The sequence below is a fragment of the Somniosus microcephalus genome, unplaced genomic scaffold (assembly GCF_052327205.1).
Source record: "Somniosus microcephalus isolate GS21.2 unplaced genomic scaffold, FLI_Smic_1.0 unresolved_chr6, whole genome shotgun sequence".
NCBI lineage: Eukaryota > Metazoa > Chordata > Chondrichthyes > Squaliformes > Somniosidae > Somniosus > Somniosus microcephalus.
This window is the reverse complement of record NW_028225184.1, coordinates 45,429,810-45,573,988: the sequence shown is the minus strand read 5'-3', so window position 1 is coordinate 45,573,988 and position 144,179 is coordinate 45,429,810.

Below are 144,179 nucleotides of genomic sequence, written 5' to 3'. Positions count from 1 at the left end.
ACCCAGTCTGGGCCCACACCTGACTCGAGTCCCTCACTACCCAGTCTGGGCCCACACCTGACTCCAGTCCCTCACTACCCAGTCTGGGCCCACCCCTGACTCCAGTCCCTCACTACGCAGTCTGGGCCAAAACCTGACTCCAGTCCCTCGCTACCCAGTCTGGGCCCACCCCTGACTCCAGTCCCTCACTACACGGCCTTGGCCCACACCTGACTCCTGTCCCTCACTACCCAGTCTGGGCCCACACCTGACTCCAGCCCCTCACTACCCAGTCTGGGCGCACAACTGACTCCAGTCCCTCATTACCCAGTCTGGTCTCACACCTGACTCCAGGCCCTCACTTCTCGGACTGGGCCAACACCTGATTCCAGTCCCTCACTACCCAGTCTGGGCCAACACCTGACTCCAGTCCCTCACTACCCAGTCTAGGCCAACACCTGACTCCAGTCCCTCACTACCCGGTCTGTGCCTACACCTGACTCCAGTCCCTCACTACCCAGTCTGGGCCCACCCCTGACTCCAGTCCCTCATTACCCAGTCTGGGCCTACACCTGACTCCAGCCCCTCACTACCCAGTCTGGGCCCACACCTGACTCCAGCCCCTCACTACCCGGCCTGTACCCACACCTGAATCTAGCCACTCACTACAAAATCTGGGCCTACACCTGATTCCAGTCCTTCACTACCCAGTCTGGGCCAACACCTGACTCCAGTCCCTCACTACCCAGCCTCGGCAACACCTGACTCCAGTCACTCACTACCCAGTCTGGGCCTACACCTGACTCCAGTCCCTCACTACCCGGTCTGGGCCTACACCTGACTCCAGTCCCTCACTACATAGCCTCGGCAACACCTGACTCCAGTCCCTCACTACGCGGTCTGGACCTACACCTGATTCAAGTCCCTCACTACCGGGTCTGGACCTACACCTGACTCCATTCCCTCACAACCCAGTCTGTGCCCACACCTGACTCCAGTACCTCACTACCCAGTCTGGGCCTACACCTGACTCCAGTACCTCACAACCCAGACTGTGCCTACACCTGACTCCAGTACCTCACTACCCAGTCTGGGCCCACACCTGACTCCAGTCCCTCACTACCCAGTCTGGGCCCACACCTGACTCCATTCCCTCACTACCCAGTCTGTGCCTACACCTGACTCCAATACCTCACTACCCGGTCTGTGCCCACACCTGACTCCAGTCCCTCACTACCCAGTCTGGGCCTACACCTGACTCCAGTCCCTCACTACCCGATCTGGGACAAAAACCTGACTCCAGTCCCTCACTACCCAGACTGGGCCTACACCTGACTCCATTCCCTCACTACCCAGTCTGGGCCCACCCCTGACTCCAGTCCCTCACTACCCAGTCTGGGCCCACCCCTGACTCCAGTCCCTCACTACCCTGTCTGGGCCCACACCTGACTCCAATCCCTCACTACCCGATCTGGGCCAAAACCTGACTCCAGTCCCTCACTACCCAGTCTGGGCCTACACCTGACTCCAATCCCTCACTACACAGCCTCGGCAACACCTGACTCCAGTCCCTCACTACCGGGTCTGGGCCCACACCTGACTCCAGTCCCTCACTACCCGGTCTGGGCCAACACCTGACTCCAGTCACCCACTACCCGGTCTGGGCCAACACCTGACTCCAGTCCCTCACTACACGGTCTGGACCTACACCTGATACAAGTCCCTCACTACCGGGTCTGGACCTACACCTGACTCCAGTCCCACACTACCCGGCCTGAAGCTACACCTGACTCCAGTCCCTCACTACCCGATCCGGGCCTACACCTGAATCTAGCCCCTCACTACACGGTCTGGACCTACACCTGATTCAAGTCCCTCACTACCGGGTCTGGACCTACACCTGACTCCAGTCCCTCACTACCCAGTCTGGGCCTACACCTGACTCCATTCCCTCTCTACCCAGTCTGTGCCTACACCTGACTCCAGTACCTCACTACCCGGTCTGTGCCCACACCTGACTCCAGTCCCTCACTACCCGGTCTGGGCCCACACCTGACTCCAGTACCTCACTACCCGGTCTGTGCCCACACCTGACTCCAGTCCCTCACTACCCGATCTGTGCCCACACCTGACTCCAGTACCTCACTACCCGGTCTGTGCCCACACCTGACTCCATTCCCTCACTACCCAGTCTGTGCCTACACCTGACTCCAGTACCTCACTACCCGGTCTGTGCCCACACCTGACTCCAGTCCCTCACTACCCGATCTGTGCCCACACCTGACTCCAGTCCCTCACTACCCGATCTGTGCCCACACCTGATTCCAGTCCCTCACTACCCAGTCTGAGCCTACACCTGACTCCAGTCCATCACTACCCGGTCTGTGCCCACACCTGACTCCAGTCCCTCACTACCCTGTCTGGGCCCACACCTGACTCCAGTCCCTCACTACCCGATCTGGGACAAAACCTGACTCCAGTCCCTCACTACCCAGTCTGGGCCAACACCTGACTCCAGTCCCTCACTACCCAGTCTGGGCCCACCCCTGACTCCAGTCCCTCACTACCCAGTCTGGTCCCACTTCTGACTCCAGTCCCTCACTACCTAGTCTGGGCCCACACCTCACTCAAATCCCTCACTACCCGATCTGGACCAAAACCTGACTCCAGTCCCTCACTACCCAGTCTGGGCCTACACCTGACTCCAGTCCCTCACTACCCAGTCTGGGCCCACCCCTGACTCCAGTCCCTCACTACCCAGTCTGGGCCCACCCCTGAATCCAGTCCCTCACAACCCAGTCTGTGCCCACCCCTGACTCCAGTCCCTCACTACCCAGTCTGTGCCCACCCCTGACTCCAGTCCCTCACTACCTAGTCTGGGCCCACACCTGACTCAAATCCCTCACTACCCGATCTGGGCCAAAAACTGACTCCAGTCCCTCACTACCCAGTCTGGGCCCACACCTGACTCCAGTCCCTCACTACCCAGTCTGGGCCCAGAACTGACTCCAGTCCCTCACTACCAAGTCTGGGCCTACACCTGAATCCAGTCCCTCACTACCCGGTCTGGGCCCACCCCTGACTCCAGTCCCTCACTACCCAGTCTGGGCCTACACCTGACTCCAGTCCCTCACTACCCAATCTGGGCCCACAACTGACTCCAGTCCCTCACTACCCAGTCTGGGCCTACACCTGAATCCAGTCCCTCACTACCCGGTCTGGGCCCACCCCTGACTCCAGTCCCTCACTACCCAGTCTAGGCCCACCCCTGACTCCAGTCCCTCACTACCCAGTCTGGGCCCACACCTGACTCCAGTCCCTCACTACCCAGTCTAGGCCGACACCTGACTCCAGTCCCTCACTACCCAGTCTGGGCCCACACCTGACTCCAGTCCCTCACTACCCAGTCTGGGCCTACACCTGACTCCAGCCCCTCACTACACGGCCTTGGCCCACACCTGACTCCTGTCCCTCACTACCCAGCCTGTGCCAACACCTGACTCCAGCCCCTCACTACCCAGTCTGGGCGCACAACTGACTCCAGTCCCTCACTACCCAGTCTGGTCTCACACCTGACTCCAGGCCCTCACTACTCGGACTGGGCCTACACCTGACTCCAGCCACTCACTACCCAGTCTGGGCCAACACCTGATTCCAGTCCCTCACTACACGGCCTTGGCCCACACCTGACTCCTGTCCCTCACTACCCAGCCTGTGCCAGCACCTGACTCCAGCCCCTCACTACCCAGTCTGGGCGCACAACTGACTCCAGTCCCTCACTACCCAGACAGTGTCCACACCTGACTCTGTCCCTCACTACCCAGTCTGGGCCCACACCTGACTCCAGTCCCTCACTACCCAGTCTGGGCGCACAACTGACTCCAGTCCCTCACTATTCAGACAGTGTCCACACCTGACTCCAGTCCCTCACTACCCAGTCTGGGCCCACACCTGACTCCAGTCCCTCACTACCCGGACTGGGCCCACACCGGACTCCAGTCCCTCACTACCCAGTCTGGGCGCACAACTGACTCCAGTCCCTCACTACCCAGCCTGGGCCCACACCTGACACCAGTCCCTCACTACCCAGTCTGTGCCCACACCTGACTCCTGTCCATCACTACCCGGACTGGGCCCACACCTGACTCCAGTCCCTCACTACAAAGTCTAGGCCTACACCTGACTCCAGTCCCCCACTTCCCGGTCTAGGCCCACACCTGACACCAGTCCCTCACTACCTGGTCTAGCCCTACACCTGACTCCAGTCCCTCACTACCCAGTCTGGGCCTACACCTGACTCCAGTCCCTCACTACCCAGTCTGGGCCTACACCTGACTCCAGTCCCTCACAACCCAGTCTAGGCCTACACCTGACTCCAGTCCCTCACTACCCGGTCTGGACCTACACCTGAATCCAGTCCCTCACTACCCAGTCTGGACCTACACCAGACTCCAGTCCCTCACTACCCGGTCTGGGCCCACACCTGAATCCAGTCCCTCACTACCCAGTCTAGGCCAACACCAGACTCCAGTCCCTCACTTCCCAGTCTCGGCCCACAACTGACTCCAGTCCCTCACTACCCAGTCTAGGCCTACACCTGACTCCAGTCCCTTACTACCCGGTCTGGGCCCACACCTGACTCCAGTCCATCACTACCCAGTCTAGACCCACACCTGATTCCACTCCCTCAATACCCAGTCTGGGCCCACACCTGACTCCAGTCCCTCATTACCCAGTCTGGGCCTACAACTGACTCCAGTCCCTCTTTACCCAGTCTGGGCCCACACCATACACCAGTCCCTTGATACCGGGTCAGGGCCTGCACCTGACTCAAGTCCCTCACTACCTGGTCCGGGCCTACAACTGACTCCAGTCCCTCACTACCCAGTCTGGGCCCACACCTGACTCCAGTCCCTCATTACCCAGTCTGGGCCCACAACTGACTCCAGTCCCTCACTTCCCAGTCTGGGCTCACACCTGACTCCAATCCCTCATTACCCAGTCTGGGCCTACACCTGACTCCAGTCCATCACTACCCAGTCTGGGCCTACACCTGACTCCAGTCCCTCATTACCCGGTCTGGGCCCACACTATACACCAGTCCCTTGATACCGGGTCAGGGCCTGCACCTGACTCAAGTCCCTCACTACCTGGTCCGGGCCTACAACTGACTCCAGTCCCTCACTACCCAGTCTGGGCCCACACCTGACTCCAGTCCCTCATTACCCAGTCTGGGCCCACAACTGACTCCAGTCCCTCACTACCCAGTCTGGGCTCACACCTGACTCCAGTCCCTCATTACCCAGTCTGGGCCTACACCTGACTCCAGTCCATCACTACCCAGTCTGGGCCTACACCTGACTCCAGTCCCTCATTACCCAGTCTGGGCCCACACTATACACCAGTCCCTTGATACCGGGTCAGGGCCTGCACCTGACTCAAGTCCCTCACTACCTGGTCCGGGCCTACAACTGACTCCAGTCCCTCACTACCCAGTCTGGGCCCACACCTGACTCCAGTCCCTCATTACCCAGTCTGGGCCCACAACTGACTCCAGTCCCTCACTACCCAGTCTGGGCTCACACCTGACTCCAGTCCCTCATTACCCAGTCTGGGCCTACACCTGACTCCAGTCCATCACTACCCAGTCTGGGCCTACACCTGACTCCAGTCCCTCATTACCCGGTCTGGGCCCAAACTATACACCAGTCCCTTGATACCGGGTCAGGGCCTGCACCTGACTCAAGTCCCTCACTACCCAGTCTGGGCCCACACCTGACTCCAGTCCATCACTACCCAGTCTAGACCCACACCTGATTCCAGTCCCTCACTACCCAGTCTGGGCCTACAACTGACTCCAGTCCCTCTTTACCCAGCCTGGGCCTACACCTGACTCCAGTCCATCACTACCCAGTCTGGGCCTACACCTGACTCCAGTCCCTCATTACCCGGTCTGGGCCCACACTATACACCAGTCCCTTGATACCGGGTCAGGGCCTGCACCTGACTCCAGTCCATCACTACCCAGTCTGGGCCTACACCTGACTCCAGTCCCTCATTACCCGGTCTGGGCCCACACTATACACCAGTCCCTCAATACCATGTCTGGGACTGCACATGACTCCAGTCCCTCAATAACTGGTCTGGACTCCTGCCAGAGGTGTCACTGCAGCAGCTGGGATTATATAGGATTTTCATCACAGAAAGAGGCCATCTGGCCCAACCATTCCATGCCAGAGTTAATGCTCCACTCGAGCCTCCTCCCGTCTTTCCTCATCTATCTCTAATAGAGTGACCCTCTATTGCCTTTTCCCTTATCTGCTAATCTAGCCTCCCATTAAATGCATCAATGCTGTTTACTTCAATCACGCCCTATGGAAGCGAGTTCCATATTCTCACTACTCTCGGTAAAGAAGTTTCTTCTGAATTCCCTATTTGATTTCTTGGTGACTATCTTATATTGATGGCCTGTAGTCTTGCTCTTCCCCACCAGGGGTAACATTCTCTCTGTATCTAATCCATCAACATTTTTCATATTTTTCACCCCTCAGCTTTCCCAGCCTGTTTATCCTTTTCTGATAGGTTCACCATCGCATTTCTGGGATCATCCTTGTAAGTCTTCTCTGCCTCTATATCCTTTTTATAATATTGGAACCACACCTGTATGCAGTAGTCTAAGTCTGGTTTAACCAGTGTTCGAATCAGGTTTGGCATAACTTAACTACTTATCAATTCTACCCCCTAGAAATAAACTCTCGTGCCTTGGTTTGCTTTTTACGGCCTCATTAACCGGTGTCGGTACTTTCAGTGATTTGTGTGTTTGTACTCCGAGATTATTTTGCTCCTCCATTTAGATTCTTATCTTCCAAGTGTTATGTGGCCTCCTTATTTTTCTTACCAAAGTGTAATACTTCACATTTATGTGTGTTATTTTTCATTTGCTAATTGTATACCCATTATAGATCTGTTATAAATGCATAATAAAAGCATCATTCAATGATGCAAATAGATGAATATCTATAATATTTGTATCTCCCCATCTGCTCTCTCACTCACTATCTCTTCCTCCCCCTCTGTGTCCCTGTCCCTCCCTCACTCCCTCCGCTTTCTCTCTTCCTCTCCCTCAAAATTATAAAATATCTCTTCGCTGATACACATAGGGTATAAGGCACTGAAACAAGCCATTCAGCCCAAACAGTCCATGCCTGATTGCAAGTCTCCAAGCCACTGGGATCTGCTACAGAGTTGAGGAGGACAAACATGGTTGTTGTGTCTGGGAGGGGACAGTTCATGGGCACCCATCATTGCTGATGTCTAATTGCTGACTCTCTCTCTCTTACAGTTTGTCTCGGAGTTCCTGACTGGTGCGCTGCTGCCCCGTGGACCACAGAGCTCCAAGATGGACGACCTGCTGGCTGAGATGCAGGAGATTGAGAATTCGAGCCTTCGACATTCTCCACAGCGAGGTAAGATCACCCCTGGAAGCAAAGGGTAGAGCAGGGTGTCAAATCAGCTCAGGCCAGGGATGGAGCCAGTGCCTTTCCAGCTCTGTGTGTCTGTGGCTCAGTCCCACACCAGATGTCCGAACAGGTAAACTGAACACAGGCCGAGGATAGAGCTTGAGCTTTTCCTGCCCAGATTCGGGCCCTAATCTCTGGTGTTTTTCCTCCTCCATCCTCCGTTGTGGCAGACCTGGCAATGTCGGGAACCTGGGCCAAGGAGAATCTGGCCACAGAGCAGATCGTGGGCACATCACAGGCAGATTGGTCAATGGTTTAATCGCCGAGGTAGCTGGAATGGAAACAGGACAGACTGCAAGGGGACGGACCATGAGGCATTGTGGTACAGGTTCACTTACCCTGGCAATTGTAGGTACAGGTTCACTGAAATTGGGCATTGTGAGAAACGTTTCATTGACCGTGCGCATTGTGGGTACAGGGTCACTGAACCTGGGCATTGTTCTAACCGCGCCCCTGACCCTGGGCTTTGTTATTACAGGGTCACTGACACTGGGCATTATCAGTACAGGGTCCCTGACACTGGGCAATGTGACTAAAGTGTCATTGGCACTGGGCATTATGGGTACAGGGTCACTAACACTGGATATTGAGATTACAGCATCACTAACACTGCATTGTGGGTACAGGGTCACTGACACTGGGCATTGTGATTACAGGGCTACTGACACTGCATTGTGGGTACAAGGTCGCTGGCACTGGGAATTATGGGTAAAGGGTCACTGACACTGGGCATTGTGATTACAGGGCTACTGACACTGTGCATTGGGGGTACAGGGACACTGGCAATGGGCATTATGGGTACAGGATCACTGACACTGGGCATTGTGATTATTGGGTCACTGACACTGTGCATTGTGAGTACAGGGTCACTGACACTGGGCACTGTGATTACAGGGCTACTGACACTGTGCATTGAGGGTACAGGGACACTGGCACTGGGCATTATGGGTACAGGGTCACTGACATTGGGCATTGTGATTACAGGGCTACTGACACTGTGCATTGTGGAACTGGGTCACTGATTTTGGGCATTGTGGGTCCAGCATCACTGACCCTGGGCATTGTGGATACAGAGCCACTGACCCTGGGCATTGTGGCTACAGAGTCACTGACCCTGGGCTAAGTGAGTAGAGGTTCACACAGCCCGTGCATTGCGGGTACCGTGGCACTTACCATGGGCATTGTGGGTGCTGGTTCTCTCACCCTCGGCATTGTGGGTAGAGGGTCACACAGCTCATCCATTGTGTGTACAGGGTCAATTACAATGGGCGTTGTGGGTACAGGATCACTGTCTCTGAGCATTGAGGGTAAAACTCACTACCCCTGGGCATTGTGGGTAATGGTTGACTGACCATGTGCATTGTGGTTACAGTTACTCACCCTGGACCTTGTGGGTACTGGGTCGCTGACCCTGGGCATTGTGGGTACAAGGTCACTGCCACTGGGAATTATGGGTACAGCGTCACTGACCCTGGGCATTGTGGCAAATTCCTGAGGGTGATTACTGTGCCCTCTGGGTGTATATCATTAAATGATATTTGACCACTGACCCTTCCTGTCCCCCCGCAGAGCCTGCTGTGTCCTGCCCAGTGAAGTGGGCCATGGAATGCCTGGAACAGATGGAAGAGAAAATGAAGCTGGGGGAACATGAGCTGGAGCACAGTCTGGAACAGAATTGTCACAGAGCTCGGTGGGTGAGTTAGAAATATTGTTAATATCAGGTTAAAATAGATGGAGCTCTTTATTGTAGCTGACCCGGGAGCGCCCGATGCTGACACTGGGTATAAATTGGGGGGACACTGTAAGGGTAATGTAGAGGAAGCTCTTTACTGTACCTGCCCTGGGATTGCTCGATGCAGATTCTGGGCATAAAGTGTGGGTACACTGTCAGAATAATTTAGAATGAGCACTATATTGTACCTGCCCCGGGAATACTTGATGCTGACACTGGGTATAAGGTTGGGGGATACTGTCAGGGTAATGTAGAGGGAGCTCTGTATTGTACCTGTCCAGGGAGCACTCCATGTTTACACTGGGTATAAAGTGGGGGTACACTGGCAGGTTAATGTAGAGGGAGCTCTGTATTGTACCTGCCCTGGGAGCACTCGATGCTGACACTGGGTATCAATTTGGGGGACCCTGTCAGGGTAATGTAGAGGAAGCTCCTTACTGTACCTGCACTGGGAGCGCTCGATGCAGGTTCTGGGTATAAAGTGGGGGTACACTGTCGGAGTAATATAGCGGCAGGTCTGCATTGTACCAGCCTCGGGAGTGCTTGAAGCTGACATTGGGTATAAAGTTGGGGGAGACTGTTAGGGCAATGTAACGCGAGCTCCTTATTATATCTTGCTGGGAGTGCATGATGCTGACACTGGGAATAAAATGGGGAGACACTGTCAGGTCAATGTAACGAGAGCTGCTTATTACACCCTGCTGGGAGTGATCGATGCTGACACAGGGTTAAAGTGGGTGTACACGGTCGGAGTAATGTAGAGGTAACTCTGTATTGTACCTGCACTAGAAGCACTTGATGCTGACACAGGGTATAAAGAGGGAGTACACTGTCAGGATAATATAGCGGGATCTATTTATTGTTCCTGCACTGGGAGTGCTCGATGCTCATACTTTCTATAAAGTGCGGATACACTGCCGGAGTAATGTAGAGCGATCTATTAATTGTACGTGCACTGGGAGTGCTCGATGCTAATACTGGGTATAAAGTGGGGTTACACTGTCAGGGTAATGTAGAGGGAGCTCTGTATTGTACCTGGGCTGGGAGTGCTCGATGCTAATACTGGGTATAAAGTGGGGTTACACTGTCAGGGTAATGTAGAGGGAGCTCTGTATTGTACCTGGGCTGGGAGTGCTTGATTTGACACTGGGTATATAGTGGAGGTACACTGTTGGAGTAATGCAGAGGGAGCTCTGTATTGTACCTGACCCGGGAGTGGGAGCGGCTACGGCTACTTTGTGATATAATTGCTGCCTGCTGTATGATTGGCTCCCGGTTCATTTGTGATTTCACCTGGAGTCAGGGCCCCACCCCTGGTTAAGGCCCATCAGTGGGATGTCAGTGTGGGAGGAGCTGACACTGTGAGTGTGTTGCTCCCGATATGAAGGGCAAAGGAGAGAATAGAACAATTTAATATTACCTACAGTCATTCAAACACTCATTAATTGCGAATATCTTCATAATAGATGCAATCACCGTAACAAAAACTGTCCCACTGTAGAGATTGTGTGATTAGCGTAATCATTTCTCTATTGACAGTCTCTGGGAGGGAGGAATGTCTCAGGAAGTTGGAGAGATCGAAGTCGAATCATCGCCACACTCACTGGGACTGTAGAAATGTCGCTGGGTTCAAAAGCAGATCTGGTGTGACCGAGACCCCCATTGTCAAACACGGGATAAAACGGAAAGCTTCAACAATGATTGGAAAGGTGAGCAACTTTACTGAGATTCCCGTCAGTCCAGCATTTTGCTGAGGTGAGAGTCTAACCAGACAATGGGAGCTGTTCAACATCTGCCAACAGGCTCAGCCTTTGATGAGACAAGTTGAGCGGAGATTAACTCGTAGCTAAACCTTGCCAGTACTTCACCTGGGAACGTTTGACACCTTCCTGTAGAGGGAACTTTATTCAGTATTCACCCCATGCTGTACCCAAGCTGGTTGAGTTGAGCAATCACATTGGAGGGAGCTTTACTCTGCACCTAACACGTGATGTCCCTGTCCTGGGATTGTTTGGTGGGGCAGTGTAGAGGGAGATTTACTTTGTATCTAACCCACTGTGTCTGCCTTATAGTTATTTGATGAGAGCTATACTCTGTAACAGTGGATTACATGGGATATACAGCACAGAACCAGGCCATTCAGCCCAACCAGTCCATGCCAGCATTTATGCTCCACTCGATCTTCCTCCCATCTTACCTCATCTAATTCTATCAACATAACCCTCTATTCCCCTCTCCCTCATATGCTTATCTAACTGCCCCTTAACTGCATCTATACTGTTCGCTTCAACCACTCCCTGTGGTAGCGATTCTCACCACTCTCTGGCTAAAGCAGTTTCTTCTGAATTCGCTATTAGATTTCTTGTACTGATGGTCGCTAATTTTGCTCTACCACACAAGTGGAAACAGTCTCTCTTTATCTTCTCTATCAAAACATTTCCTCATTTTAACGACCACTAGTTGGTCACCCCCCAGCCTTCAAGCGCAAGGAAACCCAGCCTGTTCATCAGTTATAGATATGTATACCCTAGTTTTTCTGGTATCATCCTTGTAAATCTTATCTGCACCCTCTCCAGTGCCTCTGAACCCTTTTTAGAATATAGCGACCAGAACTATACGCAGTACTCCAGTGTGGTCTTGCCAATGTTCGATACAGGTTTAGCATAACTTCATACTTTTCAATTCTACCCATCCAAAAAAAACCCTAGTCCTTGGTTTCCTTTTTCTTATTGCCTTATTAACCTGTGTTGCTGCTTTCAGTGATTTGTGTGTTTGTACTCCGAGATCCCTTTGCTCCTCTACCCCATTTAGATTCTTATTTTCCAAGTAATATGTGACCTCCCTACATTTCTTACCAAAATGTGATACGTCAGATTTTTCTGTTAAATTTCATTTGCCAGTTATATGCCCATTAAACAGCTATTAGAAATAAATAATAAATAATATCAATCAGTAATGCGAATGTGTGACTATAAATATAATATTTATGTCTCCACCTCCTCTCTCTCTCTCTCTCTCTCTCCCTCGTTCTCTACACCTCTCCCTCTCTCTCCCTCCCTCAGAATTATAAAATGTCTCTCTGCCGATAACAGGTCATTCGGCCTAACCAGTCCATGCCATATTCCAGGTCTCCAAGCCACTGGGATCTACCTCAGAGTTGCAGGTTAGGAGAACCCACATGGTTATTGCATCAGCCTGTAATCCAGGCTCCATTCACCGGGTGCGGATCAGGCTAACTCAGCACAGGCCGGGAATGGAGCCTGGGCATTTCCTGCTCTCTGTGTGGGGGTGTCACATTAACCACTCCAGGAGGGTCATTACAGGGGTGGGGCACCAATCATTGTGTGGGTCTAATTGCCACCTCTCCCTCTATCTCTTGCAGTTAGTCTCAGAATTGGTGAGTGAGCAGAATGGCCCTCTGCTACCCCGTGCACCCCACACGTTCAAGATAGACGATGGCGGAGATGCAGGAGATTGAGAACTCAAGTCATTCACATGCTCAGCAGCGAGGTAAGATCATCCTTGTGAGCAGAGGGTAGAGCAGGGTGTCGACTCTGTAAAGATCAGTAACATGTCATTCTAGAATGGTACACTAGGTGGAGCTGTATGTATATAAGTGTGGGGCTACCTATAAGGCAGTAGTCAAGATGGATGCTGTAAAGAAGTCCATATGGCTGAATAAGAGACTAGCACAAGCTAGCTGTTCATAATGAAAACGTCTATTTATTTATGAACATAACATGGTACCAGAAGCGGTAAAATCTGCTGAATATTATGAAACGCGACATGGAGAATTTGAAGCCACTGGAGGGGTTGAAACTCACAGGGAATGTCGACTGCAATTGGCTGAATTTCAAACAATAATTCGAACTCTACATTGCTGCCATCGGGTTCGGTACGAAGCCAGGCGCAAGGAACATAGCGTTGCTGCTCACGGTTGCAGGCCCGCAGGCGATAGAGTTATTCAATACATTTGTATTTGATCAAGAGGAGGACAGAGAATAAATGGACGATGTGCTAAAGAAATTTGATGCACATTGTTCCCCTAAAAGAACGAGACCAATGAGAGGTACGTGTTCCATTCACGGACACAGCAGCAAAATGAGACTTTTGATAGCTTTGTGACCAATCTGAAACTGAAAGCGCAGACATCTAATTTCTCTGTATTGAAATCAGCCATGATTCATGACCAGATTGGGTTTGGTATTACATAAGAACATAAGAAATAGGAGCAGGAGTAGGCCAATTGGCCCCTCGAGCCTGCTCCGCCATTCAATAAGATCATGGCTGATCTGATCCTAACCGCCAATCCACTATGACAGGACTATCTCCTGAATCTAACAGCATTCGACACACGAAAACAGGAGCAGGATCATGCTACACGGCCCCTGGGCAGCTCCGCTACCCACAGGGCCATGACCTATCCGAACCTAGACTCATGTCCAAATTCCTGCCCGCTCCCCGTAACCCTTAATTCCCTTTTCTACTAGGAAACTGTCTATTTCTGTTTTAAATTTATGTAATGATGTAGCTTCGACAGCTTTTTGGGGCAGCATATTCCATGGACCTACCACCATCTGAGTGAAGTAGTTCCTCCTCATCTCAGTTTTGAAAGAGCAGTCCCTTATTCTAAGACTATGCCCCCTAGTTCTAGTTTCACCCATCATCTGGAACATCCTCCCTGCATCCACCCGATCCAACCCCTTCATAATCTTATATGTTTCAATAAGATCGCCTCTCATTCTTCTGAACTCCAATGAGTAGAGTCCCAATCTACTCAACCTCTCCTCATATGTCCATCCCCTCATCCCCGGGATTAATCGAGTGAACCTTCTTTGTACTGACTCGAGAGCAAGTATGTCCTTTCTTAAGTATGGGCACCAAAACTGTATGCAGTATTCCAGGTGCGGTCTCACCTATACCTTGTACAACTGAGCAATACCTCTCTATTTTTATATTCTATCCCCCTAGCAATGAAAGCCAACATTCCATTGGCCTTCTTAATCACTTGCTGCACCTGCATACTAACCTTTTGAGTTTCGTGCACCAGGACCCCCAGACCCCTTTGTACTTCAGTACTTTCAAGTTTCTTGCCATTAAGATAATAACTTGCTCTACGATTTTTCCTGCCAAAGTGCATAACCTCACACTTTCCAGTATTGTATTCCATCTGCCAAATCTCTGCCCACTTACTTAGCCTGTCTATGTCCCCTTGCAGGTTTTTTATGTCCTCCTCACTCACTACTTTCCCTCCCATCTTAGTATCATCTGCAAACTTTGATGTGTTACACTCGGTCCCCTCCTCCAAATCGTTAATATAGATTGTAAAGAGTTGGGGACGCAGCACTGACCCCTGCGGAACACCACTGGTTACTGATTGCCAGTCTGAATATGAACCATTTATCCCAACTCTCTGCCTTCTCTTAGATAGCCAATCCTCTATCCATGCCAGAATATTACCCCCAATCCCGTGATTTTTATCTTAAGCAATAATCTTTTGTGTGGCACCTTGTCAAATGCCTTTTGGAAGTCTAAATACACTACGTCCACTGGTTCACCTTTATCCACCCTATATGTTACTTCCTCAAAGAACTCCAGCAAATTTGTCAAACATGACATCCCCTTCATAAAACCATGCTGGCTTTGTCTTATTAAATTATGATTATCCAAATGTCCTGTTACTGTCTCCTTAATAATGGACTCCAAAATTTTACCTACCACAGATGTTAGGCTAACCGGTCTATAGTTTCCTGCCTTATGTCTACTGCCCTTTTTAAATAAGGGTGTTATATTAGCAGTTTTCCAGTCTGCCGGGACCTTTGCTGAGTCCAGGGAGTTTTGGAAGATTATTACCAATGCATCCACAATCCCTACCGCCACTTCCCTCAAAACCCTAGGATGTAAGCCATCAGGTCCAGGTGATTTATTCGCCTTGAGTCCCAGTATTTTACCAAGTACTACTTCCTTAGTGATTTTAATCGTATTTAGCTCCTCCCCCGCTATAGCCCCCTGCTTGTCAAGTGTTGGGATATTCTTGGTGTCCTCTACTGTAAAGACTGATACAAAATATTCATTCAGTGTTTTTGCCATCTCCATATTTCCCACCATTAATTTCACGGTCTCATCCTCTAAGGGACCAACATTTACTTTGGCCACCCTTTTTCTTTTTATATAACTATAAAAACTCTTACTTTCTGTCTTTATATTTTTTGCTAATTTACTTTCATAATCTATCTTCACTTTCTTAATCAATCTTTTTGTTATTTTTTGCTGTCTTTTAAAGTTTTCCCAATCCTCTATCCTCCCACTAGATTTGGCTACCTTATATGCCCTTGTTTTTAGTCGAATACTATCCTTAATTTCTTTACTTAGCCACGGATGGCTGTCTTTTCTTTTAAACCCTTTTTTTCTCAGTGGAATATACATTTTTTGGAATTTGTAAAATAACTCCTTAAATGTACACCACTGATCATGTATCGTCTTATCCTTCAACCTATTTTCCCAATCCACTTTACTCAATTCCGCTCTCATACCTTCATAGTCTCCTTTATTCAAGCTTAGCACGCTTGTTTGAGATACAGCCTCCTCACCCTCTAACTGAATATGGAATTCAACCATGTTATGGTCACTCATTCCAAGGGGATCCTTTACTAGGACATGATAAAAAAGTCAGGGAAAGTTTGTGGAGAGTAACCGAACTAACATTGGAGGATGCTGTGAAAATATGCTATGCCAGTGAGCTAGCTCAGCAGCACGCAAAGACTTTCAGTGAAATTAATAATAATTCGACTCCAGTGAATGACAGTGCTGCTGTCAGTGCTATGTCCTACAAGTGGAAGATACGTGGGCAGAACAGGAATGCAAAGCAATCAGAGGATGGCATTTTTAATTGCAAACGCTGTGGTTACAAACTCCAGTCACGACAATGCCCAGCGTTTGGGAAAATGTGCACACAATGTAATGGAAAGAATCACTTTGCCAAACAATGCTTTTCAAAAGTAAATATAAAGAAAGGGCAACAAGTCAATGTGATTGAGGACGCTGATTTAATTGAGACATTATTGTAGGAATGTTGTCATGTGACAATATAGAAAATGGTACAGAAAATGTGCAGCCTTCAGGAATGGACAATGCTGAACATAAAGTTAATGCAGTAAAAGAGGACAAATGGATAATGTCACTTCAGGTAAATGGAGCATTAGTTAAATTGAATCTAGAAACTGGGGCAAAAGCAAACTTAATCAGTATGAGTGACATTAATAAAATGAAAGAAAAGCCCAAAATGCAGAAAAAGTCAGTACTACTGAAGAAATATAATGGACAGAAAATAGATAGCTTAGGTGTATGCACACGTAAAGTGACAGTCAAAGACAAAGTGCATCATCTCATTTTTTCTGTTGTGGCTGAAAGACTTGATTCACTACTAGGTGACAAAGCTTGTGAGGAGTTAGAACTGGTCAAGAGAGTCTACCGTTTAAACTGTGCCATAAGCAGACCAGATGACTCAGTGGATTCTGTAGTGAGTAATTTCCAGGATGTGTTCAAAGGATTTGGAGTTCTACCATTCACTTACAAGATCCAGCTAAACGAGAATGCTCAGCCAGTGGTAAATGCTCCACGGAGAGTTCCAGCACCCCTGCATGACTGGCTCAAGAAAGAACTGGACTGTATGACCACAATAGGAGTCATCAGGAAAGTCAAAGTGCCAACAAACTGGGTTAACTCCATTGTATGTGTAAAGAAACAGAACAATGATCTAAGAGTATGCATGGATCCAAAGGACTTAAATGCAAACATAAAACGTGAACACTACCAGATTCCCAAGCGAGAAGAAATCACCAGTGAAATGTCAGGTGCCAGATACTTCACAGAGCTCGATGCCTCACAAGGATTTTGGCAACTGAAACTGGATGAAGAGAGCATCAAATACAGTACCTTCAACACACCAACTGGCAGGTATTGTTTCCTCAGAATGCCTTTCGGGATAATATCTGTTTCTGAAATCTTTCATAGTGCGATGGAACACATAATTGAAGGTCTGGAAGGAGTTCTGGTCTATGTTGATGACATCATCATCTGGGGCTCCTCACTGAAAGAACGCAATGAGAGCACTAACAAAAGTGTTACTGATATCATCTTTATCGTGTTTCTTGAAAGTTGATTGATATCGATTTTGTTTCACCTCAAAGAAAGGGGGATGTAAGGATCAGTAACATGTCATTCTAGAATGATACACTAGATGGAGCTGTATGTTTATAAGAGTGGGGCTACCCACGATGCACTAGGCTACCCACAAGGCAGTAGTCAAGATGGATGCTGTATAGAAGTCCACATGGTGAATAAATGACTAGCTCCAAGCTAGCTGTTCAGAATGAAAACATCTATTTATTTATGAAAATAACAGACTCAGCACAGGCCGGGGTTGGAGCCTGGGCCTTTCCTGCTCTGTGTCTGGGTGTGCATGAGTGCTTGGGGGGGGAGGGGTGCTGAATACCACAACGGGTGAGATCAGGCTAACTGAGCAGAGGCCGGAGATGGAGCCTGGGACTTTCCTTCCCAGATTCGGGCCCTAATTTCTGGTGTTTTCCCTCCCCAAGCCCACGTTGTGGCAGACCAGGCAATGTCGGGGTCCTAGGCTCAGGATTTCCTTGCCAGAGAGCCGACATAGACACATTGCCGGCCGACAGTGAAGCCGATTGGGCAATGCAGTTCATTGCCGAGTTGTGGGAATGGGCCACTCTGCGTTGTTGGTGCAGGTTCACTGACACTGGGCATTGTGGGCACAGGGTTATTGACCCTGTGCATTGTGTCTACAGGGTCACTGGCCCTGAGCATTGTGGGTACAGGGTCACTGACACTGGGCATTGTGGCTACAGAGTTATTGACACTGGGCATTGTGGCTACAGGGTCACTGACCCTGGGCATTGTGGGTACAGGGTCACTGACACTGAGCATTGTGGGTACTGGGTAACTGTCCCTGAGCATTGTGGGTAAAATGTCACTGACACTGGGCTTTGTGGGCACAGGGTTATTGATACTGGGCATTGTGGCTACAGTGTCACTGACTGAGCATTGTGGGTACAGGGTCACTGACACTGGGCGTTTTGGATACAGTGTCACTGACACAGGGCATTTTGGATTCAGGGTCATTGACCCTGGGCATTATGGTCACAGGTTCACTGACACTGGGCATTGTGGGTGCAGGATCACTGACACTGGGCATTGTGGCTACAGGGTTCCTGACCCTGAGAATTGTGGTGCAGGGTCACTGACACTGTGTATTGTGGGTACTGGATCACCGACACTGGGCATTGTGGATACAGAGTCACTGACACAGGGCATTTTGATTCAAGGTCACTGACCCTGGGCATTATGGGCACAGGTTCACTGACACTGGGCATTCTGGGTAATGTGTCACTGACACAGGGCATTTTGGATTCAGGGTCATTGACCCTGGGCATTATGGTCACAGGTTCACTGTCACTGGGCATTGTGGGTACAGGATCACTGACACTGGGCATTGTGGCTACAGGGTTACTGACCCTGAAAATTATGGTGCAGGGTCACTGACACTGTGTATTGTGGGTACTGGATCACCGACACTGGGCATTGTGTATACAGAGTCACTGGCACAGGGCATTTGGATTCAAGGTCACTGACCCTGGGCATTATGGGCACAAATTCACTGACACTGGGCATTGTGGGTACAGTGTAAAACTGACACTGGGCCTTGTGGGTAAAGGGTCGCTGACCCAGGGCATTGTGGGTACAGAGTCACTGACCCTGGCTGTTGAGATACAGAGTTACTGACCCTGGGCATTGTGGGTACATGGTCACTGACACTAGGCATTTTGTGTACAGAGTCACTGACCCTGGGACTTGTGGGAACAGAGTCAATGACAGTGGTGATTGTGGGTACAAGTTCTCCATCCCTGTGCATTCTGCTTACAATGTTACTGCCCCATGGCATTGTGGGTATATTGTCACTGCCCCTGGGCATTGTGGATACAGTTTCACTGCCCTATGCGCATTGTGGGTACAGGGGCACTGCCCAGGCTTTCTCAATAAAAGGTCACTGCCCCTGGGCAAACTGGGTACAACATCATCGACACTGGGCATTGTGGGTTCAGGGTCACTGACACTTGGCATTGTGGGTATAGCGTAACTGACACTGGGCATTGTGGCTACAGGGTAATTCACCCTGGGAGTTTGAATACAGAGTCACTGACCCTTGGCATTGTGGGTACAGGGTCACTGACTCTGGGCATTGCGGGTACAGGGTGACTGACACTGGGCATTGTGGCTACAGGGTCACTGACACTGGGCATTGTGGATAGAGAGTCACTGACACTGGGCATTTTGGATTCAGGTTCACTGACCCTGGGCATTATGGGTACTGGGTGACTGACACTGGGCATTGTGGGTACAGGGTCACTGACACTGGACCTTCTGGGTAAAGGGTCTCTGACCCAGGGCATTGTGGGTACAGGGTCACTGACACTGGGCATTGTGGGTACTGGGTGACTGACACTGGGCATTGTGGGTAATGGGTCACAGACACTGGGCATTGTGGGTACTGGGTCACTGACACTGGGCATTATGGATACACGGTCACTGACACTGGGCATTATGGGTGCTGGGAGACTGACACTGGGCATTGTGGATACAGAGTCACTGACACTGTAATTGTGGGTACATGGTCACTGACACTGGGCATTGTGGGTACTGGGTCACTGACTCTGGGCATTGTGGGTACAGGGTCACTGACACTGGGCATTTTGGGTACTGGGTCACTGACACTGGGCCTTGTGGGTACAGGGTCTCTGACCCAGGGCATTGTGGGTACAGGGTCACTGACCCTGGGTGTTTGCATACAGAGTCATGACCCTGGGCATTGTGGGTACATCGTCACTGACCCTGGGACTTGTGGGCACAGGGTCAATGAGAGAGGTGATTGTGGGTACAAGGTCACCATCCCTGGGCATTCTGCTTAGAATGTCACTGCCGCTGGACATTGTGGGTAAATAGTCACCGACCCTGGGCATTGTGGGTACAGGGTCACTGATCCTGGGAATTGTGATTAAGGTCCTGAGCATGATTACAGCCCCCTATAAGTTTTTGACTTTAAATGGTTTTTGACCTCTGAATTTTACTCTACCCCCAGACCACACTCTGACCTGTCCAGCAAAGTGGACCCTGGAACCCCTGGAACAAACGGCAGTGGAACTGCGGCTGTGGAACCCGAGCTGGAGCTGCATCAGGAACAGGAAAAGGTATGGCACGGGAGGGAGTAACAGTGGTAATGTCAGAACAATGTAGAGGGAGCTCTGTATTATACCAGCCCTGGATGTGCTGCATGCTGACACTGGGTATAAACTGGAGGTACAATGTCAGGGTAATGTAAGGAGAGCTCTGTATTGTAGCTGCCCTGCGAGAGCTGGATGATGACACTGGGTATAAAGTGGAGGTACATTGTCAGGGTAATGCAGGAGGAGCTCTGTATTGTACCAGCCCTGGGAGCGCTCGATGCTGATACCTGGTATAAAGTGGGGGTACACAGTCAGCGTAATGTAGAGGGAGCTCTGTATTATACCTGCCCCGAAAGCACTCGCTGCTGACACTGGGCATACAGTGGAGGTACACCAACGGAGTAATGTAGAGGGAGCTCTGTATTGTACCTGCCCCGGGAGTGCTCGATGCTGACACTGGGTTTAAAGTGGGGGTCCAGTGTCGGAGTAATGTAGAGGGAGCTATGTACTGTACCTGTACTGGGAGTGCTAGTTACTGACACTGGGTATAAAGTGGAGGTACACTGTCAGGGTAATGTAGAGGGAGCTCTGTATTGCACCTGCCCCGGGAGTGGGAGTGGCTACGGCCACTTTGTGACATTGTTCCTGGCTGCAGTGTGATTGGCTCCCAGTTCCTTTGTGATGTCAAATGCAGTCGGGCCATAACCAGGGGTGTAAACCGATCAGTGGGATGTCAGTGTGAGAGTAGATGGAGTGACAGCTGACACTGGGATTTTGTAGCTCCGGAGAAACAGAGCAAAGGAGAGAAAAGAACAATTTGATATAATAGTAAGTAATTCATACAGACACATTATTGCAAATGTATGCAAATTAGATACAATCACAGTTGCAAAAACTGCCCCACTGTATTCCAGGTAGAGATTCTGGGATTAATATGAATAATTTTTCTATTTAGTCTCTGGGAGTGAGCAATATCTCACAAAGGAGGAGAGAGAGATGTCGAATCATCGTCTCACTAACTGGGACTGGGGAAATGTCAGTGGCTTCATAGAGCAGGTCTGGTGGAACCAAAACACACAGTGTCGAAGACGGGATATAATGGGAAGCTTCAACAATGATTGGAAAGGTGAGGAACTTTACTGAGAATCCCACCAGTCCAGGATTTCTCCAGGGTGAGAGTCTAACCAGAAACTGGGAACTGTTCAACACCTGCCATCTAGCTTGGCCTCAGATGCATCAAGTTGACCGGAGCTTAACTCATAGATAAACCTTGCCAGTACCTCTCCTGGGAGTGTTTGACACTTTCATGTAAATGGATCTTTATACACCCCAAGCTTTACCTGAGCTGGTTGTGCTTCATTGGACAGTGTCAAGGGAGTTGTACGCTTCATTGAAGACTTACTGTATCTGAGTTGGTCGTGTTTGTGGGTGCAGGTTACTGACCCCAGACATTGTGGGTGCAGAGGCAATGGCACTGGAGATTGTGGGTAAAGGGCACTGATCCTGGGCATTGTGGGTACAGTGTCATTGACCATGGGATTGTGGATACAGTGTCACTGACCACGGACATTGTGGGAGCAGAGTCAATGACCCTGGGCATTGTGGGTAATGGTTGACTGACCACAGGTATTGTGGGTACAGGTTCACTGACCCTGGGATTGTGGGTACAGTGTCACTGACCTTGGGCATTATGGGTACAGATTCACTGATACTGGGGCAGTGTGTGTACAGTTCACTGACCATGGGCCTTGTGGGTACTTTGGCACTGACCCTGGGCCTTGTGCTACAGGGTCACTGACCCTGCGCATTGTGGGAACGGTTCATGATCCTGGGCATTGTCGGTAAGTTCACTGATCCTCAGGAAGAGTGAGTAGAGGGGACGGCCGATTTTACTATGATAAGACAGGATATGGCCAAGGTGGACCGGGATCAGCTACTTGTAGGAAAATCCACATCGGAGCAATGGGAGTCTTTCAGAAAGGAAACTGAGAGAGTACAATGGCCACATGTTCCCGTAAACGTCAAGGGTGGGACCAACAAGCCCAGGGAACCTTGGATGTCAAGGGATATATGAGAATGGATTAGGAAAAAAAGGGGTCTTTTGGCAGATACAAGGGACAGAGGAAGCCCTAGAGGAGTATAAAAAGTGCAGGGGGATACTTAAAATAGATATTAGGAGAACGAGGAGGGGCCAGGAAATAACACTGGTGAGCAAAATAAAGGAAAATCCTAAGGTGTTTTATAAGTATATTAAGGGCAAGAGGATAACTAGGGAAAGATTGGGCCCATTAGGGAACAAAGTGGCAATCTGTGTGTGGAGCCAGAAGATGTAGGTGGGGTTTTAAATGAATCTTTTGCATCTGTGTTCACTATGGAGAAGGACGATGTAGACATAGAAATCGGGCAAGGGGACTGTGATATACTCGAACACATTAGCATCGAGAGGGAGGATGTACTAGCGGTTTAGCAGGCTTACAAGTGGATATAATCCCCAGGCCCAGATGAAATGTATCCCAGGCTGCTATGTGAGGCAAAGGAGGAGATTGCAGGGGCTCTGACACAGATTTTCAGAACCTCTCTGTCCACAGGGGATGTGCCAGAAGATTAGAGAACAACCAAAAAAAGTACCATTATTCAAGAAGGGGAGTAGGGATAAACCAGGGAATTACAGGCCATTGTCCCTAACATCAGTGGTAGGGAAATTTTTGGAAAAAATTCTGAGGGACAGAATTAGTCTCCACTTGGAGAGGCAGGGATTAATCAGGGATAGTCAGCATGGCTCTATCAAGGGAAGATCATGTCTGACCAATTTGATTGAATTTTTCGAGGGGGTGACTAGGTGTGTGGATGAGGGTAGCGTAGTGGATGTGGTATACATGGATTTCAGTAAAGCTTTCGATACAGGCCCGCATGGGAGGCTGATCAAGTAGGTAAGAGCCCATGGGATCCAGGATGCCTTGGCACATTGGATCCAAAACTGGCTTAGAGGCAGAAGGCAGAGGGTGATGGTCGAAGGTTGTTTTTGTGAATGGAAGACTGTGTACAGTGGGGTACCGCAGGGATCGTTGTTGGGTCCCTTGCTGTTTGTGGTCGACATTAATGATTTGGATGTGAATGTAAAAGGTATGATCAGTAAGTTCGCAGAAGACACGAAAATTTGTGCGTGGTAAATAACGAGGAGGGTAGCCTTAGTCTGCAGGACGATATAGATGGGTTGGTCAGATGGGCGGAACAGTGGCAAATGGATTTTACCCCTGAAAAGTGTGAGTTGATGCATTTGGAGGGACTAACAAGGCAAAGGAATACACAATGAATGGTAGGACGCTACGAAAGACCGAGGATCCGAGGGACCTTGGTGTACATGCACATAGATCTCTGAAGGCAGCAGAACAGGTGGATAAGCTGGTTAAAAAGGCATATGGGATGCTTGCCTTCATTAGACGAGGCATAGAATATAAGAGCAGGGAGGTTATGATGCAGCTGTACAAAACGCTGTTTAGGCCACAGCTGGAATACTGTGTGCAGTTCTGGTCGCCACACTATAGGAAGGATGTGATTGCTTTGAAGAGGGTGCAGAGGAGATTCACCAGGATGTTACCTGGGCTGGAGCGCTTCAGCTATGAAGAAAGACTGGACAGGCTGGGGTTGTTTTCCTTGGAGCAGAGAAGGCTGAGGGGGGACCTGATTGAGGTGTACAAAATTATGAGGGGCATAGTTAGGGTAGATAGAAAGGAACTTTTTCCCTTTGTAGAGGGGTCAATAACAAGGGGGCATAGATTCAAGGTAAGGGGCAGGAAGTTTAGAGGGGATTTGAGGAAGAACTTTTTCACTCAGAGGGTGATTGGAATCTGGAAGGGTGGTAGAGGCAGGAACCCTTACACCATTCAAGAAGCAATTGGATGAGCACTTGAAATGCCACAGCATACAAGGCTACGGACGAAATGCTGGAAAATGGGATTATATTAGACAGGGCTGGATGGCCAGCGCGGATGCGATGGGCCGAAGGGCCTCTTTCTGTGCTGTATAACTCTATGACTCTAGGTTCACTGGCACTGGGCATTGTGCGAACAGGTCACTGTCCCTGGGCTTTGTGGTTACATGTGGACTGAAACTGCGCATTGTGGGTGCAGGATCACTGCCCCTGGGAATTGTGCATACATCATCACTGATTCTGGGCATGGTGGGAAAAGTCCTGAGGTAGATTACTACGCCCTATGGGTGTAAAGCTTTTAATGGTGTTTGTCATCTGAACCTTTCTTTCCCCCCGTGCAAAGCCTGCTGTGTCCTGCCCAGGAATACCTGGAACAGATGGAAGACAAATTGTAGCTGGGGGAACACGAGCTAAGCACAGTCAGGAACAGAATTGGCATGGAGAGGGGAGGGGGTGGTTATTATAATGTTAATGTCAGGGTAATGTAAAGGGAGCTCGGTATTGTACCTGCCCCGGGAGCGCTCAATGCTAACGCTGGACATAAATTGGGGGTACACTGTCAGGGTAATGTAGAGGGACCACTGTATTGTACCTGCCCCGGGAGCGCTCGATGCTGACAGTGGGTATAAAGTGGGGGTACACTCTCAGGGTAATGTGGAGGGAGCTCTGTATTGTACCTGCCCCAGGAGCGCTCGATGCTGACACCGGGTATAAAATGGGGTTACACTGTTAGGTTCATGTAGTGAGAGCTCTGTAATATACCTGCCCCGGGAGCGCTCGATGCTGACACTAGGTATAAAGTGGGGGTGCACTGTCAGGGTAATGTAGAGGGAGCTCTCTATTGTACCTGCCCTGGGAGCACTCGATGCTGACACTGGGTATAAAGTGGTGGCACACTGTCAGGGTAATATAGAGGGAGGTCTGTATTGTACCAGCCCCGGGAGCGCTCGATGCTGACACTGGTTATAAAGTGGGGGTACACTGTCAGGTTAATGTAGAGGGAGCTCTGTATTGTACCAGTCCCGGGAGCGCTCGATGCTGACACTGGGTGTAAAGTGGGGGTACACAGTTAGGTTAATATTGAGGGAGGTCTATATTGTACCATCCCCGGGAGCGCTCAATGCTGACACTGGGTATAATGTGCGGGTACACGGTTATGGTAATGTAGAGGGAGCCCTGTATTGTACCTGCACTGTGTGCGCTCGATGCTGACACTGGATATAAAGTGGTGGTACACTGTCAGAGTAATGCCGAGGGAGTTCTCTATTGTACCTGCACTGTGCGCACTCGATGCTGACACTGGTTATAAAAAGTGGGAGTACACCATTGAATTGCTATAGAGGGAGCTCTCTATTGTACCTGTCCCGGGAGTGGGAGCGGCTACGGCCACTTTGTGATATTTGTCCTGGCTGCTGTGTGATTGGCCCCTGGTTCCTGTGTGATGTCACCTGGAGTCAGGGCCCCACCCCTGGTTACGGCCCATCAGTGGGATGTCAGTGTGGGAGGAGCTGGAGTGACAGCTGACACTGGGAGTGAGTTTAGTCCAAATAAACAGGGCAAAGGACAGAAAGGAACAATTCTGTATAAAGATAGTAATTCAAAAAATGTCATTAGTTGCAAATATACTCAAAATAAATACAATCAGTCACAAAACAGTCCCGCTGTGTTCCAGTTACAGATTCTGGGATTAATATGAATCATTTTTCTATTGACAGTCTCTGGGAGTGAGCAATATCTCAGGAAGATTAGGAGAGAGAGAAGTCGAATCATCACCTCACTCACTTGTCTGGAGAAATGTCGCTGGCTTCACAGAGCAGATCCAGCGGGACAGGCATTCCCTTTTCAGAAAAGGGATAAAACGGAAAACTTGAACAATGATTGGAAAGGTGAGGAACTTTACTGTTAATACCATCGGTCCAGTATTTTGTCGATGTGAGTGTCTAACCAGATACCGGGAGCTGTTCAACATCTACTATCAGGCTCAGCCTTTGATGCGGCAAGTTGAGTGGAGCTTAACTCGTAGATAAAATTGCCCGTACCTCACCTGGGAGTGTTTGACGCTTATACACGGAGGGATCATTATTCTGTATTCACCCCATGCTGTACCAGAGCTGGTTGTGCTTCATTGGGTCATGTAAAGGGAGCTGTACGCTGCATTGAACATGTGCTATATCTGAAATGATTGTGTTTTATGAACCAATTTAGTGGGAGCTTTACTCTGTATGTCACCCGTGCTCTGACTGCCCAGAGAGTGTTTTGGGTTGTCACTGTAGGGAAGCTTTGCTTTGTATCTCTCTATCATACCCGTGCTGTACCTTCCCTTGGAATGTTTGATTGGTCAGTGTAACGGGAGCTTTAAGAACATAACAAATAGGAGCAGGAGTGTAATGATATCAGCAAATAGTGATGTTATTTGCCTGCTTGATTATGATGCGTTAGCAGCATGATTGCAGGTATTGATTACTTATGCCTGACCACCAGAGGTCATGTGACCGAGACAAGCAAGGCAGTTGAGTTTGGTTTCAGTTTCGTTCTAGATGCATCACTAGCATAATGGTGTCTCCTGAATGCTGTATAAAGAGTTGAACAGACTTTAGATTAAAATTCATTCTCTTTCATAAATGTCTCATCATTGAACCCACAAAGAGATCAATACATGGCGTCAGAAGTGATTGAAAGAGATGAAGAGAATAAAAAATCTGAAGTTAAATCAGCTCTCCACAAATTAGCAAGCCAAAAGAGAACATCGTTGCTTACCATTGGAGAATAGCAAATAAAGTGAAAAAATGGAAGGATTACACCCACCGGCGACGCTTCAGTTAACACGTTATGTGGCTGAAAATTGGAGGAGATTCAAAAAACGTGTGGGGTTGTATTTAGCGGCAATCGGAGCTGACGAGAAAAGTAATGGTAGGAAATCGTCACTGTTCTTACATGTCGTGGGTGATGAAGCGCTGGAGGTGTATAATAACTTCACATTCGCTGCTAATGGAGACAAAATGAAGCTAGATAAAATAATGGAACAGTTTGAGGTCTACTGCATACCTAAGCGTAATGTGACGTTTGAGAGGCACAGATTTTTCACATGTGTACAGAAAACGAGTGAGACTATTGATCAGTATGTGCCTGAACTGAGAAACAGAAGCAAATCGTGTGAATTTGGGGGACTGACAGACTCGCTGATAAAAGACAGACAGGTGTGTGGTATTCCAGATAATGGTCTAAGGGAAAGACTGCTAAGAGAGCAAGATCGAGACCTGGGAAAAGCCATAGCTCTGTCTCGGGCTACAGAGACTGTGAAGTTGCAGGCAAAGGAGCTGTTCAGTGATAGTAGCTGCAACGTGAATGCAGTGAGTATGAATGGACACAAACCGTTTAACAAAAAGAGCGCCAATGTGAAAAAAGAGGCGTGGCCAGCGAACGAAAATGAAAGGGAAAATCGAAAGTCATGTAGTCGATGCGGTACACAGCATACACCAAAAAAGTGTCCAGCATATGGTAAAAAATGCAATAGTTGCAACAAGAACAACCATTATGCCCGCTGCTGCAAGAACCAAGTGCAACAAAGCAAGGTCCATGCAGTAGATGAAAGCGACATAGAGGAGTTCTATGTAGATGTTGTGTCTGAAAACAAACAAGAAGAAAGAGACTGGATGTTGACACTAAAAGTGAATGACATACACATTCCATTTAAATTGGATACTGGAGCACAAGTTAATGTGATATCAGAGACTGATTTTAAGAAAATTAGACCTAGACCAAAGATACATGGAATCAAAGTGAAAGTGACAGGATACTCAGGTACTGATATACCAGTGAAAGGAAGATGCATTGTCAAAGTAGCACTCAAGGACAGAGAGCACAGGCTAGCATTAATTGTGGTGCCAAAGGATGTGCAAGCCATACTAGGTTTAAAAGCCTGTGAGACACTGAACCTGGTAAAGAGAGTCCTCGTTGTGGAAAGCGAAGGAGAGACAGTCTATGATGAACTGAATGTTGCGTACACACCGGGTAAGCTGATTTATACAGCAGACACATTGTCCAGAGCTGTTGACCCAGGAGAGCCCGCAAACACATTGAAAAGACTGAAGTACAAGGCAAAAGACAGTGGAACTGACTTCTACCAAAGCATGCTTGAATGCCGCACAACGCCGCTCGAGTGTGGTAAGTCACCAGCCCAACTCCTGATGGGTTGTCGGCTAAGGTCAAACCTACCCATCCCGGAGAACCTCCTGAAAACAAAAGAGGGGGAGAAAGTGAGGAAGTTCAAAGAGCAACAGAAAGAAAAGCAAAAGTATTACTATGTCAGAGGAACACCAAACCTACCTGAACTCCACACTGGTGACCAAGTAAGGTTCAAAGACACAACAAACATATGGACTCAGAAGGGAACTGTCCTGAGTGAAGTTCAACCAAGATCATACACCATTCAGACAAATGAGTGTGCTGTTCTGAGAAGCAATCGTGGAGATCTTCTCATGGGACCAGCCACAGCAGGTCAAGAGACTGATACTGTTGAACAACCTGATCACACAGCTGAGAACACATCATCTGAGGCAACAACTCAGATTCAAGGACAATCAATCAGAAAATCCTCAAGACACGTGAAGCCTCCTGAGAGACTCATTGAGCAAATTTAAGGACTATTGTTATAGAAGGAAGTAATGTTATCTTATTCTTTCTTCAAGTTCTAGTGTATTGACATATTTCATGTGAACACACAAAGCAAGGTTAAAAAGCGTTGAGCATGATAATGATAATGTAAGTTCATTAAGTGTTACAGGTAAAATGCAGATTAATACAAAGAAAACATGTTGTTAGTTAGAAGTAAAATACTTTTGTTTTAAGAAAAGGAGATGTAATGATATCAGGAAATAGTGATGTTATTTGTCTGTTTGATTATGATGCCTTAGTAGCATGATTGCAGGTATTGATTACTTATGCCTGACCAGCAGAGGTCATGTGACCGAGACAAGCATAATGGTGCCTCCTGAATGCTGTATAAAGAGTTGAACAGACTTTAGATTAAAATTCATTCTCTTTCATAAATGTCTCATCATTGAACCCACAAAGAAATCAATACAGTTTGATTGGTCAGTGTAACGGGAGCTTTAAGAACATAAGAAATAGGAGCAGGAGCAGGCCATTTTTATTCGCTTATGGGATCTGGGCATCGCTGGCAATGCCAGCATTTGTTGCCCAGCCCTATTTGCCCTTGAGAAGGTGGTGTTGAGCCGCCTTCTTGAACCGCTGCAGTCCGTGTGGAGAAGGTACTCCCACAGTGCTATTAGGTGGGGAGTTTCAGGATTTTGAGCCAGCGACAATGAAGGATCGGTGATATACTCCTAAGTCAGGATTGTATGTGACTTGGAGGGGAACTTGGAGGTGGTGCTGTTCCCATGCGCCTGCTGCCCTTGTCCTTCTAGGTGGAAGAGGAACTTTAGGAACTGCTGCCGAAGAAGCCTTGGCGAGTTGCTGCAGTGCATCTTGTAGATGGTACACACTGCAGCCACGGTACGCTGGTGGTGGAGGGAGTGAATGTTTAAGGTGGTGGATGGGGTGCCAATCATGTGGGCTACTTTGCCCTGGATGGTGTCGAGCTTTAGTGTTGGTGGAGCTGCACTAATCCAGGGAAGGGGAGTGTATTCCATCAGACGCCTTACTTTTGCCTTATAGATGGTGGAAAGGCTTTGGGGAGTCAGGAGGTGAGACCTGCTCTTGTTGCCACAGTATTTATACGGCTGGTCCAGTTAAGTTTCTGGTGAATGGTGACCTCCCAAGATGTTGACAGAGGGGGATTCAGAGATGGTAATGCAATTGAATGTCAAGTGGAGGTGGTTAGAATTTCACTTCTTGTAGAAAGTCATTGAATGTCACTTTGGCGGCGCGAATGTTACCTGCCCCTTATCAGCCCAAGCCTGAACGTCGTCCACGTCTTGTTGCATGTAACCATGGACTGCTTCATTTTCTGAGGAGTTGTGAATGGCTGAACACTGTGCAGTCCCCAGTGAACATCCACATTTCTGACCTTATGTTGGAGGGAAGTTCATTGATGAAGCAGCTGAAGATGGTTAGGCCAAGGAGACAGCCCTGAGGAACAACTGCAGCGATGTCCTGGGGCTGTGATAATTGACCTTCAACCACCACAACCACCTTCCTTTGTGCTATGTATGATTCCAATCAGTGGAGCATTTTCCCCCTGATTCCCATTGACTTCAGTTTCCGTAGGACTCCTTGATGCCACACTCTGTCAAATGCTGCCTTGATGTCGAGGGCAGTCACTCTCTCCTCACATCTGGAATTCAGCTCCTCTGTCCTTGTGTGGACCAAGGCTGTAATGAGGTCGGGTGTCTTGGCAGAACCCAAACTGGGCATCAGTGAGCAAGTTATTGGTGACTAAATGTCGCTTGATAGCACTGTCAATGACACCTTCCATCACTTTGCTGATGATTGAGATTAGACTGATGGGGTAGTAATTGGCCGGTTCGTCCCTTTGAGCCTGCTCCCAATTCAATAAAATCATGGCTGACCTTATACCTCATCTCCACTTTCCTGAACTACCCCCATATCCCTTGATTCCCTTAATATTCAAACGTTTTTTGCGTCTTCTTTCATGAGGACAAACACAAAGTATTTGTTTACTTTCTCTGCCAGTTCCTTATTCCACATTAGAATTTCTCCTGTCTCAGCCTGTAAGGGACCCACAATTACTTTTGCTAATCTTCCCCTTTTTACATACCTATAGAAGCTTTTACAGTCTGTTTTTATTTCTCTCACTTGTTTACTCTCATTTTATTTTCTCTTACCTTATCAATCTCTCGGCCCTCTTTTGCTCAATTCTAAAATCCTCCCAATCCTTAGGCTTACTATTCTGTTCGGCAGCTTTATAAGACTATTCCTTTGATCTAATACTATCTTTAACTTCTCTTGTTAGCCACGGTTGGACCACTTTTGCTTTGGGGTTTTGGTGCCTTAAAGGAATGTATATTTGTTGTAAATTATATATTCATTCTTTAAATGGTAGCCATTGCTCACACACTCTCATATTTTTAATGTAGTTTCCCAAACTACCATAGACTACTCGCTCCTCATACTTACGTAGTGTGCTTTGTTTAGATTTAGGACCCTAGCTTCGAATTTATCCAAGCCAATTTCAAACTCAATATTAAATTCTAGCATATTATGGTCACTCTTCCCTAAATGCCACTTTACTAGAATGTTATTAATTAACACTTTCTCGTTACACAATACTAGATCTAAAATAACCTGATCTCTAGTTGGTTCCTCAACATACTGATCTAGAAAACTATCGTGTATACATTCCATGAATTCGTCCTCCACACTATTATTGCATATTTGGTTTGCCCAGTCGATATGTAGATTAAAGTCTCCCAATGATTACTGTATTACCCTTGTTACATGCACCTCTAATGTCCTGACGTATACTCTGCCCTACATGTTTGGGGGCCTATAAACAACGCTCACCAATGCTTTCTGTTCATTGTTGTTTTTTAAGCTCCACCCAAACTGATTCTACTGCTTGATTTTTCAGAGCCAAGATCCTTTCTCTCTACTGTTGTTATCCCATTCTCTACTATCAGGGCTACCCGGCCTCCTTTTCCATTTTGCCTATCCCTTCTAAAAGTTATGTAGTCTGAAATATTTGGTTCCCAACCTTGGCCACTTTGCAACCACATCTCCGTTATGACTATTAGATCAAACCTGTTAATTTCTATCTGTGCTATTAATTCATCTTCGTTTTTACAAATGCTTCGCACATTCAGATGTAGTGCCTTTAGTATTGACTTATTACTCTTTATCACTGATGTCACCTTAGTCACTGATGCCTTATTATCTTTGCTACACTCTCTGTCCCTTCCTGACACATTCTGTTTATTTTTACACAAGAATCTACTCTGCTCCAGAGCCTTGACATTTTTCTTGCTGCTTTTAAATTTACTCATTCTTGAATCGCCCCCTCCATTTGTTTACTGCCCAGCAATTTGATTCGCCACGACACTGGTCCCAGCCCGGATTAAATGGAGCCCATCCCAACGGAAATGTGCCCTCTTTCCCCAGTACTCGTGCCAGTGCCCCATGAACTGACACCCATTCTTCCCACACCACTCTTTGAGCCACGCATTTAAACCTCTAATTGCCAACGTGCGCTTGGCTCAGGTAACAATCCAAAGATTACTACCTTTAAGTTTCTGCTTTTGGATTCTAATTTGGATCCTAGCTCCTCAAATTCCCTCAGCAGAACATCGCTCCTAGTTCTACCTATGCCGTTCGTTCCTTATGAACCATGACAACTGGATCCCCCCCTCCCACACCAAATTCTGTGTATAATGCATACTATACGCAGGAAGATATCACTGGATGGGTCAGGTGGGAAAAAAAGAGGCAAATGAAATTCAATCGGAGAAGTGTGTGGTAATGCATTGGTGGAGGGCTAAAAAGGCAAGGGATCCCACATACACACAGTACCAGAGACTGAATAATACAGAATGACTCCCACACTCACACACCACCAGAGAATGGCAGATATAGAATGAATTCCACACTCACACACAGTACCAGAGAATGGCAGATATAGAATGAATCCCACACTCACACACACCACCAGAGAATGGCAGATATAGAATGAATCCCACACTCACACACACCACCAGAGAATGGCAGATACAGAATGACTCCCACACTCACACACAGTTCCAGAGGCACACAGAAAGGGAATGAATTTCACTCACACATAAAAGATAACAGGCTGACTGATTTAGCCCAACATTACAACCAGTGTTTGTTCTAACAAAATGCAATAACAGCTCGTCTCCCCTCCTAGTATTTCTGAATCCCTCCAGTCCAACATAATGTGAGCAATTATTGTCTGTTGTGTCCCCCTCAGATCAGTAAAATTCGCTGTACCAGAGAATGGGGACAGCTACTGGCTCGAAACAGAACTGCAACAGAGCGGCAGAAATTCACTTAATCTGACAGGGTTAAAGAGACATTGCAATGTGAGGAAATAGTGAAGCGGTTTGATAGGATAGACGTCGGGGTTTTTCCACTTGTGTAGGCGTCAGAAGCAAGGTTAAGAAATATAAAATAGCCACTAAAAAAACCAGTAACTAATTCATGATAACCGTCTCCACACAGAGTGGTTCCAATCAGGAACATGGAGCAGTTGAAGCGAATAGTATCGATGTATTTAAGGGAGAGCTGGATCAGTCTCTGAGGGAGAAACAAATTGAGGGAAACACATACAGCGTTATATGAAGTGGGGTGGCTGGAGGCTCGTTTGGAGCAGTTTGGGCAGTCTCACTGCAGGGGCTGCATTGTGTGTGGATGTAACCACCCAGAACACTTGGTGTTCAGAAGCTGAGAGCTGCAGTGGAGTCAGACACTGGCACTTTGTGTATCACTGGTATTCATTGCGGCTGTTCAACGGATGTGTAGATAATGTAGTTAAGAAGGCATATGGGATACTTGTCTTCATTAGCCGAGGCATAAAATATAAGAGCAGGGATATTATGATGGAGCTGTACAAAGCGCTAGTAAGACCACAGCTGGAATACTGTGTGCAGTTCTGGTCGCCACACTATAGGAAGGATATGATTGCATTAGAGAGGGTGCAGAGGAGATTCACCAGGTTGGTACCTGGGCTGGAGTGTTTCAGCTATGAAGAGAGACTGGATAGGCTGGGGTTGTTTTCCTTAGAGCAGAGAAAGCTGAGGGTGGACCTGATTGAGGTGTCCAAAATTATGAGGGGCATAGATAAGGTAGATAGAAATGAACTTTTCCCATTAATAGAGGGGACAATAACCAGGGGGCATAGTTACAAGGTAAGGGGCAGGAGGTTTAGAGCGGATTTCATGAAAACTTTTTCACCCAGAGGGTGGTTGGAATCTGGAACTCACTGCCTGAAAGGATGGTAGAGGCAGGACCCCTCACAACGTTCAAGAAGCATTTATGAGCACTTGAAACACATAGCATACAAGGCTATGGACCAAGTGCTGGAAAATGGGATTGGAATAGATAGGGCTTGATGGCTGGCGCAGACACAATGGACCAAAGGGCCTCTTTCAGTGCTGTATAACTCTATGAATCTATGACAGAATATAACAGTAAGAGTTGTGGGGCATATCAGAGTGTTACAGTGAGGGGTGCGGGGTATATCAGAGTGTTACAGTGAGGGGTGTGGGGTATATCAGTGCGTTACAGTGAGGGGTGTGAAGTATTCAGAGTGTTACAGTGAGGAGTGTGAGTTATATCAGAGTGTTACAGTGAGCGGTGTGGGGTATATCAGTGTGTTACAGTGAGGGCTGTGGGGTATATCAGTGTTTACAGTGAGGAGTGTGGGGTATTACAGAGTGTTACAGTGAGGGGTGTGGGGAATATCAGAGTGTTACAGTGAGGTGTGTGGGGTATATCAGAGTGTTACAGTGAGGGGTGCGGGGTTTATCAGTGTGTTACAGTGAGGGGCGTGAAGTATTCAGAGTGTTACAGTGAGGAGTGTGAGTTATATCAGAGTGTTACAGTGAGCTGTGTGGGGTATATCAGTGTGTTACAGTGAGGGGTGTGGTGTATATCAGTGTTTACAGTGAGGGGTGTGGGATTTATCAGAGTGTTACAGTGAGGGGTGTGGGGTATATCAGTGTGTTACAGTGAGGGGTGTGGTGTATATCAGTGTTTACAGTGAGGGGTGTGGGGCTTATCAGTGTGTTACAGTGAGGGATGGTGGGTATATCAGAGTGTTACAGTGAGGGGTGTGGGGTTTATCAGTGTGTTACAGTGAGCGGTGTGGGGTATATCAGTGTTTACAGTGAGGGGTGTGGGGTATATCACTGTTTACAGTGAGGGGTGTGGGGTTTATCAGAGTGTTACAGTGAGGGTTGTGCGGTATATCAGACTGTTACATGAAGTGTGTGGGGTGTACCAGTGTGTTACCGGGAGGGGAATGAAGTGTATCAGTGTTTTACAGTGATGGGTGTGTTGTATCAAAGTGTGTTACCGTGAGGGGTATGGGTTATCTCAGAGTGTTATGGTTAGGTGACTGACCAGAGCTCAGAGTGTCAGAACTTGAGGAGCAGCTGGAGTCACTGCAAAACATCAGGGAGGCTGAGCGTTTCATGGACGTACGTCCCAGGCAGTGGCCACCCCACAGGCAGGAGGAGTTAAGGATAGTAAATGTGTGGGCAGCTGGAAGAGTAGGAAGAGACAGGAAGTACAGGAGTCTTCCGATTGTGTGTCACTCTCAGACCGGTATGTAGCATTGGAGTCTGCTGGGAGTGATGACACCTTGATGGAGTGCAGTCCAGACCATGGCACCAATCGGCAAGGGACTGCACAGTGGGAACAGCAAAGTGTAGAAATGTAGTCGTTATAGGATAGTTCATAGTTAGGATGACAGAAAGGCGTTTCTTAAACCATCACCGTGAGTCCCGCATGGTGAGTGGACTCCCTGGTTCCAGGTTAAAGGATATCATGGAGAGGGTGCAGAATATTCTGCAGGGAGAAGGGAGTGAACCAGACGTCGTGTTACACGTTGGTACGAACAACATAGAGAGGGCAGGTATTGAGGTCCTGCAGTCAGACTTTCAGGAGCTATGGAGGATGTTAATAAGTAGGACCTCAAAGGTGGTAATCTCTGGATTACTCCCAGCGCCAATCTCTAGATTACTCCCAGTGCCACGTGCCAGTGAATGTAGAAAAGGCTTGAGGCTTGGTGCATGAGAAAGGGCTTCAGATCTTGGGACACTGGGACCAGTTCTGAGGCAGGAGGCACCGATTCAAAAGGGACGAGTTGCACCTCAACAGGACTGGGACCAATGTCCTCGTGGGGAGGTTCACTAGTTTGTTTGGGGTGGGTTTAAACTAAATTGGCTGGGGGGGTGGGCACCAGCATATAGAAGTAGAAAAGAGGAATAAGGTGCATAAAGTAGGGAGAGTGTTGTAGAGTATTAGAGAAGAAGTAGTGCCATGTTAGATAGGAGCAGACTAAGAAGGATTACGAGGAATGCAAAGACAGGTTTGGAATGCATGTACGTAAATGCACAAAGTGTGGTGAATAAGGTTGGTGAGCTACAAGCACAATTAACTGTGTGCTAATATCATGTAGTGGTAATAAATGAAACGTGGCTTAAAATGGTGAGGACTGGACTCTTAATATTCACGGATACAATGTGTTCAGAAAAGATAGAGAAGGAAAAAACGGAGGTGGGTTGGGGAGTACTGATTGGGGAAGACATTTGTAGTGTTGGAAAGAGAGGATGTCCTTGAGGGGGCAAGGACAGCTTCCATTTGTTTACAGTTGAGAACCAAAAAGGGTATGATCACGCTATTGGGGTTATTCTATAGACCTCCAAATAGTGAGAAAGAGATAAAGGAGCAAATATGTAAGGAAATCACAGAGATGTGCAAGAACGACAGAGTCGTGATATTGGGGGACTTTAATTAGTCAAACATCGATTGGGATAATGCGAGTGTAAAGGGAGAGGAGATGGAAGAATGTCTTAAATGTTTTCAGTAGAACCTCCTTGACCCATATGTTCTCAGCCCAACTAGGAAGGAAGCATTGCTGGATCTGGTGTTGGGGAATGAGGTGGGTCAAGTGGACCAAGTGTCTGTGGGAGAACACTTGGGTAAGAGTGATCATCATATCATAAGGTTTAAATTAGTAATGGAGAAGAGCAAGGAACAATCTAAAGTCGAACTTCTAAATTTAAAGATGGCTAACTTCAATGTGATGAGAGGGGATCTAGTCAGGGTAAAATGGTACCAATGATTGACAGGAAAAATTGTAACAGAACAATGGCTGATCTTTAAGGAGGAAATGTTGCAGGTACAAGTTAAGTACATTCCAACAAGAAGGCAATTTAGGGGAACCAAAGCCTTGGATGACGAGGGAGAGACAGAATATGATGAAACAGAAAATGGTGTATGACGCATGTGAGAACCAGACCAAATACAATAAGTTGAGAGGGGAAGTGAAGAGGAAAATAAGACTTACAAAGAGACAATATGAGAATAGAATGGCAGTTATCATAAAAGGGAACCTAAATATCTTCTGCCTGAATGTATATAGTAAGCGGGTTGTAAGAGGCGGGGTGGGGTCTATTGGGGACAAAGAAGGTGATGTACGCTTAGATGCACAGGGCAAGGCTAAAATGCTTAATGCTTACAGGAAACTTTCGATTAACCGGCCCCTAAATATCCAGAAATGTCGGTTAACTGGCAAAATTCAGGAGTCGGTTCAGGTAACTTTTATTACTGGCACAGCAACAAATGGAGGAAGGCAAGGGTTTGGCTGCAGCTGTTGCTAAGCTACAGAGACGCTTGCAACTTGTGGACGTTGTTCTGAAGCTGTTGCTAAGCAACAGGGTTGTTGCTTTATACGGAGCTCTAAGGTCCGTATCTTTTAATATAGCGTTTGGTTATCCTGAATTGTTGATGAACCGGCACCATGTCGGTTCCGTCCGTGCCGGATACAAGAAAGTTTCCTGTACTTTGTTTCGGTGTTTACTAAGGAAGAGGATGCTGACAAAATATCGGAGATGGTAGAGGTAATGGATGGGGTGAAAATTGATAGTCACAACGTACAGGAAAGGCTGGATATGCTTAGAGTGGATAAGTTGCCTGGTCAGATGGCTTGCATCCAGGTTGCTCAGGGAAGTGAGGGTGGAGATAGCGATAGGGATTGCCATAATCTTCCAAACTTCCCCAGATGCGGGGGAGGTGCTAGATGATTGTAAAGTGGCAAATTTGACACCATTGTTGAAGAAAGAGTGTAAGGACAGTCTTGTAACTACAGGCCGTTCAGTTTAAAATCAGTGGTGGGTAAGATTTTAGCAACAATAATCAGGGGAATAAAAACAAGCACTTGGAGAAGTTTAAGCTACTTAAGGAGAGCCAACACGGGTTTGTAAAAGACAGATGTTGTTTGCCTAATCTAATTCCATCTTTTGATTAATTAACAGAGTAGGTTGATGAAGGGAATGCAGTGGATGTTGTCTCTATGGATTTTAAATAGGGTTTGACACAGTACTACATAAAAGGCTGGATAACAAAATTGAGGCTCATGGAATAGTTGGGTCAATGTCAGCTTGGATAAGAAATTGTCCTAACGATAGAAAACCGTGATTTGTGGTAAATGGCTGTTTTTCAGACTGGAGGATGGTGTACAGTTGTGTTCGCCAAGGGTCAGTGCTAGGCCAAAAGCACAAGTTTGCAGATATCTGCAAATTTTGAAATTTTACTCTCTATTCCAATATTCAAGTCATATTCATATATGGTTTTGCCGGAGTGTTTCAACCATGTCTATGGGTATATCAGAGTTTTACAGTGATTGTGTGAGGTAACAAAAGTGTTAAAATGATGGGTGTATAGTTTATCAGTGCTTTAAATATAGATATGAGGTTTTTATAAGCTTGTTACAGTGAGAGTTATGGGGTATATCAGAGCATTACAGTGAGGGGTGTGAGGTATATCAGAGCCCTACAGTGAGGGGAGTGGGGTATATCAGAGCCCTTCAGTGAGGGATGTGGGGTATATCAGATCGTTACAGTGAGGGGTGTGGGGTATATCAGAGCCTTAAAGTGAGGGGTGTGGTGTATATCAGAGCGTTAGAGTGAGGGGTGTGGGGTATATCAGAGCCTTACAATGAGGGGTGTGGGGTATATCAGAGCGTTGCAGTGAGGGGTGTGAGGTATATCAAAGCGATACAGTGAGAGTTTGGGCATTTCGTTGTGTTGTCCTGGGTTTCACATATGTCCAGGTGTTATTGAGGCGTATGGAGTATATTAAAGTGTTACAGTGAGGGGCTTGGGGTATGCCAGAGTCTTAATGAGGATCTTGGGGATTATAAGATAATTTTACATTGAGTGATGTGGGATATATCAGCCTGTTAGTGAGGGGAATGGTCTTTATGAGTGTTTTAAAGTGATGGGTGTGCTGTATCAAAGTGTGTTACCATGAGGGTTATGGATTATCTCCGAGCGTTATGGTTAGATGTTGTGGGATATATCAGAATCCTACTATTAGTAATGTGGACTATATCAGAGAGTATAACAGTGAGGTGTGCGGGGTATATCATTGTTGTAGTGAGGGTTGTGGTTGTGTGATTTACAGTGTTTTATGTGAGAGGAGTGCAGTTTTTTTATCGATTTACTGTAAGCCGTGTGGGGTATGCCGGAGTGTTACAATCATGTATATGTTGTATATCAGATTCTTACAGTGAGTGTGTGAGGTATCATTAAGGGTTAAGATCATGGGTGTGTAGTGTACCAATGCTTTACATTGAGGAATGAGGTTTATATCAGTGTGTTATAGTGATAGATGTGAGGTATATCAGAGTGTTACACTGATGGATTTGGTGTATGTCCAGGTGTTACAGTGAGAGCTGGGTGGGGTCTACCAGATTGTAACAGTAAGAGGTGTGGATATATCAGTGTGTCACGGTGATGGTGTGTTGTATATTAGAGTGTCACAGTGAGGATTTGGGTTATATAGGAGAGTGTTATATTGAGGGATTTGTGATATATTAGAGTGTTACAGTACTTCGTGAGGAATATATCAGAGTGTTATAATGACGGCTGTGGGGTATATCCGGGTGATATGTGAGTGTGTAAGTTCTAAATGTGTTAAAGTGATAAGTGTGAATTAGATCAGTACTTTGCATTGAAGGTGAGGTTTATATCTGTGTTACATTGTGGGTTATGTGGTATATCAGAGTGTGTTACTGTGAGAGGTTTGGGGAATATAAGTGAGAGTTACAATGAGGGATTTTGGCTATATGTGAGTGTTACAATGAGAGATGTGGGGATATCAGTGTTACAGTGAAGGGTGTGGGGCATATCAGAGTGTTTCTGTGAAGGGTGTGGTGTATATCAGGGTGTTTCATTGCGGGCTGTGGGGCATATCAGTGTTAGTGAGGAGTGAAAGATATATCAGAGTGCTACAATGAGGGGTGTGGTGTATATCAGTTTTACAGTGAGGGGTGTGGGCTATATCAGTGTTACAGTGAGTGTTGTGGGCTATATCAAAGCATTACAGTAATGGGCTTGGGGTATATCAGTGTTACAGTGAAGGGTGTGGGGTATATCAGTGTGTTCCAATGATGGTATTGGGCTATGTCCAGTTTGTGTCCAGATATTTCGGAGAGGGGCTGTGGCATATCAGATTGTTACAGTGAGGGGTGTGGGGTTTATCAGTGTTGCAGTGAGGGGTATGGGTTTTATCAGATTGTTACAGTGAGGGCTGTGGGGTATATCAGATTGTTACAATGAGTGATGTGGGGTATACCAGTGTTTTACAGTGAGGGGTGTGGTGTGGATCAGTGTGTTACAGTGAGTGGTGTGGTGTATCTCAGTGTGTTACCGTGAGGGGTGTGGGGTATATAAGATTATTACAGTGAATGGTGTGTGGTATATCAAATTGTTACAGTGAGGGTAGTGGGATATATCCGAGTGTGACAGTGAGTTGTGTGCGGTATACCAGATTGTTATACTGAGGGGTGTGGTGTATATCAGTGATACGGTGAGGGGTGTGGGATATATCAGTGTGTTACAGTGACAGGTGTAGTGCATATCAGTGTGATACCGTGAGGGCTGTAGTATAGGTCAGAGAGTTAGATGAGGGGAATGATGAGTATCAGTGTTTCAGTGATGGATGTGTTGTATCAAAGTGTGTTTCCATGACGTTATGGTTTATCTCAGAGCGTTAGGGTTTGGTGTGTCGGACATATCAGAATTCTACAGTTAATGATGTGGACTATATCAGAGTGTGTTACAGAGAGGTGTGCGGGGTATATCATTGATCCAGTGAGGGTGATACTTATGGGATATATCAGCATTTTAAGTGAGGGTTGTGTAGATTATCTATGTAGGATTGTGGGGTATATCAGAGTGTTACATTGAGCGGTGTGTGACATATCAGTGCTTTAGATTGAGTGGTGACGTTTATATCAATGTGTTACAGTGAAGGGTATGGGATATATCAGTGTCTTACAGTCAGAGAGTGTGGTATATTGTGTGTTACAATGAGGGATGTTGAATATGTCAGTGTTACATTGAGGTATGTGGGTTATATCAAATTGTGAGTGAGGGTTTTGAGTTATAGCAGCGTTGCAGTGAGGGGTGTGGGGTATATAAGTGTTACAGTGAGGGTGTGTTGTATATCAGAGTGTTACAGTGAGAGTTGTGTGTTATATCAGTGTTACAGTGAGGGTGTGGGTTATATCAGAGAGTTACAGTGAGAGTTATGCGTTATATCAGTGTTTTAGTAAGGGTGTGGGTTTAATCAGTGATACAGTGAAGGGTGTGGGTTATACCAGACTGTTACATTGATGGGTTTGGTTTACGTCCAGTTTGTGTCCAGATATTTCGGAGAGGGGCTGAGGCATATCAGATTGTTACAGTGAAGGGTGTGGTTTATATCACAGTGTAACAATGATGTGTATGGTCTATGTTCAGTTGTTTGTGTCCAGATATTTCGGAGAGAGGCTGGTGCATATTTTTACAGATTGTTACAGTGAGGGGTGTTGGGTTGATCAGAATGTTAAAGTGATTGTGTAGATCAGAATGTTACTGTGATGTGGGGTGTTTTAGAGTGGTGCTGTGAGTTTCACTCATGCCCTTTAGTGAAGGAAATCTTCCCTCTTTACCTGGTCTGACTTATATATGACTCCAGACCCACAGCAAATGGATGACTCTTAACTGTACTCTGAAATGTTGTAACAATCCACTCAGTTGCAAGAAACCACTATGAGAAACAATAATAAGAATAAACCCAACGGACCACCTGGTATCAAACAAGGCACTGGCTTCTGTTACGAAAACATCACTCCAAGCCCAGTCGAAGCTGCAAAGTCCTCCTCGCTAACATATGGGGACTTGTGCCAAAATTGCAGAATTGACCCACAGAATAGTCAAGCAACATCCTGACATAGTCATACTCACATAACCATAACTTTCAGCCAATGTCCCAGATTGATACCAATGAAATATGAAGAAAGAGGGATGAGGTCCTGCAGGTAGATTTAAGTAGCTGGGAAAGTGATTGAAATCAGGACCTCAAAGGCAGTGATCACTGGATTACTCCCGGTGTCACGAGCTACTGAGTATAGAAATAGAAGGATAGAGCAGATGAATGTGTGGCTGGAGAGATGGTGCAGGAGGCAGGGCTTCAGAAACCTGAGATATTGGGACAGGTCCTGCGTGAGGTGGTACCTGTACAGGCCGGATGGACTGCACCTCAATGGAGCTGGAACCAATACCGTCACGTGGAAGTTTGCTAGTGCTGTTGAGGAGGGTTTAAACTAATTTGGCAGGGGGATTGGCACCAGGATGTAGCATAAGAAAGGGGAAATAAAGTGCTCAAAGGATTGGGAGAGACAGATAGCACCAGAGTTAGGAATAATAATTAGGTGGGGTCAGATTAAGTGAGAATACATGATTGCAAAAGGTGGGTTTAGAGTATGTGAATGCACAAGGCGTAGTAAACAAGGTACGTGAGCTGCAGGCACAAATAGCTACATGGAAATATGATGTTGTGGCGGAACCACCAGAGAATTACGGACAATTGTATATAATTCCTTTTGCAGCAATGTAGTACAGCTGGGGGCTGCAACTTTAATGTATCTGTTAACTTTACTAGGGCGTGTTGACAGCAACAAGGAAGCACCGCAACACAATCTTTCCTCCTCAGATCACTTTCACACCAGGCAAACCTTTCGTACAAGATGACATTTTTCAGGCGAGATCACAAAGGACATGTTCGCCAAAGCACAGCACCAAGTGCAGGTAGGCAGCCACTTGACATCTATCTCCTTCTGTGCTTTTCTCAGAGACAGAGACATACAGTCAGAGAGAAGCCGTCGGGGTATTGAATACTCACCACTATAATATCAAGGACAATGCAGAGGAAATGGTTCTGCAGTGCTTGAGACAAAGACTCAAACACACACAAAATACCCGTGTGTGCTCTCTTTGTGTGAGTATGTCTCAGATATCCATCTGTGTGTCATAGATTCATGGCGGCCTGCAACACAGCGGGAGGCCATTCGGCCAATCGTGCCAGTGCTGTCTCTTTGAAAGAGCAGTTGTGCATGGTCCCGCACCACCGCTTTTTCTGCGTATACCTGTTATTCCATTTTCTCTGTCCTCTCTCCCTCCTCAGTGCCCCACATAAAAGGGAAAGAGAAGGAGAACTCTATACTAACGAGGAATTGGTGCAGCGAGTTGTTATTTAGTTCTTCATATGCCAGTACGTCTTTTAAAATTATTTTAGTTTATATTTTTATGTTCAACTTTTCCAAAGAGCATTTTAAGGAGCTGCTCACAGGTTTAAATTGAGGATGTTAAAAGTCCTCGTCATCGGGTAATTGAACCCTGGCCACCCGCGGGGATACTCACGACTATACTAATGCGGAATTGAGAGATACAGATGCTGGCAGAGCAAGAATCGACATGTGAGCAGAGGGATAAAGAGGCAGAGGGGACAGTAATAAGAATAAGAGCAGAAGATGTAGGAGCAGGAGTAGGCCATCCACCCCTCGAGCCTTCCCCGCCATTCAATATGGTCGTAGCTGATCAGATCTTCGACTCAACGCCACTTTTCCGCCCACTCCCCGTAACTTTTGACTCCACTGCAGCTCAAATTTACGTCTATCTCCACATTGAATATAATCAATAACTCCACCTCCAGAGCTCTCTGGGGTAGAGGATTCCAAAGTTTCACGACCCTCTGAGAGAAGAAATTCCTCCTCATCTCCGTTTTAAATGGGCGACCCCTTATCCTGAAGTTTTGCCCCCTTGTTCTAGATTCCCCCAGGAGGGGAAACATCCTCCCTGCGTCTACCCTGTGAAGCCCCTTCAGAATCATATACAGAGACAAAGAGGGAGACAGAGACAAAGATAGACAAAGAGAGCAAGAGCCTCAGTTTGACGTCTTACAGAATAGGAATAAGGTACTTCTGTTATGTTGAGAGTCTGGAGAAGCTGGGATTGTTTTGCTCAGAAGGTAAAGAGGAACTTTAATAGTGTGTTTCAAATTTACAAGGGGTTTTGATAGAGGAAATATGGAGAAATGCTTTCCAGTGGCAGGAGGGATGGTAACTGTCTTGTTTTGCACACTTTGTAGAAAAGTAATAAATTGCAGGACAACGGAGTACTTCAGTTTAAACTCTTTTAATGAAGCATCAGGTCAGTCTGACTCACAACAGTACAGCACCGTGTGGACAAGTTGGTGTCAGGACACTGGGACTTCCCATACAATAGCAGTCCTTACAGATGCCTGCAGGCCAACGACAACTCAGCATGTGATCACATGTGAATATAATAGGAATTCCTTACAGATGCCTGCGGGCCAATGATAAATCAATATGCAAATGTTTCATCCCCTTTCTTTCAAAAGAAAACTGTGATGCATTACTTTTGAACTTTTCTTCTACATAATGTTCTCAGTAGCATCAACATATAAGTAAACTCAACATTTAACTAACACTGAAAACATCTCAACGTTTCATAACGATGTACAGATTTTTTTTTCGGGCAGCTATCCGCCTACACGATTTGACAGTTCACAAGTGAAGGATAACTCTAGGCTTGACCTCTCGTCCCGACCTTGTGTGGAATGCAACTGAGCATGCTCCAGAATCGGTGAACAATTATGGTTAAGGTTTAGGTTCAGGTAAGTATAATGTGTTTTTATATTGCTCTGTTCATCACACTCTGTTGAACTGACCCTCTCATCGGAATGACTGTGTTGTTTCTTGGTGTCCAGGAGGTGCCTGCAATTGCGGCGGTTCACCTGTCCTTCTGGGTTGCAGATATGATACGATCGCTCAGTGTCAGCTGACTGGATGATGACTGCTGGCATCCAATAGTCATGCTCTTGGATTCTGATGGATTCTCCATTGTGCAGTGGCGGCAGTAGTCTAGCTGACCTGTCATAGTTCTCTTTTGGTGTTGCTGTGTCTGTACACGTTTTGCATGCACTTGCTTGCAGCTGACAACCTGCCAGGGCCTGTCTGGGATACGGTGAGCTATCATGGGCTCTTTGACATTTGATGGGCGGCGTTCAAGACAAATGGAACATTTTCCGACAATGTCCTCAATGTGTTTGCACATTCCGGGCCAAAACATAATGTCACGTGCTCTTTGTTTGCACTTTTCCATGCCCATATGTCCAGCAAGAATTTTTGTCAACATCTCTTCTCTGAGACTGGTAGGAATGATGATTTTCTCCCCTTTGAAAACGACTCCATTGATTTGTGACAGTTCATCTCTGTGGTTCCAGAATCCAGATATGCCCTGAGGTCATTTCCTCCTTTCCTCAGGCCATCCTTCATGTATGACTTTGCTCAGCAGTGTAAGTTGTGCATCTTTCTCTGTTGCTGCTCGGATCTCCTTCAGTTTTGAGTCACTCACAGTTAAGCTGTTGTAAACCATGTGCACCTGCACATCCATGCCTTCACTGAGGCTGCTTTCCTGGTAGCTAACAGACCTTCTGGAGAGCGTGTCTGCGACAGGAATGTCTTTGCCTGGACGGTGAATGATTGTGAAGTCATACTTCTGTAGCTGATGGATCATTCTCTGTAGCCTTGGTGGGGTTGCGGCTCGTGGATTCCTCATGATTGACTCGAGGGGCTTGTGGTCGGATTCCACAAGGACTTGTCGGTCATAGACATACTGATGGAAACGCTTACATCCGAACAGAATTGCATAAAGCTCTTTCTCGAATTGAGCATAGTTGATTTCACTGTCTGTGAGGGATCTGGAAGCGTAGCCGATGGGCTTTCCTTCTTGCAGTAATACTGTGCCTAGTCCGTACTTTGATGTGTCCACTTGTAGACTGATCTCTTTGTTGCGGTCGAAGTAGGCAAGAACAGATCCTGGTTCTCTGGTGATTAGGTCTTTCATTTTCTGAAATGCTGTGTCATGTTGTTTGTCCCGCAGGAACTCAAAGGATTGTTTGAGCAACTGACGCACGGGTGCATTGATTTCGGAGAGGCTCGGAGCAAACTTGGCTAAGTAGTTAACCGTGCCTAGTACTGTCTCTCACTCTGCGCGGTGCTTTGGCCGCTTCATCTTCTTGATGGCAGAGATTTTCTCTGGATCCGACTTAAAGCTGATGTCGGAAATAACTGATCTCGGTGGATCCGATTATGCTTTTCTCCGGGTTGAGCCGGATGACTTTCTCACATGATCTTTGTAGCATCGCACGGAGGTTCCTGTCATGTTCCTCTCTATTCCTGCCATAGATGAGGATGTAATCTAAGATTGTGACTACTCCATCGAGGCCTTCATAGGTTTCATCGATCTTCCGGTGGAATTCATCCTGAGCTGAGACAAGACCAAATGGTAAACGCAGAAATCGGTAGCGTCCAAATGGTGTGTTGAACATTGTTAGCTTAGATGACTCTTCCATGAGCTTGATAGTCCAGTATCCTGATTGTGCGTCCATTACACTGAAGTAACGTGCTCCCACTAGCTTGGGTGTGATGTCATCTAGCGTTGGTAGAGGGTAGTGATGGCGTTTGATAGCTTTGTTCGAATCTCTGGGGTCGAGGCAGACTCTGAGCTTTCCTATGCGTGGTTTGTCAACCATTACTTCCGCGTTGACCCACTCTGCCGGTTCTGTTTCCCGGACGATGATTTCTGTATTCTCCATGCTCTGCAGCTCCTCCTTCAGGCGACTACGTAGAGCAAGGCGTATCCTTCTCGTTGGGCAAACCACAGGGGTTGCTGCTGGGTCAAGGTGAATAGTGTATTCAGCAGGGAATAGTCCGATTCCTTTGAAAACGTCAGCAAACTCCTCCACGACTGTCTTCTTCTCAACTGGTGCTGTCAATGATAGCATTAGCTTGACGAGATCCATGTCTAAACATATCTTTAGACCTAGCACTGGAGGAGCTTATGTGTCAAAAATGTAAATGTTCAACATCATGTCGCTTTCTTTGTACTTGCATTTCATCATGCATGTGCCTTTTACATTGAGCTGCTCACCCCGCTAGCCGGTCAGTCTGCATGAGGTGGGCTGTAGCTCAAACTCATCCTTCAAGCTGTGATACTCACTCAGAGGAATTACATTAACCTGAGATGCAGTGTCTCGTTTAAAATTACACTCTTTGCCCTGTTTTCCTATCTCAATATCGGCAAAAGCTCGCTCAGTCTATGAAATCTGTTTTTTCTGTGACACAAAATCAATAAACAGATCGTCTGCATTTGGCTCTCTATCTGGCATTTGGCTGTCACTCACTGTGTCTACCATTTTTCCTAAAACCGTCCTGCAAACTTTGGCAAAGTGGTTCCGTTTACCACATTTAGTACATTGTCTTCCTTTGGCAGGGCAGTACTCCTTTTCTCCATGGCAGTTGTTCCCACAATATCCACAGTCTTTGAAGCGTTTTATGTCTGTGTCGCCCATTTTTAGAACTCTCGCTGTTCTTTTGAAGAAGCATCAGGTCTGTCTGACTCACAACAGCACAGCACCATGTGGACAAGATGGAGTCTGGACACTAGGTGTTCCCAAACAATAGCAGTCCTTACAGATGCCTGCAGGCTAAAGACAACTCAGCATGTGATCACATGTGAATATAATAGGTATTCCTTACAGATTCCTGCGGGCCAATGATACATCAAGATGCAAGTGTTACAGTAACCAGAGGAAACCGAGTGAAGATAACCAGCAAAAGAAACAGAGGGGAGATGAGGTTAATTGTCTTACGCAGCAAGGGCTCAGGCCTAATGAATATCTTAATGCTCAGGATAAGTTATCACTGCCCACGGCCCAGGCACTCTCTCATTCCAGTCAAGGACACTTAGATAAGATTCAAGGGTTGCATTTTTCTCACTGGCAATGAATTGTTTGAAAGCCATGCTGTGAGATGCTAAGGCTGTTTGGGAGATGCAGTTCAAGAAGATGCCTGGAAGACTAATGATATGCTGACTGTTCTGTCATTGTGAGCTGGAGTTAAATGCGGGCATGTAAACATTTAGATTGTCTAGTTCCAAATGTAATTTCCTGCTGACTGCAGGCATTTTACAGAAGTGTATATTGTACCTCTGGACCGAATGATGTGCTGCTGGTTGTTGAGGCAGTCGCAGCGAAGTGGAAAGTTGAAAGTTTTCTCAGGAGCGAGCATTGCTTCACGGGGGTCTGCAGAAGGTGACCATTCGGCACAGCATTTCCGTAGTGGATTGGTCAGCACGGTCGCCTAACATGTGAAAATTTCCCATTTCGAGACCGAGTGGAAACATTTTGAAATCATATTCAATTAAATAGTAGAAAAATGGAAAATTTCTCATTCTTGGTTCAATGTTTAAAGCCCTGTTACATTTGTTGTTTCTCTGTGCAGTCTTCTACACATTCAAAGTCTACAGTGTTTCTCACTCCCTCCCCTTTCCAGCCCTGATCTTGCAGAAAGCCCCTCTCAATGCTGCATATTCCGGCTGCTTTCAGTTGATTTGTGAGAGATTATTAAAGGATCCTGCAGCATTGCCTCGGTTCACAACAGCAGATCTAAGCCGCGTTTCTGCAAACTACTGGCCATGTTCTCCAGAATTCCAAGGTGTATAAGGAAATCAAGCCTCAAAATCCCTTTCATTAGCCACAGGTGTTCAGACAATATTCTGAACGCAAAGCGTGTTAGTCCTTGCCAATATTTCTTGTCCATTTCCCAGTGTTTCCCAATTCTGCCTGTCTCTCTGTTTCTGTTTATTGTGTGTGTGGCCACTTGTGCATTGATTTTGAACGAATACCTGCGTTTTTGTCTGCTTGCTGCTTTAAACAAATGAGGGCATCAGGCGCTTCTGTGCATGATTCTGGGGAATGATCTAAACAGGCCTTAGAGCAATGTCTGGTTCCTCTATCCCCATTCTCAATGTTAATGGAGCTGAGCACTTGAGTGCAAATGCCAAGGCTGAAGCGCATAAAGCCACCTTTAGCCAGAAGTGCAGAGGATGATCCATCTCGGCCTCTTCCTGAGGTCCCCACCATCACAGAAGCCATTCTCAAGCTAATTCGATTCACTCCATGTGATAGCAAGTAACGACGGAGCAAACTGGAAAAAGCAAACGCTAATGGGACCCTACATCATCCTGGCTGTCATGCTGAAGACATGTGCTCCAGAATTAGCCACGTCTCTAGCCAAGCTGATCCAGTACAGCTACAGCACTGGCATTTATCTGACAATGTGGAAAACTGCTCAGGTATGTCCTGTCCACAAAAAGCATGATAAATCCAATCCGGACAATTACTGCACATTTAATCTACTGTCAATCATCAGCAAAGTGATGGACGGTATCATCAACATTGCTATCAAGCAGTACTTATTCGGCAATAACCTGCTTACCAATGCTCAGTTTTGGTTCTGCCAGGACGACACAGTTCCAGACCTCATTACAGCCTTGGTCCAAACATGGAAACAAGAGCTGAAATCCAGAGATCAATTCAGAATGACTTCCCTTGACATCAAGTCTGCACTTAACCGAGTGTGGCATCATGGAGCCCTCGTAAAATTGCAGTCAATGGGAGACGTGGGGGTTGTGGGGCTGTCGGGGGGAAACTCTCCACTGGCTGGAGCCATAACTAGCACAAGGGAAGGTGGTTGTCGTTGATGGAGGTCAATCATCTCAGCCCCTGGATATCGCTGTACGAGTTTCTCAGGGGAGTGTCCTAGGCCAAATCATCTTCAGCTGCTTCATCAATGACATTCCCTCCTTCATAAGGTCAGAAGTGGGGATGTTCGCTGATGATTGCGCAGAGTTCAGTTCCATTCGCAACTCCTCATATAATGAAAATTTCCATGCCCGCATGCAACAAGACATGTATGACATTCAGGCTTAGGCTGTTAGGTGGCAAGTTACATTTGTGCCACACAAGTGCCAGGCAATGACTGTCTCCAACAAGTGAGAGTCTAACCATCGCCCTTTGACATTCAATGGAACAAGCATCACTGAATCTCTGGCCATCAGCATTGCAACAATGCGATGCACCTTTATTATATCCAGCTAGTTCAGTCGGTAGTGCGGTGCGATTTTTAATTTCAGTCACGTGGTTCGAGACCCACGTGAGACTTATGATTGATTTAAAGTTTTAGGTTGCTTACACGGGAAAGCAACATTAATTAACTGATAACCTTCTTTTGCAGGACGAAGGTAATGCTAACTGAGGGAGAGTCACTACTTCAATAATCTGTTAACTGTTAAACCATATCCCATGTTATACACTGAATTTAGAATCATTGAATCACAGCAATGGCTACAGCACAGTGGAGGCCATCCGGCCCATCGAGTCCATGCCTCCTCTCTGCAAGAACACTTCAGCTAGTCCTACTCCCCCGCCCTTTCCCCGTAGCCCTGCAATCTTTTATCCATCAGGTACTTATCCAATTGCATTTCGAAAGGCACGATTGAATCTGCGTTCACCATGCTTTCAGGCAGTGCATTCCAGATCCTAACCAATCGCTGCATAACTTTTTTCCTCAAATACGCCTTTGGACCTTCTGCGAATCAGCTTAAATCTGTGTCCTCTGGTTCTCGACCCTTCCACAAATAGCATCAGCTTCTCTCTATCTACTCTGTCTAGAGCCCTCACGATTTTGAACACCTCTATCAACTCTCCTCACAATCTTCTCTGCTCCAAGGAGAACAAATCCAGCTTCTCCAGTCTATCCACGAAACTAAAGTCTGTCATCCCTAGATCCATTCTTGTAAATCTCTCCAGCACACTCTCTAACGCCTTCACATTCTTCCTAAAATGTTCTGCCCAGAATCCTCCCTCTGAGACCTAACCAGTGATTTATAAAGGCTTTGCATTACCTCCTCGGTGGTGTACTCTATATCTCTATTAATAAAGCCAAGGATCCCGTAACATTTTTCAGAGCCTTCTCAACTTGTCCCGCCATCGTCAAAGATAGATAAATACACCCGAGGTCTCTCTGTTCCTGCATCCCAATTAAAATTATTGCATTTAGTTTATATTGCCTCTCCTCATTCTTCCTATCAAAATGGATCACTTCACACATCTCCGTGTTAAATTACACCTGCTGTGTGTCTGACCATTTCACCACTCTATATATGTCCTCATGAGGTCTGTTACTTTCCGTCCTTCAGCAGTGTTTGAAATTATGCCTAGTATACCCAAGCCCAGGTCATTAATATATATCAAAATGAGCAGTGGTCCTAATACCGACCCCTGGGTGATACCACTGTATACTTCCCTCCAGTCTGAAAAACAACCGTTCACCACTATTTACAACTGACACCCACATTGTTATAAGCACCACACACATATACACAACGACAAACAAACTTGCATTTATATAGCGTCTTAAAAGTAGTAAAACATCGCAACACGCTTCACAGGAGCGACTTTCAGACAGAGCTTGACACCGAGCCACATAAGGAGATATTAGAACAGATGACCAAAAGCTTCTTCAAAGTGGTAGAATTTAAGCAGCGTTTTAAAGGTGGAAAGAGAGGCGGAGCCTTTTTGGGAGGTAATTCCAGAGGTTAGGGCTTGGCTCACAAACCCACGGCTTATATTTTTACAGAGCCTTGATTTTAGATCTGAATATAGAAACATAGAGTCATAGAAACATAGAAAATAGGAGCAGGAGTAGGCCATTCTGCCCTTCAAGACTGCTCCGCCATTCAATGAGACCATGGCTGATCATCAAAATTCAGTTCCGGGTCCCTGCTTTCTCCCCATATCCCTTGACCCCTTTAGCCTTAAGAAATATATCTAACGATTTCTTGAATATATTTAATTATTTGTTTGGAACTGCTTTCTCTGGTAGAGAATTCCACAGGTTCACCACTCTCCAGGTGAAGAGATTCCTCCTAATCTCAGTCCTAAATGGCTTAAACCTCATTCTTAGAGTGTGACCTCTGGTTCTGGACTCCCCCGCCATCGAGAACAGCCTTCCTGCATCTAATCTGTCTAGTCCTGTTAGAATTTTATAACTTTCAATGTGATCCCCCCTCATTCTTCCAAACTCGAGCGAATATAATCCTAATCGACCCAATCACTCTTCATACGTCATTCCTGCCATCCCAGGTATCAGCCTGGTGAATCTTTGCTGAACTCTTTCCATGGCAAGAACATCCTTCCTCAGATAAGGCGACCAAAACTGCACACAATACTCAAGGTGTGGTCTCACGAAGGCCCTGTACAAGTGCAGCAAGACATCCTTGCTCCTGTACTCGAATCTTCTCGCTATGAAGGCCAGAATACCATTTGCCTTCTTAACCAACTGCTGTACCTACATGCTTACCTTCAGCGACTGGTGCACAAGGACACCCAGGTCTCGTTGCAATTACCCTTTTCCCAATCTATTGCCGTTCAGATAATAATCTGCCTTCCTGTTTTTGCCACCAAAGTGGATTAACTCGCATTTATCCACATTATACTGCATCTGCCATGATTCTGCCCAATCACCCAACCTGTCCAAATCATACTGGAGTTTCCCTGCATCCTCCTCACAGCACACATGCCCACCCAGCTTTGTGACGTCTGCAAACTTGGAGATATTATATCTAGTTCCCTCGTCTAGATCATTTATATATTTTGTGAATGGCTGCTTTCCTAGGACCGATCCCTGCAGTACCCCACTAGTCACTGCCTGCCACATGGAAAAAGACACGTTTATTCCAACTCTTTGCTCCTGTCTGTTAAACAGTTCTCGATCCAATCAATACCTTGCCTCCAATCCAATGTGCTTTAACTTTACATGCTACTCTCTTAGGCGAGACCTTATCGAAAGCCTTCCAAAAGACCAAATGCACCATATCCACTGGTTCTCCCTTATATATTCTACCAGTTCCATCCTCAAAAATATGCTGTAGATTTGTCAAGCATGATTTACCTTTAGTAAATCCATGTTGGCTTTGTCCGATCCTGTGACTCTTTTCCAAGTGCTCTGCTATTACATATTTTATAATTGCCTGTAGCACTTTCCCTACTACTGATGTCAGGCTAACTGGTCTATATTGCCCTGTTTTCTCTCAAATACCTTTATTAAAGAGTGGGGTAACATTAGCTACTCTCCAATCCATGGCAACTGGTCCAGAATCTATAGAATTTTGGAAGATGACCGGCAATGCGTCTACTATTTCTAAGACCACTTCTTTAAATACAATGGGATGTAGATTATCAGGCCCTGGGGATTTATCGGCCCTCAATTCTGGCAATTTCCCTAACACCATTTCACTACAAATACCGATTTCATTCAGTTCCTCCCTCTCATTAGACCTTATTTTCCCCGACCTCTCTGGGAGGTTATTTGTGTCCTCCTTTGTGAAGACCTAATCAACGTATGTATTTCATTGCTCAGCCATTTCTTTGTTCCCCGTTAAAAATTCCCCTGATTCTGACTGCAAGGGACCTATGCACCACTTCACTAATTTTTTTGTCTTCACATATCTATAGATGCTTTTACAGTCAGCTTTTACCTTCCGTGCAAGCTTACTCTCATACTTTACTTTCCCCCACTTAATTAACCCCTTGGTCATCCCTTCCTGACTCCAAAACTGCTCACAATCCTCTGGTTTTCTGCTTTTTCTGGCCAATTTATATGTCAGCTCCTTGGATCTTATGCTATGCCTAATTCCCCTTGTTAGCCCCGGTTGAGCCATCTTTCCTGTTTGATTTTTATGCCAGACAGGGATGAACAAATTCTGTAGTTCATCCATGTGATCTTTAAATATTTGCCATTGCCAAACCACCATCAACCATTTAAGTAATGTTCCCCAATCCATCCTAGCCAACTCATGCCTCATACCATCGTAGATTCCTTTATTTAATTTCATGACCCTAGTGTCTGCGTCAACTACATCATTCTCCATCTTATTGAATAATTCTATCATGTTATGATCGCTCTTCCCCAAGGGACTTCATACAACGAGATTGCTAATGAATCATTTCTCATGTCATAATAACCATTAAAAGATGGCCTGATCTACATTTGGTTGTTCGACATATTGGTCCAGGAAACCATCCTGTATACACTCTAGGAATTCCTCCTGCACACTATTCTTATTAATTTGGTTAGCCCAATCTATATGCAGATAAAAGTCACCCATGATAACTGTTGTGCCCTTATTGCACGATTCTCTATTTTCCTTTTTAATGCCATCCCCAACCTCACCACCATTGTTTTGGTGTCTGTATACCACTCCCACTAACGTTTTCTTCCCCTTGGAATTTCGCAACTCTACCCATACAGATTCCACATCATCAGATGTAATATTCTTCCTTACTATTGTGTTAATCTCCTCTTTAACCAGCAACAATACCATATTTCCTTTCCCTTTTGGACTTTCATTTCTGAATATTGAATACCCCTGGATGTTGAGTTCCCAGCCTTGATCACCCTGGAGCCATGTCTCCGTAATCCCAATCATATCATACCTGTTTACATCTATTTGCACAGCTAATTCATGCACCTTATTATGAATGCTCCTCGCATTAAGACACAAAGCCTTAAGGCTTGTTTTTTTAACACTCTAATTCCTTTTAGAATTGTTTTTTACTGTAGCCCTGCTTGCTTTAAACCCTTGATTTCTCTGTCTGCCTCTTTTGCTTTTCTCCTTCCTCTATGTTGCTTCTATCCGTGCTTTCCTTTCCTCTGTCTCCCAGCACTTGTTCCCAAACCCCTGCCATGATAGTTTAAACCCTCCCCCAGAGCACTACCAAAAACTCCCCCTAGGACATCGGTCCCGATCCTGCCCAGATGCAATACCGTCCAGACTGTACTGGTCCTAGCTCCCCCAGAACCGGTTTCATTGTCTCAGGAATTTGAATCTCTCCCCCAAGCCCCATTCTTCTAGCCACATTCTCACCTGAAATATCCTTCTATTTCTACACTGACTAACTCGTGGAAATTGTAGCAATCTTACCCTTTAATTAACTTAAATTAAATTACATCAAATCATGGATCACTAACTACGCTACAATTAAATGGTATTAGTTACTCAAGGGCCATTGTTTACTGGTGTTCCCCGCTATACAACAGAGACGTTAGAAACGATAAACGACAAAATAAAGACTTTCTAAACCTTATACACTATTAAACGTAACTGTCAAACTATAGAGTAGTATAAATACTCACCTGGCCATACTCACCCAATCAGCTGCTTCTTCTTGACTGCGTCACTTTTTGAATCATGACGTGGCTCTGGAATGCCACCGCTCATCTGTGAGATTGGTTCACCTCTGAAAAAACCTGCGAAACTGAGTATAAATACTCACTGGCTGCAACCGAAACTGGGCCTCTGAAAAAACCCACAAAACTGTGTATAAATACTCGCAATCTTTGTTTCCATCCCACAATTTGGGGGCCTATAGTAAAGACCCAGAAATGTAACAGCTCATTTTCTGTTCCTTAACGCTACCCAAATAGATTCAATCTTTGAATCTTTAGCATATCTTCCCTCTGTAAAATGTTATATTATTCTTGATAAGTACTGCCAACAACTACGCCCCCTCCATCTTTTGCCCAAACCCATCCCTCCAGAATGCATTGTAGCCAGGAATGTTTGGTCACGATTCCAGCCCATGTTTCAGTCAGGTCTGTTCTACAGCCGCTATACCTTAAACCCATGTGGCAACGAGCGCCTGCAATTAAATGTACCTTACATAAGAACGTAAGAAGCAGGAGCAGGAGTAGGCCATACGGCCCCTCGGGCCTGCTCCGCCATTCAATAGGATCATGGCTGATCCGAACCTAGGTACTATTATTTATCAGGCCTCTCTGCTGCTGCGTCCTGTGGGTGATTTTTGACAGCTTATTTTGTTCTTCTGTTTTGTTTGCCACTCTTTCTTGCCCCCTTTGACTTTGTGAAGCAGCAGGAGAAGGTGCTATCAATTACATCTCCAGCTTTTTTCAGTTCTGATGCAGGGTCTCAGACCTGAAACTTTAACTCTGTTTCTCTCTCCACGGATGCTGCCTGGCCTGATGACTGATTCCAGTGTCTTATAGTGAATGATTGTCAATACTCAGAGATGGAGATAGAGAAGTCGAGGAAGAGAAAGGAAGAGTTATAGATGGACCATGTGAAGGTAAGGGAAGGTTGGAAATTTGAAGCAAAGTGAATGAAATGTTCTAGTTCAGGGCGAGAGCAGAAAACGGCAATGATACTGCCAAAATAACAATAGAAAATGCTGGAAAATCTCAGCAGGTCAGGCAACATCCGTGGAGAGAAATTGGAGTTGACGTTTTGGGTCGAACCCTTCTTCAAAACTGGAGAGAAAAGAAAATAGATCGAAGGCAGGGCTGTGATCGGACAAAAGAAGTGAAAGAAACAAAAGATCTAGACGAGATGGTAATAGGCTGAGATTAGGTGTAAAGTGTACTGGCAGGGCAAGAGATAGCTGCCAGGTGTGAGAGAGAAACAAAAGGAAAGGGGGGGAGAAAGGAGTGGAAAAATTACAAGAAAAAATGTGTAATAGTGGCCGAGGTTATGATCTGCAATTGTTGAACTCGATATTGAGTCCGAAAGGCTGCAGAGTGCCTAATCGGAAGATGAGGTGCTGTTCCTCGAGTTTACATTGAGCTTCCGTGGAACAATACAAGAGGCCAAGGATGGTGAGGTCCGAGTGGGAATGGAGTGGTGAATTAAAATGACAGGCGACCGGAAGCTCGGGTCACCCTTATGGACTGAACGGAGGTGTTCTGCAAAGCGGTCACCCAATCTGCGTTTGGTCACCCCAATGTAGAGGAAACCGCATCATGAGCAGCGAATACAGCATTATAGATTGCGGGAAGTAGAAGTAAATCGCTGTTTCACCTGGAAGAGGTGTTTGGGGCCCTGGACATTGGGACAGGTGTTGCATCTCACCCGCTTGCACGGGAAGGTGCCAGGCGAAGTGGAAGGGCTGTTTGGAGTGATAGAGGAGTGGACTAGGGTGTCTCGGAGGGAGCGGTCCCTACAGAATGCTGAAAGGGGAGAGGAGGGATGATACGTTCGGTGGTGGGATCACTTTGGAGGTAGCGGAAATGCCAGAGGATGATCCGTTGAATGTGGAGGCTGGTGGGGTGCAAGGTGAGGACAAGGTGACCCCTATCATGGTTCCGGGAGGGAGGGGCAGTGGTGAGGGCAGAATTGCGGGAGATAGAACCGACACGGTCGAGGACAGTGTCAACCATCGTAGAGGGGAACCCTCGGTTGTGGAAAAAGGAAGACAGGTCTGAAGCATTGGTGTGGAAGGTGGCATCGTCGGAGCAGATACGGCGGAGACAGAGAGACTGGGAGAATGGAATAGAGTCCTTACAGGAAGCGGGGTGGGAGGAAGTGTAGTCCAGGTAGCTGTGGGAGTCAGTGGGCTTGTAGTGAATATTGGTCGATAACCTATCCCCAGAGATGGAGATGGAGAAGTCGAGGAAGGGAAGGGAAGAGTCAGAGATGGAAATTGGAGGAAAAGTAAATGAAATTGTCAAGTTCGGGGCGAGAGCAGGAAACGGCACCGCTAGAGTCATCAATGTATCGGAAAAAGAGTTGAGGGAGGAGACCAGAGTAGGACTGGAACAAAGATTGTTCCACATAGCCCACGAAAAGGCAGGCATAGCTAGGACCCATGCGGGTACCCATGGCAACACCTTTGATTTGGAGGAAATGAGTCGAGTTGAAGGAGAAGTTGTTCAATGTGAGAACTAGTTCAGCCAGGTGGAGGAGGGTGGTGGTGGATGGGGACTGGTCGTGCCTCTGTTCAAGGAAGAAGCGGAGCGCCCTCAGGCCATCCGGGTGGTGGATGGGTGTGTAGAGGGATTGTACGTCCATGGTGAAAAGGAAGAGGTTGGGGCCAGGAAACTGGAAACTGTTAAAGTGGTGGAGGGCATCCGAAAAGTCGCGGATGTAGGTGGGAAGAGACTGGACAAGGGGACAAAAGATAGAGTCAAGATAGGAAGAGATAATTACTGTGGGGCAAGAACAGGCTGAAACGATGGGTCTACCAGGGCTGTCCTGTTTGTGAATCTTGGGAAGGAGGTAGAAGCGGGCTGTGCGGGGTTGGGGAACTATGAGGTTGGTGGCAGCGGGGGTAGATCTCCAGAGGACATGAGGTCAGTGACAGTCTTGGAAATGGTAGTGTGATGTTTGGTAGTGGGGTCATGGTCCAGGTGGACGTAGGAGGATGTGTCGGAGAGTTGGCATTCAGCTTCCGCTAGGTAGAGGTCAGTACGCCAAACAACAACAGCATCACCATTGTCAGCGGTTTTAATGACAATGTCAGGGTTGGATCTAAGAGAATGGAGTGCTGCAAGTTCAGAGGGAGGTAGGTTGGAGTGAGTGAAGGGAGCAGAGAAATGGAGACGGCCGATGTCACGGCGGCAGTTAGCGATGAAAAGATCTAGAGAGGGTAAGAGGCCAGGGGGAGTGGTCCAGGTAGAACAGGAATGTAGTTCAGGCCTTTGCTGAGGACTAATCTGTTCCTATTTACATACGTATTGGAGATTTAACAGTCTGTTTTTATTTCTCTCACGAATTTACTCTCATATTCTACTTTCGCTTTCTTTATCAATTCCTAGGTTCTCCTTTGCTGACTTCTAAAATCCTCCCAATACGCAGGCTCACTGCTCTTTTTGACAGCATTATAAGCCTCTTCCTCTGATCTAATACTATCTTTAACTTCTCTGGTTATCCACGGTTAGACCACATTTCCTGTGGGTTTTATGTGCCTCAAAGGAATGTATATTTGTTGTAAACTATGTATTAATTCTTTAAATGCTAGCCATTGCTAGTCTATCGTCAACACTTTAAAATGTACTTCCCCAATCTAACATAAAATCGCACCTCCCATACCTGAGACCTGGTCCGGGGGGAGCAGCTCGCCACAATATCTGTCACAGGGAGCCCAGTGTAGACAATGTGTGAGTGAGTGTGTGAATGTCCCCGAGCACCGGCCCCACGACCCGGGGTAGATTGACTCACCATAATATCAGGCCCAGGGAGCCCAGTGTGGAGAGTGTGCGAGTGTGTATAAATGTCCCTGATTATTGGCCCTGCGGCCAGGGAGAGAGCGGCTCACCACAATATCAGACCCAGTGAGCACAGAGTAGACAGCATGTGAGTGAGTGAGTGAATGTCCCCGATCTCCAGCCCCGTGGCCCGGGGGAGAGTGGCTCACCTCAATATCAGGCCCAGGGAACCCAGTGTAGAGAGTGTGTGAGTGAGTGTGTGAATGTCCCCGATCACTGGCCCCGTGGACCGGGGGAGCCGAGTGTAAACAGTGTGTGAGTGAATGAGTGAATGTCACTGATCACTGGTCCTGCAGCCCAGCGGAGCGTGGCTCACCACAGTATCAAACCCAGGGAGCCAAGTGTAGAGAGTGTGTGAGTGAGTGTGTGAATGTCCCCGATCACCAGCCACTCGGACGGCCCAGGGGAGAGCGGCTCACCAGAATATCAGACCCAGTGAGCCCAGTGTATACAGTGTGTGAGTCAGTGTGTGAATATCCCCGATCACCGGCCCCGCGGGCCGGTGGAGAGCGGCTCACCACAATATCAGGCCCAGGGAGCCTGGTGCAGTCAGTGTGTGAGTGAGTGTGTGAATGTCCCTGATCACCGGCCCCGTGGCCCGGGGGAGAGCGGTTCACCACAATATCAGGCCCTGGGAGCCCAGTGTAGACAGTTTGTGAGTGAGTGTGTGAATGTCCCCAATCACCAGCCCCGCGGCCCTGGGGAGAGTGGCTCACCACAATATCAGATGCAAGGAGCCCAGTGTAGACAGTGTGTGAGTGAATGTGTGAATGTCCCTGATCACTGGCCCCGTGGCCCGGGGGAGAGCGGTTCACCACAATATGAGGCCCAGGAACCCCAGTGTAGAGAGTGTGTGAGTGACTGTTTGAATGTGCCTGATCACCGGCCCGGGGTAGAGCAGCTCACCACAGCATTAGGTCCAGGGAGCCCAGTGTAGACAGTGTGTGAGTGAGTGTGTGAATCACCCTGGTAACCAACATGACTGCGCAGGGGAGAGCGGCTCTTCAGAACATCAGGCACAGGGAGCCGAGTGTAAACAGTGTGTGAGTGAACGAGTGAATGTCACTTATCACCGGTCCTGCAGCACAGGGGAGCGTGGCTCACCACAGTATCCGGCCCAGGGAGCCAAGTGTAGAGAGTGTGTGAGTGAGTGTGTGAATATCCCCGATCACCAGCCACTCGGACGGCCCAGGGGAGAGCGGCTCACCAGAATATCAGACCAAGTGAGCCCAGTGTATAAAGTCTGTGAGTCAGTGTGTGAATGTCCCCGATCTCCAGCCCCGCGGGCGGTCCAGGGGAGACCAGCTTGCCACAATATCAGGCCTAGGGACCCCAGAGTAGGCAGTGTGTGAGTGAGTGTTTGAATGTCCCCGATCACCGGTCCTGTGGCCAGGGAACAGCGGCTCACCACAATATCAGACCCAGGGAACCAAGTGTAGACAATGTGTGAGTGAGTGTGTGAACGTCCCCGATCACCAGCCCGGCCCGGGAGAGAGCGGCTCACCACAATATCAGGCCCAGGGAGCACAGCGTAGAGAGTGTGTGAGTGAGTGTGTGAATATCCCCGATCACCGGCCCACGGCCCAGGGGAGAGCGACTCGAAACAAGATCAGGCCCAGGGAGCCCAGTGTAGATAGTGTGTGAGTGAGTGTGTGAATATCCCCGATCACCGGCACCGTGACTGGGGGAGAGAGTCTCACCAGAATATCAGACACAGGGAGCCCAGTGTAGAGAGTGAGTGAGTGAGTGAGTGAATGTCTGCGAACAGCGTCCCGGCCCAGGGGAGAGCGGCTCTCCACAATATCAGACCCAGGAAGCCCAGTGTAGAGAGTGTGTGACTGTGTGTGTGAATGTCCGCGAACACCGTCCCAGCCCGGGGGAGTGCGGCTCTCCACAATATCAGACACAGGGAGCCCAGTTTAGACAGTGTGTGAGTGTGCATGTCAATGACCCCGATCACCAGCACTGTAGCCCGGGGGAGAGCGGCTCACCACAATATCAGGCCCAGGAAGCCCAGTGCTGACAGTGTGTGAGTGAGTGTGTGAATGTCCCCGATCACCGGCCCCTCGGCCAGGGGGAGAGCGTCTCACCACAATATCACGCCCAGCGAGCCCAGTGTAGACACTGTGTGAGTGGGTGTGTGAATGTCTGAGTGTGTGAATGTCGCTAATCACAGGCCCCACGACTCGAGGAATAGCGGCTCACCACAATATCAGGCCCAGGGAGCCCAGTGTATGCAGTGTGTGAGTGAGTGTGTGAATGTCCCCGAACACCAGCCCCGCGGGCGGTCCAGGGGAGACCGGCTCACCACAATATGAGACCCAGGGAGCCCAGTTTAGACAGTGTGTGAGTGAGTGTATGAATGTCCCCGATCTCCAGCCCCGCGGCCTGGGGGAGTGCAGCTCACCACAATATCAGGCCCAGGGAGCCCAGTGTAGACAGTGTGTGAGTGAGTGTGTGAATGTCCCCGATCACCAGCCACTCGGACGGCCCAGGGGAGAGTAGCTCACCAGAATATCAGACCCAGTGAGCCCAGTGTATACAATGTGTGAGTCAGTGTGTGAATGTCCCCGATCTCCAGCCCCGCGGGCGGTCCAGGGGAGATCGGCTCGCCACAATATCAGGCCTAGGGACCCCAGAGTAGGCAGTGTGAGAGTGAGTGTGTGAATGTCCCCGATCACCGGCCCCGTGGCCAGGGAACAGCGGCTCACCAGAATATCAGGCCCAGGGAATCCAGTGTAGACAGTGTGTGAGTGAGTGTGTGAATGTCCCCGATCACAAGCTCGGCCCGGGAGAGAGCGGATCACCACAATATCAGGCCCAGGGAGCCCAGTGTAGAGAATGTCTGAGTGAGTGTGTGAATGTCCCCGATCACTGGCCCACAGCCCGGGGGAGAGCGACTCGAAACAATATCAGTCCCAGGGAGCCCAGTGTAGATAGTGTGTGAGTGAGTGTGTGAATGTCCCCGATCACCGGCACCATGAACGGGGGAGAGAGGCTCACCAGAATATCAGACCCAGGGAGCCCAGTGTAGAGAGTGTGTGAGTGAGTTAGTGAATGTCTGCGAACACCGTCCCGCCCCGGGGGAGTGCGGCTCTCCACAATATCAGACCCAGGGAGCCCAGTGTAGAGAGTGTGTGAGTGTGTGTGAGAATGTCCGCGAACACCATCCTAGCCCGGGGGAGAGCGGCTCTCCACAATATCAGGCACAGGAAGCCCAGTGCTGAAAGTGTATGAGTGAGTGTGTGAATGTCCCCGATCACCGGCCCCTCGGCCAGGGGGAGAGCGTCTCACCACAATATCAGGCCCAGGGAGCCCACTGTAGAGAATGTGTGACAGAGTGTGTGAATGTCCCTGATCACCAGCCCGGGGGAGAGCGGCTCACCACAATAGCACGCCCAGGGAGCCCAGTGTAGACACTGTGTGAGTGGGTGTGCGAATGTCTGAGTGTGTGAATGTCCCTAATCACAGGCCCCACGACTCGAGGAATAGCGGCTCACCACAATATCAGGCCCAGTGTAGAGAATGTGTGAGAGAGTCATAGAGTCATAGAGTCATAGAGTTTTACAGCACAGAAAGAGGCCCTTCGGCCCATCGTGTCTGCGCCGCCCATCCATCCCTGTCCAGTCTAATCCCATTTTCCAGCATTTGGTCCATAGCCTTGTATGCAATGGCATTTCAATTGCTCATCCAAATGCTTCTTGAATGTTGTGAGGGTTCCTGCCTCTACCACCCTTTCAGGCATTGAGTTCCACATTCCAACCACCCTCTGGGTGAAAAAGTTCCTCCTCAAATCCCCTGTAAATCTCCTGCCCCTTACCCTGAATCTATGCCCCCTTGTTATTGACCCCCCTACTAAGGGGAAAAGTTCCTCTTTGTCTACCCTATCTATGCCCCTCATCATTTTGTACACCTCAATCAGGTCCCCCCTCAGCCTTCTTTGCTCCAAGGAAAACAACCCCAGCCTGTCCAGCCTCTCTTCATAGCTGAGGCGCTCCATCCCAGGTAACATCCTGGTGAATCTTCTCTGCACCCTCTCCAAAGCAATCACATCCTTCCTATAGTGAGGCGACCAGAACTGCACACAGTACTCCAGCTGTGGCCTCACCAGCGTTTTGTACAGTTCCATCATAACCTCCCTGCTCTTATATTCTATGCCTCGGCTAATGAAGGCAAGTATCCCATATGCCTTTTTAACCACATTATCTACCTGTTCCGCTGCCTTCAGGGATCTATGTACATGTACACCAAGGTCCCTCTGACCCTCTGTACTTCCTAGGGTCCTACCACTCATTGTGTATTCCCTTGCCTTATTTGACCGTCCAAAATGCATCACCTCGCACTTTTCAGGGTTAAATTCCATTTGCCACTTTTCCGCCCATCTGACCAACCCGTTTATATCGTCCTGTAGCCTGAGGCTTTCCTCCTCACAATTTACCACCCCACCAATTATCGTGTCATCTGCGAACTTACTGATCATACCTTTTACATTCTCATCCAAATCATTTATGTAGATCACAAACAACAAGGGACCCAGCACCGATCCCTGAGGTACCCCACTGGACACAGGCTTCCAGTCACAAAAGCAACCTTCGACCATCACCCTCTGCCTCCTGCCACTCAGCCAGTTTAGGATCCAACGCGCCAAGGCACCCTGGATCCCATGGGCTCTTACCTTCTTGACCAGTCTCCTATGCGGGACTTTGTCAAAAGCTTTACTGAAGTCCATGTAAACCACATCCACAGCATTTCCCTCATCCACCCCCCTAGTCACCCCCTCGAAAAATTCAATCAGATTTGTCAGACATGATTTACCCTTGACAAAGCCATGCTGACTATCCCCGATTAATCCTTGCCTCTCCAAGTGGAGACTAATTTTGTCCCTCAGAATTTTTTCCAATAATTTCCCTACCACAGATGTTAGGCTCACTGGCCTGTAATTCCCTGGTTTATCCCTGCTACCCTTCTTGAATAATGGTACTACGTTAGCTGTTCTCCAGTCCTCTGGTACATCCCCTGTGGCCAGAGAGGTTCTGAAAATTTGTGTCAGAGCCCCTGCAATCTCCTCCTTTGCCTCCCACAGCAGCCTGGGATACATCTCGTCCGGGCCTGGGGATTTATCCACTTTTTGGCCTGCTAAAACCGCTAGCACCTCCTCCCTCTCGATGCTAATATGTTCAAGTATGTCACAGCCCTCTTGCCCGATTTCTATGTCTGCATCGTCTTTCTCCATAGTGAACACAGATGCAAAAAATTCATTTAAAACCCCGCCTACATCATCTGGCTCTACACACAGATTGCCACTTTGGTCCCTAATGGGCCCTACCCTTTCCCTGGTTATCCTCTTGCCCTTAATATACTTATAAAACATCTTAGGATTTTCCTTTATTTTGCTCGCCAGTGTTATTTCATGGCCCCTCCTCGCCCTCCTAATTTCTTTTTTAAGTATGCCCCTGCATTTTTTATACTCCTCTAGGGCTTCTTCCGTCTTTAGTCTTTTGTAACTGCCAAAAGCCCCCCTTTTATTTCTAATGCATTTTTGTATATCCCTTGTCATCCAAGGTTCCCTTTGCTTGTTGGTCCCACCCTTGACCTTTACAGGAACATGTTGGCGTTGTACTCTCTCTATTTCCCTTCTGAAAGTCTCCCACTGTTTTGATGCAGATTTTCCTATAAGTAGCTGCTCCCAGTCCAATTTGGCCAGATCCTGCCTTATCATATTAAAATCGGCCTTCCCCCAATTTAGAACCCTTATTTCCGGGCCGTCTTTGTCTTTTTCCATGACCACCTTAAATCTCACCGAATTGTGGTCACTGTCGCCAAAATGCTCTCCTAGTGACACTTCCACCACTTGCCCGGCTACATTCCCCAGAATTAGGTCCAGTATCGCCCCCTCTCTTGTAGGACTTTCCACATGTTGGCTCAAAAAGCTCTCCTGGATGCACTTTAAGAATTTTGCACCCTCTAAGCCTTTCACACTCTGACTATCCCAATTTATATTGGGGAAGTTGAAATCCCCCACTATTATTACCCTATAATTTTCGCACTTTTCTGAGATTTGCCTACATATCTGTTCCTCTATCTCCCCCTGACTGTTTGGGGGCCTATAGTACAGTCCCAGCAAAGTGCTTGCCCCCTTTTTGTTTTTAAGTTCTACCCATATGGCCTCATTAGAGGAACCCGCTAATATATCATCCCTCCTTACAGCAGTAATTGACTCCTTAATTAATATTGCAACACCCCCTCCCCTTTTACACCCCCCTCTGTCTCGCCTGAAGATTCCATACCCCGGAATATTGATCTGCCAGTCCTGACCCTCCCTCAACCATGTCTACGTGCTAGCAACAATATCGCACTCCCATGTGTTCAACAACAACTTCAGTTCATCCACCTTATTTGCAGGACTCCTTGCATTAAAATAAATGCCTTCCAGCCCTGCCATATTCTCTTTTGCCTTCACATATTTGCTTTGCCTTCCCAGCTGACTTGTTTTTCCCTCTGTATTTGGCTGTAAATCACCCCCTACTATAGCTCCACTCTGTACCCCATCCCCCTGCCAAGTTAGTTTAAACCCCCCCCAGCAGTGCTAGCAAACCTCCCCGCAAGGATATTGGTTCCCCTCTGGTTCAGGTGTAAACCGTCCGACTTGTACAAGTCCCACCTTTCCCAGAAGCAGACCCAGTGATCCAGGAAACTAAAGCCCTCCCCCCTGCACCATCCCTTTAGCCATGCATTCATCTGTTCTATCTTCCTATTTCTATACTTACTAGCACGTGGCACCGGGCGTAATCCAGAGATTACAACCCTTGAGGTCCTGCTCTTTAATCCTTCACCTAGCTCCCTAAATACTTGCTGCAGGACCTCATCCCTCTTTTTACCTATGTCGTTGGTACCAATGTGGACCACGACCACTGGCTGTTCACCCTCCCCCTCCAGAATGCCCTGCAGCCGCTCAGTGACATTCTTGACCCTGGCACCAGGGAGGCAACAAACCATCCTGGATTCACGTCTACGGCCACAGAAACGCCTATCTGTTCCCCTTACTATAGAATCCCCTACCACTATTGCTCTCCCACTCTTTTTCCCCCCTTCCTGGGCAGCAGGAGCACCGCCAGTGCCAGGAAGTTGGCTGCTGCTGCCTTCCCCTGGTGAGTCATCCCCCTCAACAGTATCCAAAGCGGTATACTTGTTTGAAAGGGGGATGTCCGCAGGGGTTCCCTGCACTACCTGCCTGCCTTTGTTGCTCCGCCTGATGGTCACCCCCTGTGCTGCCCTACCCTGAGGCGTGAACAACTCGCTAAACGTGCTATCCACGAGCCTCTCAGCATCGCGTATGCTCCAAAATTCATCCACCCGCAGCTCGAGCGCCACAATGCGGTCTACAAGTAGCTGCAGCTGGATGCATTTCCCGCACACATGGTCGCCAGGGACACTGGCAGCGTCCCTGATTTCCCACATAGAGCAGGAGGAGCAGAACACGGGTCTGAGCTCTCCTGCCATGACTTACTCCTTTAATTAATCTAAAAATGTATTCAATACCCCAGTTACAGGTATACTCTAGGGCGCTTTATTTACCAACTGTCCTCACCACAACAGAGCCCCTAGAAATTTAACACCACAGAATTCAAGCTTGTAATGAAAAGAGAGAAATACTCACCAACCAATCACTTACCTGCTCCCTGGTGACGTCACACCCCGATTACTTTTTACCTCCCTGCAACTACCGAGCTCGCAGACTGGAGATTGGTATGTCTCTCCTGGCCTCGCCGCCGAGTCTCCCACAGGTCCCGCCTCTCGCTGCCTGCCGCCGCTGCTCTGAGGCCTCTCCTGGCCTCGCTGCCGCTTTTATACCTCGCCGCCGAGTCTCCCACAGGTCCCGCCTCTCGCCGCCTGCCGCCGCTGCTCTGAGGCCTCTCCTGGCCTCGCTGCCGCTTTTATACCTCGCCGCCGAGTCTCCCACAGGTCCCGCCTCTCGCTGCCTGCCGCCGCTGCTCTGAGGCCTCTCCTGGCCTCGCTGCCGCTTTTATACCTCGCCGCCGAGTCTCCCACAGGTCCCGCCTCTCGCTGCCTGCCGCCGCTGCTCTGAGGCCTCTCCTGGCCTCGCTGCCGCTTTTATACCCAGTGAGCCCAGTGTAGAGAGTGTGTGAGTGAGTGTGTGAACGTCCCCGATCACCAGCCCGGGGGAGAGCGGTTCACCACAATATCATGTCCAGGGAGTCCAGTGTAGACACTGTGTGAGTGGGTGTGTGAATGATGAGTGTGTGAATGTCCCTGATCACAGGCCACACGACTCGAGGAATAGCGGCTCACCACAATATCAGGCCCAGTGAGCCCAGTGTAGAGAGTGTGTGAGTGAGTGTGTGAATGTCCCCGATCACCAGCCCCACTGCCCGGGGGAGAGCGGCTCTCCACAATATCAGGCCCAGGGAGCCCAGTGTAGACAGTGTGTGAGTGAGTGTGTGAATGTCCCCGATCACCAGCCCCGCGGGCGGTCCAGGGGAGACCGGCTCACCACAATATGAGACCCAGGGAGCCCAGATTAGACAGTGTGTGAGTGAGTGTATGAATGTCGCCGATCACCAGCCCCGCGGCCCGGGCGAGTGCAGCTCACCACAATATCAGGCCCAGGGAGCCCAGTGTAGACAGTGTGTGAGTGAGTGTCTGAATGTCCCCGATCACCAGCCACTCGGACGGCCCAGGGGAGAGCGGCTCTCCAGAATATCAGACCCAGTGAGCCCAGTGTATACAGTATGTGAGTCAGTGTGTGAATGTCCCCGATCTCCAGCCCCGCGGGCGGTCCGGGGAGACCGGCTCGCCACAATATCAGGCCCAGGGACCCCAGAGTAGGCAGTGTGTGAGTGTGTGTGTGAATGTCCCCGATCACCGGCCCCGTGGCCAGCGAACAGCGGCTCACCACAATATCAGACCCAGGGAACCCAGTGTAGACAGTGTGTGAGTGAGAGTGTGAATGTCCCCGATGACCAGCCCGGCCCGGGAGAGAGCGGCTCACCACAATATCAGGCCCAGGGAGCCCAGTGTAGAGAGTGTGTGAGTGAGTGTGTGAATGTCCCCGATCACCGGCACCGTGACCGGGGTAGAGAGGCTCACCAGAATATCAGACCCAGGGAGCCCAGTGTAGAGCGTGTGTGAGTGAGTGAGTGAATATCTGCGAACACTGTCCCGGCCCAGGGGAGAGCGGCTTTCCACAATATCAGACCCAGGGAGCCCAGTGTAGAGAGTGTGTGAGTGTGTGTGTGAATGTCCGCAAACACCATCCCAGCTCGGGGGAGAGCGGCTCTTCACAATATCAGACACAGGGAGCCCAGTTTGGAAAGTGTATGAGTGTGCATGTGACTGTCCCCGATCACCAGCCCCGTGGCCCGGGGGAGAGCGGCTCACCACAATATCAGGCCCAGGAAGCCCAGTGCTGACAGTGTGTGAGTGAGTGTGTGAATGTCCCCGATCACCGGCCCCTCGGCAATGGGGAGAGCGTCTCCCCACAATATCAGGCCCAGGGAGCCCACTGTAGAGAATCTGTGAGAGAGTGTGTGAATGTCCCAGATCACCAGCCCGGGGGAGAGCGACTCACCACAATATCACGCCCAGGGAGCCCAGTGTAGACATTGTGTGAGTGGCTGTGTGAATGTCTGAGTGTGTGAATGTCCCCGATCACCGGTCCCGCTGGTGGCCCGAGGGATAGCGGCTCACCACAATATCAGACCCAGTGATCCCAGTGTAGACAGTGTGTGAGTGATCGTGTGAATGTTCCCGATCACCGGTCCAGCGGGTGGCCCGGGGGATAGTGGCTCACCACAATATCAGACCCATGGAACCCTGTGTAGACAGTATGTGATTGAATGTCCCCGATCACCGGCCCCACGGGCGGGCCGGGGGAGACCGGCTCGCCACAATATCCGACCCAGTGAGCCCAGTGTAGACAGTATGTGAGTGTGTGTGTGAATGTCCCCAATCACTGGCCCCGCGGCCTGGGGGAGAGTGGCTCACCACAATATCAGACACAGTGAGCCCAGTGTAGACAGTGTGTGAGTGAATGTGTGACTGTCCCTGATCACCGGCCCCACGGGCGGCACGGGAAAGAGTGGCTCACCACAATATCAGACACAGTGAGCCCAGTGTAGTCAGTTTGTGAGTGAGTGTGTGAATGTCCCCAATCACTGGCCCCGGGGCCCGTGGGAGAGTGGCTCCCCACAATATCAGACACAGTGAGCCCAGTGTAGACAGTGTGTGAGTGAGTGTGTGACTGTCCCTGATCACCGGCCCCACGGGCGGCCCGGGGAAGAGTGGCTCACCACAATATCAGACACAGTGAGCCCAGTGTAGTCAGTTTGTGAGTGAGTGTGTGAATTTCCCAAATCACCCGCCCTGCGACTCGGGGCAGAGCTGCTCACCACAATATCGCGCCCAGGGAGCCCAGTGTTGACAGTGTGTCTGTGAGTGTGTGATTGTCCCCGATCACCAGCCCCGCGGCCCTGGGGAGAGCGGCTCACTGCAACATTAGGCCCAGGGAGCCCAGTGTAGACTGTGTGAGTGAGTTTGTGAATGTTGCTGATCACTAGCACGGCCCGGTCCGGCCCTTGGTGAGCAGCTCGCTCACAATAACAGGCCCAGGGAGCTCTCAGGCTGCAAATTCTCCATTTCTTCTCATCCTTTAATGAATTTTACAATCAGTGTAAAGGGGTATTTCCCCACATTCTTCAACTGCTCTCTGAACTTAGTCTGGGTCACTGCATAAATCCCAGTGTTTGTGCAGCAACTCAGCAGCTGCAGCATCATACCCATTTCGAGAACATAATATGGTAGAAATACAGACCATAACCCCAAATCATACATCCGGTTCAATATACAAAACACCGTAAACACTGCCCATAACAGGATGAAGTTGCCGGAGATAACAAGCAGTAAAATGATGGATTTTCTGCGACTCTCCATCTCTGGGTCCCTGGGACTCCCCCCACTGCTGGGACCACGGAGTCTCCTGCGGGCTCTGCTGGCCAGTAAAATGTGCCTGATAGTGACAGCGTTGAGCAGCAGAATCAGAACAAATGGGACCCCCGGGGTGAGAATATAATGAAGGAACTCGATTGCTCCCCAGACACGTGAAAACAAAACATCGGCTGTTACACCACAAAACCAGGGGTTGTTCTGAAGCCAATACCGATCTGTGAACATAAAATACCAGAAAATGTTCTTTGAACCGCTCAGTACAGTCACTGTTCCCAGAACCACAGCCGCCGTTTTCTCGGTGCAATATTTAGTTTTCAGCTTCTGGCTACAAATGGCCACAAATCGATCAAAGGTGAAAGTGACGGTGAACCAGACAGAACAGTCTGTGGCTGCATAAATCAGAACGGCGTGGATATTACACATGCGGAAGAACAGCACGAAATGAAACTTGTCCTTATAAACAATGGGAATCTGCCTCAATATCAGATCGAGGATAACGACCAGTAGATCCGCTGTGGCCATGGCCACCAGGTAGCGAGTGACACATTTGGAGAGACCGCACTTACCCCGGGAAAGGATCACAATTGTCACCAAATTCACTGTGAGGAAGGGAAATGAACAGGAACATTATATATCAGGAAGGGAGCAAAAGCAGCAATTTGATGGTATTGGGGTGAAATCTGCAACTCACTAGCACCACTCAAAGACATATTCTAATTTTTTTACCTGTGGAGCTGACTACAAGGTATATTACAATAATAATCGGGAATAATTGCGGAATAATAAATGAAATTGTGGTAAATACAAAATTAAAGTAACAGATTCTTAATCAATGAGAGATTAAGTGTTGGATCTACCTTTAACCATGCAGACAAGAGCACCATCCGAGGTACCAGGGACACAAAGGACCAGAACCTCTCAGGAAGCCTTCGTGTCCTAGGATCAGTCAGCATTTGGAGCGATGCAATTCGCTTCTGTGCCCCTGTGTTAGGGACGTGGTAAGTCCTGCTTGGATTCCTGCTCCTTGTTAGAATATCCATTTTGCAGCAAAATACAGGAACTGCTACCTTGGTGTACAATAATTACAGGCAATTGTATTGAAAATGTATGGATGTAATATGACAATAAGGTAATAAATATAATTGCACTGCAGTTATTAAGATAACTGGGTTGTAAGAAGTGTTAAAGATTGAGTTTTCTACACTTTTTTGAAATGCACAAATCGCAGCTCATTGAAAGGAAGATTTTCCAAATAACATTGCAAAGAATAGACACTGAATTAAAATAAATCGTTATCATTGGCCAGGTAATTTATATCGAAATCAGACGACCTGTCCCACAGGCAAAGTGCCGCCGAACGCTTTTGTAAAGTACCTGAAAACAAATGGAAGAGGTTTACCCTTCAACTATTCAGCTGTTGCTTTCCAACCTGTGCAGTGAATATTAGACGAAAAAATATGAAAGGATTTTCTTATCCTCAGTACATCAGTAACAATCATTTGGGATTGTTTATCCTGAAGGATAGCAGGAGGCAATACAGAATCACTTTGGGTCTCACTGACAGATCTACTGATCTTCCCCAGACGGGCATGGGATCAATTGTAAATTCTAAACAAAGTTTGGAAAGAAATGTTTTGAAATCTGACTGAATGAACATTCTGTGGAAATGGAAATTATCTTTGTAATCCTACTCTAACCTTCAGAAGCAGTGCCACTAATGCAGAACTGGAGAGGGTGTGAAAGGAGACACTGACTGGAACTAAATGATTAGCGGATATTTCATACATTTAACGATGCGGATGTGATCTCCCATCATTTGTTCCTGAGACTCTGTGTAAGCCACCACACCGACCATTCGGTGAAAACAGCAGCAAATAAAAACAGAGACTGCTAGAAATACTCAGCAGGTCAGGCCGCATCTGTGGAGAGAGAAATAAAGTTAACGTTTCAGGCCGATGACATTTCGGCATTTGGTGAAAATCTTCTGAACCTGAGACAACATTCTGCTGAACTGTTACAAATGTAAATGTAAATGTTAAGCTGCTATTTCACCCATCCTTTGAGTGCCGTGGACAGAAAAGAGAGAACGAAATTTCTCTTCATGTATTAAACTCAAACTGAGAACAAAAGATGAGAAAGTGACAGAAAAAAGGATGGAATAAAATACTAGAAAATATGCATTGCCCCAAACGTGTACTCTGATTTATACCATGCCAGGACATTGGGGTAAAAACATGAAGGATAAATAAAAGTTCCTGAATGGCAGTATCTTAGAGATGATCCCAGTGATGGAATGAAGTCACTGCCTACATGGAACTGCTCCGCCTCAATCCAGGAATTTCATTCCCAGGCTGCCTAGATTACACAGCTCCGCCTCAACCCTGGAATTTCATTCCCAGGCTGCCTAGATTACACAGCTCCGCCTCAACCCTGGAATTTAATTCCCAGGCCGCTTGGATTATACTGCTCCCGCCAGAATCCAGGAATGTCATTCCCAGGGCTGCCTACATTCCACTGCCCCTGACTCGTTCCAGTAATGTAATTCCCAGGGCTGCATAGATTCCACTGCTCCCGCCTCAGTCCGGGAATATAATTCCCAGTGCCACCTAGATTCCACTGCTCCCGCCTCAGTCCAGGAATGTAATTCCCAGAGCCACCAAGATTACACTGCTCCTGCCTCAGTCTAGGAATTTCAATCCTAGCGCCGCCTAGATTCCACTGCTCCTGCCTCAGTCCAGGAATTTCAATCCCAGGCTGCCAAGATTCCACTGCTCACAACTCAATCCAGAAGTTTAATTCCCAGGGTTGCCTACTTTACACTGCTTCTGCGTCAGTCCAGGAATTTCATTACCAGGGCCGCCTAGAATCCAGTGCGCCCGCCTCGGTCAAGGAATTTCATTCCCAGTGCCACCTTGATTCCTCTGCTCCCACCTCAGTCCAGGAATTCCACATCCAGTGCCGCCTAAATTCCTCTGCTTCCACCTCAATCCAGGAATTTCATTCCGAGGGCCGCCTAGATTACACTGATCCCGCCTCATTCCTGGAATTTCATTCACAACGCCGCCTAGCTTCCTCTGCTCCCGCCTCAATCCAGGAATTTCATTCCCAGGGCTGCCGAGTTTACATTGCTCCCGCCTCAGTCCAGGAATGTCATTCCCTGGGCCGCCTACATTCCACTGCTCCCGCCTGAGTCCAGGAATTTAATTCCCAGGGCCGCCTACATTCCACTGCTCCTTTCTCAGTCCAGGATTTTCATTCCCAGAGCAGGCTAGTTTCCACTGCTGCTGCCTTAATCCAGGAATGTCCCTCACAGGGCCGCCTAGTTCCAACTGCTCCTTTCTCAGTCCAGGATTTTCATTCCCAGGGCCGCCAAGATTCCACTGTGCCAGCCTCAGTCCAGTAATGTCCCTCCGAAGGCTGACTAGATTCCACTTCTCCCGCCTCAGTCCAGGAATGTCCCTCCCAGGGCCGCCTAGATTCGACTGCTCCTTCCTCAGTCCAGGTATTTCAATCCCAGCGTCGTCTAGATTCCACTGCTCCCAAATCAATCCAGAAATTCATTCCCAGGGCCGCCTAGATTCCACTGCTCCCACCTCAGTTCAGGAAATGAATTCCCAGTGCCGCATAGATTCCACTGCTACTGCCTCAGTCCAGGAATTTCATTCCCAGCGCCGCCTGGATTTCACTGCTCCCGCCTGAATCCTGGAATTTCATTCCCAGAGCCGCCTAGATTCTACAGCTCCCCGCTCCGTCCAGGAATTTCATTTAATGGACCACCTAGATTCCACTGCTCCCACCTTAGTCCAGGAATTTCATTCTCAGGGCCGACTAGAATCCACTGCTCCTTCCTCAATCCAGGAATTTCATTCCCAGGGCCGCCAAGATGCCACTGCTCCCGCCTGAGTCCAGGAATGTCCCTCCCAGGGCCGGATAGATTCCACTGCTCCTTCCTCAGTCCAGGAATTTCATTCCCTAGGCAGTCCACTGCTCCTTCCTCAGTTCAAGAGTTTCATTCCCAGGGCGGCCTAGATTACTTTGCTCCTGCCACAGTCCAGGAAAGTCATTACCAGGACCGCCTAGATTCAATTGGTTCCCCTATAGTCCAAGAATTTAATTCCCTGGGCCGCCTACTTTCCACTGCTCCTTCCTCTGTCCAGGTATTTAATTCCCAGATCCGTCTAGGTTCCACTGCTCCCGCCTCATTCCAAGAATTTCATTCACAAGGCCGCCTAGATTCCACTGCTCAAGCCTCATTCCAGGAAAGTCATTCCCTGGGCTGCCTACATTCCACTGCTCCCGTCTGAGTCCAAGAAATTCATTCCCAGGGCCGCCTTGGTTCCACTGCTCCCGCCTCATTCCAGGATATAATTCCCACAGCCACCAAGATTCCACTGCTCCCGCCTCAGTCCAGGAATTTCATTCCACGGGCTGCCTATTTTCCCCTGCTACCGCCTCTGCCCTGGAATGTCATTCCTAGGGCTGCCTAGATTACACTGCTCCCGCCTCAATCCAGGAATTTAATTCCCAGAGCCGGCAAATTCCACTGCTCCTTTCTCAGACCAGGAATGTGATTCCCAGAGATGCCTACTTTCCACTACTCCTTTCTCAGTCCTGGAATTTCATTCCCAGGGCCGCCTAGTTTCCACTGCTCCCGCCTCAGTCCAGGAATTTAATTCGCTGGGCCACCTAGATTCCACTGTTCCCGCCTCATTCCAGTAATTCCATTCCCAGTGCCGCCCAGATTCCACTGCTCCCCCCTCAGTCCAGGAATTTCATTCCCAGTGCCGCCTAATTTACAGTTTTCCCGCCACAGTCCAGGTATTTAATTCCCATGCCACCTTGATCACACTGCTCCTGCCTCAGTCCAGGAATTTCATTCCCTGGGCCGCCAAGATTACACTGCTCCTGCCTCGGTCCAGGAATTTCATTCACAGGGGCGCCTAGATTCCACTGCTTCCGCCTCAGTCAAGGAATTTCATTCCCAGAGCTACCTAGATTACACTGCCCTGACGTCAGTCTAGTAATTACATTTCCAGGGCCACCTAGCTTACACTGCTCCCGCCTCAGTCCAGTAATTTCATTCCCAGGGCACTCTGTTCAGCTGAATCTACAACAAGAACAGCAAGATGTTTCTAAAGATTGAACTCACCCAACCAAACTTGTAATGGCGCTTTACAGAGGGGAAAAATAAAGAAAACATTCAAAGGGTTGACTCCAAGGAATCAAAGGGATGTGCTTAAAATAGGAAACAATTCGGTAAATACCCTGTAACCATTTCAATACTCAAGGAACCGCTCTGGAAACATTGAATTCTCGCAGTCATAATCACAGAACCATACCTATCAGTTAACAAATCCCGACTCCGCCATCACCATCCCAGGGTATGACAGCAGGACAGACCCACCAGAAGTGAGGCCAGAGGTGTACGCAATCTGGTGGGTGAGACACTGCGAGTCCTCAACATTGCCCAAGGACATAATGAAGTCTCATGGCTGCCATTCAGATATGGGCAGTTGTAAATTCCTGCTGATTACCACCTACCGACCTCCCTCAGCTGATGAATCAGCACATCTCCATGCTGAACCCCAGGTGATAGGAGCATCAAGAGCAGGAAGGACACAAAATATACTATGGCTTGGAAGGGGGTATATTTAATGTTCATCACCGAGAGTGGCTCGGAAGAACCATCATTAACTGATCCCTGAAGAACACAGCTCCAAGACTGGGATTGTGGCTGGTGGTGGGAGAACCAACATGATAGAACAGTCTGCATGACCTCGTCCTCACCAACCTACCAATCGCATATGTCTCTGTCCATGACGATATTGGTAGGACTGAACACTGCACAATATTTGTGGAGATTATGTCTCGCCTTCACCCTGAGGACACACTCCATCATATCATGTGTCACTAGCATCGTGCTCAGTGGGATGAAATTGGACAGAGGCCAGCGATGAAATTATTTCAAATCTGTCATATCCAAACGTGAATGGTAATGAAAATCTCTCCTTTTCAAATCCATATTCAAACGCCTGTTGAAAGTTTCTATTAACAAAGAAATACTGGCATTTATACAGCGCCTTTCACAACCTTGGGATGTCCCAAAGCACTTTAAAGTCAATGAAGTTATTTCGAAGTGTAGTCAGTGTTGTACTGTAGGAAACACGGCCGTTAGTTTGTGCACGTCAAGTTCCATAAACAGCAAAGTAATAATGACCAGACCATCTATTTTAGTGATGCTGTTTGAGATAAATAATGGCCAGAACACTGAAGAAAGCTCCACAGCTCTTCTTCAAACATCCACCTGAGAGACAGCAGATTATGCCTCAGTTTAACGTCGCATCAGAAAGATGGCTCCTCCGCCAACACAGCGCTCCCCCAGTACTGCACCGCCGACAATGTAGAGCTCCCCAGTACTGCACCTCCGACAATGCAGCGCTCCCTCAGTACTGACACTCCAACAATGTCGTGCCCCCTCAGTACTGCACCTCCGACAATGTAGCGCTCCCCCAGTACTGCAAATCCGACAATCTAGCGCTCCCCCAGGACTGCACCTCCGACAATGTAGTGCTCCCCCAGTACTGGCCCTCCGACAGTGCCACGCTCCCTCAGTACTGCACCTCCAACAGTGCAGCGCTCCCTCACTACTTCCCTCGGACATAGTCGCGCTCCCTCAATACTGCCCTTCTGACAGTGCAGCGTTCCCTCGGTACTGCCCCTCCAACAGTGCAGCGCTCCCTCAGTACTGCCATTCGGACAGTGCAGCGCTCCCTCAGTACTGCCCCTCCGACAGTGCATCCCTTCCTCAGTACTGCCCCTCAGACAGTGCAGCGCTCCATCAGTACTGCCCCTCCGACAGTGCAGCCCTCCCTCAGTACTGCCCCTCAGACAGTGCAGCGCTCCATCAGTACTGCCCCTCCAACAGTGCAGCCCTCCCTCTGCACTGACACTCCGACAGTACGGCACTTCAGCAGTACTGCCAATCCGACAGAGCAGCGTTCCCTCGGTACTGACCCTCCAACAGTGCAGTGCGCCCACAGTACTGACCCTCCGACATTGCAGCGCTCCCTCAGTACAGACCCTCTGACAGTGGACTGCTTCCTCAGTACCCTCTCTCCGACAGTGCAGTGCTCCCTCAGTACTGCCCCTCTGGCTGTGCAGCGCTCTCTAAATACTGCACTGAAGTGTTAGCTAGATTGCTGTACTCACATCGCTGGAGTGGAACTTGAACACAGGACCTTCTCACTCAGAGGCGAGCATGCTACGACCGGACCCTATTGAATCTGCTTCCACCAGCCTTTCTGAGAGTTAGTTCCAGATCATAAAAACTCACTGCGTGAACAAAGCTCCTCCTTTTAATACTGACAAGTCAGCCAGTGGAAACAATTTCTCCTTATTTACGGTATCAATCTTCTTCTTAGGCAGTCCCTCAGAACCGAGGATGACTTGCTTCCACAGTAAAAATGAGTTCTCAGGTGAATGATGAGTCCAATGCGGGACCTACAGTCTCTGTCACAGGTGGGGCAGATGGTGTTTGAATGGGCGGGTTGGTGGGATGCTTGGGTTGACGTGCGCTCCTTCCGCTGTTAGCACGTGGCTTCAGCTTGCTCTCTGCAAAGAGACACGAGGTGTTCGGCGCCTTCCCGGATTCGTCTCATCCACTTTGTGCGGCCTTGGGCCAGGGTTTCCCAGGTGTCGGTGGGGATGTTGCACTTTTTCAAGGAGGCTTTGATGGTGTCCTTGAAGCGTTTCCTCTGCCTACCTCGGGCACACTTGCCGTGTCGGAGCTCCGAGTAGAGGGTATCCATACACTTATCATTTAAATACTTCTATTCAATCTCCCCCTAACCTTCGCTGCTCTAAGAAGACCAGTCCCAGTCTCTCCAGATAACTACAATCCCTCATTTCTGCTGTTATTATGGTAAATTATCTCCAATCAAGCAGGAGAAGATGACCACTTCCAACCAGAGATCATCTGACGTCCTCCACTTGCCAGTCAATGGCATTTTCATCACCCAATCCTCCACCATCAAAATTGTAGGGCTCGCTATCGATCAGAAAATCATCTGGACCAGCCACATAAATGCCGTCGTTACAACAGTAGGTCAGAATCGAGTATTCTGAGGTGAATAACTCACCTCCTGCATACTGCAAATATCTCCAACACCTAAAAGGCACAAATCAAAGGTGTGATAGATTACTCTCTGTAGACATGGTGTAAATTAGCAGAGTGTTTGATGGAATAAAGGCTCACTGGGCACCTGGTTGTACATAAAGCAAGGCTTTAATCGACTTGTAACAAAACATGGAGGTTTGTTTAGTAGTCACTAGTTTCCTGTTTCCAGATTGTCTCTGGTCAAGTTGGGCCTACGCCCGAGTATTTATACTCCTCGGTCGGCACCCTCAGCTGTCCGTTCAGTAGCGCTTCCTGAGTTACTTCTTGTAGAAGTTGCGATTTATAACAGTGTTTATGTTACTGGACTGGTAATCCAGAGGACAGGACAGATAATCCCACCACACCGGCTGGGGAATTTAATTTCACATAATACATTTGAAATAATATATATTATCAGTAATAGAAGATTGTTGGAAAAACCTAGGAAAGGAAGCCTGCCATCTTTACCTGGGCTGCCCATATGTGATTCACTCTTAACTGCCCTCTGAAATGGCCGAGCAAGCCATTCCGCTGTACCAAAGTCAGCACCGTGGATGTACATTCGCCATAAGGACTGCAGCAGTTCCAGAAGCCGGTTCCACGCCACCTTCTCCAGGATTAGGGTTCCCAAGAATTAGGGATTGGCTTGCCTGGCCAGCAATGCCAACATTCCGTGAATACATTGAAAAAGACAGAGGAACTACATGTGGGTAAAAACCCAATTGTCATTAATACTGAGAAATGTTTAACAAGGTATTCGAAACTTTTATTAAACAATTGACAATAAACACATTAAAACTAAGACTTTCCAAAAAAAGCAAGTTGTAAGGGGTCATAAACAGGACAAGATTAGAACTTGTCAACGAACATTAATGATCTAACAATCTGTAAGGAGAGATATGGGGGGTAAGAATTTCGGATCCGAAATCGTGTGTTTTGAGCCTCTGCCCGAGAGGATTTTCTAGGCACTTGTGTGTTCAGTGCTTTTTCTCCTTCAGAAGACTGTGTCCCTGGTCCTGTTTCATTTAGAAGCCTGTGTGATCTGTAGTTTCTCTGTGAAAAGACGGAGTAACTGGTCCTGTCTCTTCACAAAGCATGTGAGACTGGTCCTGTCTCTTTAAAAAGTCTGTGTGACTGGTCCTGTCTCTTTACAAAGTCTGTGTGACTGGTCCTGTCTCTTTACAAAGTCTGTGTGACTGGTCCTGTCTCTTCACAAAGCCCGAGTACCTGGTCCTGTCGCTTTAATAAGTCTGTGTGACTGGTCCTGTCTCTTTACAAAGTCTGTGTGACTGGTCCTGTCTCTTTACAAAGTCTGTGTGACTGGTCCTGTCTCTTTACAAAGCCCGAGTAACTGGTCCTGTCGCTTTAAAAAGTCTGTGTGACTGGTCCTGTCTCTTTACAAAGTCTGTGTGACTGGTCCTGTCTCTTTACAAAGTCTGTGTGACTGGTCCTGTCTCTTTACAAAGTCTGTGTGACTGGTCCTGTCCCTTTACAAATTCTGTGTGACTGGTCCTGTCTCTTTACAAAGTCTGTGTGACTGGTCCTGTCTCTTTACAAAGTCTGTGTGACTGGTCCTGTCTCTTTACAAAGTCTGTGTGACTGGTCCTGTCTCTTTACAATGTCTGTGTGACTGGTCCTGTCCCTTTACAAAGTCTGTGTGACTGGTCCTGTCTCTTTACAAAGTCTGTGTGACTGGTCCTGTCGCTTTAAAAAGCCTATTTATCTAGTTAGGTCTCTTCACAAAGCATGTGTGACTGGTCCTGACTGATTAAAAAGCCTATGTGACTGGTCCTGTCTCTTTAAAAAGCCTGTGTGACTGGTCCTGTCTCTTTACAAAGTCTGTGTGACTGGTCCTGTCTCTTTACAAAGTCTGTGTGACTGGTCCTGTCTCTTCACAATGCATGTGTGACTGGTCCTGTCTCTTTAAAAAGCCTGTGCGACTGGTCCTGTCTCTTTATAAAGTCTGTGTGACTGGTCCTGTCTCTTTACAAAGTCTGTGTGACTGATCCTGTCGCTTTACAAAGCCTATTTATCTAGTTAGGTCTCTTCACAAAGCATGTGTGACTGGTCCTGACTGATTAAAAAGCCTGTGTGACTGGTCCTGTCTCTTTAAAAAGCCTGTGCGATTGGTCCTGTCTCTTTAAAAAGTTTGTCTGACTGGTCCTGTCTCTTTATAAACCTGTGTGACTGGTCCTGTCTCTTTAAAAAGCTTGTGTGACGAGTCCTGTCCAAGGATAGGACATATAAATTGGCCAGAAAAAGCAGTAAACCTGAGGATTGGGAGCAGTTTAGGATTCAACAAAGGAAGACAAAGGGATTAATTAAGAAAGGGAAATAGAATATGAGAGTATGCTTTCAGGGAACATAAAAATTGACTGTGAAAGCTTTTATAGATATGTGAAGAGAAAAGGTTTGGTGAAGTCAAGCGTAGAGCCCTTGCAGTCAGAATCAGGAGTTTTATAATGGGGAACAAAGAAATAGCAGACCAATTAAATACATATTTTGGTTCTGTCTTCATAAAGGAGGACACAAATAACCTCCCAGAGATGTCGTGGCACTTGGGTCTGATGAAAGTGAGGAACTGAAAGAAATCAGTATTTGTAGGGAAATGGTGTTCGGGAAATTGACGGGAGAGAAGGCCAATAAACCCCCAGGGCCTGATAATCTACATTCTAGGGTACTTAAGGAGGTGGCCTTAGGAATAATAGATGCATTACTGATCGTCTTCCAAAAGTCGATGGAACCTGAAACAGTACCCATGGATTGGAGGGTAGCTAATTTTACCCCACTATTCAAAAAAGTTGGTAGATAGAAAACGGGAAATTACAGACCGGTAAGCCTGACATCGGTAGTGGGGAAAATGCTAGAGTCCATTACAAAAGATGTAATTGCAGAGCACTTGGAAAGCAGTGACAGGATCGGACAAAGTCAACATGGAATTAAAAAGGTACATCGTGCTTGACAAATCTACTGGAATTATTTGAAGATGTAACTAGTAAAATAGATAAGGGAGACCCAGTGGATGTGGCGTTTTTGGACTTTCAGAAGGCTTTGGATAATGTCCTGCATAATAGATTAGCGTGTAAAGTTAAGGCCCATGGGATTGGGGGCAACGTATTGACATGAATAGAGAACTGGTTGGCCGACAAAAGCAGAGTTGGAATTAACGGCTCTTTTTCTGAGTGGTAGGCAATGACTAGTGGGGTACTGCAGGGACCGGACGCAGCTCCCCAGCTATTCACAATATATATTAATGATCTGGACGAGGGAACTAGATGAAATATCTCCAAGTTTGCAGACGACACAAAGCTGGCTGGGCGTGTGTGCTATGAGCAGGATGCTGAGAAAACTCCAGTATGATTTGGGCAGGTTGTCTGATTGGGCAGAAGCATGACAGATGCAATATAACGTAGATAAATACGAGGCTATCCACTTTGGTGGCAAAAACAGGAAGGCAGATTATTATCTGAATGGCAATATATTGGGAAAAGTGGGAGTGCAACGAGGCCTAGGTGTCCTTGTGCACCAGTCGCTGAAGTTAATCATGCAGGTGCAGCAGGCGGTTAAGAAGGCAAATTGTATGATGGCCTTCGTAGCGAGAGGGATTGAGTACAGGAACAAGGATCTCTTGCTACTGTTGTACAGGGCCTTGGTGAGGTCAAATCTTGAGTATTGTGTGCAGTTTTGGTCGCCATATCTGAGGAAGGATGTCCTTGCCATGGAAGGAGTTCAGCGAAGATTCACTAGGCTGATACCTGGGATGGCAAAAATGATGTATGAGGAGAGATTGGGTCGAGTGGGCTTATACTCGCTGGCGTTTAGAAGAATGAGAGGGGGCCTCATTGAAAGTTATAAAATGCTGACAGGACTGGACAGACTAGATGCAGGAAGGACGTTCCCGATGGTCGGGGAGTCTAGAACAAGGGGTCACACTCTAAGGATAAGGGGTAGGCCATTTAGGACAGAAATGAGGAGGAATTTCTTCACCCAGAAACATAGAAGACAGGAGCAGGAGCCGGCCATTCAACCCCTCGAGACTACTACGCCATTCAATGAGATCATGGCTGACCATACAAATTCAGTACCCTGTCCCTGCCTTCTCCCCATATTTTTGATCCCTTTAGCCTTAAGAAGTATATCCAACTACTTCTTGAATATATTTAATGATCTGGCCTCCACCGCCCTCTGTGGCAGAGAATTCCATATGTTCACCACTCTGTGGGTGAAGAAATTCCTCCTCACCTCAGTCCCAAATGGCTCACTGTTCCTGTCTCTTTAATAAGCCTGTGTGATTGGTCCTGTCTGCTTAATAAGTCTGTGTGACTGGTCCTGTCTTTTAAAGTCCTTTGTAACTGGTCCGGTCTCTTTACAAAGGTTGCATGACTGCTCCTGTCTTTTTAAAAATCCTCTGCCTCTGGTCCAGTCTGCTTAAAATGCACGTTTGACTGGTCCTGTCTCTTTAAAAGCCTGTGCGACCTTTCCTGTACCCTTAAAAAGCATGTGTGCCTGAATCTGCCTCTTTACAAATACTTCTTGACTGGTCCTGTCTCTTTAAAAGGCCTTTGTGACTGGTCCTGTCCATCTAGATAGCCAGTGTGACTGGTCCTGTCTGAATGGAAAGCCTGTGTGACTGGATTTGTCTCTTTCAATAGCCTGTGTGTCTGGTCCTGTCCCTTTAAATAGCCTGCGTGACATTTCCCGTCTCTTTAAAAGGCATGTATGACTGGTCATGCCTTTTTTAAAAGCCTGTGTGACTGGTCCTTAGCCGTTCAGCACCAGATCTGTCTGGACCACATAAAGCACTATCGGGCCCAGCTCTTCTCTGCCCAAATTGCTCACTATTCCAGAATCTGGAATGAAAAGCTGAACCCCAGCTCCTATTCTCTGCTGCCAACCATCTTCTCAAACCCCTCTCACTGTCTCCTCCACCCTCACCTCCGATAACATGTGAGGCGGTCATGGACTTCTTTGTTTCTAAGATTGAGACTATCCATTCAGCTGCCTCTGCCACTTCCCTTCCTTCCCCACCCCACTGGACCAAACTTCATCTAACGTTGCCCCCCTGCCCTAGCGCTTAACTCACATATTTCTCCAGCTTCTCTCCGATCACCCCTCATGATCTGTCTGCATTCATCTTGACTATGAGAACCACCTCCCGCTCCTCGACCATTTTCCCACCAAACTGCTGATAATGCAAATTCCTTTTCTGGCTCCCATATTAGCTGATGATGTTAACGGTTATCTCTCGTCTGGTACTGTCTCCCTCTCCCTCAAGTCTGATCGTCATCACCCCTCTCATCAAAAAAAACCTTGATGCCTCCGTCCCTGCAAACTACCGCCCCATCTGCAATCTCCCTTTCCTCTACAAAGTTCTTGAACGTGTTGTCGCCTGCCAAATTTGTGCCCATATTTCCCGCAATTCCATATCTGAATCCCTCCAATCAGATTTCCGCCCTTGCCACAGTACCGAAATGGCTCTCATCAAAGTCGCAAATTACATCCTTTGTGACTGTGACAAAGGTAAAATATCCCTCCTCGCCCTTCTTGACTTGTCTGCAGCATTTGACACGGTTGACCACTCCATGTTTCTGGAAAGCCTCTTCACCGTCGTCCAGCTGGGTGGGACTGCACTCGCCTGCTTCCATTCTTATCTATCTAATCGTAGCCAGTGAATCACCTGCAATGGCTTCTCTTCCCGCCCCCGTATCGTTTCCTCTGACGTTCCCCTTGGAACTTTCATTGGCCCCCTCCTATTTCTGACCTGCATGGTGCCCCTTGAAAACACAGCATCAGTTTCCACATGTATGCTGACGACGCCCAGATCTAACTCACTAACTTTTCTCTCGACCCCTCCACGGAGTCTAAATTATCAGACTGCGTGTACAACATACAGTTTTGGATGAGCAAATACTTTCTCCAGTTAAATATTGGGGATAATAAAGCTATCGTTTTTGGTCCTTGCCACGAACTCCGTTCCCTAGCCATTGACTCCAGCCCTCTCCCTAACATCAGTCTGAGGCTGAACCACCCTGCTCGCAACCTTGGTGTCATATTTGACCCGGAAATGATCTTCCAACCACATATCAGCGGTACAACAAAGACCGGCTACTTCCACCTCCATAACATTGCCCGTCTCCGCCCTTGCCTCAGCTCATTCGCTGATGAAACTTTCATCCATTCCTTTGTTTGCTCCAGACTTGACTATTCCAACACACTCCTGGCTGGCCTCCCACATTCCACCCTATGTAAACCTGAGGTCATCCAAAACTCGTCTGTTCGTTTCCTAACTCGCATCAAGCCCCTTTCGCCCATAACCCCTGTGCTCGCTGACCTACATTGGCTCCCGGTTAAGCAGCGTCTCGATTTCAAAATTCTCCTCCTTATTTTCAAATCCTTCCTTGGCCTTGCCCCTTCCTATCACTGCAATTTCCTTCAGACCCAGAACCCCTCGAGATATCTGCACTCCTCTAATTTCGCCCTCTTGAGCATCACTGATAATAATCGCTTAATCTTTGGTGGTCGTGCCTTCTGTTGCCTAGACCCGAAGCTCCCGAATTCCCTCTGGAAACCTTTTCACCTCTCTTCCTTCCTTAAGACACTCCTTATAACCTACCTCTTTCACCAAGCTTTTGGTCACCTGCCCTCATTTAACCTTATGTGGCTCGGAGTCAAATCTGTTGTCTTAAAATATTACTTTGCAGCACCTAGGGACATTTTACTATGTTAAAGGCGCTATAAACATGCAAATTGTTGTTGCTGTTGTTGTCCTATCTCTTTAAAAAGCCTGTGTGACTGAGCGTGACTCATTGAATATCTGGTGTGAAAGGTACTGCCTCTTTCATATATATGTTTGTCTGGTTCCATCTCATTAAAATAACCTGTGTGACTGGTCCATTCTCTATAAAAAGCCTGTGTGACGATCCTGTCTCTTTACTAAACCTGCGTGACTGGTCCTGTTTCTTTTAAAAGCATATGTGACAGATCCTCAATCTTTAAAAAGCCTGCCTGACTGGTCCAGTCTCTTTAAAAAGCCGGTGTGATTGATCCTATCTCTTTAAAAAGACAGTGTGACTTTTCATGTCTCTTTAAAAGGCCTTTGTGGCTGGTAACGTCTTTTTTTAAAATAAATTGTGACAGGTCCTGTCTCTTTATAAATATTGTGCGACTGGTCCTGTCTGCTTAAAATGCCTGTGTGTCTGGTCCTGTATCTTTAAATAGCCAGTGTGATACATCCTATCTCTTTAAAAAGTCTATGTGACTGGTTATGTCCCGTTAATAAACCTGTGCGTCTGATCCTCTCTCCCTAATAAACCTTTGTGACTCTCCTGTCTCCTTAAAATGCCTCGTTATAACAAATTTGCAACTGGACTTGCCGTTTTAATCACCCTGTGTGATTGACCCTGTCTCGTTAAAAATCTGGTAGGATTGGTGTTGCCGCTTTTAAAAGCCTGTCATAGAGTCATAACTGCACAGAAAGAGGCAATTTGGCCCATCATGTCCGCGCCGGCTCTCTGTAGATCAATCCAGTAAGTCCCATTCCCCCGCTCTATCCCTGTAGCTCTGCAAGTTTATTTCCATCAGGTGCCTATCCAGTCTCCCCTAGAAAACATTGAGTGTCTCCATTCCACCTCTTCCGTCGGCAGCAAGTTCCAGTTCATCACCACTCGCTGCTTTAAAACCTTTTCCTCACGTCCCCTCTGTATCTCTTGCCCCAATCCTTAAATCTGTGTCCCATAGACATTGTACCATCAATTAGTGGGAAAAGCCTTTCCCTGTCTAGCCTTTCCAAAACTGTCATAATCTTGTAGAACTCCATCAAATCATCGTGCAACCACCTTTGCTTTAATTAAAACAAATCCAGCTTCTCCAACCTGTCCTTGTAGCTAAGATCCCCAATCCATGGAACAATTCTGGTAAATCTCCTCTGCACCCTCTCAAGGGCCTTCACATCCTTCCTCAAGTTTGGTGACCAGAACTGGACACAGTATTCCAGTTGCTGCCTAACCAGCGCTTCATAAACGTTCAGCATATCTTTACTTTTGTACTCAATACCTCTATTTCTGAAGCCCAAGATCCCATATGCTTTCCAACCACTCTCTCAATATGCCCCACCACCTCAGGGACCTATGCACATTAACTCCCAGTTCCCCCTGTCCCTGCACACTCTTTAAAACTGTGCCATTTATTGGAAACGGCCTCTCCCTGTTCCTTCTGCCAACATGCATCAACTCACACTTCGCTGTATTATATTCCATCTGCCACTTCTCTGCCCATTTTGCTAGCTTTTCTATGACCTGTTGCAGTCGATTGGTATCATCATCACTGCTTGCCACACCGACACTTTCGGTGTCACTGTCAAATTTCGAAATTCTACTCTGTATTCAAATATCCAGGTAATTTATATATATCAAAAAAAGCTGTGGCTCCAGCACTGACCCCTGGGGAACACCACTGTCTAACACCCACCAGTCTGAATAACAGCCGTTCACCACAGCTCGCTGTTTTCTGTCCTTAAGCCAAATTCTTATCCAAGCTGCCACTGACCAATCTATTCCTTGAGCCTCAATTTTGTTAACCAGCGTTCTATGTCACACTATGTCAAACGCCTGTGTATCTAATCATGTCTGGTACTGCCTCTTTGAAAAGCATGTTTCACGTGTCCAATCACTTTAAAAAAATCCTGTGTGACTGTTCATATCTCTATACAAAATAATGTATGACTCGACCAGACTTTTTTAAAAGCCTGTGTGACTGGTCCTCTCTCTTTGAAGAGCCAGTGTGACTGGTCCTGGGTCCTGTCTCTTTAATAAGCCTGTGTGACTGGTCCTGTCTTTTTAATAAGCGTGTGTGACTGGTCCTGTATATTTAATAAGCCTTTGCGACTGATCCTGTTACTTTGAAAAGCCTATGTGACTGGTCCTATCTCTTGAAATATGCTCTGTGACTGGTCCTGTCACTTAAAAAAAAAACCTTTGAGCCTGATCCTGTCTGCTTCAAAAATCTGTGTGACTGGTCCTGCCTCAAGGGGCAGCACGGTGGCACAGTGGTTAGCACTGTTGCCTCACAGCGCCAGGGACCCGGGTTCGAATCCAGCCTCGGGTCACTGTCTGTGTGGTATTTGCACATTCTCCTCGTGTTTGCGTGGGTTTCCTCCGGGTGCTCCGGTTTCCTCCCACAGTCCAAAAATGTGCGGGTTAGGTTGATTGGCTATGATAAATTGACCCTTAGTGTTAGGGGGATTAAATACGTGGGGTTACGAGGATAGGGTGGGAAATGTGTTGGTTTGGTGTTGGTGTTGGTGTTGGTGTAGGGGTTACGGGGATCGGGTGGGATATGTGCCAGTGCAGGCTCAATGGGCCGAAATAGCCTCTATCTGCTCTGTGGGATTTCTGTGATTTAACAGCATGTGTGACAGGTTCTGGCTCATCTAATAGCCGGTGTGACTGGTCCGCTCTCTGTAAACAGCATGTATGACAGGTCCTGGCTCATCTAACAGCCGGTGTGACAGGTCATGTCTCTTTAAAATGTATGTGCGACTGAACTTGTCTCGTTAATAAACCTTTGTGCCTGATTCTGTGTGACTGGTCCTGTCTCAATAAAAATCCTTTGTGACTGGTCCGCCCTCTTTAGAAAGCTTGTGTGATTGTCCCTGTCTCGTTAAAAAGCCTTTGTGACAGTTAAACATTACTTCTGGTGCAAGAACACAAAAGGAAAAGCAGCTCAGTCATGGCTAACAAAATAAATTAAGGATATTATTAGATCCAAAGAGGAGTCATATAAAGTTGCAAGAAAATTAGTAAGCCTGAGTATTGGGAGCTGTTTATTTTTCAGCAAAAAGAACCAAGAGATTGATTAAGAGGTGTAAATGGAGTATGAGAGTAAAGTTGCAAGGAACATAATAGCCGATTGTAAAAGCTTCTACAAGTATGTAAAAAGAAAAAGATTAGTGAAGACAGATGTAGGTCCCTTACAGTCAGATGCGGGAGAGGTTATAATGGGGAACAAGGAAGTGGCTGATCAATTAAACATATCCTTTGGTTCCATCTTCGCGGAAGATGACACAAATAACTTCCCGGAAACGCTAGGGAACCAAGGGTCTAGTGAGAAGGAGGAATTAAAGGAAATTAGTATTAGTAATAAAATAGTGCTGGAGAAATTAATGGGACTGAAAGCTGATAAATTCCCACGGCGTGATATTCTGCATCACAGAGTACTAAAAGAGGTAGCCATGGAAACAATGGATGCATTGTCTGTCCTCTTTCCAAAATTCTATAGATTATGGTACAGTTCCTGCAGACTAGAGGGTGGCAAATGTAACCCCACTATTTAAAAAAGGATGGAAGAGAGAAAACAGGGAACTACAGACAGGTTAGCCTAACATCAGTAGTAGGGAAAATGCTAGAGTCTATTATAAAGGATGTGATAAAAGGACACATAGAAAATGATTCGACAAATACAACGTGGAATTATGAAAGGAAAATCGTGTCTGACAATCCTACTGGAGTACTTTGAGTATGCAACTGATAGAATATTAATCGGAGAACCAGTGGATATGGGGTATTTGGATTTTCAGAAGGCATTTGATAATGTCCCACATAAGAGGTTCGTGTGCAAAGCTAAAGCACATGGGATTGGGGGTAATATACTGGCATGGACTGAAAATTAGTTAACAGACAGGAAACAGAGAGCTTGAATTTTTCAGGGTAGCAGGCGGTGACTAGTGGGGTACCGCAGGGATCAGTGTTTGGGCCCCAGCTATTCACAATATATTTCAATGATTTGGATGAGGGAACCAAAATAACATTTCCAAGTTTGCTGACGACACGAAACTAGATAGGATTGTGAGTTGTGAGGAGGATAACAAGAGGCTTCACGGCGATTTAGACAAGTTGAATGAATGGGGAAATACATGGCAGATGCAGTATAACGTGGATAAATGTGAAGTTATCCACTTCGGTAGGAATCACAGAAAGATAGAGTATTATTTAAAATGGGATTGATTGGGAAGTGTTGATGTAAAAATGGACCGGGGTGTCCTTGTAAACCAGTCAATGAATACGAACATACAGGTGCAGCCAGCAGTTAGGAAGGCAAATGGTATGTTTGCCTTCATTGCAAGAGGATTTGAGTAGAGGAGCAAGGATGTCTTACTACAGTTATGCAGGGCCTTGATGAGACCACACCTGGAGTACTGTCTGCAGTTTTGGTCTACTTACCTATGAAAGAATATACTTGCCATAGAAGCAATGCAGCGAAGGTTCACCAGACTGATTCCTGGGATGGCAGGACTGTCGTATGAGGAGAGATTGGGCCGGCTCGGCCTGTATTCACTCGAGATTAGAAGAATGAGAGGGGATTTCATTGAAACGTATAAAATTTTGCCAGGGCTAGACAGACAGGATGCAGGGAGGATGTTTCCCCTGGTTGGGGTTTGAAGGTGGGGTCACAATCACAGGATACAGGGTAGGACATTTCGGACTGAGATAAGGAGAAATTTCTTCAATCAGAGGGTGGTGAACCAATGGAATTCGCTACCACAGAAGGCTATGGAGGCCAAATCATTGAATATATTTAAGAGGGAGATAGATAGATTTCCAGAAGAAAAGGCATTAATGTGTATAGGAAGAGAGCGGGAATATGTTATTGAGATAGAGGATCAGCCATGATCATATTGAATGGTGGATCGAAGGGCCGAATGGCCAACTCCTGCTCCTATGTTTCTATTTTCTTGTCTCATTTAATAGCCGGTGTGACAGGTCCTGTCTATTTAAACAGTGTGTATGGCTGGTCCTGTCAATGAATAAGCCGATGTGAGAGGTCCTGTCTATTTAAACAGTGTGTATGACTGGTCCTGTCAATGAATAAGCCGGTGTGACTGGTCCTGTCTATTTAAACAGTGTGTATGACTGGTCCTGTCAATGAATAAGCCGGTGTGACTGGTCCTGTCTATTTAAACAGTATGTATGACTGGCCCTGTCAATGAATAAGGCGGTGTGAGAGGTCCTGTCTATTTAAACAGTCTGTATGACTGGTCCTGTCAATGAATAAGGCGGTGTGAGAGGTCCTGTCTATTTAAACAGTATGTATGACTGGTCCTGTCAATGAATAAGCCGGTGTGACAGGTCCTGTCTATTTAAACAGTATGTATGACTGGTCCTGTCAATGAATAAGCCGGTTTGACTGGTCCTGTCTATTTAAACAGTATGTATGAATGGTCCTGTCAATGAATAAGCCGGTGTGAGAGGTCCTGTCTATTTAAACAGTATGTATGACTGGTCCTGTCAATGAATAAGCCGATGTGAGAGGTCCTGTCTATTTAAACAGTATGTATGACTGGTCCTGTCAATGAATAAGCCGGTGTGAGAGGTCCTGTCTATTTAAACAGTATGTATGACTGGTCCTGTCAATGAATAAGCCGGTGTGAGAGGTCCTGTCTATTTAAACAGTATGTATGACTGGTCCTGTCAATGAATAAGCCGGTGTGACAGGTCCTGTCTATTTAAACAGTATGTATGACTGGTCCTGTCAATGAATAAGCCGATGTGACAGGTCCTGTCTATTTAAACAGTATGTATGACTGGTCCTGTCAATGAATAAGCCGATGTGACAGGTCCTGTCTATTTAAACAGTATGTATGACTGGTCCTGTCAATGAATAAGCCGGTTTGACTGGTCCTGTCTATTTAAACAGTGTGTATGACTGGTCCTGTCAATGAATAAGCCGGTGTGAGAGGTCCTGTCTATTTAAACAGTATGTATGACTGGTCCTGTCAATGAATAAGCCGGTGTGAGAGGTCCTGTCTATTTAAACAGTATGTATGACTGGCCCTGTCAATGAATAAGCCGGTGTGAGAGGTCCTGTCTATTTAAACAGTATGTATGACTGGTCCTGTCAATGAATAAGCCGGTGTGAGAGGTCCTGTCTATTGAAACAGTGTGTATGACTGGCCCTGTCAATGAATAAGCCGGTGTGAGAGGTCCTGTCTATTTAAACAGTATGTATGACTGGTCCTGTCAATGAATAAGCCGGTGTGAGAGGTCCTGTCTATTTAAACAGTGTGTATGACTGGTCCTGTCAATGAATAAGCCGGTGTGAGAGGTCCTGTCTATTTAAACAGTATGTATGACTGGTCCTGTCAATGAATACGCCTGTTTGACTTGTCCTGTTTCTTTAAAAAGTATGTTTCACTTGTCCTGTCTCTTTAAAAAGCTAGTTTTTCAGGTTCTGTCTCATTAAAAAAACAATGTGACTGCTCCTGCCTCTTTAAAATACAGTTTTCACTTGTCCTGTCTCTTTAAAAAGTTAGTTTTTCTGGTCTGTCTCATTATAAAGCCTGTGTGACTGGTCCTGTCTCTTAAAAAAAAACAATGTGGCTGCTCCTGCCTCTTTAAAATACGGGTTTCACTGGTCCTGTCTCTTTAAAAAAGAATGTGTGACTATTATCTTCGCTTTAAAAAGCATGTAAAACTGGTCCTGTTACTCTGAAAAGCCTATGTGACTGGTCCTGTCTAGTTCAGAAGCCGGTGTGACGGTTCATGTCGATATTAGAGGCCGGTGCTACAGGCCCTGTCTCCTGTAATAGCCTGCGTGTCAGGTCCTATCTCGTTAAAAGCCTGTGCGACTGATCCTTTAAAATTTAAATTGCTGCCTCTTTAAAAAACGCGAGTTGTCCTGTCTCCTTAAAAAGCTGGTGTGACTGGTCCTGTCTGCTTAAAATGCCCGTGTTACTGGTCCTGTTTGCTTAAACAGCATATGTATCTAGTTCTGTCTCTTTAAAAAGCCTGTGTGCCTGGTCCTGTCTCTTTAGAAAGCCTGTGTGACTGTTCCTGTCACTTTGGAAAGAATGTGTGACTGTTCCTGTCACTTTGGAAAGAATGTGTGATTGGTCCTCTCTTTAAAACGCCTGTGTGACTGATCGTGGCTCTTTAAACAGGCTGTGTGACTGATCCTACTTCTTTAAAAAGCAAGTTTTACTGGTGCTGTCTCTTTAAAAACTGTATAACATAAGAAAATAAGAAAAAAGAGCAGGAGTAGGCCATACCGTCCCTGGAGCCTGCACCGCCATTCATTAAGATTATGGCTGTTCATTGACCTCAACTCGACCTTTCCGCCCTATCACCATATCCCTTGATTCCCCTAGAGCCTAAAAACCTACCTATCTCAGCCTTGAATATACTCGAAGACTCAGCATTCACAGCCATCTGGGGCAGAGAATACCAAAGATTCACAAATCTCTGACTGAATAAATTATCCCTCATCTCAGTCATAAATAGCTTATCCCTTATCCTGAGACTATGACCCCTAGCTCTAGACACACCAGCCAGGGGAAACAACGTCTCAGCATCTACCCTGTAATCCCCCTCAGAACCTTGTATATTTCAATGAGATCACCTCTGGTTCTTCTAAACTCCAGAGAGTATAGGCCCATTCTTTTTTTTTATTCATTGATGGGATGTGGGCATCGTCAGCTGGCTAGGCCTGCATTTAGTGCCCATTCTTATTGCCCTTGAGAAGATGGTGGTGAGCCGCCTTCTTGAACCGCTGCAGTCCATATGGTGTAGGTACACCCACAATGCTGTTAGGAAGGGAGTTCCAGGATTTTGGCCCAGTGACAGTGAAGGAACGGCGATACAGGTCCAAGTCAGGATGGTGTGTGGCTTGGAGGGGAACTTGTAGGTGGTGATGATCCCATGCGCCTGCTTCCCTTGTCCTTCTAAGTGGTAGAGGTCGCGGGTTCGGAAGGTGCTGTTGAAGGAGCTTTGGCGAGTTGCTGCAGTGCATCTTGTAGATGGTACACATTGCAGCCACAGTGCGCCGGTGGTGGAGGGAGTGAATGTTGAAGGTGGTGGATGGAAAGCCAATCAAGCGGGTTGCTTTATCCTGAATGGTGTCGAGCTTCTTGAGCGTTGTTGGAGCTGCACTCATCCAGGCAAGTGGAGAGTATTCCATCACACTCCTTACTTGTGCCTTGTAGATGGTGGAAAGGCTTTGTGGAGTCAGGAGGTGAGACACTCGCCGCAGAATTACCAGCCTCTGGCCTGCTCTTGTATCCACAGTAATTATATAGCTCTTCTAGTTCAGTTTCTGATCAATAGTAACCCCCAGGATGTTGATAGTGGGGGATTCAGCGATGGTAATGTCAAGGGGAGATGGTTAGAGCCTCTCTTTTTGGAGATGGTCATTGCCTGGCACTTGTGTGGTGCGAATGTTTCTTGCCACTTGTCAGCCCAAGTCTGAATGTTGTACAGGTCTTACTGCATATGGACACGGACTGCGTCAGTATCTCACGAGTCTCGAATGGTGCTGAACAGTGTGCAATCATCAGTGAACATCCCCACTTCTGATCTTATAATGGAGGGAAGGTCATTGATGAAACAGCTGAAGATGGTTGGGCCTAGGACACTGCCCTGAGGAACATTGCAGTGATGTCATGTGATTGAGATGAATGACCTCCAACAACTACAGCCAACTTCCTTTGTGCTAGGTATGATTCCAACCAATGGAGAATTTTCCCCTTGATTCCCATTGACTTCAGTTTTGCTAGGTCTCCTTGATGCGACACTCGATCAAATGCTGCCTTGATGTCAAGGTAAGTCACTCTCACCTCACCTCTTGAGTTCAGCTCTTTTTTCCATGTTTGGACCAAGGCTGTAATGAGGTCAGGAGCTGAGTGGCCCTGGCAGAACACAAACTTGGCGTCAGTTAGCAGGTTATTGCTGAGTAGGTGCCGCTTGATAGCACTGTCGACGACACCTTCCATCACTATGCTGATGATTGAGAATAGACTGATGGGACGGTAATTGGCCAGGTCGGATTTGTCCTGCTTTTTGTAGACAGGACATACTTGGGCAATATTCCACATTGCCGGGTAGATGCCAGTGTTGTAGCTGTGCTGGAACAGCTTGGCTCGGGGCGCAGCTAGTTCTGGAGCACAAGCCTTCAGTACTATTGCCGGAATGTTGTCAGGGCCCATAGCCTTTGCAGTATCCAGTGACTTCAGCCGTTTCTTCACATCACGTGGAGTGAATTGAATGGGCTGAAGACTGGCATCTGTGATGCTGGGGACCTAAGGAGGAGGCCGAGATGGATCATCCACTCGGCACTTCTGGCTGAAGATAGTTGCAAATGCTTCAGCCTTGTCTTCTGAACTCACGTGCTGGGCTCTACCATTATTGAGGATGGAGATATTTCTGGAGCCTCCTCCTCCTGTTAACTGTTTAATTGTCCGCCACCAATCACGACTCGATGTGGCAGGACTGCAGAGCTTTGATTTGATCCGATGATTGTGAGATCGCTTAGCTCTCTCTATCGCATGTTGCTTCCGTTGTTTGGCATGCAAGTAGTCCTGTGTTGTAGCCTCACCAGGTTGACACCTCATTTTTCGGTATTCCTGGTGCTGTTCCCGGCATGCTCTCCTGCACTCTTCTTTTATCCAGGGTTGGTCTCCCGGCTTGATGGTAATGGTAGGGTGAGGGATATGCCGGGCCATGAGGTTACAGGTTGTGGTTGAATACAATTCTGCTGCTGCCCCACAGCGCCTCATGGATGCCCAGTTTTGAGTTGCCAGATCTGTCACATTTTGCACGGTGGTAGTGCCAAACAACACGGTGGAGGGTATCCTCAACATGAAGACGGGACTACGTCTCCACAAGGACTGTGCAGTGGTCAGTTCCCACAATGCTGTTCATGGACAGATGCATCTGCAACAGGTAGATTGGTGAGGACGAGATCAAGTAATTTTTTCCCTCACCACCTTGCACAGACCCAGTCTGGCAGCTATGTCCTTTAGGACTCCGGCCAGTTGTGTTGCAACCGAGCCAATCTTGGTAATGGACATTGAAGTCCCCCACCCAGAGTACATTTTGTGCCCTAGCTACTCTCTGTGCTTCTTCCAATTGGTGTTCAACATGATGGAGTACTGATTCATCAGCTGAGGTTGGGTGGTAGGTGGTAATTAGCAGGCTGTTTCACTTGAACATATTTGACTTGATGCCATGAGACCTCATGTGGTCCTGAATATATGTTTAGAACTCCCAGGGCTACTCCCTCCCCACTGTATACCACGGTGCCACCAACTCTGGTGTGTCTGTCCTGCCAGTGGGACAGGACATACCCACGGATGGTGATGGTGTCTGGGACATTGGTTGTAAGGTATGATTCGGTAATTATGACTATATCAGGCTGTTCTGTTGCTTGACTTGTCTGTGGGACAGCTCTCCCAATTTTGGCACAAGCCCCCAGATGCTGTTAAGGAGGACTTTGCAGGGTCGACAGGGCTGGGTTTGCCGTTGTCGTTTCCGCTGCCAGTTGGTCCATCCGGTTTTATTCTTATTGTTTTTCGTAGCGGTTGTTTATAACTGAGTGGCTTGCTGGGCCATTAAGATTCAACCACATTGCTGTGATTCTGGAGTCACATGTAGGCAAGGACAGCAGATTTCCTTCCCTAAAGGGCATTAGTTAACCAGATGGGTTTTTGCAACAATCAAATTATGGTCGCCATTACTATGACTAACATTTAATTCCAGAATGTTTCTGGTGGCCGGGGAGTCCAGAACCAGGGGTCGTAGTCTAAGGATAAGGGGTAAGCCATTTAGGACTGAAATGAGGAGGAATTTCTTCACCCAGAGACTGGTGAACCTGTGGAATTTTCTGCCACAGAGGGCGGTGGAGGCCAGTTCATTAAATATATTCAAGAAAGAGTTGTATATGTTCCTTGAGGCTGAAAGGATCAAGGGATATGGGGAAAAGGGTACTGAATTTGGATGATCAGCCATGATCACATTGAATGGCGGAGCAAGTTTGAAGGGCCGCTTGGCCTACTCCTATCTTCTATGTTTCTATGAATTAAATTTAAATTCGCCAGTTGCCGTGGTGGGATTTGAACCCACATTTGTGAGAGCATTGGACTAAGTCTCTGGCTTATCAGTCTAGTGACATTGCCACTACGCCACCACCACCCCTTCAACGCAATCTCTCCTCATAGGACAGCCCTCTCATCCCAGGAATCTACCGAGTGAACCTTTGTTGAACCGCCTCGAGGGCAAGTATATCCTTGCTTAGATAAGGAGACCAAAACTGTGCACATTACTCCAGGTGTGGTCTCACGAAGTCCACGTACAATTGCAAGACTTCCTTACGCTTGTACTCCAACCCCCTTGCAAGAAAGATCAACATGCCATTGGTCCTTCTTATTGCTTGCTGCACCTGCTTTCTGTGTTTCTTGCACGAGGACAAGCAAATCTATCTGTACACCAACATTTGAAAGATAGTCACCATTTAAAACATATTCTGTTTTTCTATTCTTCCTACCAAAGTGAATAACCTCAGATTTCCCTACATTGTACTCCATCTGCCAACTTACTGTACACTCATTTAGTCTATCTATATCCCTTTGCAGACTCCTTGTGCACTCCTCACAGCTTACTGTCCCACCTAGCTTGGTATCATCAGCAAACTTGGATACATAACACTTGGTCCCTTCATCTAGGTCATTAATATAGATTTTAAATAGCTGAGGCCCCAATACTGATCCTTGCGGCACCCCGCTAGTTACAGCCTGCCAACCTGAAAAAGAACTGTTTAGCCCTGCTTTCTGTTTTCTGTCCATTAACCAATTCTCTATCCATGCTACTATAATACCCCCAACCCCATGAGCCTTAATTTTGTGTAATAACCTTTAAGGTGGCACCGGGAAAAACAGGGACATTGGCAAAGGAGGAACTGACGCAAATCAATATCTCTAAGGATATGGTGTTAAGGAAGCTAAAGGGATTGAAGGTGGACAAATCCCCAGGGCCTGATAACATGCATCCTAGGGTACTGAAGGAGGTGGCCCTAGAGATAGCGGATGCACTAAGGATGATTTTTCAGAATTCATTAGACTCGGGAACAGTGCCGATGGATTGGAGGGTAGCTAACGTTACCCCACTATTCAAAAAGGGGGGTAGGGAAAAAGCAGGTAATTACAGACCTGTAAGCCTTACATCAGTTGTGGGCAAAATGCTGGAGTCCATCATTAAGGATGAAATAGCGGAGCACTTAGCAAATGGGGACAGGATAGGACAGAGTCAACATGGATTTACAAAGGGTAAATCGTGCTTGACTAATCTATTGGAATTTTTTGAGGGAGTAACTGGTAGAATAGATGGGGGAGAGCCAGTAGATGTGGTGTACCTGGACTTCCAAAAGGCCTTCAATAAGGTCCCACATAAAAGATTAGCATGGAAAATTGAGGCTCATGGGATAAAGGGGAAAGTTTTGGCGTGGATAGGGAACTGGCTGTCAGATAGAAAACAGAGAGTTGGAATAAACGGCTCATTTTCTGAATGGCAGGCAGTAACAAGTGGGGTACCACAGGTATCTGTCCTGGGCCCCCAGCTGTTCACAATTTACATTAATGACCTGGATCAGGGAGTCGGATGCAGCATTTCCAAATTTGCAGACGACACTAAACTAGGAGGGGGGGTGGGCTCAGAGGAAGAGACCAGTAAGCTCCAGAGCGATTTGGACAGACTGGGCGATTGGGCGGATAAATGGCAGATGCACTATAATGTGGACAAGTGCGAAGTTATCCACCTTGGGTGCAGGAACGGGAGGGCAAATTATTATTTAAATGGCAATAGATTGGGAGAGGGGGAAGTACAGAGAGACCTGGGTGTTCTTGTACACCAGTCACTGAAGGCGAGCATGCAGGTGCAACAGGCGGTCAAGAAGGCAAACGGTATGCTGGCCTTCATAGCAAAAGGGTTAGAATACAGGAACAGGGATACCTTGCTGCAGCTGTACAGGGCACTGGTGAGACCACACCTCGAGTACTGTGTACAGTTTTGGTCGCCTCATCTGAGGAAGGATGTTCTTGCCATGGAGGGGGTGCAGCGGCGATTCACCAGGCTGATACCAGGAATGGCGGGAATGACCTATGAGGAGAGACTATGTAGTTTAGGGATGTACACACTGGAGTTTAGAAGATTGAGAGGGGACCTCATAGAAGTGTATAAAATTCTGACAGGTCTAGACAGACTGGATGCAGAAGGAATGTTTCCCTTGGCGGGTGAGAACAGAACTAGAGGACATAATTTAAGGATAAGGGCTAAACCATTTAGGACAGAGATGAGGGGGAATTTCTTCACTCAGAGAGTGGTGAACCTGTGGAACTCATTGCCACAGAGGGCAGTGTACGCCAGCTCATTAAATATATTTAAGAGGGAATTAGATATATTTCTACGGGCAAAAGGGGTTAAGGGTTACGGAGAGAAGGCGGGGACGGGATACTGAATTAAAGGATCAGCCATGATCTCATCGAATGGCGGAGCAGGCACGAAGGGCCGAATGGCCTACTCCTGCTCCTATCTTCTATGTATCTATGTATCTATATATAATGCCTTTTGGAAATCCAGGTATACTACATCCAATGGTTCTGCTTTATCTACCGTGAGAGTTACATCTTCAAAAAACTCTAATAAATTTGTCAAACACGATTTCCCTTTCATAAAACCATGTTGACTCGGCCTAATCATGAAATGATTTTCCAAGTGACTTGATACCACTTCCTTAATAATGGATTCCAGCATTTTCCCGACGACTGATGTCAGGCTAACTTGCTGTAGATCCCAGTTTCTTCTCTCCCTCCTTTCTTTTATAGCGGTGATACATTTGTGACCTTCAAATCCACTGAGACCATTCCAGAATCTAGGGAATTTTGGAAAATTAAAACCAATGCATCCACTATCTCTTCAGCCACCTCGTTAAAACCAGAGGATGTAGGCCGTCCAGTCCAGTGGATTTGTCGGCTTTTTGTTCCAAAAATTTTTCTCGTTCATTTCCTCCACATACATTAATTACCTTAAGTTCCTCAGCCTCATTAGACCCTTGGTTCCCCAACATTTTTGGTATGCTTTTTGTGTCTTCTACTGTGGAGACAGATGAAAAATATTTTTTTACGTTTCTGCGATTTCCTTATTCCCCATAATAATTCCTCCTGTCTCAGCCTCTAAGAAACCAACGTTTACTTTTGCTACTCTTTTCCTTTTTACATACTTTTACAAACTCTTCCCATCTGCTTTTATATTTCTTGCTGGTTTTCTCTTATATTCTATTTTTTCCCTTTATATAATTTTTTTGGTCAGCCTTTGCTGGTTTGTGAAAATCTCCCAATCGTCAGGCTTACTATTATTCTTTGCAACATTATAAGCTTCATCTTTCAATCTATTGCTATCCACAACTTCTTTAGTTCTCCATGCTTGGATCACTTTTCCCGTGGAGCTTTTGTTTCTCAAAGGAATGTAGTTTTGTTCAGAATTATTAAATATTCTTTAAATGTTAGTCACTGCTTATCTTCCGTCATACCTTTTAATCTATTTTTCCAATTTGCCTTAGCCAACTCGCCCCTCATACCTATGTAATTGGCTTTATATATGTGTAAGGCTCTAGTTTCGGACTTAGGCAAGTCACTCTTAAAATTAACGTGTCATTCTATCATATTATGATCAGTCTGCCCAGCGGATCCGTTGCTATGAAATTGCTAACTAACCCTGTCTCATTACCCAATTCAAGATCTAAAATCAACTGTTCCCTGGTTGATTCCATGATGTATTGTTCTAGGAAACTATCCCAAATGCATTCCATGAACTCGTCCTCCAGACAACCTTTGCCAATTTGATTTCACCAGTCGATATGAAGATTACAATTCTCCCATATTAATGGTCCAGTAATTCCGGTCCCAACGCGTGAGTACGGACAGGGTACTCACGCGTGGGCCCGTTGGAAGTTCCAGATTTCAGCATGCACAGCGCATGCGCGTAAACCGGCCTTTCCTCTCCTCTGAACCAAGGGGCTAAGAGACAGTTCCCTTGCGACGTTTGAGTCTGCGCGCGCGTGTTGAACTTCCTTTTTTTTTCCAGGTTTTAATGAGCAGGTAAGTCTGCACATTTTAGAAATGTTAAAAGCAGCCGTAAGGACTTCGTTTTCAAAGGAAAGTGGTCAATTATTTAATATTAAAACATTTTTTCCACAGGTTTTTTACTTTTAAGTACTTTAAAGCAAGATAAGTTTATTTTTAGCCCCGTTCTTTCATAAAATTATTTTTTTCAAAAATTTTATTTTTTGTTTAAAATAGTTATTTAATGTCATTCATAGTTTATTTACAAAGTGTGATGTTTTTTAAACATTTATTTGAAGGTAAAGTAAAGTTTTACAGCCTCAGCATTTATACGTTTTGACAGGTCAATCTGTCAAGACTTATGAATGGAGCATTCCCTGCTTCGATTGGTTGCCTGTTGCTCACGTGATCCCAGGGGACGCTTCGCACTAACTACGCCCCTGGGACACACCAGCAAAGTGCGCCGGCCTCTGGTACAGGCCTCAGAGAGGAATTCCATGCAGGCCAAGAGGTCAACTCCCGGCGCGCTAGGTAAGTGTAGGTCGGGGACTGCACCCGCGGGAAGCCCCCGAACCGAATTTCTGGGCCAATGTCTAACTGGTCCTGTCATTGAAGAAGCCTGTGTGAGTGGTCCTGTTTCTTTAAAAAGCCACTTTGACTGGTCCTGTCGTTTGAAAGTTTGTGTGACAAGTGCTATCTCTTTCAAAAACCCATGTTGCTGGTACTGTCTCTTTAAAACGTCTGTGACTTGTCATGTCTCTTCAAATAAACAGTGTGATTTGTTCTGTCTCTTTAATAAGCCTGTGTGACTGATCCTTTCTGATTAAAAAGCCTGTGTGACTGGTCCTTTCTGATTAAAAAGCCTGTGTGCATGGTCCCGTCTCTTTAAAAAGCCTGTGTGACTGGTCCTGTCCCTTTTAAAAGCCTGTGTGACTGGTCCTGTCTCTTTAAAAAGCCTGTGTGACCGGTCCTGTCACTTTAAAAAGCCTGTGTTACTGGTCCTGTCCCTTTAATAAACCTGTGTTACTGGTCCTATTTCTTTAAAAAGCCTGTGTGACTGGGCCTGTCTCTTTAATAAGCCTGTGTGCTGGTCCTTTCTGATTAACAAGCCTGCGTGACGCGTCCTGCCTCCTTAAAAAGCCTGTGTCACTGGTCCTGTCTCTTTAAAACGTGGGTGTGTCAGATCCCGACTCTATAAAATGACAGTGTTACTCTTTCTATGTGTTTCTAAAGCCTGTGTGACTGGCCTTGTCTCTTGAAATCGCTGGCTGTGTCTGGTGCTGTCTCCATAAAGAACCTGTCTGACTGGGCCTGTCTCTTTTAATAGCAAGTGTCATAGTTCCTGTCCCTTTAATAAGCCTGTGTGATTAGTCCTGACTCTTTAAATAGACAGTGTGACTTCTCCTGTCTCTTGGAAAAGGCTGTGTGACAGGTCCAGACTGTTTAATTGCCTGTGTGAATGGTGCTGTCTCTATAAAAATCATGTGAGATTGATCTGTCACTTTAAATAGCCAGTTTGACTGCCCCTGCCTCTTAAAAATGCCCGTGTGCCTCGTCCTCCCTCTTGAAAAAGCATGTTTCACTGGCCCTGTCACTTTAAGCTGATCAATGTGAAGTTATCTGCTTTGTTAAAAAAAAAACAGAAAGGCAGAGTATTTCCTAAATGGTGAAAGATTGGGGAATGCAGGTGCTCAACGGGATCTGGGTGTTCTTGTACACGAGTCACTGAAAGTGAATGTGCAGGTGCAACAAGCCATTAGGAAGGCAAATGTTATGCTGGCCTTCATTTCAAGAGAGGATTGGAGTACAGGAGTAACGAAGTCTTACTCCATTTATATAGGGTCTTGGTGAAACCACACCAGGAGTACTGTGTATAATTTTGGTCTCCTTACCTAAGGAAGGATTTACGTGCCACAGATGGAGTGCAACGAAGGTTCAGGAGATTGAATCCTGGGATGGTGGGACATTCGTATGAGAAGAGATTGAGTAAACTCGGCCTATATTCTCTTGAATTCAGAAGAATGAGAGGGGATCGCATTGAAGCATACAAAATTATTACGGGGCTTGATAGGGTGGATGCTGGGAGAATGTGCCCCTTGGCTGGGGAGCCTAGAACCAGGGGCCACAGCCTCAGGATAAAGGGTAGGCCATTCAGGACTGAGATGAGAAGACATGTCTTCAAACAGAGGGTGGTGAATCTTTGGAATTCTCTGTCCCAGAGGGCTGTGAAGGCTCAATCATTGGGTATGTTCAAAACAGACGTCAATACATTTCTGATTAGTTATTACATCAAGGGATATGGCGATAGGGCCGGTGAATGGAGTTGAGGCAGAAGATCAGCCATGAACCCATTGAAAGGCGGAGCAGGCTCGAAGAGCCGGATGGCCTACTCCTGCTACCATTTCTTAAGTTCTTATGTTTAAAAAGCCTCTGGGTCTGGTCCTGTCTCCTTAAAACGCGGCAGTGTCAAGTCCCGTCTTTATAAAAAGACGGTGTGACTGTTTCTATCTGTTTCTAAGCCAGTTTATCAGCTTTTGTCTCTTTGAAACGCCTGTGTGACTGATCCTGTCTCTTTAAAAAGGCTGTGTGAATGGTGCTGTCCCCAGAAATAGCCTGACTGGGCCTATCTCTTTCAATCGCTCGTATTGACATGTCCTGACTGGTTAAGAACCAGTGTGACAGGTCTTGTCTCTTTTAAAAGCCGGTGTGGCTCTTTCTGTCTCTTTAATACGCATATATGACTGGTCCTGAACGAAAAGAAATCAGCATTTGTAGCGAAATGGTGCTCGGGAAATTGACGGGATTGAAGGTCGATAAATCCCCAGGGCCTGATAAGCTACATCCTAGGGTACTTAAGGAAGATGCCCTAGAAATAGTAGATTCATTGCTGGTCATCTTTCAACATTTGATAGAATCTGGAAAAGTACCCATGGATTGGAGAGTAGATAATGTTACTCCACTATTCAAAAATGATGGTGGAGTGAAACGATGAATTACAGCCCTGTAAGCCTGACATCGGTAGTGGGGAAAATGTTAGAGTCCATTATAAAAGATGTAATAGCAGAACACTTGGAAACGGTGACAGGATCGGACAAAGTCAACATGGATTTATAAAGAGTAAATCGTGCTTGACTAATCTACTGGATATTTTTGAGGATGTAACTGGTAGAATAGATAAGGGAGAACCAGTGGATGTGGTGTATTTGGACTTTCAGAAGGCTTTCGATAAGGTCCCGCATAAGAGATTAGCGTGTAAAGTTAAGGCACATGGGATTGGGGGCAAGGTATTTACTTGGATAGAGAACTGGTTGGCAGACAGAAAGCAAAGTGTTGGAATAAACGGGTATTTTTCTTTGTGGCAGGCAGTGACTAGTGGGGTACTGCAGGGATCGGTCCTAGGACCCCAGCTATTCACAATATATATTAATGAAATATATGAGGGAATTAGATGTAATATCTCCAAGTTTGCATTTGATACAAAGCTGGCTGTGCGTGTGTGCTGTGAGGAGGATGCCAGAAACCCCAGCATGAATTCAACAGGTTGGGTGATTGGGCAGAATCATGGCAGATGCAATATAACGTGGATACATGCGAGGTTATCCACTTTGGTGTCAAAAACAGGAAGGCAGATTATTATCTGAATGGCAATAGATTGGGAGAAGGGGAAGTGCAACGAGACCTGGGTGTCCTTGTGCACCAGTCGGTGAAGGTAAGCATGCAGGTGCAGCAGGCTGTTAAGAAGGCAAATGGAAGGTTGGCATTCGTAGCGAGAGGGTTCATGTACAGGAACAAGGATGTCTTGCTACAGTTGTACAGGGCCTTGGTGAGACCACACCTTGAGTATTTTGTGCAGTTTTGGTCGCCTTATCTGAAAAGGTTGTTCTTGCCATGGAGGGAGTGCAGCGAAGATTCACCAGGCCGATACGTGGAATGACAGGAATGACATATGAGGAGAGATTCGGTCGATTGGGCTTATACCCGTTGGAGTTTAGATGAATGAGAGGGGATCGGACTGAAACTAAGAACATTCTGGCAGGACTGGACAGACTAGATGAAGGGAGGGTGTTCCCGATGGTCGGTGATTCCAGAACCAGGGGTCACAGTCTAAGGATATGAGGTAAGCCATTTAGGACTGTGATGATGAGGAATTTCTTCACCCAGAGAGTGGTGAACCTGTGGAATTCTCTACCACAGGAGGCAGCAGAGGCCAATTCATTAAATATATTCAAGAAGGAGTTAGATATATTTCTTAGGTCTAAAGGGATCAAGGTGTATGGGGAGAAAGCAGGGACCGGGTACTGAATTTGGATGATCAGCCATGATCTCATTGAATGGTGAAGCAGGCTCGAGGGGCTGAATGGCCTACTCCTGCTCCTATCTTCTCTGTTTCTATGTTTCTATGTCCTGTCTTTAAAAAGCCTGTGTGACTGGTCCTGTCACTTTACAAAGCCTGTGTGACTGTTCATGTCTCATTCAAATGTGTGTGACTGGTCCTGTCACTTTACAAAGCCAGTATGACTGGTCCTTTCTCTTTAATAAGCCTCTGTGACTGTTTCTGTCTCTTTGAAATGTCTGTGTGACATGTCCTGACTCTTCAAAAACCTATGTCTAGATTTGTCTCCTTAGAAAGCCTGTGCGATTGGTCCTGCCTCTTTCAAAAACCTATGTGATTGATTCTGTCTTTTTAAAAGGCCTTTGTGTCTGATCGTGTCTCTTTATAAAGCCTGTATGAGAGGTGCTGTCTCTTTAAAAAGCCTGTGTGACTGGTTCTATCTCTTTAACAAGCCTGTGTGACTGGTCCTGTCTCTTTAAAAATCCTGTGTTACTGGTCCTGTCTCTTTAATAAGCCTGTGTGATTGGGTCTGTCTATTTAAAAAGCCTGTGTGACTGGTCCTATCGCTTTAAAAAGCCTGTGTGTATGGTCCTGTCTCTTTATAAAGCCTTTGTGATTCGTCCTTTCACTTTAATAAGCCTGTGTGATTGCGTCTGTCTCTTTAATAACCCTGTGTGACTGGTCCTGCCTCTTTCAATAGACTGTGTGATTAATCCTGTCTCTTTAAAAAGCCTGTGTGACTGTTCCTGTCAGAAGAAAATGCCTGTGTGACTGGTTCTCTCTCCTTAATACGTCCGTGTAACTTGTCCTGTCACTTTAATAAGCCTGAGTGAATGGTTCTGTCTCTTTATTAAGCCTGTGTGATTGGGTCTGTCTATTTAATAAGACTGTGTGACGGGTCATGTCTCTTTCAATGGACTGTGTGACTGTTCCTGTCTCTTTAAAAGGCTTGTGTGACTGTTCCTGTCAGATGAAAAAGCCCGCATGACTGGTTCTGTCGGTTTAAAAAGCCTGTGTGTCTTGTCGTTTATCTTTTAAAAACCCTGTCTTACTGGTCATGTCTCTTTAAAAAGCCCTTTTAACTGGTTCTGTCTGTTTAAAAAGCACGTGTGTCTTTTTCTGTCTCTTCAAAGAGCCTGTGTGACTTGTCCTGTCCTCTTTTAAAAGCCTGTGTGGCTGATTCTGTGTCAATGGCTGTGGTTCGGCACTCTTGATTAGGTGTTCATTGCCTGCTAAACACTTAAACCCTTGGCCACTCAAGAACAAAAGAAAAAATAAATAGGGGCAGGATTAGACCATTTGGCCGTTCGAGCCTGCTCCACCATTCAATAAGATCATTGGTGATCTTCTCCTTCTTCTCCACTTTCCTGCACTATCCACATATCCCTTGATTCCCTTAATATTCAAAAACCTATCGATTTTTGTCTTGAATATATTCAATGACTGAGCCTCCACAGCCCTCTGGGGTAGAGAATTCCACAGATTCACCACCCTCGGTGTGAAGAAATGTCTCCTCATTTCAGCCCTAAATGGCCGACCTCTTATTATTAGACGATGATCCCTGGTTCTAGACTCCCCAGTCAGGGGGATCATTTTCCCTGCATCTACCCTTTCAAGTCATGTAAATATTTTGTATGTTTCAAAGAGATCACCTTTCATTCTTCTAAACTATAGATAATGTGGGCCTAGTCTACTCAATCTCTCCTCATATGACAATCCCCCATTCCAGGAAACACTCTGGCGCACCTTCATTGCACTCCTTCGATGGCAACTGCATCCTTCCTTAGGAAAGGAGACCTTGCCTCTCTTAACATCTGGGATACTCTTCTTCTGGGCCTCGTGATTTATCTACATTCAAAGTTGGTAAAAACCTTAACATTTCCTCTCTCACTATATTTATCTAAGCTAATATTACACACTCTTCCTTAAGTACAATTTTCTGCATCATCCCTCTCTTCTGTGAAGACAGGCACAAAGTATTTATTAAGAGTAATATCCACGTCATCCAGCTGCACACACAGCTTACCATTTTGGTCTCTAATGAGCCCTATTCTTTCCTTAATTATCCTCTTGCACTTTATGTATTTATAAAACATATTTTGGTTTCCCTTGATTTGACTTGCCAATATTTTTCATGCCCTGTCTTTGCTGTCCCAATTTCCATTTGAACTTCACCCCGGCACTTTCTATGCTCCTCCAGGTTTTCTGAAGTATTGAGCTCTCGGTATCTGACAAAAGCATACCTTTTTTCCCTTATCCTACACTGTATGTCCCTTGACATTCAGAGGGTTTAAGATTTGGATGTTCCACCCTTTTTAGTTGTGGGAACATATTTGCTCTGAACCCTCACTATCTCCTCCTTGAAAGCTTCTCACTGCTCTGACACTGATTTCCCTTCAAGCAGCTGTTCCCAGTCCATTTTTGCTAAATCATATCTCAGCTTACTATAATTGGTCTTTCCCACTTGGAGACATTATACTCTCTCATTGTCCTTTTCCATAAGGGGAGATATAATATGGATGTTTAAAATCAATATGTATTTCGATAAAGTAAGTAAGTCTGTTTCTAGCGGCAGAATGGTGGGTAAGCAGAGGACTCAGATTTATGGTATTTGTCAAAAGAACCAGACGAGAGATGGAGCATTTTCTTTATGCAGTGGGTTGTTGTGTTCTGGAATGCTCTGTCTGAGAACGTGGTGGATGCAGATTCAATAGTAACTTTAGACAGGGAATTGGATAATAAGTTGAAGGGGAATTTTTACAGGGCTCTGGCTAAAGAGTAGGACTAATTAGAGAGCACTTTCAAAGAGATGGCACAGACACGATGAACAGAATGGGCTCCATCTGTGCTGTATCACTGTTTGATTCTATGAGCAAGAGACAGACAGAGAAGAGGGATAGAGAGAGAGAGAGAAAATAGAAAGTAAAATAGAGACAGAAGGACTGGGAGAGGTACAGTGGGAAATACATTAACTTGAAAAGGGGAATTGGATAAATATATAAGGGGAGCAATTTGCAGGACTTTGGGAAAAGTGCCGGGGAATGGGACTAACTGGAGGGATGAGGACATGGAGGGATTTGAACACAAGGATGAGAATATTAAGATTGAGGTGTTGCCGGATCGGGAGCCAATGTAGCTCAGTGAGTACAGAGGTGATGGGTGAACGGGACTAGTGCGAGTTAGGATATGGGCAGCAGAGATTTGGATCAGCTCCAATTTATGGAGGCTTTTAACTGTGAGGCCGGCCAGGGGCGCATTGTAATTGTCGAGTCTGGATTTAACAAAGGCAAAGATGGGGTTTATGCAGTGGAAGTACTGAGGCGGGGTGGAGATTGGAGATGTTATGGAGGGGGTTGTAGGCAGGCCTGGTGATTCACAGGAAATCAGGTCGGAACTCAGCTCACATTCAAAGAGAACGACGAGGTTGTGACCAGTCTGGTTGAGCCTCAGACATTGGCCACAGTGGAGGACTGTGTCGGTTGATAATGGAGATTTTGACGAGGACCGAAGACAATGGCTTTGGTCATCCCAAGATGTAAATGTCAAACAGAGTAATCCAGTGAAAAGTGGTTTACAAATCTAATTCCTGAATATAGAAATATAACAGGGATGCCAATACAAGCAAAGAGGGGCGAGGAAATAGCAAGAACAGTAATACAGTAAAACATCGTTAATGAAATAGCTGGATAGAGAGACTTACCAGGAACACCAAAAGCAGCAAGGAAGGGATAGTAAACGCCTTGAATAGCCAACAGTGCGTAATAGATCTGGTCATCCAATGTGAGATAATCAGAATATTCAGAAAGATAATCAAACGCCCAAGAGAAACTCCTGTCCATTATTGTAACATTCCAATCCACTGTTGTTAGATTCCGCTCCATTGTTGTAACATTAAATCTAATGATCTCAGATTCCGACTCCCTCTCTGCCCGCTGATCCCTGTCAGTGCCGGTGGTGAGGCACTCACTGACACTATGGGATAACACATTGAAATGAGTCCCTTATTAATAGAAGAGGGAAACCCTGGACACATACAATAATATCCATTGACACTGATATTAATTACAGTCACTGAACAAACAGCTTCATGTAAACCGTGGAGACTGACATTAATTACAGTCAATGAACAAACAGATTCAGTTAACCCGTGGAGTCTGACATTATTTACAGTCAATGAACAAACAGCTTCAGGTAACCCGTGGAGACTGACATCAATTGCATTCAATGAACAAACAGCTTCAGTTAACCCCTTTCATACATAAGAGAATAAGAACAAAAGAACTAGGAGCAGGAGTGGGCCATTTGGCCCCTCGAGCATGCCCCACCATTTCATAAGATCATGGTTGATCTGATCTTGGCCTCGACATCAATTTCCCACCCGCTCGCCATAACCCTTGACTCCCCTGTAGCTCAAATTTACGTCTATCTCCGCCTTGAATATATTCAATGACTCCAACTCATCAGCTCTCTGGGGTGTAGAATTCCAAAGATTCCCGACACTCTGAGTGAAGAAACTCCTCCTCATCTCAGTTTTAAATGGGCGACCCCTTATCCTGAAACTATGCCCCTAGTACTAGATTCCCGCACATGGGGAAACATCCTCCCTGCATCTACCCTTTCCAGCCCCATCAGAATCTTATATGCTTCAATAAGATCACCTCTCATTCTTCTGAACTCCAATAAGTATAGGCCCAACCTGCTCAACCTTTCTTCATAAGACAACCGTTTCATCTCAGCAATTAACCGAGTTAACATTCTCTGATCTGCCTCCAATACAAGTATATCACTCCTTAAATTAGGAGGCCAAAATTGTATGCAGTACTCAAGGTGCGATCTCACCACCGCCCTGTGCAGTTGTGCAACACTTCCCAAGTTTATACTCCATACCCCTTTCAATAAAGGACAACATTCCATTTGTCTTTCTAATCACTTGCTGTACCTGCACGATAACTTTTTGTGATCCATGTACAAGGACCACCAGAACCCTGTGTACATCAGCACTTAGAATCTAGAAGCCTAAACGTAAGTAAATGCAATTACAATGGTATGAAGACAGAGAAAAAACATTGCGGGGTGTGCAGAAGGAGCTTTTTAATAACAGGATTGGCCAATGGAAACATTGTCTCTGAGTTTAATTCTCAGGAATTTGAGGCGTGGGCAATAGAAAGCATCTCAGTTTAAATTGCTACTCTCTATAGCACAGGCTAGATACAGTGTGCAAATCCGTATACACAGCCCCGTCAAACGCAGCCAGGGCAAGTACAGCACAGGTTGGATACAGAGTAAAACTCCCTGTGCACTGTCCCATCAAACAATCCCATGGCAGGTAAAGCATAGATTACTGATAGAATAAACTTCCGCCTACGCTGTCGCAGTAGGCACTCCAATGGCTGGTAAAGCACAGGTTCGATACAGAGCAAAGCTCCCTCTACACTGTCCCATCAAACACTCCCAGGGCAGGTACAGCATGGGTTAGATACAGAGTAAAGCTCCCACTGCGCTGCTCCATCAAACACTCCCAGGACAGGTACAGCACGGGTTAGATACAGAGTAAAGATCCATTTACACTGTCCCATAAAACACTCCCAGGGCAGATACAGCACGGGTTAGATTCAGTGTAAATCTGTCTCTACACATCCCATCAAACACTCCAAGGGCATGTACAGCACGGGTTAGATAAAGAGTAAAGCTCCTTCTGCACTGTCCCATCAAACACTCCCAGGGCAGTAGAGCACGGTTTAGATACAGAGTAAAGCTCCATCTACACTCTCCCATCAAACACTCCCAGGGCGGGTGCAGCACGGGTTAGATACAGAGTAAAGCTACCTCTACACTGTCCCATAATACATTCCCAGGGCAGATACAGCACTGGTAAGATACAGTGTAAATCTGCCTCTACACATCCCATCAAACACTCCCACGGCCGGTGCAGCACGGGTTAGATACAGAGTAAAGCTCCTTCTACACTGTCCCATCAAACACTCCCAGGGCAGGTCGAGCACGCTTTAGATACAATGTAAAGCTCCCTCTACAGTGTCCCATCAAACATTCCCAGGGCAGGTACAGTACGGGTTATGTACGGAGTTAAGCTCCATCTAAACAGTGCAATCCAACACTCACTGGGGAGGCACACCACGGCTTAGATACAGATTAAAGCTCTATCTACACTCTCCCATCAAACACTCACAGAGCAGGGTCAGAATGGGTTTGATACAGAGTAAAGCTCCCTCAACACTGACCCATCAAACAATCCCAGGGGAAGCACAGCACGGGTTAGATACAGAGTAAAGCTCCCTCTAAACTGTCCCATCACACACTCCCAAGGCAGGTACAGAACGGGTTAGATACAGAGTAACAGTCTCTCTACACTGTCCCATAAAACACTCACAGGGCAGGTACAGCATGGGTTAGATTCAAAGTAAAGTTCCCTCTGCACTGTCCCATCTCACACTCCCAGGGCATGTACAGCACGGGCTAGATACAGAGTAAAGCTCGCTCTACGCTCTCCTATCAAACACTCCCAGGACAGGTACAGCACGGGTTAGATGCAGAGTGAATCTCCCTCTACACTGTCCCACTAATCACTCCCAGGGCAGATGCAGTAGGGGTTAGATACAGAGTAAAGCTCCCTTTACACACTCCCATCAAACACTACCAGGCAGGTGTCACCCGGGTTAGATTCAGAGTAAATTTCCATATACATGGTCCCATCAAACACTCACAGAGCAGGAACAGCACGGGTTAGATATGGAGTAAAGCTGCATTAACACTGCCACATCAAACAATTCCAGGGCTGGAACAGCACGTGTTAGATACAGTGTAAATCTCCATCCAGGCTGCCCCATCAATAACACCCAGGGCAGATACAGCATCGGTTAGATACAGAGTATAACTCCCTCTACACTGTCCCATCAACACTCCCAGGGCAGGTACAGAAGTGGGAAGATAGAGATTAAAGCTCCATCTGCACGTTTCCATCAAACACACCCAGGGCATTTACAGCACGGCTTAGATACAGAGTAAAGCTCCCATTTACACTGCCCCATCAAACAATTCCAGGGCTGGAACAGCACGGATTAGATACAGAGTAAATCCCCATCTAGGCTGCCCCATCAAAAACACCCAGGGCAGATACAGCAGCGGTTATATACAGAGTAAAACTCCCTTTACACTGTCCCATCAAACACTCCCAGGGCAGGTAGAGCAAGGGTTAGATATAGGGTAACGCTCCCTTTAGAGGGTCCCATCAAACACTCCCAGGGCTGGCCAGTAGGGGTTAAATAGGGAGTAATGCACCCTCTACACTGTCCGATCAAACACTCCAAGGAGAGGCACAGTACAGGTTAGATACAGAGTAAAGATCCCTCTGCATTCTCCCATCTCACACTCCCAGGGCAGTTACAGCACGGGTTAGATACAGAGTAAAGCTTCCTCTACACTGTCCCACCAAACACTCCCAGGGCAGGCGCTGCACGGGTTAGATACAGAGTAAAGCGCCCTTTACACTCTCCCATCAAACAGTACTAGTGCGGGTGCAGCACGGGTTAGATACAGAGTAAAGCTACCTCTACACTGTCCCATCAAACACTCACAGGGCAGGAACAGCAAGGGTTAGATACGAAGTAAAGCTGCTTCTACACTGTCCCATCAAACACTCCCAGTTCATGTACAGATGTGTTAGCTACAGAGTACAGCTCCCACATCATTGTCCCATCAAAAATTTCAATGCCCGTTGCAGCACGGTTTAGATAGAGAGTAAAACTCCCTCAACATTGTCCCAGCAAACAATTCCAGGCCAGGCACAGAAGGGGTAAGATACAGCTTAAAGCTCCCTCTGCACTTTTCCATCAAACACACCAAGGCCGGTACAGCATTGCTTAGATATAGAGTAAAGCTCCCTTTACACTGCCCCATCAAACAATTCCAGGGCAGGTACAGCACGGATTAGATACAGAGTAAAGCTCCATCTAGACGTCCCATCAAAAACACCCAGGGCAGTTATACCACGGGTTAGATAGAGAGTAAAAACCCCTCTACAGTGACCCATCAAAAACTCCCAGTGCAGGTACAGCTCGGGTCAGATTCAGAGTAAAGTTCCCTCTACACTACCATCAAACACTACCAGAGCAGGTACAGCACATTCAGCTAGAGAGTAAAGCTCCCTCTAAAATGCATCGTCAAACACACCAAGGGCAGTTGCAGCACAGGTTAGATATAGAGAAAATCTCCCTCTACACTGTCCCGTCAAACACTCCCATGGCCGGTTCAGCACACGTTAGATACAGAGTAAATCGCGCTCTGCTCTGTCCCATCAAACACTCAAAAGGCATTTGAAGCACTGGTTGGATACAGCGTAAAGCTCCCTGTAAACTGTCCCATCCAACAGTCCCATGGCTGGTAAAGCATAGGTTAGAGACAGGGCAAAACTCCGTCTACACTTTCCCATTAGATACACAGCAAAATTCCCTTTGCACTGTCCCATCAAACACTCCCAGGGCAGTGGAACCACGGGTTTGATACAGAGTAAAGCTCCCTCTACACTGTCCCATCAAACACTCCCAGGGCAGGTACAGCACAGGTTAGATACAGAGTAAAGCTCCCTCTGCACTGTCCTAGCAAACACTCCAAGGGCAGGTACAGCACGTGTTAGATATAGAATAACGCTCCGTCTACACTGTCCCATTAAGCAATCCCAGGGCAGGTACAGCAAGGGCTAGGTACAGAGTTAATCCGACTCTACACTGTCCCATCAAACACGCCCAGGGCAGGTAGAGCATGGCTTAGATACAGAGTAAAGCTCCCTCTACAATGTCGCAACAAAAAATCCCAGGGGAGGCACAGCACGGTTTAGATACAGAGAAAAGCTCCCTCTAAACTATCCCATCAAACACTCCCAAGGCAGGTACAGAACGGGTTATATACAGAGTAACGTTCCCTCTACACTGTCCCATAGAACACTCCCAGGGCAGGTGCAGCATGGGTTAGATAGAGAGTAAAGTTCCCTCTGCACTGTCCCAACTCACACTCCCAGGGCATGTACAGCACGGGCTAGATACAGAATAAAGCTCGCTCTACGCTGTCCTATCAAACACTCCCAGGACAGGTACAGCGCGGTTTAGATGCAGAGTGAAGCTCCCTCTATACTGTCCCACTAAACACTCCCAGGGATGATGCAGTAGATGTTAGATAAATAGTAAAGCTCCCTCTACACACTCATCAAACAATACCAGTGCTGGAGCCGCCCGGGTTAGATACAGTGTAAAGTTCCATCTTACATGGTCCCACCAAACACTCACAGAGCAGGAACAGCACGGGTTAGATACGGAGTAAAGCTGCGTTTACACTGTCTATTCAAAAACTCCCAGGGCAGGTACAGCACGTGTTAGATACAGAGTACAGCTCCCTCAACACTGCCCCATCAATAATTCCTAGGGTAGGTACAGCACAGATTAGATACAGAGTAAAGCTCCCTCGGCACTGTTACATCAAACAATCCCAGGGCAGGTACAGCACGGTTTGATGCAGTGAAAAGTTCCCTCTAGATTGCCCAATCAAACATACCCAGGGCAGATACAGCACGGGTTAGATACAGAGTAAATCTCCCTCTGCCCTGCACCATCAAACATTTCCAGAGCAGGTACAGCACAGGTCATCTATCGGGCAATGCTCCCTCGACACTGTCCCATTAAACACTCCCAGGGCAGGTACAGCATCAGTTAGATACAGAGTAAATTTCCCTCTACAGTGTACCATCAAACAGTACCAGGGCAGGTACAGCACGGGACAGATACAGAGTAATGCTCCCTCTAAACTGACACAGCAAACACTGCCCAGGCAGGAGCAGACCGGGTTAGATACAGAGTAAAGCTCCGTCTACACTATCCCATCAAACACTACCAGGACAGGTACAATATGGGTTAGATACAGAGTAAATTTCCATCCACACGGTCCCATCAGAAACTACCAACACAAGAACAGCACGGGTTAGATAAGGAGTAAAGCTCCATGTGCACTGTCCCATCAAACACTCCAAGGGCAGGTACAGCACGGGTTAGATAAAGACTTAAGCTCCATCTACCCTGTCCAATCAAACACTCCCATTGCAGGTACAGCAGGGCTTAGATACGGAGTAAAGCTCCCTCTGCACTGTCCCAGCAAACACTCCAAGGGCAGGTACAGCACGTGTTAGATATAGAGTAACGCTCCGTCTACACTGTCCCATTAAACAATGCCAGGGCAGGTACAGCAAGGGCTAGGTACAGAGTAAATCCGACTCTACACTGTCCCATCAAACACGCCCAGGGCAGGTAGAGCAAGGCTTAGATACAGAGTAAAGCTCCCTCTACAATGTAGCAGCAAAAAATCCCAGGGGAGGCACAGCACGGGTTAGATACAGAGAAAATCTCCCTCTAAACTATCCCATCAAACCCTCCCAAGGCAGGTACAGAACGGGTTAGATACAGAGTACCGTTCCCTCTACAGTGTCCCATAGAACACTCCCAGGGCAGGTGCAGCATGGGTTAGATACAGAGTGAAGTTCCCTCTGCACTGTCCCATCTCACACTCCCAGGGCATGTACAGCACGGGCTAGATACAGAATAAAGCTCGCTCTACGCTGTCCTATCAAACACTCCCAGGACAGGTACAGCACGGGTTAGATGCAAAGTGAAGCTCCCTCTATACTGTCCCACTAAACACTCCCAGGGATGATGCAGTAGGTGTTAGATACAGAGTAAAGCTCCCTCTACACACTGTCATCAAACACTACCAGGGCTGGTGCCGCCCGGGTTAGATACAGAGTAAAGTTCCATCTACATGGTCCCACCAAACACTCACAGCGCAGGGACAGCACGGGTTAGATACGGAGTAAAGCTGCATTTACACTGTCTATTCAAAAGCTCCCAGGGCAGGTACAGCACGTGTTAGATACAGAGTACTGCTCCCTCAACACTGTCCCATCAATAATTCCTAGGGTAGGTACAGCACAGGTTAGATACAGAGTAAAGCTCCCTCTGCACTGTTACATCAAACAATCCCAGGGCAGGTACAGCACGGTTTGATGCAGTGAAAAGTTCCCTCTAGATTGCCCAATCAAACATACCCAGGGCAGATACAGCACGGGTTAGATACAGAGTAAATCACCCTCTGCCCTGTACCATCAAACATTTCCAGAGCAGGTACAGCACAGGTCATCTATCGGGTAATGCTCCCTAGACACTGTCCCATCAAACACTCCCAGGGCAGGTACAGCATGAGTTAGATACAGAGTAAATTTCCCTCTACAGTGTACCATCAAATTGTACCAGGGCAGTTACAGCACGGGACAGATAAAGAGTAAAGCTCCCTCTAAACTGACACAGCAAACACTGCCCAGGCAGGAGCAGACCGGGTTAGATACAGAGTAAATCTCCGTCTACACTATCCCACCAAACACTACCAGGACAGGTACAATATGGGTTAGATACAGAGTAAATTTCCATCTACACGGTCCCATCAGAAAGTACCAACACAAGAACAGCACGGGTTAGATAAGGAGTAATGCTACATGTGCGCTGTCCAATCAAACACTCCCAGTGCAGGTACAGCAGGGCTTAGATACGGAGTAAAGGTCCCTCTACACTGTCCCATCAAACACTCCCAGGGGAGGCACAGCACGGGTTAGATACAAAATATATCTATATCTATACTGTCCCAACAAACACTCCCAGGGCAGGGTCAGAACGAGTTACATAAAGTGTAACACTCCCTCTACACTGTCCAAAAAGACAATCACAGGGCGGGTACAGCACGGATTAGATACAGAGTAAATGTCCCTCGACACTGTCCCATCAAAATCTCCCAGGGCAGGTACAGCATGGGTTAGATACAGAGTAAATTTCCATCTACACTGACCATCAAACAGTACCAGGGCTGGTACAGCACGGATTAGATAGAGAGTAAAGCTCCCTCTACACTGACCCAGCAAATACTGCCAGGGCAGGAGCAGACTGGGTTAGATACGGAGTAAAGCTCCCTCTACACTGTCCCATCAAACACTCCCAGGACAGGTACAACACGGGTTAGATACAGAGTAAATCTCCATCTACACGTTCCCATCAGAAACTACCAACGCAAGATCAGCATGGGTTAGATAAGAAGTAAAGTTCCATGTACACTGTCCTAACAAACACTCCCAGGGCAGGTACAGCACGGGTTGGATACAGAATGAAGCTCCCTCTACATTGTCCCATCAAACAATCCCGGGGCAGGTACAGCAAATATTAGATACAGATTAAAGCTCCTTCTTTTTTGTCCCATCTCACAATCCCAGTGCAGGTACAGCACAGGTTAAGTACATAGTAAATCTCCCTCTACACTCTCCCATCAAACACTCCCAGGGCAGGTGCAGCACGGCTTAGATCCGGAGTAAAGCTCCCTCTACACTGTCCCATCAGAAACTCCCAGGGGAGGCACAGTATGGGTTAGATACAGAGTAAATCTACATCTATACTGTCCCATCAAACACTCCCACTGCAGGGTGAGAACGAGTTAGATACAGAGTAACATTCCCTCTACACTGTCCAATAAGACAATCACAAGGCGGGTACAGCATGGATTAGATACAGAGTAAAGCTCCCTCGACACTGTCCCATCAAAATCTCCCAGGGCAGGTACAGCATGGGTTAGATACAGAGTAATTTTCCCTCTACACTGTACCATCAAACAGAACCAGGGCTGGTGCAGCACGGGTTAGATACAGAGTAAAGCTCCCTCTACACTGACCCAGCAAACACTGCCAGGGCAGGAGCAGACCGGAATACAGAGTAAAGCTCCATCTACATTGCCCCATCAAAAACTCCCAGGACAGGTCCAACACGGGTTAGATACAGAGTAAATCTCCATCTACACGGACCCATCAGAAACTACCAACGCAAGAACAGCACGGGTTAGCTACGGAGTAAAGCTCCATGTACACTGTCCCATTATACACTCCCAGGGCAGGTACAGCACGGGTTAGATACAGAGTAAATCTCCCTCTACCATGTACCGTCAAACACTCCCAGAGCAGGTGCAGCTCAGGTCAGCTACAGAGTAAAGCTGCCTCTGCACTGTCACTTCAAACACTCCCAGGCCAGGTAAAGCACGGTTTAGATACTGAGCAAAGCTCCCTCAATACTTTCGCATCAAATTTTCCCAGGGCAGGTATAGCACAAGTTAGATAGAGTGTAAGGCTGCATCCAAATTAGATTCAGAGTAAAGCTCCATCTACATTGTCCCATCAAACAGTTCCAGGGCAGGTAGAGCACAGGTCTGATAAAGAGTAAAGCTCCATCTACATTGTCACATCAAACAGTTCCAGGGCAGCGACAGTACAGGTTATGTGCAGAGTAAAGCTCCCTCTAAACTGTCCCATCAAACACCCCAGGGCAGGTACAGTTCGGGTTAGGGACTGAGAAAATGTTCCTCTGCACTATCCCATCAAACACTCCCAGGGCAGATAGAGCACGGGTTACATACAGATTAAAGCTCCCTCTAGAGTGCTCCATCAAACACTTCCAGGGCAGGTAGAGCACGGGATAGACAGAGTAAATATGCCTCTACACTGTCTCATCGAACACTCCCTGGGCCAGTAGAGCATTGGTTAGATACAGAGTAAAGATTCCTCTACACTGTTCCTACAAACACTCCCAGGGCATGTACAGCACGTTGACATACAGATTTAATCTCGCTATACGCTGTCCCATCAAACAGTCCCAGGGCAGGTATAGCACGGGTTAGACACATTGAAACATAGGAGATAGGAGCAGGAGTAGGCCATCCGTCCCCTCGAGCCTGCTGCGACATTCAATGAGATCATGCCTGCTCATACAAATTCAGTACGCTCTCCTTACCTTCTCCCCATATCCATTGACCCCTTTAGCCTTAATAAATATATCTAACTCCTTCTTGAATATCTTTAATGAATTGGCCTCCACTGCCTTCTGCGGTAGATAATTCCACAGGTTCCCCACTCTCTGGGTGAAAAAGTTCCTCCTCATCTGTCCTAAATGGCTTACCCCTTATCCTTAGATTGTTACCCCTGGTTCTGGACTCCCCGGCCATCGGGCAAATCCTTCCTGCATCTAGTATGTCTAGTCATGTTAGAATTTTATAAGTTTAAATTAGATCCCCTCTCATTCTTCTAAACTACAGCGAATATAAGCCCAATCGACCCAATCTCTCCTCATCCGTCATTCCTGCCATCCCAGGTATCAGTCTGGTGAATCGTCACTGCACTCCTTCCATGACAAGAACATCCTCCCTCAGATAAGGTGACCAAAGCTGCACACACTACACAAGATGTGGTCTCACCAAGACCCTATACAACTGCAGCAAGACATCTTTGTTCCTGTACTCGAAGCCTCTCGCTATGAAGGCCAACATACCATTTGCCTTCTTAACCGCCTGCTGCACCTGCATGCTTAACTTCAGCAACTGGTGCACAAGGACACACAGATCTCGTTGCAGTTCCCCTTCTCCCAATCTATTGCCGTTAAGATAATAATCTGCCATCCTGTTTTCCAACCGAAGTGGATAACCTCGCATTTATCCACATTATAATGCACCTGCCATGCGTCTGCCCAATCACCCAGCTTGTCCAAAACATACTTGAGTTTCTCGGCATTCTCCCCACAGCACACATGCCCAACCAGCTTTGCAAACTTTGAGATATTACATCTAGTTCCGTCGTCTAGATCATTAATATATATTGTGAATAGCTGGGGTCCTAGGACCGATCCTTGTGGTACCCCACTAGTCACTGCCTGCCACTCGGAAAAAGGCCCGATTATTCCAACACTTTGCTTCCTGTCTGCCAAACAGTTCTCTATCCTAGTCAGTACCCTGCACCCAATCCCATGTGTCTTAACTTTACACGCTAATCTCTTATGCGGGACCTTATCAAAAGCCTTCTGAAAGTCCAAATGGGCCACATCCACTGGTTCTCCCTTATCTATTTTACCAGTTACATCCTAAAAAAAACCAGTAGATTAATCAAGCACGGTTTACCTTTTGTAAATCCATATTGACTTTGTCCGATCCTGTCACTGTTTTCCAAGTGCTCTGCTATTACATCTTTTATAATGGACTCTAGCATTTTCCACACTACCGATGTCAGGCTTACCGGTCTATAATTTCCCGTTTTCTCTCTACCACCTTTCTTGAATAATGGGGTAAAATTAGCTAACATCCAATCCATGGGAACTGTTCCAGAGTCTATCGAATTTTGGAAGATGACCAGCAATGCATCTATTATTTCTATGATCACTTCCTTAAGTACCCTGGGATGTAGATTCTCATCAGACCCTCTTTTCTCCAACATCTCTGGGAGGCTATTTGTGTCCTCCGTTGTGAAGGCAGAACCAACGTATTTATTTAATTGGTCTGCCATTTCTTTGTTCCCTATTGTAACTTCCCCTGATTTTGACTGCAAGGGACCTACACTTGACTTCACCAATCTTTTTCTCTTCACATATCTATAAAAGCTTTTACAAAAGTTTTTATGATCCCTGCAAGCATTCTGTCAAACTCTATTTTCCCCCTTTTAATTAATTCATTTGTCCCCCTTTGCTGAACACTAAACTGCGTCCAGTCCTCAGGTTTACTGCTTTTACTGGCCAATTTATATGTCTTCTCCTTGGATCTTATGCTATCCCTAATTTCCCTTGTTATCCACGGTTGAGTCACGTTTTTGGTTTTATTTTTATGCCAAACTGAGATGAACAAATTCTGTAGTTCATCCATGCGCTCTTTGAATGTTTGCCATTGCTTATCCACCGGCCATAGTTTGAGTGACATTCACCAACAAATCCTACCCAACTCGCTCCTCAGACCATCGTAGTTTGCTTTATTTAATTTCAGGACCATAGTCTCTGAGTCAACTACTTCATTCTCCATCTTAATGAAGAATTCGATCATATTATGATCGCTCCGACCCAAGGGACCTTGCCCAACAAGATTGCTAATTAATCCTTTCTCATTACATAATACCCAGTCTAAGAACGCCTGACCTCTAGTTGATTCCTCGACATATTGGTCCAGGAAACCATCCCGTATACACTCCAGCAATTCGTCCTCCACGGTATTGTTACTTATTTGGTTAGCCCAATCTATATTTATATTAAAGCCACCCTTGATAACTGTTGTGCCCTTATTTCACACCTCTCTAATTTCCCGTTCACTGCCATCCCCATCCTCCACATTATTGTTTGGGGTCTGCATACCTCTCCCACTAACGTTTTCTGCCCCTTGGTATTTCTCAGTTCTGCACATACTGATTCCACATCGTCAGACCTAATATCCTTCCTTACAATTTTGTTAATCCCCTCTTTAACCAGCAATGCTACCCACCTCCTTTTCCTTTTTGCCTATCTTTCCTGAATATTGAATACCCCTGGATGCTGAATTCCCAGCCTTGGTCACCCTGGAGCCATGTTTCCGTCATGCCAATCTTATCATATCCGTTTACCTCTATTTGCACAGCTAATTGATCCACCTTATTACGAATGCTCCTCGCATTAAGACACAAAGCCTTCAGGCTTGCTTTTTTGTACTATCTTAGACATTTTAGAATTATTGTGTACTGTGGCCTTGTTTCTTTTAAAGCTTGATTTCTCTGACTGTCACTTTTGTTTTTCTCCTTCCTGTTTCTTGCTTCTATCCTTGTTTCCGTTTCCTCTGTCTCCCTGCACAGGTTCCCAACACCCTGCCATTTTAGATTAAACCCTCTCCCACAGCACTAGCAAACACTCCCCCTCGGACATCAGTCCCGGTCCTGCCCAGGTGCAAACCGTTCGTTTTGTAGTGGTCCCAACTCCCCCAGAACCGGTTCCAATCTCCCAGGAATTGGAATCACTCCCCTTTACACAATTCCTCTAGCCACGGATTCATTTGAAATATCTTTCTATTTCTACTCTGACCAGCACGCGACACTGGTAGCAGTCCTGAGATTACTACCTTTGAGGTCCTATTTTTTAATTTGCCTCCTAACTCCGTATATTCAGCTTTTAGGACCTCATCCCGCTTTTTAACTGTGTCGTTGGTACCTATATGCAGCACGACAATTGGCTGTTCACCCTCCCCTTCAAAAATGCTCTGTAGCCGCTCTGAGACATCCTTGACCCTTGCAACAGGGAGGCAACATAACATCCTGGAGTCATGTTTGCGGCAACAGAAAAGCCTATCTAACCGCCTTACAATAGAATCCCCTATCTCTATAGCTCTCCCACTATTTTCCCTCCTGTTCTGTGCAGCAGAAACACCCAAGTTGCAAGGAAGTTGGCTGCTGCTGCCTTCCCCTGATAAGCCATGCTCCTCAACAATAGCCAAAGCGGTATATCTGTCTGAGAGTGGGATGGCCACAGGGGACCCCTGCACTGCCTGCCTGCACCTACTACTCTGCCTGGTGGTCAACCATTCTCCTCCTGCCTGTGCAGCCTTTACCTGTGGTGTGACCAAATCCCTAAACATGCTATCCACGATGTACTCATCATCGCGAATGCTCCAGTGTGCATGCTTTCGCAGCTCCAGCGCCGCAATGCGGTCTGTCAGAAGCTGCAGCTGGATACACTTCCCGTACTCATGGTCCTCAGGGACACAGGAAGTGCCACTGATTTCCAAAAAGTGCAGGAGGACAATACTATGGGCGCTGAACTGTCCTGCCATGAGTTACCCTTTAATTAATTCAGATTAAATTAAATCAAATCAATCCCACCAATTACACTACAATTAAATGATATAATCAAGGGCCCTTGTTTACCTGCAGTCCCCGCTAAATAACAGACACCCTATAAACTATAAACCCCACAATTTATGTTTGGAAAAAACGAAAAAGAGAGAAATACTCACCAACCAATCACTCACATGCTTTCTGGTGACGTCAAACTTCGATTAATTTTACTTCCCTCTCCCGCTCTGGGAGCTCTGAGGTTGGTAAACCTACCTGCTCCTCGGGCTCGTCTTAAGTAATCACCGCCGCACCTCAAAGGTCCGCCGCCACTCAAGTAACATAATTAGATACAGCGTAAATCTCCCTCCACAATGTCAAATCAAACACTCCCAGGGCAGGTACAGAATGGGTTAGATACAAGGTAAAGCTCCCTTAACACTGTCCCATCAAACACTCCCAGGGCAGGTACAGCATGGGTTAGATGCAGAGTAAATGTCACTCTACACTGTCCCATCAAACAATCCCAGGGCATGTACAGCACGGGTTAGATACAGTGAAAAGCTCCGTCTATGCTGTCCCTTCAAACACTTCCAGGGCAGGTCCAGCACGAGACACATACAAGGTAAAGCTCCCCATACACTGTCCCATCAAACAATCACAGTGCAGCTACAGCACGGGTTAGATACAGAGTAAATCTCCCTCTACACTGTCCGATCAAACATACCCAGGGCAGGTACAGCATGGGGTAAGATACAGAGTAAAGCTCCCTCTACACTGTCCCATCAAATACACCAAGGGCAGGTACAGCAGGCGTTAGATCCAGAGTAAAGCTCCCTCTACACTGTCCCATCAAACACACCCAGGCCAGGTACAGCACGGGTTAGATACAGAGTAAAGCTCCCTCTACACTGTCCCATCAAGCACTCCCAGGGCAGGTAAAGCACTGGTGAGATACAGAGTAAAGCTCCATCTAAACTGTCCCATCAAACACTCCCAAGTAAGGTACAGCATGGGTTAGATACAGAGTAAAGCACCCTCTACACTGTCCCATCAAAAACTCCCAGGGCAGGTACAGCACGGGTTATATACAGAGAACATCTCACTCTACACTTTCCCATCAAACACTCCCAGGGCAGCTACAGCACAGGTTAGATACAGAGTAAAGCTCCCTCTGCACTGTCCCATGAAACACTCCCAGGGCAGGTATAGCACTGGTTAGATACACAGTAAATCTCCCTCAACACTGTCCCATCAAAAACTCCCAGGGCAGGTACAGCATGGGTTAGATACAGAGTAAAGCTCACTCTAAATTGACCCATCAAAAATCCCAGGGCAGATACAGCACGGGTTATATACAGAATAAAGATCCCTCTACACTGTCCCCATCAATCACTCCCAGGGGAGGGACAGCACGGGTTAGATACAGAGTAAAGCTCACTCTAAACTGTCCCATCAAACACTCCCAGTTCAGGTACAGCGCGGGTTAGGTAGAGTAAAGCTCCTTCTACACTGTCCCCATCAAACAATCACAGGGCAAGTAAAGCACGGGTTGGTACAGAGTAACACTACCTCTACACTGTCCCCATCAAACACTCCCAGGGCAGGTACAGCACGGGTTAGTTACAGAGTAAAGCTCTCGCTACACTGCCCCAACAAACACTCCCAGGGCAGGTACAGCACGGGTTAGATACAAAGTAAAGCTCCCTCTACACTGTTCCATCAAACACTCCCAGGGCAGGCACAACACGTGTTAGATACAGAATAAACGCCCCTCTACACTGTCCCATGAAACACTCCCAGGGCAGGTACAGCACGGGATAGATGCAAAGTAAATCACCCTCTACACCCCCCATCAAACAATCAAAGGGCAGATCCAGCACGTGTTAGATATAGATAAATGCTCCATCTACACCGTCCCATCAAACACTCCCAGGGCAGGTACAGCACGGGGTTAGGTACAGAGTAAATTTCCCTCTACACTGTCCCATCAAACACTTCCAATTCAGGTACAGCATGGTTTAGATACAGAGTAAAGATCCCTCTACACTGTCCCATCAATAACTCCAAGGGCAGGTACAGCACGGGTTAGATACAGAGTAATGCTCCCTCTAAACTGTCCCATTAAATACCCCCAGGGCAGATACAGCACTTGTTAGATACAGAGTAAAGCTCCCTCTAAACTGTCCCATCAAAAACTCCCAGGGCAGGCACAGCATGGGTTAGATTCAGTGTAAAGATCCCTCTAAACTGTCCCATCAAACATCCCAGTGCAGGTACAGCATGGGTTATATACAGAGTAAAGCTCCCTCTACACTGTCCACATCAAACACTCCCAGGGCTGATACAGCACTGGTTAGATACAGAGTAAATTTCCCTCTACACTGTCCCCATCAAACACTCCCAGGGCAGGTCCAGCATGGGTTAGATACAGAGTGAAGCTCACTCTAAACTGTCGCATCAAACACTCCCAGGGCAGGGACAGCACGGGTTAGATACGAAGTAAATCTCCCTCTACAATGTCCCATCCAACACTTCCATGGCAGGTAGATCACTGCTTAGATACAGAGTAAAGCTCCCTCTACAGTGTTACATCAATCACTGCTGGGACACGTACAGCATGGGGTGGATACAGTGTAAAGCTCCCTCTACACTGTCCCTTCAAACACTCCCGGGACAGGTACAGCACGGGTTAGATACAGATTAATGCTCCCTCTACAGTGTCACATCATACACTGCCGGGTCAGGTACAGCACGGGTTGAATACAGAGTAAAGCTCACTCTACACTGTCCCATCATACACTCCCAGGGCCGGTACAGCACGTGTTAGATACAGAGTAAATCTCCCTCGGCACTGTCTCATCTAAGACTCCCAGGGCAGGCACAACACGGGTTAGATGCAGAGTGAAGTTCTCTCTACACTGTCCCATCAAACACTCCCAGGGCAGATACAGCACGGTTTAGATACAGAGTAAAGCTCCCTCTACACGGTCCGATGAAACACCCCCAGGGCAGGTGCAGCACGGGTTAGATACAGAGTAAAGTTCCCTCAAAACTGTCCCGTCAAAAATTCCGAGGTCAGGTATAGCGTGGGTTAGTTATAGAGTAAAAATCCCTCTACGCTGACCCATCAAACACTCCCAGGGCAGGTAAAGCACGGGTTAGATACAGATTAATGCCCCCACTACACTGTCCCCATCAAAAACTCCCAGGGCAGGTACAGGACTTATTAGATACAGAGTAATGCTCCCTCTACGTTGTCCCACCAAACAATCCAAGTGCAGGGACAGCACGGTTTGATACAGATTAAATCTCCCTCTACACTGTCCCATCAAACACTCCCAGGGCAGGTACAACACGGGTTAGATACAGAGTAAATCTCCCTCTACACTGTCCCATCAAACACTCCCAGGGCAGGTACAGCACGGGTTAGATATAAAGTAAAGCTCGCTAAGAACTGTCCCATCAAACACTCCCATGGCACGTACAGCACGTCTTAGATACAGAGTAAAGCTCCCTCTACACTGCCCCATCAAACACTCCCAGGGCAGGGCCAGAACGGGTTAGATACAAAGTAAAGGTCCCTCTACACTGTCCCATCAAACACACCCAGGTCAGGTACAGCACGGATTAGATACAGAGTAAATCTCCCTCAACACTGTCCCATCAAATACTGCCAGGGCAGGTGCAGCACTGATAGATACAGAGTAAAGCTCCCTCTACAATGCCGCATCAAACGCTCCGAGGGCAGGCACAGCACCGGTTAGATACAGAGTAAAGCTCCATCTACATTGTCCCATCAAATAATCCTGGGACAGGTACAGCATGGGGTAGATACAATTGGAACTAGGCGCTTTCAAAGTTTACAAGCCCTCATTTAACTGCAGCTCAGTGTCAGAGCACTCACGGTTATTATCAGTCTTCCATATTTTTTTTGTGGACTGCATCTCCCTAACAAACAATTCCTGGTCAGGGAAAAGTGCGTTTTGGGGCGGTTGAAATGCCTCCAATCAACGCACCCGCGCCAAGCAATGCTTGCTCCTGATCAACCTTCCAACTTTCAACACCACTTCTGCCCCAACAGTCAGCAGTGCATCAGTCGGTACAAAATGCACTTTCCTGCCTTCTGTAAAATGCCTGTTGTTTCAAAGTCAGCAGGAAATAACATTTGGAACGAGACAATTTAAATGTGTACATGCCCACATTTAACTGCAGCTCACAGTATCAGAACAATCGCGGTTATTATCAGTCTTCCATGTAGTTTCTTGCCGACTGCATCTCCCTAACAAACTTAGCTTATCACAGCACGGCTATCAATCAACTCATTGCCAATGTGAAAAATGCAACATTTGAAAATTAGCAACGTGTGCAAGATTAGAATGAGAGAGTGCCTGGGCCGTGATAACTTATCCTGAGCAGTAAGATATTCATTAGGCCTGAGCCATTGCTGGTAAGACAATTCTCCCCATAGTGATTCTTTTGCTGGTTATCTTCAATCGGTGTCCTCTGGTTACCGTCACTCCTGCCACTGGCAAGCGTTTCTCCTTATTTCCTCTATCAAAACGCCGTGTAATTTTGTAAGCCTCTATTAACTTTCCTCTTAACCTACTGAGGAAAACAAACCTAGTCTCTCAACATAACTGAAGTCCCTTATCTCTCGGACCACTCTGTAAGACGTTGAACTGAGGCTCTCGCTCTGTTAGTCCGTCTTTGTCTCTGTCTCCCTCTTTGTCTCTGTATATGATTCTGAGGGGGCTTGACAGGGTAGGTGCAGGGAGGATGTTTCCCCTCCTGGGGGAATCTAGAACTTGGGGCAAAGTTTCAGGAACAGGGGTCGCCCATTTAAAACGGAGAAGAGGAGGAATTTCTTCTCTCAGTGGGTCGTGAAACTTTGGAATCCTCTATCCCAGAGAGTTGTTGAGGCGGAGTCATGGAATATATTCAAGGCGGAGATAGACACATATTGGAGCTACAGGAGAGTCAAGGGTTATGGAGAGCGGGCGGGAATGTGGCGTTGAGTCGAAGATCTGATCAGCCATGATCTTACTGAATGGCGGGGCAGGCTCGAGGGGCCGAATGGCACACTCCTGCTCCTATTACTTCTGTTCTTATACTTATTTCTGTCCCTTCTGCTGCGTTGTCCCTCTGTTCACAAGTCGATTCTTGCTGTGACAGACTGTGGAGCTCTTAGTTCCTTGTTAGTAAAGTTGTAAGTATCCCCATCTGTCACGTGGCAGACGGGGTTTCAATTCCCCTACGGGAGTATTTTTAACATCGCCCATTTTAAAACTTTGGGCAGGTCCTTAGAATTCTTCCTTGGAAAAGTTGAACAGAAAAAATGAACTAAAATAATTTTAAAAGATGTTCTGGAATATGAAGAACTGTATAACAACGTCCTGCCACAATTTCTCGTTAGTATAGTGTTCTCTGACTGTTTGTCTTTTGCGTGGGGCACTGAGGAGGGAGAGAGAAAATGAGATAACAGCGGGATTAAGCACGACTGCTCTTTCAAAGAGACAGCACAGGCACGGTTGGCCAAATGGCCTCCCACTGTACTGCCAGCCTCCATGAATCGGATGGATATCTGAGACATGCCCACACAAAGAGAGCACACACCTGTATTTGTGTGTGTGTGTTGGAGTCTTTGTCTCAAGCACCACATAACCATTTTCCCTACATTGTCCTTGATATTATAGTGGTGTTTACTCAATACCCCGACGGCTTCTCTCTGACTGTGTTTCTCTGAGAAATGCACAGAAGGAAATAGAATTCAAGTGGACGCCGACCCGCATTTGGTGCTGTGGTTTCGTGAACATGTCCTTTGTGATCTCACCTAAAAAATGACATCTTGTACGAAAAGTTTGACTGGCGTGAAAGTGACCTGAATTTCAAAGCAGCAAGGAGGAAAGTCTGCATTGCTGTGCTTGCTAGCAGACAGCATCTTGTAACTTCCCTGATGGTGCAGTGGTTAGAATTCGGTACTTTCCTCGTCGCGTTCGGTTCCCGGTCAGGAAACAGTGTGTTTCGGGGCTGTTTGAAACGCCGTCAATCAAAGCACCTGCGCGAAGCAATGCTTGCTCCTGATCAACCTTTCAACTTTCCACACCACTGCTGCCCCAACAGTCAGCAGCGCATCATTCGGTACAAAATGCACTTGCTAGACTTCTGTAAAATGCCTGCTGTTTCAAAGTCAGCAGGAAATGGCATCTGGAACGAGACAATTTCAATATTTACATGCCCACATTTAACTGCAGCTCACAGTGTCAGAACAGTCACGGTTATTATCAGCCTTCCATGTATTTTCTTGCCGAATGCATCTCCCTAACAAACTTAGCTTATCACAGCACGGCTATCACTCAACTCAATGCCAGTGTGAAAAATGCAACATTTGAAAGGTAGCAACGTGTGCAAGACTGGAATGAGAGAGTGCCGTGGCCGTGATAACTTATCCTGAGCAGTAGATTATTCATTAGGCCTGAGCCCTTGCTGCGTAAGACAATTCTCCCCATACTGATTCTTTTGCTGGTGATCTTCAATCGGTGTCCTCTGGTTACTGGCCCTCCTGCCACTGGCAAGCGTTTCTCCTTATTACCTCTATCAAAACCCCTTGCAAATTTGAAAGCCTCTTATTAAATTTCCTCTTAACCTTCTGAGGAAAGCAATCCCTGACTCATAGCATAACTGAAGTGCCTCATCCCTCGGACCACTGTGTAAGACGTCAAACTGAGGGTCCCGCTCTGTTTGTCTGTCTTTGTCTCCCTCTTTGTCCCTGTCTCTCTCGGTATAGGATTCTGAGGGTGCTTGACAGGATAGATGCAGGGAGAATGTTTCCCCTCCTGGGGGAATCGAGAACTAAGGGGCAAAGCTTCAGGATATCCGGTCGCCCATTTAAAACGGAGATGAGGAGGAATTTCTTCTCTCAGAGTGTCGTGAATCTTTGGAATCCTCTACCCGAGAAAGCTGTGGAGGCGGAGTTATTGAATATATTCAAGGGGGAGCTAGGCATATATTTGAGCTACAGGAGTGTCAAGGGTTATAGGGAGCGGGCGGGAAAGTGGCGTTGAGTCGAAGATATGATCAGCCATGACCTTCTGAATGGCGGGGCAGGCTCGAGGGGCCGAATATCCCACTCCTGCTCCTATTTCTTCTGTTCTTATTCTTATTTCTGTCCCTTCTGCCTCTTTGTCCCTCTGTTCACAGTTCGATTTTTGCTCTGACAGATTCTACACCTTTCAGGTCCTCGTTAGTATAGTGGTGAGTATCCCCGCCTATCACCCGGGATTCAATTCCCCGACGGGGAGGATATATAACAACCCAATTTTAAACCTTTGGGCAGCACCTTAAAATGCCCCTGGGAAAAGTTGAACAGAACAAAATGAAATAAAATCATTTTAAAATATGTACTGGCATATGAAGAACTGTATAACAACTCCCTGCACCAGTTCCTCGTTAGTAGAGTGTTCTCCTTCTTTTTGCCTTTTGTGTGGGGCACTGAGGAGGAAGAGAGAAAATGAGATAACAGCGGGAGAAAGCACGACTGCTCTTTCAAAGAGACAGCACAGGCACGATTGGCCAAATGGCCTCCCACTGTGCTGCCAGCCTCCATGAGTCCTTGACTCTGATATGGATATCTGAGACATACCCACACAAAGAGAGCACACACGGGTATTTTGTGTGTGTTTGATGCTTTGTCTCAAGCAGTGCATAAACATTTCAAGTGAATGCCTACCCGCCCTTGGTGCTCTGCTTTCTGGAACATGTCCTTTTGTCATATCGCTCCTGATCTACCTTTCGACTTTCCACCCCGCTGCTGCTGCCTCAGCAGCCAGCAGCGCCTTGTTCGGTACAGAGGTACAAAATGAATATCCTTGCTTTCCTTAAAATGTCTGCTGTTTCAAAGTCAGCAGGAAATGCCATTTGGAACTATAAACTTTAAATATTTAAATGCCCAAATTTAACTGTAGCTCACCGTGTCAGAACAGTCACTGTTATTATCCGTCTTCCATCTATTTTCTTGCTGACGCATCTCCCTTACAATCATAGCATGGCTATCAATCAACTCATTGACATTTTGAAAAATGCCACATTTGAAACATTAGCAACACGTGCAAGACTGGAATGACAGAGTGCCTGGGCCGTGATAACTTATCCTGAGCATTAAGATATTCATTAGGCCTGAGCCTTTGCTGCATAAGACAATTCTCCCCATGCTGGTTATTTTGCTGGTTATCTTCAATCGGTGTCCTCTGGTTATCGTCCCTACTGCCACTGGAAAGCGTTTCTCCTTATCTCCTCTGTCAAAACCCTTTGTAATTTTTAAAGCCTCTATTAAATTTCCTCTTTACCTTCTGAGGAAAACAATCCCAGCTTCTGCACACTCTCAATATAACTGAAGTCCCTTATCACTCAGACCACTCTGTACCGTCAAACTGAGGCTCTCGCTCTCTATATCTGTCTTTGTTTCTGTTTTCGTCTTTGTCTCTGTCTATGCTTCTGAGGGAGCTTGACAGGGCAGATGCAGGGAGGATGTTTCCCCTCCCGGGGGAATCTAGAGCAAGAGGGCAAACTTTCAGGAACAGTGATCGCCCATTTAAAACGGAGATGAGGAGGAATTTCTTCTCTCAGACGGTCGTGAATCTTTGGAATGCTCTACCCCAGAGAGTTGTGGAAGCGGAGTCAATGGCCCAGAACTTGGTGTCGGGGGTTTGCCGCGCGTGCAAGCCCCCGGTCTGAACTTACCCGGCGCGCCAACATCTGAAACCTGGCCCGCAGTGGATTTCCTGTCAGTGGCCAGGTTCTGATGTCGGCACGCTGTGCTAACCTGACCTAGCGGCGTAGTTAATGCAATGTGCCTGCTGGGATCAGGTTAGCACTGTTGCCTCACAGCGCCAGAGACCCGGGTTCGAATCTGGTCTCGGGCGACTGTCTGTGTGGAGTTTGCACATTCTCCCCGTGTTTGCGTGGGTTTCCTCCGGGTGCTCCGGTTTCTTCCCACAGTCCAAAGATGTGCTGGTTAGTTTGATTGGCTATGATAAATTGACCCTTAGTGTTAGGGGGATTAAATACGTGTGGTTACGGGGATAGGGTGGCATATGTGTTGGTGTAGGGGTTACGGGGATCGGGTGGTATATGCGTCGGTGCAGGCTCGATGGGCCGAAATGGCCTCTATCTGCACTGTGGGGTTTCTGTGATTCTGTGATAAGTTTGAGAGTAAGAACTGCCAAACTCATGAGAAGTACTGCACCCCAAAACACTACTTCAATTTAAAAAAACATCCCAATCCTAAAAATAAGTTAAAAAAAATAATTTAAACAATAATTTTTTTTTTGAAAAAAATTAATTTTTAATAAAAAGTGTCTAAAACTAAACTTACCTTATTGTAGATTATTTAAAAAAATAAACCTGTGGAAAAAAATTCTAAATTGCACTAAAACACCACTTACCTGTAAAAATAAATATTTACGTGTGCTTTTTACAAGATCAGAGGCCTTTACGCATGCGCAAATCCCCCAAAACAGAGGAAATCCAAGATGCACGTGCTGCCCCCTACAGCGCACGTGCTAGTCTCTTCACCTCTTGGGTTAGAGGAGAGGAAATGCCGGTTTTCAGCGCATGTGCTTTGCATGCTGAAAACCGGCATTTCCACTGGCCAGACGCGTGAGTACCGCTTCCGTACTCATGCGTTTGGGGAGGAATTTCTGCCCCATTGAGTATATTCAAAGAAACATAGATATATATTTGAGCTATAGGGGAGCCAAGGGTTATGGGGAGCTGGCGGGAACGTGGTGTTGAGCCATGACCTTATTGAATGGCGGAGCACGCTCGAGGATCCGAATGGCATATTCCTGCTCCTATTTCTCCTGTTCTTATTCTTATTTATGTCCCTTCTGCCTCTTTATCGCACTGTTCTTGTTAGATCCGTGATTCTGAGAGTATGATGTCTTTCAATAACCACACGGATGCTGTAACTTAACAGTAAACAGGTATTTACTGGAGGAGGGTAGTCTCAAGATTGGGGGTACAGAGGCATGCGCAAGGCTTATATACAGGTGTGGTCACTGCCGGTACTACAGTATGCAGGAGCTGTTAAAGTAGTTCTGTCTTAAAGGTACATACACTATAATTCCTCCCCTTTTAGATTTGTAGTACCCCTAATATTCAAATAAGAATTAACACTTTAACATGTACATTAGACAACAATAGTCCAATTACAGATTCAGTCTTTGGGGCAGCTTCTGATCCCTTGTGGGATAGCGCCTTTCCTGAGGTTCTCGTTCTTGGTGCAGAGGCGATTCTTGCCCCTTTTCATCGGGTAGTTCATCGGTTTCCACTGCTACTGGTTCTCCGGTAGATGCTACCGGTATGTCGGGTTCATCCCCAGGTACTTGATACATGGGGTTGACTCGTTCCTGTGACGCTAAGATCTGATCGACGTGGCGTCTCACAATGTTCTCCCCGACATCCACTGTGTACATTAATGGACCCTGCCTTGTGCATATCGTTCCGGGTTGCCATTTCTCTGTTCGGTAGTCACGGGCCAAGACTGGTTATCCTACATTGAAGCTCCTTGTCGGCTTCTCATTGATGTGCTGGAATTGTTTGTCCTCAAAATTTCTTCGCACATTTGGCCTGAGCAAGTCCAGATGAGATCTCAACCTTCGGTTATAGAACATCATGGCCGGGGTCTGGTTTGTAACTGCATGTGTCACGTTTCGGCAGGCTAAGAAGAAATTGTCCGCCTTATGCTGTAGTGGAATTTCATCATCGCACATGGCCTTTATCGCCTTCTTAAAAGTTTGTACGAACCTCTCAGCCAATCCATTTGTGGCTGGATGGTACGGAACGGATGTGTAATGCCTTACCACATTCCTTCTCATAAATTTTCGAAACTCTTCTGACACTATCTGTGGTCCATTATCAGAGCAAAATCTGCTCTGGCAAACCGTTTCTGGCAAATATGGTCCGTAGGACTGCAATCGTTTCCTCTGTAGTTGTTGAGGACATTTTTTTCACCTCAGGCCACTTAGAATGAGCATCCACTGCTAATAAGAACATTGAGTCCATGAATGGACCAGCGAAAGCAATATGCACCCGTTTCCATAGAGAGGAGGGCCACTCCCATGGGTGTAGAGGGGCATGTGGTGGTGCATTTAGAACCTTCTGGCATCCTGAGCAGCTCTTAGTTAGGTCTTCGATTTGTTGATCGATTCCCGGCCACCACACATAAGCCCTAGCAAGGCTTTTCATTTTCATTCCCCCCAGATGACCTTCATGTAGCTCATTTAGCACTCTCTCCCTTAACTTGGGTGGAATCACCACTCTGGATCCACACATCACTGTCCCCTGGCATACTGACAGCTGTTCTCTCTGGATGAGAATGCTGGCAACAGTGAGTCGCCATGTGTTGGCCATCCCCTCACCGTCAAATCATATACCCGAGACAGCGTCGGATCATTGCGGGTCTCCTTCTCTATATCCGCGTTCGTTACTGGCAATCGTTCAATTATTGACGAAAAGATTATCTCGATAGGGTCCACTGCTGGTGCTTCCTCCACAGTAGGCAGTGGCAGGCGCGATAGCCCATCTGTGTTCCCATGCTGTTTTGTGCCTTTAAATTCTATTTTATATTGATTCACCCCTGGAAACAGGGACCATCTTTGTAACCGTTGTGCAGTCATCAATGGAACGCCCTTCTTAGGATTAAAGATGGAGACAAGTGGTTGGTGGTCAGTCAGCAAGGTGAACTTCTGCCCATGCAAATCGTGGTTAAATTTTTTTACTTCCCATTCTAGGCTGAGGGCCTCCCTGTCAATCTCGGCGTAGTTGCGCTCGGCTGAGGTTAGTGACCAAAACGCAAAGGCTACTGGCCTCTCCAACCCATCAGGGAATTTGTGCGACAGCACCGCTCCAATACCATAGGGTGATGCATCACATGCCAAACGAATTGGTAGTGCTGGGTTGAAATGGGCCAACACTTCTTTTGATGTGATCAATTCATTACACTTCTGGAAAGCTTGTCTACGTTCGTCATTCCACTTCCATGGTACCCCTGTTTGCAGTAGGGTGTTCAGTGGGTGTAATACCGTGGACAAATTTGGTAAGAACTTGTGGCAGTAGTTTACCAGCCCGAGGAACGACCTCAGTTGTGACACATTTTTCGGTGCTGGAATCTTGACTACTGCCTCAATCTTTTCAGGGGACTTATGTAACACCTTTTCATCGATGACGCGGCCACAATACGAGATCTGTTTCTGGAAAAACTCGCACTTGTGGCGATTAGCTCGTAGCCCATACTGCTTTAATCTGGTGAGCACATTCTCCAAGTTGGCGAGGTGATCACTGTCATTTTCGCCCGTGACCAGGATGTCGTCCAAATAACACTAGGTCCCTGGAATCCCTTGCAGGACTTGATCCGTTGCACTTTGCCAGATAGCCGGAGCCGAGGCTACACCAAACACCGGCCGGTTGTATTGATAGAGACCTTTATGAGTGTTAATCGTAAGGTATTGTTTCGAAGCTTCTTCTACTTCCATTTGCAAGTACGCCTGGGCTAGATTAATTTTGGTGAAGCGTTTACCTCCAGCTAGCGAGGTGAAAATATTCTCAAATCGTGGAAGCGGATATTGTACCGTGTGAAGGATTGGGTTCACTGTCACCTTAAGATCCCCACAGATGCGGACCTTCTTTGGTTCCCCAGGCGTATTACTCAACGACCTCTTCATTACAGGAACGATGGTTGTAGCCCACTCGCTCCAGTCCACTTTGGACAGTACTCCTGAACGTTCCAACCCTTCCAGCTCTGCTTCGACAGCTGGTCTGATTGCATAATGCACTTGTCTGGCCTTAAGAAACTTTGGGCTTGCATTTTCCTCTATTTTAATCGTTGCTGTTATGCCTTTTTGTGTTCCGAGTCCCTCCTGGAACACTTCTTTTGCATCAGTTAACATTTTTGACAGTCGGCCAGGTGTGACGTCGTCATCCTTTTTAGCCTCAACCTTCAGTGCCTGTATGGAATGCCAATCTAATTGTATCTTCCAGATCCATTCACGTCCTAGCAGTGGTGGTCCTCCATCTGGCAATACATATATATCCATTTTAGGTATTTCCTGGCCTTTATATATCACTTTCACCCTTATTTCTCCTTTGTGGTAGACATTTTGCCCCGTATACGTCTTTAAGACAATCTCTGTAGCTTTCAAGGGTATATGTGAAAATAGCCGCTTGTAGTCCCTTTGGTTTATGACTGTTAGGGCTGATCCTGTGTCCAATTCCATTTTCACTTGGACTTCGTCTATCTTGAGTGTAACCCAGATAGTCTGGTGATGTGCCATTTTGGTTACCTTATGTAGTTTCAGACAACCCGGAGTCTGTGTCACTTTTCTGTTCGTCAGAACCACTGTGCATCACGTGGTGTACCTTTTTGTACTTCTCCTGTGGAGATTTCTTACTGTTGGTTTTCTTGCCAGACCTGCAGACTCTTGCTATATGTCCTTCTTTTCCACACTGGCTGCACCATTGCTCCTTGAACCAACAATCCTTCTGGTCATGTGTTGCTCTGCCGCAGCGACAGCAATTCCCTGTTCCATAGGACATTTCATTGGTGCCATATTCTTGCAGTCTCCGTTGTATCTCTGCAGCGCCCCTTGCGGCTGCTTCGTGTGATACTGCCATACTGAAAGCCTTGTCCAGCGTAAGATCCTTTTCTGTTAGAAGCCGTTTCTGGGTTCCTTCACTGTAGCCCATACACAACCTTGTCCCTTAACGTATCTGCTAGTCCCGCTCCAAACTGGCAGTGTTTCGATAGCTTGCACAGTTCCGTTAGGTACTCAGCATTGCTTTTGTCTTTGTGTTGATTCCTTTTATGGAACTTAAATCGTTCTGCTATCAGCCGCGGTGTGGGGTTTAAGTGGTCCTGTAGGATTTCTACTATGCTTTCGAAATTCTTGTTCACCGGCTACTCTGGGGTTATTAAGTCTCGCAGTAACCCATAAGTTTTTGCAAACATGGAATTTAACAAAACCAGTGCTTTCCTAGCATCTGGCACTTCATTCGCCCTGTAGTACACCTCAATACGTTCCACATATGTCCCCCAATCTTCGACTTCATTGTCGAATGTAGAGATACTGCCACTCTTCGGCATCCCTGGGTGTGATTTAACTGTTAAAAATGGCGTCTCCCCTGCTTCCCCTTCTTCTCCGCTGGCACAAAATGGCGTTTCCCACATTTTCCTTCCTTCCGTTGCTCGCCCTTCTTCTCTGCTGCGGCTTCAAAAATGGCATCTCCCGCTCTCTTCCTTCTTCTCCGTGGCTCAATGGCATCTCCCGCGCTCTCCCTTCTTCTCCCCGCAGACACTGTTCAGCCCTTGAGCCCTGGCTGTGCTTTACCCTCTTTCTCTCCGGTTTGTTTTATTATTCTCGACGCCGCTCGGTTTTCAACCTCTTTCTTACCCCGTCGACGCTGCTCGGCTTTCTCTCCACCGTCGGTCGGCTCCAGCCGCCGCTGTCCGGGAAGGGTCTGTGCTGGACCTGTCATCAGTCTCTTGCTGATCGTCGTGGCTGGGGAACCAAGCCCGGCTCTCCACAACCTCCTCTGCGATGTTCACTCTCTGCCGGACGACTGGGTGGTTGCTCGTGGTCGACGTCCGTGTTCCTGGCTTCGACTTTCTTACACCACCCTCCTGGAGCAAATCCTCGAAGGGAAATGCGGAGTTGCAGGTAGATTCGAATCGATACTCGTCGCCACTGTTAGGTCCGTGATTCTGAGAGTATGATGTTTTTCAATAAGCACACGGATGGTGTAACTTAACAATAAACAGTTATTTACTGGAGGAGGGTAGTCTCAAGACTGGGGGTACAGAGGCATGCGCAAGGCTTATATACAGGTGTGGTCACTGCCGGTACTACAGTATGCAGGAGCTGTAAAATAGTTCTGTCTTAAAGGCACATTCACAACAGTTCACAGGTCGATTCTTGCTCTTACAGGCTACGCGTCACTCTGCTCCTCGTTAGTATAGTGGTGAGTATCCTCGCCTGTCATGCTGAGAGACCAGTGTTGAGTTCTCTGACAGGGAGGATTTTTAACATCACCAATTTGAAACCTATGGGCTGCTCCTTGGAAAAGTTGAACAGAAAAAATTAACTCAAAAATTTTAACAGCTGTACTGGCATATGAAGAACTGTATAACAACTTCCTGCACGAATTCTTCGTTAGTATAGTGTTCTCCGTCGGTTTGCCTTTTGTATGGGGCACTGAGGAGGCTTGAGAGGACAGAGAAAATGAGACAACAGCTGGATTAAGCACGACTGCAATGACACGATTGGCCGAATGGCCTTCCACTGTGCTGCAAGCCTCCATGAATCCATGGCACTCAGATGGATATCTGAGACATACCCACACAAAGAGAGCACACACCTGTGTGTGTGTTTGAGTCTTTCTCTCAAGCACTGCATAACCATTTCCTCTACATTGTCCTCGATATTATTATGGTAGTTATAGTATTCAATACCTCGAAGGCTTCTCTCTGACTCTGTGTCTCTGTCTCTGAGAAAAGCACAGTTGGAAATAGATCTCAAGTGGACGCGTACCCGCCCTTGCTGCTGTGATTTCGCGAACATGTTCTTTGTGATCTCGGCTAAAAAAAGTCATCTTGAATGAAAAGTTTGCCCGGTGTGAAAGTGATCTGAAGTTCAAAGCAGCATGGAGGAAAGAATGCATTGCTCTGCTTGCTGGCAGGTTGCTTCTGGCAGCTTCACTAGTGGTCTAGTGGTTAGGATTCGGCGCTTTAATCCCCCACAGCCCGGCTTCAATTCCCGGTCAGGGAACAGTGCATTTTGGGGCTGTTTGAAATGCCACCAATCAGAGCACCCGCGCGAAACAATGCTTGCTCCTGATCAACCTTTCAACTCTCCACACTGCTGCCTCAACAGTCAGCAGCGCATGATTCGGTAGAGAGATACAAAATGAATTTCCTTGCTTTCTGTAAAATGCCTGCTGTGTCAATGTCAGCAGGAAATGCTTTTTGGAACTAAACACTTTAAATGTTTACATGCCCACATTTAACTGCAGCTCACAGTTTCAGAACAGTGACGGTTATTATCCGTCTTCCATGTATTTTCTTGCCGACTGCATCTCCCTAACAAACTTAGCTTATCACAGCACGGACATCAATCAACGCATTGCCAGTGTGAAAAATGCCTGGGCCGTGATAACTTATCCTGTACTGGCCTCGCTAGATGTACTCCTCTCTAGTTATCCAGCTAGCTAAACACTCATTCAAATAATTCCTCGAGAAGCGAGTTTGCTGCTTTGAAGCTTCACCTGAACAAATTTGTGAAACTGTAAACAAAGAAAAAGTATATTTTGTACAAAGAACTGAGTACTATACATTAGATGTTAAATAAGATATTGTTGAGATACCGCGGCAAACGTGGGAGTCGAGACCAGAGCTATTGAAAACACAATTGCTTTATTACAACCACATGACAAACAGGAACTAGAAAAGCCCGCGCATCCACTTAAATACTTCCCAGACAGGAAGTGCTCCTGGCAGCCTGTCCCTGCGGGAAACAAGCTGCTGGAGGAAAGTGCCCCCGGCTGGGGGCTTCTGCTTAGACTGTCTGTGCCGCCGTGAGCGGATTATGTCCAGTGGTGGTGTGTCGCCACAGAGCTCCCCCCAGAATCCGCTTAGGAGGAGTGGACGAGTCGTGACGGTGGTCTAATGGTTCTGCCGCAGCGGCTCTGAGTGGTCGCCGGTCTGGTTGGTTGGTTCGGGCGGTTTGCCGCCGGCTGTGCTGGCTTGCCGGGGGGACGGCCTCTAGTTGGAGGCTGGGCCACGGGGACCTGTTCCCCTGGTTCTGTGTGTGCTGGTTTGAGCCGGTCAATGGAGACTGTCTCGACCCTGTCGCCGAGTCGCAGCTTGAAGACATTGTCCCCGGTTTGTAGTACCTCGTACGGACCATCGTACGGGGGTCGCAGGGGCCCGCGGTGCACGTCATGTCGCACGAAGACGAAGCGCGCCTGCTGTAAATTTGGCGGGACGTGAGGTGCGAGTTCGCCATGTCGGTTGACCGGAAATGGGGCAAACTGCTGAGCGGAAGAGAAAGATTCGAGCCGCTGCTGTTCGGCCGACCAAAGCTTGGTAGGCTCCGGAAGGAATTCGCCTGGGACGCACAGCGGTTGTCCGTAGACTAACTCCGCTGCCGAGGACTGGAGGTCTTCCTTGACCGCGGTGCATAGGCCGAGTAGCACCCACGGTAGGCGGTCAGTCCAGGTACTGTCGTGCAGGCCGGCGCGGAGTGAGGCCTTGAGTGACCTGTGGAAGCGTTCACAAAGTCCGTTGGCCTGCGGGTGGTACGCCGTGGTGCGGTGGAGCGTCACCCTGAGGTTGCATGCTGTGGCCGTCCAGAGTTCGGAGGTGAACTGGGCGCCTCTGTCGGAGGTTATGTCGGCCGGTATGCCGAACCTCGCAACCCAGGTGTTAACGAACGCCCTGGCGATGTCGGCTGTGGTGGTGGAGGTCAGCGGCACTGCCTCAGGCCAGCGTGTGTAGCGGTCGACCATCGTGAGGAGATAAGTTTGGCCTTGCGATGGCGGCAGGGGACCGACGATGTCGACGTGTACCTGTTCGAAGCGGTGGCTGGGTACCTCGAAGTCTCCCAGGGGTGCTTTGGTGTGCAGCTGTACCTTAGCCCGTTGGCAGGCGAGGCAGGAGGTGGCCCAAGTCCGAACATCTCTGCTGAGGCCACGCCAGACGAAGCGCTTGGAGAGGAGTTTGATGGATGCACGGGAACCCGGGTGAGAGAGCCCGTGGAGCGCGTCGAAAACGCGGCGGCGCCAGGTCTCAGGGATGACTGGCCTGGGTTGGCCGAGTGAGACGTCGCACGTGACTGCCGTGGCTTCGGGCCCGTGCGTGACCTTGGCTAGGCATAGCCCTGGCAGGCTGGTAGCCGCCGAGAGGAGGTCTGTGTCCGTGAGCTGGGCTGCTGCTAGTTGTGCGTAGTCGACCGCGAGGTGATTCACACAGACGGTGGGATGGGAAAGGCAGTCGGCGACCACGTTGTCTCTACCGGAGACGTGCTGAATGTCCGTAGTAAACTCGGAGACGGCCGCGAGCTGGCGTTGCTGCCTAGCGGACCAGGGTTCGGTGTGCTTGGCCATCGCATATGTGAGTGGCTTGTGGTCCACATACGCGGTGAAGGGGTGGCCTTCCAGGAGGAACCTGAAATGGCGGACCGACAGGTGGAGTGCGAGAAGCTCGCGGTCGATAGTGGAGTATTTGACCTCCGGGGGGTGCAGTTGGCGGCTGTAGAAGGCAAGTGGCTGCCATGCACGATTGACCCACTGCTCGAACACGGCCCCGACCGCGTGGTCGGAGGCGTCGGTGGTGGGCGCGACCCGGGCATCGGCCCTCGGGTGCGCGAGCAAAGTGGCGTCGGCGAGCGCGTTTTTGGTGGCATCGAAGGCGGCTGCCGTGTCAGGGGTCCAGGCTACGTCCATCTTGCCGGATTTTCCTCGGAGGCAGTCGTATAGGGGCTTCATGAGGGCTGCGGCTCTGGGGATGAACCTGTTGTAGAAGTTCACCATCCCGAGGAACTCCTGGAGGCCCTTGATAGTTGTGGGGCGGGGGAATTGCTGGACGGCCTGCACCTTGTTCAGCAGGGGGACGGCCCCAGCAGGGGTGATGTGGTGACCGAAAAAATCGATCTCGGTTAGGCCGAATTGGCACTTCGCCGGGCTGAGGATGAGCCCATGTTGGGCTAGGCGCCCGAACAGGATGTGAAGGTGTTCGAGGTGTTCCTGTTTGGAGGAGCTGGCCACGAGAATGTCATCTAGATAGACGAATAGAAAGTTCAGGTCCCGGAGGACTGAGTCCATAAGGCGCTGGAAAGCCTGTGCTGCATTCTTGAGGCCGAAGGGCATCCTCAGGAACTCGAACAGGCCGAATGGGGTGATGACGGCCGTTTTGGGAATGTCCGTGGGGTGTACGGGGACTTGGTGGTAACCGCGCACCAGGTCGACTTTGGAAAAGATGGTTCGTCTGGCCAGTCGGGCCGAGAAGTCCTGGATGTGTGGCACCGGGTATCGATAGGGGGTGGTGGCGTCATTGAGGTGGCGGTAGACACCGCAAGGGCGCCAGCCTCCGCTGGGCTTGGGGGCGATGTGGAGGGGCGAGGCCCAAGGGCTGCTGGAGCGGCGGATGATGCCGAGTTGTTCCATGGTGGTGAACTCGGCCCGCGCGATTACCAGCTTGGCCCCGTTGAGTCTGCGGGCGTGGGCAGAAACTGGGGGGCCGGTGGTGGGGATATAGTGTTCCACACCGTGCTTGGCGGCTTTGGCCGAAAAGGTCGGGTTAGTGAGGGCGGGAAACTCAGCTACGAGTGCCGAGTAGTCGTCCGTGGCTCTGGCGAGGCAGTAGGTCGTCAGGCCGGCCGAACGGGCTGGGGTAAAGGTGCCGGGGATGGGGGCCATAGTGTTGATGTCGACGAGGCGGTGCCTCGGAATGTCGACAAGGAGGCCATGGGCGCGTAGGAAGTCGGCGCCGATGAGTGGGCAGAGGACCTTGGCTGTGAGGAACTCCCAGCGGTAGCGGCGGCCCGCGAGGTCGAGCGTGACCATGCGGGTGCCATATGTGCGGATTTCAGAGCCGTTGGCTGCAGCCAGTGTAATACCCCGTGTGCCGCGTTGGATCTCGAGGGCAGAGGCGGGGGTGATGCTGTGCTGGGCCCCTGTGTCGCACAGAAATCGGCGGTTGGTTCTGTCGTCAGTGACGTACAGTAGGGGCTCCTTCTGCCCCGCGGCCATCACGGGGGCCGGTGCGGGGGGGTTTGAAGGTACACGGTGGCGTGCAGCGTTGAGCCCTAGCGCCAAAACGGGTGTGGTAGTAGCAGTGACCCGGAGTGGTAGGGCGGTCGGGCCTAGCGGCCCGGGAAGACCGCGTGGTCATTGCCGTGAGGTCGGGCGTGACGTCGTGAGCGGCCTGTGCAGAGAGCAGCCGGTCGGCCTTTTCGGCTATATCATTCAGGTCCGTGGAGTCAGACTCCACAATGAGCGGGCGGATGCTCGCGTGGAGCTGCCGAATGAAAAGCGTGCGAAAAAGGGCGCCGGGGTTTTTGTCGTCTGAGAGGGACAGCATGTGGGAAAGCAGGTCTGATGGTGAAGCATCACCAAGGCCGGGGAGGTCCAGGAGTTGGCAGTGGCGCTGGTAAGAGGACGTTTGAAATTTTTTAAGTAGCGCAGCCTTCAGATGTTCGTACTAGCCCTCTGTTGGTGGATTCTGCAGCGCTGCCCAAACCTTGGGGACTGTTGCGTAGGTGAGCGAGGCGACGAGGTAGTCGTGCTTCATGGCGTCGACTGTAACGCCTTTCAGCTGGAATCTGGACTCAGCTTGAACGAACCAGGCTTCGGCGAGGTTCTCCCAAAAGTCTGGTAATTTAACCGTGACTGCGTTTGTATCCGCCATGCTAGCTTAAGATTCGTCCTGAGCGTCGGGGTCACCGGTGTTGAGATACCGCGGCAAAAGTGGGAGTCGAGACCAGAGCTATTGAAAACACAATTGCTTTAATCCAACCACATGACAAACAGGAACTAGAAAAGCCCGCGCATCCACTTAAATACTTCCCAGACAGGAAGTGCTCCCGGCAGCCTGTCCCTGCGGGAAACAAGCTGCTGGAGGAAAGGGCCCCCGGCTGGGGGCTTCTGCTTAGACTGTCTGTGCCACCGTGAGCGGATTATGTCCAGTGGTGGCGTGTCGCCACAATATAAACATATTTACAACAATACAATAGGCTAATTGTATAACTAAATAGCACTTGAGCTAAACTTCTGTAGCTAACAAATTATAATCTCTTATAAGCAAAGTATTGTCAAATACTGCATTGACAATGTTGCTATCATGTTAACAATCAAAGACAGTCACATACATTGCGTCCAGTCTAATGTATGAGAAGAGATGGAACCGGATTGAGAATCTCACATGAGGGATTTTTTTATTTTTTATTATTCATTGATGGGATGTGGGCATCGCTGGCTGGCTGGGCCTGCATTTAGTGCCCATCCTTAATTGCCCTTGAGAAGATGGTGGCGAGCCGCCTTCTTGAACCGCTTCTGTCCATATGGTGTAGGTACATGCACAATGCTGTTAGGAAGGGAGTTCCAGGATTTTGGCAAAGCGACAGTGAAGGAACGGCAATACAGGTCCAAGTCAGGATGGGTTGTGGCTTGGAGGGGAACTTGTAGGTGGTGATGTTCCCATGCATCTGCTGCCCTTGTCCTTCGAAGTGGTAGAGGTCACGCGTTTGGAAGGTGCTGTTGAAGGAGTTTTGGCGAGTTGCTGCAGTGCATCTTGTAGATGGTACACACTGCAGCCACAGTGCGCCAGTGCTGGAGGGAGTGAATGTTGAAGGTGGTGGATGGAGTGCCAATCAAGTGGGCTGCTTTATCCTGAATGGTGTCGAGCTCCTTGAGTGTTGCTGGAGCTGCACTCATCCAGGCAAGTGGGGAGTATTCCATCACACTCCTGACTTCTGTCTTGTAGATGGTGCAAAGGCTTTGGGGAGTCAGGATGTGAGACACTCGCCGCAGAATTCCCAGCCTCTGGCCTGCTCTTGTAGCCAAAGTATTTATATGGCTGGTTCAGTTCAGTTTCTCATCAATGGTAACCCCCAGGATGTTGTTAGTGGGGGATTCAGCGATGGTAATGCCACTGAATGTCAAGGGGAGATGGTTAGAGTCTCGCTTGTTGGAGTTGGTCATTGCCTGGCACTTGAGTGGTGCGAATGTTAC